The sequence below is a fragment of the Phocoena phocoena genome, chromosome 5 (genome assembly GCF_963924675.1).
Source record: "Phocoena phocoena chromosome 5, mPhoPho1.1, whole genome shotgun sequence".
Taxonomy (NCBI): Eukaryota; Metazoa; Chordata; class Mammalia; order Artiodactyla; family Phocoenidae; genus Phocoena; species Phocoena phocoena.
Genome location: NC_089223.1, coordinates 75337972 through 75444866, shown reverse-complemented (window position 1 = coordinate 75444866; position 106895 = coordinate 75337972). Strand labels below are relative to the sequence as shown.

General features: G+C 38.2%; 1 protein-coding gene across 1 annotated transcript; it reads left to right on the top strand.

The window, feature by feature from the left end:
• The first annotated feature begins 21290 nt into the window (after positions 1-21290).
• On the top strand, positions 21291-104984 carry WDR19 (WD repeat domain 19). Its single transcript, XM_065877156.1, has 37 exons — positions 21291-21361; positions 23707-23798; positions 24085-24150; positions 27295-27420; positions 31705-31820; positions 35493-35608; positions 39033-39113; positions 40295-40407; positions 40689-40862; positions 45553-45623; positions 46084-46256; positions 46340-46454; positions 47320-47426; positions 48572-48694; positions 58260-58409; positions 62425-62572; positions 62702-62906; positions 65705-65864; positions 66252-66362; positions 69952-70061; positions 72957-73014; positions 74963-75103; positions 75184-75266; positions 75800-75883; positions 77108-77254; positions 77586-77710; positions 79997-80109; positions 81646-81714; positions 85869-85946; positions 88062-88158; positions 88806-88930; positions 91597-91678; positions 93461-93611; positions 95242-95365; positions 96109-96185; positions 96508-96632; positions 104670-104984. The coding sequence occupies exons 1-36, from the start codon at positions 21356-21358 to the stop codon at positions 96617-96619; spliced, it is 4029 nt and encodes a 1342-aa protein (XP_065733228.1). The 5' UTR covers positions 21291-21355; the 3' UTR covers positions 96620-96632; positions 104670-104984.
• The last annotated feature ends 1911 nt before the right edge of the window (positions 104985-106895 follow it).

Sequence of the window (106895 nt, the reverse complement as noted above, 5' to 3'; positions counted from 1 at the left end):
CTCCTGACACAACCCAGTGTTAACTGGGAATTTCATTTCTTTTAATAATCAAGCACATTTTGCTCATATCATCCACATTTCTTTTCTTACAGTGCAAATACCCCAGGTAAAACTTCTAATGTTTTGCTATGTAACTTTATCATACATGAATTATGGTAATTTTTATTCATTTGTTTACTTAACTACAACCACTGTCTTAATGATATTACTGAAGACTATGCATTTAGCTGTTTTCAGAAATAGCTGCATTATATATGTTTCGCTTGTGGATCTATTTCTAAAATCGGCTTAGTCCAATGAATAAATAAAAATATTAAAGAGTTAGAACAACAAAGACCAAATAAAAACTTGATATGACCTTTGGGATCTATTTAAATGTTCATTCCATCTAGATTCACCAAAAACTCCATGTTATTGATATTCTTAAATTAGAATTGAAACATGGTGTTTTGCATTAAATTTAAGATATGCAAATTTTGTGGAGAAAATAAATGTTATATACCCTCTAATGTTCTTTCACCTAATTAGCATTTAATCGTGTGAATTTGCTTTCTTTTATATCGCTAAAAATGTTTTGATTTTGTCTTTTTATATTGACAGAACTGTTTGGATATTCTTATGTTCTCAGATCTCTATTTGCCTCCCCTGCCTTGTTTGCTGTCTTTTGCCAGAGTTAGTTAATCCTTTGTGCTTCTTTGTAATCAAACAGTTTGGGGGGAAGGGGCTTATTCAATGTTTGAAAAATAAGTTTAAAGTGTTTATTACCCAAAGTTTTGTACATTTGTAAACTTTTAATTACACATGTGAATGTTAATATTCTCAGTGAATTATTTATTGTTTGCAAAAATGCACTGGGCAGTAACATTTTATGATAAATCCTTTAAGGTATAAGTCTTTAACTTATATCTTAATATAAAATGAGTATAAACTAAATTCCCACCTTTTAAAAGTCCATATTGTGGTTAATGTGTTTTTACATTTTATATCAGGGTAGGCTTTATTTTAGTTGCTTCCTTTAAAAATTAAAAGAAACTTTTTTTTAGCTGATTTTGAATGCTTGTGAAATGTTTCTACACAGGAAACAAAGAAATTTAGTACGTCTATGCACAAAACAAATTCCATGGGCATTTTACTGGTGTGGCCACTAAGAAAATAGCAGTGACAGTGACAAATACATTAATATTTCATATATTCATTATAGTATGGATATGAGTTCAGTTACTTTCCTGACAAGGAGGGATCAGTGGTAGAGTATATTTATGTATTTAGGGTAAGGGAGAGAAGAAGAGGAAAAGCTATAAGAAACAAAGCAAAAATTTCAAAAGCAGAAATGTGTCAGTACATCATCCCTTCTTGTGGAGGCTTAGACCTGTGATTTGGAAGGAAAGTACTTACACTTGTGATCATTCCTCATCTCCACTCATCATCCACTCTCTTGTTCCCTGTGCCCGCAATGGAGTCAGACTCGCCTTAAAGTAAAGGAACTGATTCTTTTCTCTGAGGATCTTCCTTTCCTTTATGGGATTCATAGAACAGTCCCTTTGATTTTTTATCCCACTGAAGGGGCCTCTCTAATGCAGTTTTGTCATCAGCAGGCTCTGCTCTTCTGGGTACTAGTGAAGAAAACTATTTCTTTTCTAGTGACAGAGCATTCACCAAAGCACTCATTCTTCTCCTAGTCTGGGATCTTATAAATCTAGAGGAAAATATGGCCCTTCCTTGTGTGCATCATCTAACATTGCTGTCTTGACTTTTACTGTTAGCTTCTGCACTGAGATGTCTAGCTGCTCTTAATTTTAACCCCAATTAATGACCACCTTATGAAAAGTAATAATATTTCTTATAATTATTGAATGTTTATTATGAACTAGGAACCAAGTTTTTGCATGTATTAATGCACTTAATCTTCACAGCAACCTTATGAGGTATGTTCTGTTATTATTCTCCTTTTTACAGATGAGGAACCCGGGTCAGGAAGAGTTTAACCCCAAGATTCTATATAGCAAATAAGTGGCAGAGCAGGGATTCAAACACAGGCAGAGGCTCAGGAGTCCATTCTGTCATCACTCCTGTTTCTAGGTAGAAAAAGAAGTTTCCTTTTATGTGAGAAATCATTTACTTTAACAAAAAGAAATGTGAAGAAGGCTTATGCTTTTTAGAAGTGAAATTTATCAGTCACACTCTTATCAGAAAATTTTTGTTTCTTACTATTGGGGAAATTTTGTTTAATTCTCTTATGGAATTTTATATACATTTTGCTTTAGAAGACTAAATGCAAGAAAACATACATTTCAGGTTTTATAAATATTAGATAAATTGCATAGTATTTTGGATGGCTGAACCATAAACAAATTTATTCATCAAAAATAAGCTTTATTGCCGACAAAATAGATAACCTAGATGAAATGGACAAATTTCTAGGAACACACAAATCACCAAAACTGACTCAAGAAGAAGTAAAAAGTCTAAACACATCTATAACAAAGAGATTGAATCAAAAACCCCTCAACAAAGAAAGTACAGAACCAGAATTTAGTATAAATCGCTGGTGAAGTCTACCAAACATTAAAAGAAGAATTAACACGAATTCTTCTTAAACTCTTACAAAAAAAATAGATAAGGAGTTAACACTTCCTAATTCCTTCTATAAGACCAGCATTACCTTGATACCTAAGCCAGACAAAGACAGATTATATACCATGACAAACTAAGATTTATTGCAAGAATATGGGGATGATTCAACATATAAAAGTCAGTCAATGCAGTATACCACATGATAGAATGCAGAGAACTCAGAAGAAACTAGAACAGTGATATGAAAATAAAGCTCTTTGTTATTAAAAAAAAAAGAATGAAGGGAACATAAACATTATCATCTCAATTGATAAGAAAAAGCATTTGACAAAAATCAGTACCCTTTCATGGCACTCAGCAAGCTAGGAAGAGAATGGAATTTCCTCAACCTGTTAAAAGGCATTCACGAAAAACCCACAGCTAACAGCATACTAAATGGTGAAAGATTGAAAGGTTTCCCTCTAAGATCAGGAAAATGTTCACTCCCACCACTGATAGTCAACATTGTACCAGAAGTTCTAACCAGAGCAATTAGGCAAGAAAATAAATAAAAGGAATCGCAATTAGAAAGGAAAAAGTAAGACTCTCCATTTGCAGCTGACATGATCCTATGTATTAAAAATCCTAAAGAATACACACACAAACTATTAGAGCTAATAAACAAATTCACTAATGTTGCAGGATACAAGATCAACACACAATTGTTAGTTGATTCCTATACACAGGCCCCCCCCAAAAAAAGCTAAGATGGAAATTAAACTATTCCATTTATAATACTTGAAAATAAATCTAACCAAGGAGGTACAAGGCCTATACACTGAAAACTACTAAACATTGCTGAAAGAAATTAAATAAGACCTAAGTAAATGGAAGACATCTCATGTTCATGGTTTGGAAGACTTAAGATGGCAATACTCCACAAATTATAGATTCAATGTAATCTCTGTCAAAAGCCCAATGACCTTTTTTTGCAGAAATAGAAAAGCTGATCCTAAAATTTGCGTAAAATTGCAAAGGACCCAAAAGAGCCAAAACAATCTTGAAAAAGAACAAAGTTGAAGGACTCACATTTCCTTATTTCAAAATTTATTGCAAAGCTACAGTAATCAAAACAATGTGGTACTGGTGTAGGGATAAACATATAGACCAAAAGCATAAAATAGAAAGTCCAGAAATAAACTGTGGTCAACATATTATGGTCAATTGATTTTCAACAAGGGTGCCAAGGCCATTCAATGGAGAAAATAGTCTCTTCAGGGATATTCATGTTCAAAAGAATGAATTTGGTCCTTACTTTACAACATATATAAATATTAAAGACCTAAATATAAGAGCTAAAACCATAAAACTCTGAGAAGAAAACAGGCATAAATCCTCATGACCTTTGATTTGGCAATGATTTCTTAAATATGACATCAAAAGCACAAGCAACAAAAGAAAAAATAGATAAATTGGACTTCATCAAAATTAAAAGCCTCTGTATCAAAGGATACTGTCAAAGTGAAAAAACAACCCACACAATGGGAGAAAATATTTGCAAATCATATATCTGATAAAAGTCTAGTATCCAGAATATATAAGGAACTCCTACACTCAACAAAAAGACAAACAATCTAATTTTAAAATGGGCAAATGACTTGAATAGACATTTCTCCAATGAAGATATATACAAATGGCCATCAAGCACATGAATAGATTCTCAACATCATTAGTTATTAGAGAAATGCAAATCCAAACAACAATAAGATACCACTTCACATGCACTAGGATGACTATAATTTTAAAAACAGAAAATAAGTGTTGGAGAGGATGTGGAGAAATTGCATAGCAAAGAAAATGGTAAACCAAGGTGGAGCTTCCAACATCAAGAAAGTGATTGAAAGAAGATGAAATACTGAGGAATGAGGCCTTGGACTCAGTATGTCAGGTCTCCCCACTGAGTCTCTGGGCCTAAAGACAAGCAGAGCCTCTCTTAGGTGTTGAAGCATTTAAATGAAATTGGGCTAAAAGCTCATGTTTTATTAAATTGCCTCAGACTTGGTCATTTGTTTACCGAAATATAGGGAGGTTGAGTCAACTTGATTACGTGGCAGATACTGTGTGCTGAGTACATCATGTATATGTTCATACATTTAATCTTTACAATAGCCCTATGAAGTAGATATGATTATTCCCACTTAATGATGTAGAAACTAACAGAGCCAAATTTAAAAACCAACCAGATGTGTATGACCTTAGAGCCTTTAACAAAGATCTATGCAAGATTGCCACATGAAGGTGAGTTCTGGTTGTCCTGATTACATAGGATGATGATACCTATTTGATGCCAAGGTTAGATATTGTGATAGTGTCCTCATCACATCTGTGCTACATTTTAAGCTTTTAAGGAGTAGAAACAGGCTGGGTAGTTCTGCCTATTATGTGCATGAGTGCATACACACACACACACACACACACACACACACACACACGCACATGCAGAAACTGATCCTTACTAAGTACCTTTCTGTGGTGAGAGGACAAAAGCAGGGCATTTTAGTAAGGATGGCATATTTAATGTCCTGGGTACAGAGAAGAATTGGTGCTGTCAATAGAGTGAAGAGCAGGGATGCTGAGTAGAGCAGTGATGAGTGGAAATGAGAAGATGAGCCATTAGTAGAAAGTCATGAATCCATTATTAGAAGCTTAGTATAATTTAATAGAGACAAATGCTTAAAAATTCTAAGGATATGAGGAAGATGATTCTGTAGTTATGATGTATTAGCCAGGGACCAATCAGGAGACAGAAACCACACAATAATTTGAACAGGGGAGGTTTGATATAAAGAATTAAATGCTATAATAGAGGACTGAACTCACAAAGGATTGGCTGGTTATTAAGATTTGGAATTTGATTCTGCCCTATTTGCAAGCTAGTAAATTATCCTGTTACTGTTTCATGGATGCTGGCGGAAGACACAAAACTCCTGGATCAGAGAAAAAGGACTTTATTACTCAAGGCGTAGAAAGCAGTATGACTGTCATCTTTGGGTTAATTCCCCTTGCCTCCCAAGTCCCACATGAGCAACGTGGAAGATCCCAGGTAGGAAATTCCCTGACTTGGGGAATCCACTGCTTTTGGAGTAAATGGTAGGCAACGCTGAATTTAAACTATGTCTCAAATTTTAAAATTAATGTGTAGCATCTAATATTCCTTCCATGATCTGATTCCCTTGTCCAGCCCCAATTAAACTTCAGATTCAGAAGTTCAACAGAGACATGGAGGTACATCTCATGTTCTACCTAAACGTCAATTGAGAAAGCGATAAAGGATGTTCTTTTCCTTTTCTGCATGAACTAACAATAACAACAAAATCTGTTGTGGCCATCTTAGACTGTGTCATACCAGCCTATGGACCCTTCCTTGGAGAAATGAAAAAGAAAAGAAAATGAGTGACTAAATAATAGAAGAAAAAAGAAAGAACATGGCAATGGGGAAAAAATGGTTTACAGGGGATATTATGAAGTTGAACAGAGAAGGGGGAAATAAAGAATAGGGAAGGGGGAAATAAAGAATAAGGAACAAACTGTCAAGATTTACAAGGCTTTTGAAAGTAAAAACAACAGCCCTTGAAAAATGTATACTGTTTACCAGTAATTTCAACCTAAAGTACAATCTGATTTTGTTGCCAAGCCAATTTAAAAGTAGGTAAGAGAATCAGAATGACTGACTGTAAAATTAATCTAATTCAGATAAAAACATACTAGGGACTTCCTTTGTGGTCCAGTGGTTAAGAAGCCACCTTCCAATGCAGGGGACATGGGTTCAATCCCTGGTCAGGGGAACTAAGATCCCACATGCCTCGGGGCAACTAAGAGAGCCCGTGCGCTGCAACAAAGACCCAGCTCAGCCAAAATAAATAATTTTTTTTTAATTAGAAAAAAAAATAAATAATTTAAATTTCATTAAAAAAAAGCATTTTCCTATCCTAGTAATGTGATCTAAAGCCATTAGGTGGAATATGACAAGGATGGCACCTGCAGTGGTGTTGAGGGACATCATGGTAGCCCCATGTGGGGTATTGGAGTCCAAGTGGGGTGAAGAGGGCATCTTACAGAGGAGAGGGATGGCCTGGGTTAGGGTGTCAGACCCCAAGCAAGGTAAGGAGGGTAACCACACAGGGGGCAGCCTGGCATTAGAAAGTCAGAGCCTGAGCAGTGAGGAAGGTGTGTGTGGGGAGGATGACACATAACGAAAGTCTGGAAAGAGGACTTAGAGCCCAGCAGGGAGGCATGGGCATCTGGGCAGAGAGGGAATGGGGGCAGGGATTAGAGAGTGTTTGCATACAAGGGTGTGATGTTGTGATTTATAATAAGAAATGTGTATCACTATTTGTCTTCCAGTTTCTGGCAGCCTCCTAAAACCCTTGGAATTTCCTGAGCTGAGGGCGATCAAGGTGTCTTGTGTGTGTTAATGAGGTAACTTTCCGAAAGCACCTAAGGATGGAGGTCTGTTGCCAGGAGAACCAACTTAGTGATTAGAGGGTTGGAATTTTCAGTCCCACCTCCTTTACCCCAGGGGAGGGGAGAGAGGCTAGAAGTTTAATTAATCACCAATGGCCAGTGATTTAACCAATCGTGCTTTGTAATGAAACCTCCATAAAAACCCAAAAGGATGGAGAACTTCTGGGTTGGTGAACACGTGGAGATTTGAGGAATGGAATGCTCAGCAAGAACTGGAAGCTCTGAACCCTTTCTCCATACCTTGCCCTATGCACCTCTTCCACCTGGCTGTTGCTGCGTTATATCCTTTTATAAACTGGTAAATAAAATGTTCCTGTGAGCAGCTCTAGCAAATGGATGGAACCTAAGGAGGAGGTTGTTGAAACCTCCAATCTATAGCTGTTTGGTCTGAATCACAGGTGACGCCTGGGCTTGAGATTGGTGTTAGGAGTGTGAGGGTGGGTGAGTAGGGGGTAACAGTCTAAGGACTGAGCCCTTAACCTGTAGGATCTGCCGGGATATTTCCAGGTAGTGTCAGAGTTGAGTTGAATTGCAAGACACCCAGCTGATATCAGAGAATTGCTTGGTGGTGTGGAAAAACCCTGCAGACATTGGAATTGGTCCCAGAACTATTAAAGGGGATTAATCAAATTAGTGATTACATTAAGGATAATGAAAGACCAGATTCTCACTGTTGGAGAAGAGAGTTATGAATACAGAAAAGGGAAAAAAAACTAGAATGAACACTGTAGTGTTGAATTGGAATTGGGCACATTAGTGTGAACTCAGTTTTCAAGATAGATTTAGATAGATAGATAGATAATAAATAGATAAATAGATATATTCCCTAGCTCAGTCCACAGAGAGTCTGGGAATAACAGTGATCACATCTTGTGCCCAGATCTTGACTTCTAAACATCACTTTCTACCAAAAGGAATGACGGATCCTTGGGCAAATGGCTGGTTCCAGAGTTGAGGCAGAGAAAATACATGGTGAACCTGGAACATCTTATTGTGCCAGTAAACAAGGCTGTGCTCAAAGAATGTTGGGGACATAGCAAAAGTACACAGAAGTCAGCTTTGAGGGGCTTCCACTGGCCAAAATGGAGCCAATTTAAGCGTAAAAATAAATGAGAATAATGAATTATATCCCTTTGAATAACCCAGGAATCCATACAGGTATAAATAAACACACAAACTGAAAGTTTGATGAGGAACAAGATATTTACATGGTTCTAAGATATCTTCCCCCCAAAATATTCATTTATTACAAAGGGCAAAGGATAACTTTACAGGTAAGAAGCCTGGCAGATACCACTTTAATCAAGTGATCAAACTGAAAATCATCAGTAATGGGACAAATCAAAATCTTATGCCACATGATAGAATGGGATGAGAAGAACACAGCATTACTTCTGTGATACTCCTGCCGAAAATGCATAACATGAATCTAATCATGAGAAAATATCAGACGAAGTAAAATTGAGGGTCATTCTACAAAACAACTAGGCTGGAATTTTCAAACATGTTGAGGCATGAAAGTTAAGATTGAGTAGCTATACCAGATTGAAGACTAAAGAAAAATGACAATTAAATGAAATGCATGATCCTGGATTGAATTCTTTCACTGTAAGCAACATTATAGAGGCAACTATCAAAAGTTGAATGGTTCTGTGAATTAGATGATAGTAATGTATCAATGTTAACTTCTTGATTTTTATGGTTGTATCGTGGTTTTGTAGATAACTGTCTTTGTAGGAAATACAATGTATTCTGGGGTGATGGGCCATCATGCTGGCAACCTACTCTCAAACAATTCGGGGCAGGAGTCGGGGCAGGGGGGCGTTACTTTTCTGTAACTCTGATTGTTTCAAAATTTGGGAAAGTGGTTTTTAAAAAGTAGGCCCATTTTAGGCTTAACACATGTTCACTGTGTTCTAGGCCTCTTCCGTCCAGTTTTCCACAAAGCATATTTCTTGCCTTCCTCAGATGTATAGGAAACATTAGTGGAGTTGAAAATCATCTACAAGTAGTTGATTATTGAAAACTGCACATCTGATCTCAGATTTGCCAATGATAGCTTCTCCGCATATAACTCCATCAATATGAGATCGATTTTATGAAAATGATCCATATTGCAAATGAAGCAGACAAAATTCAGTTTTCCATTTCTTCCTTCCTAGAAATTCTTAGAAGCAAATTGATACCCTTCCCTATGGAAGAGATTAGATAAAGTGAGTGAAGGCATGGAAAAAAATGCTGAAACCTTTGAAATCAGTAGCATATATTTTACACATTAACTAGGAAGATGAAAAGGTGTTTTATATTCAGGGATAGCCTTAGGGTTTGAAAGACCAGAGTGTAACCAGAGTGTTTTAGGGCCTTAGCTCTGTGTTATATTAGTGGTCCTCCTATAGATAGAAGTATCAGCTAGAAGAAATCTAAGGGCAGGTCTCGGGTCCCTGACCACTTCTGCCCTGTAAGTCTGATCCTGTGTGTTTATCATAGAATGTTGCAGTGTAACAGTTACATTACTTATCCATTATTTTCACTCTTTCAGAATAGTAACTTTTCACTCTCAAATAGTAACTTTTCCCTTGGTTCCAAATATATCCCATCCGCTTGGCATTTTTAAATACCATAGGATATCTTTTTCTTTTTTTTTAAGAAAAAGTCACATTTCTGGTGTGTTTTCAAGGAAAATCTTGAAGTCTGCAGCTACTTAAGACAATATTCACATTTCTCAACCCTACTACTCTGATTTTTCCTATTCTTTTTATTTTCCTTAATTTCTTTCCTTCCTTTTGGCATGCTTCTCCTCTGCCCTTTTAGAGAAAGCGTTATTTTCAATCATTTACCCTTGGAGGACAGGTCCATCCAGAAGTTTTTATATCACTAACACTAAGGGACTTCCCTGGTGGTGCAGTGGTTAAGAATCCACCTGCCAATGCAGGGGACACGGGTTCCATCCCTGGTCCAGGAGGATCCCACATGCCACGGAGCAGCTAAGCCCGTGTGCCACAACTACTAAGCCTGTGCTCTACAGCCTGTGAGCCACAACTACTGAGCCCATGCACCTAGAGCCCGTGCTCCATAACAAGAGAAGCCACCGCAGTGAGAAGCCCATGCACCGCAACAAAGAGTAGCCCCCGCTCTCCACAATGGAGAAAGCCTGCGTGCAGCAACAAAGACCCAATGCAGCCAAAAAATAAATAAATAAAAATTTTAAAAAATAAAGACATAATATTTTTTTTAAATCACTAATAATTGAGACAAGGGATACCCTTTGGTCACTGCATGCTCCTCACTGAGGACCTAAACACCCAGTTTAAAAAAAAATTCAAATCCCCAGATACAGTATATTCTTAGGTATATTCAGAATATAGGTAAGTGAGAGCTTCTACTTAAGGCTCTTTATGAAACAAACAAAAAGCCTGGATCGTGTGATTAGGTAGATTCAATAGTTGTTTTATGACAAGGTTTAATCTGATTTTCAGAAAAGCTAGTTTTGTTTATCAAGAAAATCACATTAAATGTAAAGATTCAATGTTTGTGCATAGGCTTTTTTTTTAATTAAGTCAAAATTCATGTAACATAATATCCATTTTAAAGTGGACAATTCAGTAGTATTTAGTATATTCATATTGTTGTGTAACCACCACCTCTATCTAGTTCCAAAACATTTTCATAAGCCCAAAAGAAAACCCTGTAGCCACTAAGAAGTAACCTCCCATCCCTCCTTTCCCCAGCTCCTGGCAACCACCAATCTGCATCCCATCTCTATGGATTTACCTCTTCTGGGTATTTCATGTAGAATAATACAATATGTGACTTTATGTCAGGCTTCTTTCACTTAGCATATTTTCAAGATTACTCCATTTTGTAGCATGAAATGTAGCAACACTTCATTCCTTTTTATTTTGGAACAATGTTCCATTGTATGTGTATACCAAAATTTGGTTATCCTTTCATGGACATTTGGGTTGCTTCTACCTTTTCACTAATGTGAATAGTGCTGCTATGAACATATGTGTACAAGTATTTGTTTGAATCCCTGTGTTTAATTCTTTGGGGTATATACCTAGGAGTGGGATTGCTGATTCATATAAGTAATTCTATGTTTAACTTTTTAAGGAACCATCAAACTGGTTTCCAGAGCAACTGAGCCATTTTACATTAGTGAGCATAGGCTTTTACCAGAATTAGCTCTCCACTTTCAGAAACAAAACAGGCGTTCCATCTGCTGTTTTACATTTGGCATACTCTAGAATAAACGAATGGTTCTCACCTCTGTACACCATAGAATTAGAGAGAGACAGAGACAGAGACAGAGCAGAAAAGAAATAAAAGATAGGCTTCATCTCTAGAAATTCTGTTTCAATAAATCTGGGTTGAGCCTGAGCCACCCCAAGTGACCCCCAAGTCATTCTAATGGCAGTCAGGATTAAGAACTACAATATGAACTCCGGGGAGTAATGCAAAACATTTCCCCTAGAGAATAGGAATCATTAAATTGTCATGGACCCAGAACTAATTTTTTGTTTTGGTTTGGTTTGGTGTTTTTTTTTTTTTATAGCTCTGCATTGGAGTATAATTGCTTCACAATACTGGTTTAGTTTCTGTTGCACAACAAAGTGAATCAGCCATATGCTTACACATCCCCATATCCCCTCTCTCTGAGCCTCCCTTCCATCCTCCCTATCCCACCCCTCTAGGTCATCGCAAAGCATTGAGCCGATCTCCCTGTGCTATGCTGCTGCTTCCCGCAAGCAAACGATTTTACATTCTGTAGTGTATGATGTAGTGTTGATGCTACTCTCACTTCGCCCCAGCTTCGCCCCCCTACCCCATGTCCTCAAGTCCATTTTCTATGTCTACCTCTTTAATCCTGCCCTGCAACTAGGTTCATCAGTACCATTTTTTTTTAGATTCCACATATATGCATTAGCATACAGTATTTGTCTTTCTCTTTCTGACTTACTTCACTCTGTATGACAGACTCTAGGTCCACCCACCTCACTACAAATAACTCAATTTTGTTTCTTTTTTTAAAAATATCTTTATTGGAGTATAATTGCTTTACAATGGTGTGTTAGTTTCTGCTTTATAACAAAGTGAATCAGTTATACATATACATATGTTCCCTTATCTCTTCCCTCTTGCGTCTCCCTCCCACCCTCCCTATCCCACCCCTCTACGAGGTCACAAAGCACCGAGCTGATCTCCCTGTGCTATGCGGCTGCTTCTCACTATCTATCTATTTTACGTTTGGTAGTGTATATATGTCCATGCCACTCTCTCACTTTGTCACAGCTTACCCTTCCCCCTCCCCATATCCTCAAGTCCTTTCTCTAGTAGGTCTGTGTCTTTATTCCTGTCTTACCCCTAGGTTCTTCATGACATTTTTTTTTCTTAAATTCCATATATATATATGTGTTAGCATACGGTATTTGTCTTTCTCTTTCTGACTTACTTCACTCTGTATGACAGACTCTAGGTCTATCCACCTCATTACAAATAGCTCAATTTCGTTTCTTTTTATGGCTGAGTAATATTCCATTGTATAAATGTGCCACACCTTCTTTATCCATTCATCTGTCGATGGACATTTAGGTTGGTTCCATATCCTGGCTATTGTAAATAGTGCTGCAATGAACATTGTGGTACATGTCTCTTTTTGAATTATGGTTTTCTCAGGGTATATGCCCAGTAGTAGGATAGCCAGGTCATATGGTAGTTCTATTTTTAGTTTTTTCAGGAACCTCCATACTGTTTTCCATAGTGGTTGTATCAATTTACATTCCCACCAACAGTGCAGGAGGGGAATTCCCTTTGCACCACACTCTTTACAGCATTTATTGTTTCTAGATTTTTTGATAATGTCCATTCTGACCAGCATGAGGTGATAACTCATTGTAGTTTTGATTTGCATTTCTCTAATAATTAGTGATGTTGAGCATCTTTTCATATGCCTCTTGGCCATCTGTATGTCTTCCTTGGTGAAATGTCTATTTGGGTCTTCTGCCCATTTTTTAACTGGATTGTTTGTTTTTTTGATATTGAGCTCCATGAGCTGTATGTATATTTTGGAGATTAATCCTTTGTCTATTGTTTAATTTGCAAATATTTTCTCCCATTCTGAGGGTTGTTTTTTTTGACTTGTTTATGGTTTCCTTTGCTGTGCAAAAGCTTTTAAGTTTAATGAAGTCCCATTTGTTTATTTTTGTTTTTATTTCTGTTACTCTAGGAGGTGGGTCATAAAAGATCTTGCTGTGGTTTATGTCAAAGAGTGTTTTTCCTATGTTTTCCTCCAAGAGTTTTATAGTGTCTGATCTTACCTTTAAGTCTTTAATCCATTTGGAGTTTATTTTTTGTGTATGGGGTTAGGTAGTGTTCTAATTTCATTCTTTTACTTGTATCTGTCCAGTTTTCCCAGCACCACTTATTGAAGAGGCTGCCTTTTCTCCATTGTATGTTCTTGCCTCCTTTGTCATAAATTAGGTGCCCATATGTGCATGGGTTTATCTCTGGGCATTCTATCCTGTACCATTGATCTATATTTCTGTTTTTGTGCCAGTATTATACTGTCTTGATTACTGTAGCTTTGTGGGATAGTTTGAAGTCAGGGAGCCTGATTCATCCAATTCTGTTTTTCTTTCTCAAGGTTGCTTTGGTTATTCGGGGTCTTTTGTGTTTCCATGTGAATTGTAAAATTTTTTGTTCTAATTCTGTGAAGAATGCCATTGGTAGTTTGATAGGGATTGCACTGAATCTGTAGATTGCTTTGGGTAGTATAGTCATTTTCACAATATTGATTCCTCCAATCCAATAACATGGTATATTTCTCCATCTGTGTCATCTTTGATTTCATTCATCAGTGTTTTATAGTTTTCTGAGTACAAGTCTTTCGCCTCCTTAGGCAGGTTTATTCCTAGGTATTTTATTCTTTTTGTTGCAATGGTAAATGGGAGTATTTCCTTAATTTCTCTTTCTGTTTTTCATTGTTGGTGTATAGGAATGCCAGAGATTTCTGTGCGTTAATTTTGTATCCTGCAACCTTACCAAATTCACTGGTTAGTTCTAGTAGTTTTCTGGTGGCATCTTTAGGATTTTCTATTTATACTATCATGTCATTGGCAAACAGTGACAGTTTTACTTCTTCTTGTCCAATTTGTATTCCTTCTATTTCTTTTTCTTCTTTGATTGCCATGACTAGGACTTCCAAAACTATGTTGAATAAGAGTGGTGAGAGTGGACATCCTTGTCTTGTTCCTGAGCTTAGTGGAAATGCTTTCAGTTTTTCACCATTGAGTATGATGCTTGCTGTGGGTTTGTCATATATGGCCTTTATTATGTTGAGGTAGTTTCCCTCTATGCCCATTTTTTGGAGAGTTTTTATCATAAATGGGTGTTGAATTTTGTCAAAAGCTTTTTCTGCATCTATTGAGATGATCATATGGTTTTTATTCCTTAATTTGTTAATGTGGTGTATCACATTGATTGATTTGCGTATATTGAAGAATCCTTGCATCCCTGGGATAAATCCCACTTGATCATAGTGTATGATCCTTTTAATGTGCTGTTGGATTCTGTTTGCTAGTATTTTGTTCAAGATTTTTGCATCTATGTTCATCAGTGATATTGGTCTATAATTTTCTTTTTTTTTGTGATATCTTTTTCTGGTTTTGGTATCAGGGTGATGGTGGCTTCATAGAATGAATTTGGGAGGGTTTCTCCCTCTGCAATTTTTTGGAAGAGTTCGAGAAGAATGGGTGTTAGCTATTCTCTAAATGTTTGATAGAATTCGCCTGTGAAGCCATCTGGTCCTGGACTCTTGTTTGTTGGAAGATTTTTAATTTCAATTTCATTATTTGTGATAGGTCTGTTTATATTTTCCTGTTTATATTTTTTTGATGCTCTGTCCATTGGTGAAAGTGGGGTGTTAAAGTCCCCTACTATTATTGTGTTACTGTCGATTTCCCCTTTCATTGTTGTTAGCATTTGCCTTATGTATTGAGGTGCTCTTATGTTGGGTGCATAATTATTTACAATTGTCATATCTTCTTCTTGGGTCCTTTGATCATTATGTAGTGTCCCTCCTTATCTCTTATAACAGTCTTTATTTTAAAATTATTTTATCTGATATGAGTATTGCTACTCCAGCTTTCTTTTGATTTCCATTTGCATGGAATATATTTTTCCATCCCTTCACTTTCAGTCTGTATGTGTCCCTAGGTCTGAAGTGGGTCTCTTGTAGACAGCATATATATGGGTCTTGTTTTTGTATCCATTCAGCCAGTCTGTGTCTTTTGGTTGGGGCATTTAATCCATTTACATTCAAGGTTATTATCGATATGTATGTTCCTATTATGATTTTCTTAATTGTTTTGGGTTTGTCTTTGTGGGTCTTCTCTTGTGTTTCCCACTTAGAGATGTTTCTTTAGCATTTGTTGTAAAGCTGGTTTGGTGGTGCTGAATTCTCTTAGCTCTAGCTTGTCTGAAAAGCTTTTGACTTCTCCATTGAATATGAATGAGATCCTTGCTGGGTAGAGTAATCTTGGTTGAAGGTTTTTCTCTTTCACCACTTTAAGTATAACCTGCCACTCCCTTCTGGCCTGCAGAGTTTCTGCTGAAAAATCAGCTGATAACCTTATGGGGATTCCTTTGTATGTTATATTTTGTTTTTCCCTTGCTGCTTTTAATATTTTTTCCTTGAATTTAATTTTTGTTAGCTTGATTAATATGTGTCTTGGTGTGTTTTTCCTAGGTTTTATCCTATATGGGACTCTCTGTGGTTCCTGGACTTGGGTGACTGTTTCCTTTCCCATGTTAGGGAAGTTTTCAACTATAATCTCTTCAAATATTTTCTCAGACCCTTTCTTTTTCTCTTCTGGGAACCCTATAATTTGAATGTTGGTGCATTTAGGGTTGTCCCAGAACTCTCTGAGATTGTCTTCAATTCTTTTCATTCTTTTTTCTTTATTCTGCTTCTCAGCAAATATTTCCACTATTTTGTCTTCCAGCTCACTTATTCATTCTTCTGCCTCAATTATTCTGTTATTGATTCCTTCTAGTGTATTTTTCATTTCAGTTATTATGTTATTCATCTCTGTTTGTTCTTTAGTTCTTCTAGATCTTTGTTAACATTTCTTATATTTTCTCAGTCCATACCTCCATTCTATTTCCGAGGTTCTGGATCATCTTTACTATCATACTCTGAATTCTTTTTCAGGTAGATTGCCTATTTCCTCTTCATTTATTTGGTCTTGTAGGTTTTTACCTTGCTCCTTCATCTGTGATGTATTTTTTTGCTGTCTCTCTTTTTTTTTTTTTTATGAGTGGGATTGTGTTCCTGTTTTACCGGTTGTTTGGCCTGAGGCTTCCAACACTGGAGTTTATAGTCTATTGGGTAGAGCCGGGTCTTGGTACTGAGATCAGGACCTCTGTGAGACCTCATTCTGATGAATATGCCCTGGGGTCTGAGGTTCTCTGTTAGTCCAGTGGTTCGGACTTGGAGCTCCCACTGCAGGAGCTTTGGCCCAACCCCAGGCTCGTGAACCAAGATCCTGCAAGCTGCCTGGGGTGGCAAAAAAAAAAAAAAAAGAACAATAACAAAGTAAAAAATAAAATTACACTAGGAAACTAACAGATATGTTAGGAAGAATATAAAGATTAAAATAGAGATGAATCAGCAACCAGAAGGTACATGAGTACCACAATAGTAAAAAAGAGGAGGAGGGAAAAGAAAAAAAAAGGGAGGGGGGAAGACCTTGGCTGTGGAGGGTGGGTCCTAAGCAAGGGTGAGTTTTGGGTGGAGGGCAGGGCCAATGCTTAGGACCCACAGGGCTGGAAAAGGCCCTGGGGGATGCGGGGGGTGGGGCTTAGGCTCAAGGAACAGAAGGGGCCCAGGTGTGCCCTTCCCCTGGTCTCAGAGGGCAGGGGACCTCACCTGGGAGCCCAGCAGGCTTCCCAGGCCGAGTGGACAAGGCCAGCGCCCTCTGCTCCTCCCACTCCTCCTGGAGGGCTCCTCCCACCTGCCTCTCCTCATCTTCCCAGCCTCCCTCCTGTTGCCCCCAGGACCCACACAGCCTGTATGGGACTTTGGAGGGGGCAGTACTGGCTTGGTAGCTCAGCAGGCTCCTGGCCTGGTGGGCCAGGCGATCACCCTCTATTCCTCTCCCCCTCTTCCCGGAGAGTCCCTCCCACCTGCCTCTCCTGATCTCCCGGGTCTCGGGGGCACCTATCCCCCCTGGGCTCCACTTCTCCTACCCCCTTAGTCTCCCTACATCACACTGGTTCACTTTGGGGTTCCTCCCATCTCCATGGGCAGCAGAGTCCCCCACCAGTGGCCGGCAGGTGCCCTAGTTGTGGGGAGATGCTAACTCCGTGTCCACCTACACAGCCATCTTGACTCCGCCTCCCAGAACTAATTTTAGTTTCTTAATTTCCTTGGCTATTTGATTCATAGCCATGTATCTGCATCTAGAATCATGCTTGGCACAGAACTAGACAAAAATAATTGGCTTAATTTTGAATATTCAATTATATATATTTTTTTTAATAAATAAATTTATTTATTTATTATTTATTTATTTATTTTTGGCTGCTGTTGGGTCTTTGTTGCTGTGCACGGATTTTCTGTAGTTGCAGCAAGCAGGAGCTACTCTGTTGTGGTGTGTGGGCTTCTCATTGCAGTGGCTTCTCTTGTTGCAGAGCACAGGCTCTAGGCATGTGAGCTTCAGTACTTGTGGCTCACAGGCTCCAGAGCGCAGGCTCAGTAGTTGTGGCGATGGGCTTTGTTGCTCTGTGGCATGTGGGACCTTCCTGCACCAGGGCTCAAACCCGTGTCCCCTGCATTGGCAGGTGGATTCTTAACGACTGTGCCACCAGGGAAGCCCCAGATATTATTTTTGAAAACACTATCTTTCTCTAGTTATTGTTAGGCTTATTAGACTTCCTTTCTATATAATTTTTGTTTAATTAATTAATTTATTTATTTTTGGCTGTGTTGGGTCTTCGTTTCTGTGCGAGGGCTTTCTCTAGTCGCGGCGAGCAGGGGACACTCTTCATCGTGGTGCATGGGCCTCTCACTGTCGCGGCCTCTCTTTTTGCGGAGCACAAGCTCCAGATGCGCAGGCTCAGTAGTTGTGGCTCACGGGCCTAGTTGCTCCACGGCATGTGGGATCTTCCCAGACCAGGGCTCGTACCCATGTCCCCTGCATTGGCAGGCAGATTCTCAACCACTGTGCCACCAGGGAAGCCCACTATATAATATTGGTAGGAAATTATTTCCTCAAATGGCTATCATTTTAAAGTTTGGAAGTGTAAATGATAAATGGAGGCAAATTATAAGATGATCAAACAATATTGGCATTTTCCTGGAAGTGTAGTATGCAATAAAAACTTTCTGAATTTATATCTATTTATCTTTAAAATCTGAATTCCACCTAAATGTCCTAGTTTCTTTATCTGTACTTAGTGTTAAATGTCATTATTTTCCATCCCCAATCCCATGCTATCCCTCTTTCTCTTCACCTTAGAAGCTCTCCTCTTTCTCTCTTTGGAAAAACGTTTTGCTGATATTATAACAAGTTATGTTATTCATTTTTCTCAATATCCGTTTGAGAAGCTTCATACCATTTTTACCAGCTTTTATAGCAGATTCTGACAAATACTTTCTCATAATGCCATACTTTTCCAGATAAATTAGAGGTTTCTGGAGATTACTATAATAACATATTTATTTATGCTTAAATAAGGAATCAATTTTAAGTTGTATAGTTTATTTTAAAAAATAGCTCTGTGCACTCTAGAATTACCCCTTCCCATAGATTGTATAACAGATTGGCTAACTTTTCAGTGAATCTCTCCCAACAAATGGACACCAGATCCTTTCCCAGATGTACAGGTCTAATCATGTTCCTGGTTCTTAAATTTTAGAATGGGAAGCTGTATTTCTCTTCTTTCCCAAGTATTTTACATAAAATTTTGTATTCAGGTAAGGATACACATATTTCCAAGGTATACAAAAACTTCCAGAAGAATACCACAACTAAAAATATTTTTATCAATTTTCAAGTTCCATTATAGATAATAAAAGTGAAGCTTAGGGGGAGATCCCTGGCAGTCCAGTGGTTAGGACTTGGCACGTTCACTGCCATGACCCAGGTTCAATCCCTGGTTGGGGAACTAGGATTCTGCAAACCGAGGTGCAGCCAGAAAAAAAAGAAAGAAAGAAAGAAAAGTGAAGCTGATAATTATTGCTACAATGGCAATCATATTACAGTATATAAATGTGTCAAATTAACATGTTGTATACCTTAAATCTATACCACACTATATGTCAAATATATGTTTCAATTTTAAAAAAGTGAAGCTGAGAAAGTTAAGTATGTAATCTGTTACTAACTGGTTGTTACTGGGTTCAAATCAGTTTGTCTGCATCTTCCACCTTGTACCTCATTACCTCTAAGTATCCTTTCTCTTTTATCCACCTATTGAAATCCTGCCTATTCTGTCAGCCTAATGAGAGAAACAGAGTAATAAAAAACAAAAAACTAGGCATTAATTAGGATCCTTGTTTTATCTAAAATAATACCAAATGCTCCTTGCAGCTTAAAAATAATAAATTGAAAAGTGACTTTCAGAGGCATATACTTGGAAAAGATTTGTTGCTTTGTAAATTTAATCAACATAAAAGAATACAGACTGTTTTTAGTATAACACGTAGGACAAAAGAGTGGAGAGGCTTTAGGAAACAAATATGGAGAGAACAGTGGCCTCAAAGTGTAATCCACAGATGGGCATAATCAGCATCACCTGAGAATGTGTTAGAAATGTAAATTCTCCACATCAACCCCAGAAGGACTAAATCAGAGACTCCAGGTGGAACGAAGCAATCTGTGTTTCAGCAGGCCCTCTAGGTGAGTCTGACACCCACTAAACCTACCAGATACACAGTAAAGTTAGAGAACCAATTTTTCTAAATGATTCAGCCTCAGAAGCAGTGGAAGGAGTGGAAAAAGTTGATTTTCTTGGTATGGGGAAACTAAAAACTTTTATTAGGATTGTACGCTTTTCTATTGCTCAGTACTAAGCACCCTAATAAATGTGTTATATTATTTGACCTAAATAAATGTGTTAAATACACACATATATACCATAATTATAAATACATAGTAAAATTGGTATACATAGGCAAAAAATAGAGGGAAATATGCCCCCCCAAATTAATATGTTGATGTGGAATTTTTGTTTTCTTTCTTTTTAACTCATTCTCCCATATCAGGTAAACATAATACATAGAAATTTGTATGCTTTTCCCCTGTTAATTGGTCGTATGTCAGTTTAATTCTCAGGCCCTAAAGGTAAAAGTAAAATTTTGTCTCACATTCCCGAAATCTAAAAAAGTCCCATTCACTCTGTTTTAAATACTACAAGGACAATTTCTGAATTTCTACCTCTCTAACCTTTTTCTCCTTCACTCAGTCACCTATTAAAAACATCTCCCGGGGCTTCCCTGGTGGCGCAGTGGTTGAGAGTCCGCCTGCGGAAGCAGGGGACACAGGTTCGTGCCCCGGTCCGGGAAGATCCCACATGCCGCAGAGCGGCTGGGCCCGTGAGCCATGGCCGCTGAGCCTGCGCGTCCGGAGCCTGTGCTCCGCAACGGGAGAAGCCACAACAGTGAGAGGCCCGCGTACCGCAAAAAAAAAAAAAAAAATCTCTGTTTAAATGTGCAGGTCTTGCACCCAAATTTAAACATCTGAAGATACAAATATACCCCCAGCAGAAATCAGTCTTCAATTTTAACATCCTTTGAATAGCTTCAGAGTGATCTCTTTGCGTGGATTGCTTAAGAGTATTGCCCCATGAACCAGCTCCCCCCTCCTTTTAGACACACTCAGTTCCTTTCTTTTCTTGAAATTCTCAGCGCCCTCCTCTGGCAACTATTGACTTCTTAGCAGCCGGGGCCGAAATTTACGCAGGCGCTTTCCAACGTCTCATAGAGTCAGCCTCCCCTGGATCGCATCCAATCAGGGCCCAGCCAGAAAGCAAGGGCGCTGCAAACTCTCGCGAGGTTCAACTTCTCTGGACCTTGCTTCGTGGGCATCACGTGATTTCAGTCCACGCCTCCCGCTCTTCCTCGCGGAGATCGCCGCTAGGCACTGTCTTCAGCTGGCGCTCGCAGATTGGCCATTGCTCGCGCGGTCTCCTGGGAGACGGGAACGCGGTAGCCTTCTTGGAGGAGACTGCGTGCGCCTGCGCACTTGGTAGATCGCGCGGCTGCTCGAGCTTTGAGATGAAGGTAAATAACTTACGAACCCCGGGGGAGCGGGAAGAAGCCCGCCAAGAGTCGCTTTGAGGATAGGAGCTTGTGACCTCCTTTCGTCCTCCCGAGTGCGTGAGAAGTGGGGAAGGGAGCGGGGCGACCAGGGAGGGGGAGAGCAGGGGCGAAGTTGAAGGAACAAGGGAATAGGAAGGAAAATTGAAGAGGAGAAGGCGGGGAGGGAGGCCTCTCATTTCTGGGACCGCGGATGGGGTTGGTGCTTTGCGGGAAGAGGGAACCCCGCCACGGCTGGAAATGAGCAGACTGGATCTGAAGAGAACCCAAACTTCGCACGGTAGAAAGAACGAGTTGTGTGAAAGCGCTTGGAGGGTCGCGGTGAAGTTGACTCGTTTGGGTGTCAGGAGCTGCCTCATTTATTGCAGCTAAACACCTGGCAAGCCGCGCGACTGCTCAGCGCCTTAAAACGAGTGAAAAGCCTGCGAAAAAATAATCCCAAATTGTATTGCCTGTGACTGGTGCAATTTACAGATCACCTGGTGGCGATGTACATTATTCACGGGGAAGTCTGCACACGCAGGTCTCAAGCTCTAGAGCGTCATCCTCTGCAGGCACGGTTTCTAGGCTTGGGCTTCTCGTGAACCCCATTCCCGGGTCACTGGCTACAGATCATTCACCCTTCGCTTTACCGAGCAATATCCCCTTACACACACACACCCCGGCCCTGATCTGGCAAAGAAATGGAAAGCTTAATTTTTATAAGTTCTGGTGGCTATTAATGTGGAGATTGCAGTTGACAGACTGGTAATCTTAACTCATTTCTAAAGCTCTTCACAATTTATGAAGTACCAGAAGTAAGGAGATATTATTATTCCTGGTTTACAGTTGAGAATTCTGTGTTTGAGGCAATTTAATCGACCTGCTTTAAGCCCTACAGCTAATAAATAAAAAGCCAAATATAAACGTTGGTATTCTGGTTGTGAAGCTAGCACCTTTTCTGGTCCATTGTATGTGTATGGAGTGTCTGTAAACCTCCTTTGAAGAAAAATATAAGATCACAGCCAGGGGAGGTCTACCATGAAGCTGGTAAAATTCAAGTTTAGGGACCCCTCACTTGCGTGCAGGGGTTCCAGGGCAATGTGGTCATAAAATTGCAAAAGTAAGATGCTTTTATACTCTTTTTTTCTTTAAGGGTGTCTTCATGCTCCACAAAACTTGGATGCACCTGTGATTTTAGCGCATCTGTTTTCAGTACAGGTGGATTTAATCTTTAACGTAGTAAATGCCTATGATTGGTGTTCAATTTTGACCATTTGAAGAGTTTTGTGTTGCTATTCAGACTGTCAAGCCACCTGCAGTAGTCTCTAAACTTCACACGCCTAGATATAGGCATCATTGTTTAACCTGTAATTTAACCTAATGTTAAAATCTACATTTATTCATCCCAAACTCTTAAGTTCCTAGATGTTCTAGATCAGCACTGTTTTGATATAAATATAATGTGAGCCAATGTAATTTAACAATCTTAGTAGCCAAATTAAAATGTTTTTAAAGAAACAGGTAAGATTACTTTTCATAATATATTTTATTCTACCCAATATATCCAAAATATTATCATTTCAACATGTAATCAGTATGAAAATTATCAGTGAAGATAGTTTGCATTCTCTCCTTTATAGTCTTTGAAACCCCATGTGTAGTTTATATTTACAGCACATCTAAATTTGGACTGCCCACATTTCAAGTCCTCAATAAAATTCCAAGTCCACATGTGGTTTATGGCTTCCATACTGGATACACAGTTCTTTATTGTCTAAGTGAAAAGAATGATTTTTCAGTTGAAAAAGTGTCCACCCAATAGCCAAATTAAACACTTAATGATAAAGTAAATGTAACTGATGGGGAAAGGAAAATAATAATTTTGAAGAACGTATAGACATTTTGTATTTCTATCAGAGTTAATATTTTTAATAGCAATTTTGTTAAATTTAATCTCCCCAAATCTATGCTATTAATAATTAGCTAAGTTCAAGTTTAAATTATTTAAATTTTTAATAGCTATAAAACACTAAAGCCATACATTTTTATAAAATTAATATTTGAAAACATTCAAAAGCAAAAACGTTTTATAGTAAATGCTCCCATATATATTGAGGTCCATACTTTACCGATCAGATTGTGATTATTTGGTTGGTGGGTTGATTGGTCATTTTGTTTGTTACATTGTTGACTTCTTTTGGGTAAGCTCTAGCATAAGCCTTCACCATCCTGAATCCTACTGTTTTCATTATCATGTTTTGACATCTTTTCTGACCAACGCTTAATTGTATGTTTTGAAAATATAGAAATTGTATTGTGTTTTTTAGCGTGTTTTCTCACTGCTAGAAAAGGCTTGGCTTGGCACACCAATAAAGTTTACCTGGCAGAAAACATCAGGAAACTACCTTGCAGTAACAGGGTAAGAAATCAGTGAATGTTGGTAAATCATCCTGACTCCAAATGGTTGTATGCCCACCTAACTACACTATCTGTTCAGTAGAAATTCTTGGGTGATGACTGAATGGTGGGAAAAGTAATATATTTCCATTAACATCACAATTCATAGAACCTTTTCCCTGGTAATAACTTTTTACATATAAATTATGAAACTATCGTGAGAAAATAAAATCAGTTGGGTGTATAAAAAACTCTTTAGAGAAATAAGAAACACTTAAATCATATCTTTGTGTTCTGATTGCTTTTAGAGCTGATCATATTGTGAAAATCTTTGATCGCCATGGTCAAAAAAGAAGTGAAATCAACTTATCTGGGTAAGTACAGTGGTAGATCAAAAACTTTTTCAAGCTTTGTGGCCTAAAAAATAAAAAAACACTGTCTTAAAACTATAATCAAATAGAATTTTATAACATATCTAACCTGTATCTCCTCTTTTGCCTTCTCCATTTGCAAAGAGATTTGGTTTTTTATACCATAAACAGTTAATGAAATATGTATATGTATAGCATATGAATTAGAATTTAACATTTATAAACACTCATACATTCACAGATAAGCTGTAAGACAGAATTATAAATGAGTCCATGTGAAATAATTCTTATTTAATTATAAACAAGCTTTAGTGTGTTTATATGCAGATAAGATAAGCCCATATGGCTGTAGTATTTCCTCTCTAATAGTTACTTTCTGCATACTTCTTAAAGGACAAAGGCCTTATTTTATCTATTTTAAGGAAGTCATTCTAGATTACAGTAAGCGTAACATAAGCATTTTTAATGATTCAGTTTTATCATTTCCTGTAGTAGTTATTTTACTGATAATCTTAGTGGTTATTATGATGTGTAGAGTCCCTCACCTGAATGGTCTTATGCTGCCAGCCTTTTTAAATTCACATCTGCTTTCTGTAGCTTATCGCCACCATCTTTGCAAATCAGGTTGCTTTACTTCTCTCCCATCCACCTAATGCCACCATTTTAGCATTTCCCATTGCTCTCTTTTTTTTATTATTATTAATTTTTATTGGAGTATAGTTGCTTTACAATGTTGTGTTAGCTTCTGCTGTACAGCAAAGTGAATCAGCTATACGTATACTTATAGCCCCTCTTTTTTGGATTTCCTTCCCATTTAGGTCACCACAGAGCACTGAGTAGAGTTCCCTGTACTATACAGTAGGGTCTCATTAGTTATCTATTTTATACATAGTAGTGTATATATGTCAATACCAACCTCCCAATTCATCCCACCCCTGCAGCCCTTGGTATCCATATGTTTGTTTTCTACGTCTTGTGTTTCTATTTCTGCTTTGCAAATAAATTCATCTGTATCATTTTTCTAGATTCCACATATAAGCGATATTAAATGATATTTGTTTTTCTCTGACTTACTCTATATGACAGTCTTTAGGTCCACCCACTTCTCTTCAAATGGCACAATTTCATTCCTTTTTATAGCTGAGTAATATTCCATTGTATATATGTACCACATCTTTATCCATTCCTCTGTTGATGGACATTTAGGTGCTTCCATGTCCTGGCTATTGTAACTAGTGCTGCAGTGAACATTGGGGTGCATGTATCTTTTGAATTATGGTTTTCTCCTGATATATGCCCAGGAGTGGGATTGCTGGGTCATATGGTAGTTTTATTTTTAGTTTTTTAGGGAACCTCCATACTGTTCTCCATAGTGACTGTATCAGTTTACATTTCCACCAACAGTGTAGGAGGGTTCCCTTTTCTCCACACCCTCTCCAGCATTTGTTGTTTTTAGATTTTCTGATGATGCCCATTCTGACCGGTGTGAGGTGATACCTCATTGTAGTTTTGATTTGCATTTCTCTAACAATTAGTGATGTTGAGCGTCTTTTCATGTGTTTGTTGGCCATCTGTATCCCACTGCTCTCTTAATTGTTGCTTCTGGTTTCTCTATTCTAGGAAACAGAGGGTAAGCTAGTTATAATTATGTCTAAAATAAAGTAAGAAGGCACTTAGTAAAAGAACTTCTTTGAGTAAATTGTATGAGCTTTATTGCATAATCTCTGTGACATCTATTTTGGTTACACAATGGCCTTATTTTTTTACTTATGAATTCTTTTTTGTTGTTGTTGTCGCTTTTGCGGTACGCAGACCTCTCACTGTTGTGGCCTCTCCCGTTGCGGAGCACAGGCTCCAGACGCACAGGCTCAGAAGCCATGGCTCACGGGCCCAATCACTCTTCCCGGACTGGGGCACAAACCCGTGTCCCCTGCATCGGCAGGCGGACTCTCAACCATTTGCCACCAGGGAAGCCCAGTTATGAATTCTTTTGCTGTATTCATCATAGTTGAATTAGACTGACAAAAGATCTCCACATAAATAAAATGCCATTATATATTGTCTTCAATTGGCAGATGATTTTATCAACAATTTGAAAGCCTCCCTCTTCCACACTCTCAAAATCCTGAAAATATTATAGAAAATTGAGGTCCCAAAACATATTTTATTTAATTATTTTTAACTTTTTAAATTTTTGGCCACACACTGTGGCATGTGGGATCTTAGTTCCCTGACCAGGGATCGAACCCATGCCCCCTACATTGGGAGCATGGAGTCTTAACCACTGGGCCGCCAAGGAAGTCCCCCAAAACATATTTTAACAGTTCGAAGAATAAAATAACTTACGTAATGCCCAGCTGTCTTAAATGTAAAGCTGAGTATGGCTTAGCCAATACCCAAGAACAGAGGGTCATCAAATGAAATATAGCGTCAGAGAAGGAATGAAAGGTTAATCTTCAAGGAAGTTCTTAAATTATAATAGACATTTGGAGTAATTTTAAACAGTAAGAAACATGTTAAATAGAGCATTTCCTATTTATAACAATTTTGTTATCTTAATTGAATCACTCTTATTCTATTAAGATATGAAATAAAAATAAACTTTCTTACTATTTCAGAATTCAAGTCTTTCTTGTTGTTTGCAGTCCTACGTCTACCCAGCCTTGATCTGTTCAATACTCAGTTTGTCTAGATATAACATCATTTCTTATCAGTACCTACTTTTTCCCTCTGTAAATCTGAAATAACCTTTTGAAAGTTGATCATACAAATTTCCTCTTGATTCCAGGTGTGATTCCTTTCCAGAGGTGCTTGATGAGTTTGTTTTACCAAAGGGCCAGGCTCTTTATAGGTGTTGAGAAAATCTGCTAACTTATTAGGTATAATTATATTTAATATAGTATATGAAAATGATATTTAAAATAGAATTTAAAATGTTTCTATTCCCTCAACAACGACATAATTGGTGTTAGTTTTATCCAGGCACTGAATGGTGAGTTATATTTCTCACTTTAGAAAGTTTATGACATATTCAAAAATAGATTGAATGGTCTTGTTATAGACAAAAATCACAAATAGTTGAGTGTTTAAATTTCTTTCCCTACTTAAAAAAAATGCATAGTGATGTTTTGCTCTCTTTTTAAAAAGTAACTGTGTTGCTATGGATTGGGATAAGGATGGAGATATCCTAGCAGTGATTGCTGAGAAATCCAGTTGCATTTATCTGTGGGATGCCAACACAAACAAAACCAGCCAGTTAGACAGTGGCATGAGGTAAGGATAATTTTTTTTATATTTTAAATCTTCACTTAGAAATATCATTATTTGCAGATTTGATGCTACAAATACTACTTTCATTGTAAAGATGCATTGATGAGTTATTTTCTTATAAAGGAAAAAGTTCATTTCTTTTTTAATTGTTATATATAATCCTATTAATTTTGTTCAGTTAATTAGAATAAAGTTGTTATGATTATAAAATATGACTTCTTAAAAAGTTGCTTTCAATGGAACAGACTAAAATGTCCAAAGAAGAGAGAAAACGTATATGGGAAAATCTGGAGATGGGATTGGCTGCATGCATGGCTGGATCTAGGGGTTCTAATGATGCAGTCAAGACTGTCTCCATCTCTCGGCTCTTTCTTTCTTTGTATTGACTTCTTCTAAGTCAGACTCTCTCTCTTTTTTAAATTTTATTGAAGTGTAGTTGATTTATAATGTGTTAATTTCTGTTGTACAGCAAACTGATTAAGTTAAACATACATATATTCTTCATATTCTTTTCCATTATGGTTTATCACAAGATATTGAATACAGTTCCCTGTGCTATACAATAGGACCTTGTTGTTTATCCATCCTATATATGTAAGTCAGACTCTTGATGGCTACTGGCAGGTATCAGCTTATACCATTCTTCACAGCAAGTTATGCCACAGGAAAGAGCATGCCCCTATCACATTACTAGTGTCCACTCATTTCTTCAGAAGGTCTCTGAATAGGGGTAGGCAGGGAATAGGCCATGGGGTTGATAATCCTACCCAGTGAAGAGTGGAGTGAGGGTGGGGAAGTTCACAAGTGGGAAAAATCCTGAGCAGACAGAATAAATTGCAGGTCTGTGCTAAAATGGAAACCATTTTGCCATACGGAAAAGAAAAACCTATTGGTATTTACAACTAAAACTGCAATTTTGACCTTGGACAAGTTGCTTAACCTGTCTTTAATCCTCAATTTCTTCATATATGTAAAGAGTGTATAGTAATAATAATCTGCTTCATGGCATCATGTGGCCTGCGGGTGGGCAGGAAGAGATCACACACATACCATAAGGTTAGACTATACTTTTCCAGCTTACTTGCCAAGGAATAACAGAGCAGGACCAAACATCACCTTAGCGCAGGTTCTCTTGACCCTCCAAAGTGAGGCACGAGACATGCATCCACAGGCAATAGTGTCTGACCAACATCAGGTCTTGCTAGGTCTGAGAACCTTCATTTCTTGCTCTGTCCTTTAACACTTCAGTACATCACTTTTCAGAAGGATTTTACACACCCTGTGTGCTTCCATTCAAGAGGATGTTTATAAACATCAAGTACTGCTTCTTGAACCAAATTGAGCATCAGTGAGGCCACATCCTGACCCAGAGAAAAAGGCATAATTAATCCCAGGTGTTTCGAATTGGCAGCTCTGCCTCCCACTATCTTCCCCCACTTCCATTTTCTCACATCATCTCGGGATTGTTGTGATAGTTAATTGTATGCAGTAGCCAGGCACCAAAATAAGAACTGAGGAAACAGTAGATGTTATTGTAATTATCAATAAGGTAAAATTAAGGGTGTTTTACTGTTGCTATTAATATTTAATGTCTAAAGGCCTTTGGCTATAGAAAGGTATACCTACTACTATTTGTTTTTTTGTTAATGATCAATCTAATACATCATGATAGTTAAAAATTTTGAACATCAAGTTTGCAAAATTTTCTTAAATATTTTGCAAACTTAAGTTTCCTTTAAACAATTAAAATTTCATTTACAAATTTAATCTGATTAGATTCTTCTGCGCACTTCAAACAAATAATTCACAAAGCATCAAATATAATTATTACAAAACTTGCTGCAATGCCACTTAACTATCTTAAATTATTAGGTTAGCACAATGGGTTGAATTTATTTCATCATTTTTACTAAATGTATTTTTTATACCTTTTTAAGATTATAGTGGTACTTACCCTGATCCTACCTAGGCCGACAGCAGTAATCATTTAGTTTTTTACCTGGGATACAGCAGTCTTTTCAGAGAAACTCTGAATACATCTGGTTCATCAACCAATTGATTCTTGGTTGGATCATGGGACATGGTTGCTTTTCCCAAGGCCATTCACACCTGAGTACTAGTCACCCTACTCAGCTTCTTTTCTAATTGACCTTCAACTGTCATATCAGCCTGGATTTTACAAACCTTTGCCTTTCACATAGGTTGCCTTTTTTTGTAGCCAGGTGCATTTTCCTAAAATAATATATTCATTACATTTTTCTTGGCCAGAAATATGTGTCATTATTATATGTTGGCCTCATCGGTTAGCATAATTGGAAACATGTATGCCTTGGGATCTTACTGTACTTTGTAGGACCTTCTAGACATCTTATCTCCTAAGAGAGGAAAGATAAAAGCCCATTCAGTTAACTCTTCTTTTGATGACATTTGATTACTTGATCTTCTTGTAATACACTATTTAACCCTCTTTCTAGTTGGTGGTTCTGTGACTGTTAGTACTGATCAACTATTGACTGGACTAATATTGTTACTACTCTTACTATATGTGACCACAGTTGCTAATCAGACCTTGTTCTTGTCATATAGTTCTTCTTTTCTCTGGTACTATTTAGCTCACTCCAATTTTTTAAATTCATGTTTTCTGAGCAGCAGACTCCAAAATGGGATTAAGTGTGTAAGGTGTTTATCACAGGAAATATCTGTGAGGGAACAGAGAGGGAGAAGAAGTTAGAAGAGCCATCAGACCCTTGTAAAGGAGAGAGGGAAGAAAGAAAGAGGGGGGGTAGAAACATCTGGGACCGCAGCACAGTTCTAAAAAGTTCAGCTAGGCCCAGTCTGAGCCAAGGTTACCATCAAAGGAGTCCTGTGCCTCCCAGGAATGGGCCTCAGCAGGACCCCTGCCATGCGCAATCATTGTCTGGGAGCAGCCCATGGGAAGGTGTGGTCCCAGCACGTTGAGGTGATGGATTCCAATGCCTAGCAGCTGGGCGCCTTGGTCGGTTATACTTTCTATAGTTGGAGATCTGAGAGGCATATTCTCAGGGCTGCTGTACCTACTTAAACTGAGAGACAAATGCATATTTATCTTTTATAAAGTATGTACTTAATATCTTTTATAAAATATACTGTATACTTAATATATTCAATAATTGTAAATATATACTCAATGGAAGAAAGCTAGCAGCCCAGTATATTAATACTTCTTGTTAAAATTAATTTTTAGCTAAACATTTTATTACATTCACTTATTACAACTAACTTTTCCTATGCTTTAAGTGAATTTTTGTCTTCCAAGTATCATTACGTTTTATGGCCTTTCACAAGCTCAGCTTGTTTTGATTAAATATGTAATTTTTAATGCTCAAATTCGTCTAATTTAGCCAGAGCAGTCCCCTTTAAGCTGACTCTTTTGTCCTTTTATTACTGCCCTCAACATTCTTGAGAGCTGTGTTGCTTTCTGAAAACAGTAGCTTGATCTATCAGTGACTGTCAAAGTTTAGCTGCATCAGAATCACCTGGAGAGCTTATGAGAACACAGACAGCTGCGCACCACCCCCAGTTTCTCATGCAGTAGGACAGGGGTGGGATCTGGGAACTAGCATTTCTGAAGTTCCCAGGTGATGATGCTAGTCCTGGGATTGTATTTTCATAACCACTTTTCTAGATCCATTGTGATTTCTTTCCTCAATATATAAATGAGCTACTCTCCAAGGAGTCTTGATTCCCTTTAGTAGAGGATTGTATAAGAGTTCAACCTATGGATCCTAGAATGCACAGTAAGAACTGTTGGTAGGCAAACGTGCCTTCTACCTCCTTCTGAGCTACTCTTAGCGGAGCTGGAAAATGTATGTCCTTTTTCATGAATCATGAATTCCCAATGATTTTTCCAATTTAGTATATCGTATAGTTGGACCCTACTTTTTTTTAAAGCATAAGATGTTATCATCCATGAAGATTTTTACCACAATTAGAGTTACAACTATCATTAGTAGACAAATTAATAAGTATCTCATCATGAGTCATCTGATGAAATTTGAGATTCCATCATGACTGAATTGAAGCCTATATTCATCATACATTTGTATTTTAAGTCTCACTCACCTAAGATCATTTTATAGTGTCTCAGAATGTCTTTAGCACTTCTTCGTAGTCCTAAAGCATTAAGTTGTAATTTTGTACTTCAGCTTCTACGTAGATGTTAAAACTATTCATGAAGTACTTTTTAAAAGGACTACTTAGGGGGTTATAATTGTGAATTGTTTAGTAATTTGTATCTTAATGTTACAGGGATCAATTGTCTTTCCTTCTTTGGTCAAAATTTGGAAGTTTCCTGGCTGTTGGAACTGTTAAAGGAAATTTGCTCATTTATAATCGTCAGACATCTCGAAAGATTCCTGTCCTTGGTAGGTTGTAGCTGGAAACACTGCTAAATATTTGAGATGCTTTACATAAATGGAAATTTTACCACCTCAGATTTCCCTAATATTGCAAGAGAAATTTTGTAGTTTAAAATGAAGACTTCCCTGGTCAAGCCATACATCTATCTAAACTAGAAGATCCATCTTCACTACCTACTAAGAATTTCCCAGGCTATGTAACAGGTTGCCCTAGGGTGAGCCTGTGCCTTTGGACACCAGTACATTAATAGCATGGCTTCTATCTGTCCCTTTCTCACCCAGATTGTGCCTCTGGCATGGAATAGCTCAGATGCATATCAACACATTAGTAGACGGGCTAAAACATTTGGTGGCTTCTTGGACAGAGTATATCCAGACTCCTAATTCTGACCCCTCACTCTCTCCAAACACCAATTTAATCTAGGAGTTGACTTCGAGTTATATTTCCCTCAGGGTATATGACTGGACGATATGCGTGTTTAATCCTTTGACCTTCTTGGTTCAGTCTCTGATTCCCCCAGCCTCTGGTCACCTAGCATCTGCCCTGGGACTCCCTAGGAGGAAACAGTATGGATTCTTTTCAGTTATTGTAACATCATGCTGGTGAATGGTGAAACAGTGGGCTTAATTACATACAGGTGGCCAGTATAACTTACCACTAATGAAAGAATCAGATCCTGGAGATAATAGTGCCCACAGAATACTTGAGAAAGTGCCTTTCAATTAAGGACATTTGTTCATTTCAAATTATTTTCACATATATGTATATCTTTCATAGGAATATTTTTAGTGCTCTAGCTAAACAGTTATGTCATTGATTCATCTGAAAAATTAAACTAAAAACTTTTGAGTTACAAAACTCTGCTTTCACCATATAAATTAATTTGTTTGACTTAAATAGGCATTTTCTATATCCCACTTCATTTACAGGTATATTCTACCAGTTAACTTATAAGCCCTAGAAATTTTGACACTTGAAGTATAAGAAAATTATTTGTCAAAGCATGATTATTTTGTGTCAGTAACTGTCATATATACATGATTTTGTGTGATCTTTGTATTTAATGTGAATATTGATTCTAATCTCAGCTAATTTAATTCACTGTGTAAAATGGAAAAGATTCAGGCTAATTATATATTTTAGGTCCTTTAGCTGCGTCTTTCAGAGTTAGTTGTGATTTGTGGCTCTGCTTTTTTTCCTTTGAAATAATTTACTTTCCTAAAACCAAGGCATTTCACTTCCAATAGCAGCTGCACGAATGCATGGTTTTTACAGTAGCTAATGTCTGTTACCTTGTTTCATCATGCTCTGATTTATTTCCTTGAACTAGACTAGATATAGGCAGTTCTCACTTTGCATGCTTCTAACATGCATGAATTTCAGTGTTCACAGTGTACCTAATATTGCCAGTCTCCCAGTAACATGATTTACATTTCAGTGGCCATAGTATGGTAGCTGTAAGTTAATACTAATTAAATGAGTCAATACGTGTAAAGTGCCCAGAACAATGTTAAGTAAGCACACAAAACATGTTAACTGTTATCAGTGAGGTTAAGGTTAACCTGAATTCTGAGCACTAGAAGAAAAGGAGAGATTTTCTTCTCCCTTTCTTGAGTATAGAAAGAAGTTTGTCTTTGGCATCTTTCCACCTCTCCTTATGTACTCCTTTTTACCCATTACTTCCAACACTCAGTTCCAGTGTACCACTTAAGCCACTTAATCTGTGATCAGCAAAATCTCCTATATCCCAGTCTCTTCTCTGAATGTTCCCTTCACTTTTGTGCTCTGGTCTTCTGATTTGAAATACTACCTCTATAGTCCCATATTTATCTCTTCCAAACTCTAGACTCATACATCCAGCTGCTTACTCAACATCTCCAATGAGATTTCTAGTAAACACTTCAAATTTAATACCACCAAAACCAATAGTTTTCCCTCTCATTGATGGCATTTCATCCTTTTAGATATTTAAGCCTAACCTTACCATCATCCTTGACCCTTATCTTTCTCCTACGTTCCATACCTAATTTGCCAGAAAATCTAGTAGGATCTATCTCCAGATATCTCCAGAATCAAGACTGTTCTCATCACCTCTACTGCTGCCACCATGGTGTGAGGCTCAGACATCTTTGACCTGAATTTCTGGAATATCTTAACTGGTCTCCCTGCTTCAGATCTTGCCCTGCTATAGAATATCCTCAGCCCAGAGGCCACAGTGAGCCTTCTGCTCGGAACTCTCCAGTGGCTCTCCATGTCACCCAGGGTCGAAGTCCTCACTATGGCCAGCCAAGCCCTCTGTGACCTGGCCCTTGGCGACTCTCTGACTTCATCTCTTACCCATCTTCGGGACTTCACAGCTATACTCTCCTCCTACCTGAGCCTCTAACACACACTGGCACACACTCTGGCCTCAGGGTCTACTCACTTAACAACTATTTATTTAGAGCCTGCCTTCTGCATACATACTGTATTAAGTTCTGTATGGGGTACATGAATAAAATAAACATGATCTCTGTCTCAATAACAGCTAAAATAGCTAACATTTATATGGCATTTCCTATATGCCTGGCACTCTTCTAAGTGCTTTAACTCGTTTGATCCTCAACCCCTATGAAAGAGCTCCTACTATTATCCCCAATTTTTGGATGATGTGACTAAGGAATAGAAAGGTTAAGTCACTTACCCATGGTTTTGCAGTAAGTGGTGGAGCCACATACTGAAAATAGGCAGTTTGCCTCCAGAATCTGTATACTTAATTAACCTTGGGGCTCTTGAGTATTTATCTATCCCAGGACCTTCAACAAATGCCCTCGGTGTAAAGCATGCAATTTCCACTCCAAAATGTGGTTTTTGCACTGTCTAGATTGCTCAATAAAAAAACGTCCTGATACTTACTGGCTATCTAATATCCCTCACTAGCTAAATGAGTCAATTCTTTTTTTTTTTTTCTTTTTTTTTTGCGGTACGCGGGCCTCTCACTGTTGTGGCCTCTCCCGTTGCAGAGCACAGGCTCTGGACGCGCAGGCTCAGCGGCCATGGCTCACGGGCCCAGCCGCTCTGCGACATGTGGGATCTTCCCGGACCGGGGCACGAACCCGTGTCCCCTGCATCGGCAGGCGGACTCTCAACCACTGCGCCACGAGGGATGCCCTAAATGAGTCAATTCTTAACACAAGTCTCACTAAGGTGCATTCATATTTGTACCTCAGTGTTATCATGAATCCTTGTATGTCCTTTAGTTATATATGAATAGTCAAAACTGTGATGTTGAATCTGCTTATGCCAAGGGTCTCCCAAACTGTGAAGCTGAATATAGTAGAGATAGCTTCAGTGCTTTGAGATTTAAGCACATTTTGTGCTAAGACATTAATGTGATAGGTTTGGTTATATGGTAAACAAACAAACTTGTCAAGGGGTAGAATGTCTTTTTATGTTAGGACCTATGCTCATATGCACATAAAAAGTTGGAAAACATGATTGCCCTCATATGCCTTTATCTTGATTTACAACTTGGTAATAAACTGTTTTAAATAAGGTTGCTTAGACACTAACTGCTTTGATGAGATTTTAAATTTCTTGTCTGTTTAATTTCCATAGTATATTACCTAAACTTTCAGATTAACATCACGGATATCTAACATTTTTTTGAGAAATCAATATGTACATCTCTTTTTCAGGAAAGCATACTAAGAGAATCACATGTGGATGTTGGAATGCAGAAAACATGCTTGCTTTAGGTGGTGAAGATAAAATGATTACAGTTAGTAATCAGGAAGGTGACACGATAAGACAGGTAATACAGTAACATCTCTTTGGTCTGCTATATTCAAATTTCTTCCAAAACAAAGTTTGTCTGTCAAACAGATCTATAAAATTTAAAAATCTCTATGTGAGATACGTATACAATAACTTCACATTCTAAACATCACATTTTTAAAAATGTATTAGGACATTTTTCTTTAATATGAATACTTTATCCAAATATCCTCCTTTGTACGTTTCCCATCGGCTAGTATTAGCATGGATTATCGGCTCTGTGGTTGTAGTCAAACAGTATATTTATGAAATAACTCTTATTTTATATATGTATATTTACGGCATGAATGTTAACAACTGGACTCAGAGTTAGGTAATGTAATCAACTGCCTGATTCTAAAGCCCACTCCTTTAGCTGATATGTTAAATTGCTTCCAAACTAATTCTAATTAAATTTAATTTTAGGATTAGAGTTTCCTGATGTTCAAATTTCCCAAGATTGATTAGATCTTCAGAGGCTCCTCTCAAGGGAATTTGTATTACCCATAGCTATAGAAGCTCACCAGTGGCAAAATTTCACTTTGGATGACTTGGCTTATGATTTATTACTTCTAGAGCAATATTGACATTCTTTGAATACCTGCTAGTTACATGGCACTGTGCTATGTACTATAGAAGAAATATGAAATATGACTACAGAAGAAATAAGAAATATGGCCCTATATTAACTATCTATTGCTGCATAATAAATTACTCCCAAAACTTAGCAGTTTAAAACAACAAACATTGCTTTGCAGTTTTTGTGGATGAGGAATCCAGGTGCAGCTAAGCTGGGTGCTTCTGCCTCAGGGTCTCTCATGAGGCTGTAATCATTTTATCAGTCTGAACTGCAGTCTTATCTGTAGGCTTGACTGGGGACCACAACAGAGCAGCTGGCAAGAGAGTGAGAATAGTCATTCAAGACTTAAGCTGCAATCGTTAATAAATAACCTGATCTGAAAATTATTTTTGCTGTATTCTGTTCTCTAGAGGTGAGTCACTAGGCCCAGCCTACACTGAGGGGCCGGGATGGGGATTACACAAAGGCATGAACACCAGGAGGTGAGGATTGTTCCAGACCATCTTAGAGGCTGCCCACCATAGGCCCCCTACTCTCAAGAAGAGAAAACTAATCATGATAAAACTTATATCATCTTATATGATTATCAAATTGTGTGATATAGCTTACAAGTCCTATAACATTTGTGAGATAGAGGAGATAAATGAAAGTTGGATTGTGAATCTGTAAGAGAAAAGATGATCTAAATCAGTCAGGGTATAGGCTAAACTATTGTAACAACAAGACCCAAAATTACAAGGACTCTAAGAATATGGTAGTTTGGGTGGTTTTTCCTCTTTTTTTTCTCATAAAACAGAGAGGGGTAAGCATGTCATCTATGTATCTCTGCTTCTCAAGGTTATATAAATTCCCCTTTCCTTCCTTCCCCTCCCTTCCTTCCATCTTATCGTTCTGCCTTTTTCTAGGGTGTTTTGCCCTCATGTACATGGTTAAAGCAAGCATACCAGCACCTCATTTCAGCCCCAGGCAAGGAAAAAAGAGAAGTGGAGTGCAAGAAATTTGTGAACAACCTAATCTGGAAGATGCAATCATAATTTCCATTCATATCATATGACCAGAACCTAGTTATATGGTCACACCTTGCTGCTGCCAGGGAAGCTGCAAATTTAGTCTGCCTAGGTGATCATGTGCTCTGCTAAAACTTGTTTTAATGGGTATTGTAAGACATTTAGCAGTTGCTGTCATTCACTCCAAGCAGAACAGAACAAAGATAAGAGGAAAAACTTATTACAGCTTGTTCATGGCTTATTCCAGACTGGACTGACTGAAAATTTGGACTTTGATTGAGAATTTATAGAAGATAAGTCTAAGAAGAAAGTTGGTTCTTGTATCTGGAAAGCTTTGAAAGTGAGATAGAAGTAACTCAATCATGTTGAGCAGACCATAGCATGATTACAGTGGTTCTTAAGGAAGGTTAAGTTTCTAGAAACCTTGTAATTTTGATCCATCTATATTGGGGTCCTTTAGAATTAGAATGCTACAGGTCCCCCCTCTTGTATCCATATCACACATCATCAGTAGATATTGGCATTTTTTTTCTTCACTGAATCAAGACCTTAGAATACTTTTCCACACATAACATCCAAGGAAGCCACTACCACTGAGCTATTATAAACATACAAGACAACTATTTCCCACTTTTAATCCCCAAGAAGTATGCTTCCAGAATTTGGCATACTACTTAAGTTATGATGCAGTAAACAAAACATACGTTATAAGTATTGTTTTGTCTGGTATTTTCTCTGCATTGCTTTGACTTGGCTATTCTGCAGAGCACTCCATTGTAACTTGTGTGGATTTATCTTTATTTATCCTGCTGAGGACTTGTCTTGCTTCCTGAATCTGAAGATTGCTGTCTTTCATTAATCCTGGAAAGTTCTTAGTCATTATCTCTTTGAAATTCACCTCTCACCCTTTCTATTTTGTCTTTCCAGAGTAACTGTTAGACATATGTTGGATCTTCTTATATCTCTTGATCTCTCTTTCATAGTTTCTTTTTGTCACTCTTTGCAATCTTCAGGATAATTTCCTCAAATCAGTTAACTTATTCTTTCTTCAAATTTATCTAATCTCTGTCCATCCCATTGAGTCTTTATTTTAATGGCTCTACTTTTTATTTGTAGAAAGTACTTTGTATTTCTTTTTAAAATCTGCCTGGACTTTTAAAGAAAGTGTTGTCTTTTCTTATATTTATGAGTCCTTTTATGTTTTTAGCCATTTTAAATGTATTTATGATCTCTTTCTGATAATTCTGTTCTTTTTAGATCTGGTGACTCTTCCTCTTGATCCATTGTTTGTTTCTGAGTTTTCTCATTTTGAATTGTGAGCTCATCTCCAGCAGGGCTTGACTGTGGAAGTTTTTTGCAGCCTTTGAAGAGGCTTTAGATTTGTTTTGGCCAAACACTGCAGGGAGTTTCTAGACCACTCAAAGTATAACTTTGGACCTTAGACCACAATGAGCATAGGAGGGAAAGTCTTTGATTTTAAAAGAATTTTTTCTGACCCAAAGCCCAGCTTGAGCCAAATGGGCTTCCTTATCGTCTCCCTTTACCAGCTGCTGCTCTGGATATCTGCAGCATCAGTTTCTGCACACACTTTGGTTTTCAATTTGATCTTTGCTTATGGTCCCTGGAAATCTCCTAACCTTCTTTCAAGCTTATCTTAGCCATTTAATAAGATACGTGTTCAGTTTCATCCAGAATTTCTAGAAGTTTGTAGCAGTAGGATTTTCAGGTTGTTAGTCCAAACCTGTAACAGAAATGAAAGCAAGCTACCTGTTTTAGTAATAGAATGAATTTGAGTTTGGGGTTTATTCATAGTGAAAGTATTTTCACCCTTGCAGACACCAGTGAGATCAGAGCCTGGCAACATGCAGTTTTCCATGATGAAGACTGATGACCGAACCTCCACTGCTGAAAGCACGGTAAGAGTTCTAAATCAAATCCAGGCCTAAATTACTTTGGTAATTTTTTAGGATATTCTGTCTCCTTTTCTAGCATGGTTCAGAATCTATAGTGATAAATAAATTATAGTCTTTCACTTATTAAACCAATGCAGGCCCCAGTTTCTCAGGCCTAAGTGTTTTTTCTGCTGCCACCTAATATCACAGCAAGTGAGGACAGTTTCCTGTTACACTTGCTGCTCTTCTTATTCTTATGGTAGCAAAAACAGTGGGGGCACCTTGAAAAGCAAGAGTATTGATTTCTCTATCTTTTTTTAAATTTTCACTCTATCAGATGTGGGGACCAGAGCTCTGGAAATTATATAGTTTTATTTTTTTAATACCTTAGATTGTTTTCCCTACCACATTTTAACATTCTGAAATCCAGATGATTTTCGCAATCAACAAGAATATGTTTAATGAAGTAATGTTCCTTTATTTCTCAAAAAGCTATTATTAAAATAATAATAACTCCTAACTGGTAGCGTCTTAGAATCAAGGAAATATATCAAAGTGTTTCTCTTTACATATATATATATATATATATATCCATTACCCTTAATGAGTCCAAATAAGTCATGCACTCTTTTCTCTCCCCAACACAGTTAGACCCTCAACTGAGAATTATAGTTAAGTACCAACTTGTAACAGCGGGATAGTAGTCTAGCCACACTGACCAGTGCCCTGCTGGTGATGGGAAGAGTGATGATATAAAAAGCAGAGCTAGATTATCCACACAGGTGTGGACCTGTAATCCCAGATAGCCCAAAATCAAAATCAGACGGCCTTAGGATAGAAGACTCTCTATACTCTGGATATGAATTCAGTTTCAATGGAACTATGTCAGACCTACCTTCCTGTACTGCACAGGACTCATATTAGAGGTACAGAGAATTGTAAAAGGTTATTCCATCGAGCTATTTTAGTGTACTTCCAAGGGTGTATTGCGTATATGTGAAGCCAAGGATCCTTTCCAGACTGTATATTAGTAAAATGTTACAAATGTTTTGAGTTAGTCACATTGTTACCTTACTAATTATAACATTTAACACGCTAAATTTGGCTCATTGTCTTTCTAAATTAGGTTTATGCTCTTTGGATTTGCTTATTAGTCTTTTCATGAAGTGCTAATTCATTTCATAATCTCTTTTCTTTTCTGGCAGATAAGTGTAGTGGTTGGCAAGAAAACTTTGTTTCTTTTTAACCTGAATGAACCAGATAGCCCAATTGATCTGGAGTTTCAGCAGCGCTATGGCAACATTGTCTGCTATAGTTGGTATGTACAAAAGCTCATTACAGAAGGATACCCCCGTGTTTTCCCTTACTAATTATAATATATTTAATTTTTGTCTGTAGCATTTTCACTTCTCTATGTAACATTTTCTGGATTATAGTCTATGATTTATTATGTGGAACTACCTAGCATATTATCTGACAAATAGGCCCTTGATAAATTATATTCTCTAATTCCTTAGTTTTAAGGTATTTGCTTATTTACTGTATTGCAAATGATAGTTAATCTTCCTTTTTACTATATTATTGCCTTCGTTGATATAGGTATGGCGATGGCTACATCTTGATTGGTTTTTCACGTGGAATTTTTGTGGTCATTTCCACTCATATTCGAGAGATCGGTCAAGAGATATTTCAGGCTCGTGACCATAAAGACAGTCTAACCAGTATTGCAGTATCACAGACCCTTAACAAAGCTGCTACATGTGGTGATAACTGGTAAGTTATATTCACATATTCCCAGTAAAGCTTATATAAGGAATATTCAAGAGATTCAACAAGACATTGTTAACTAATGTGAATCTATCAACCATAGTTGCACTGTTAAAATATGTTTGCAATTGAAAATTCCTAACATGCCTTTACCTCTGCCTTTAACACTCGGGGTAATACCTAAAATACTAAATGCATACTAAATACAAAACCTAAAATGGAGTATGCTTAAAAATCAATCTTAAAAATAGGCACTTCTGGGTAACATGGAGTAAGCACACTCCACCCTGTCACTCTCACTGAATACAGCCATAAAACCTGAACAGAATCCATGGAACAGCTATTTAAGGACTCTGAAAAGTAAATAGTAGCAGGCAGATTGGAGAAGAAGGCCGGCGTTTGAAGTATCACTGAGCCAGCGGTGAGTCTCCCATTTGTTTTCTGGTCTCTCACAGCCAGGACTCGAGGCAGCCTGAAACCTGGACCCTGGATGTAAGCACTGGGCAGAGAGAGAGAACTCTGAGAGAAGCCCTTTAGTTCTGGCTCAAGTTGCAGGAAAGAGAACTCCTAACACTCAGAGAAAGTTGGGGAAACCCCCAATTTTCTTTTTTTTTTCTTTGTTCTCTCATGCCCCAGCCACCAAGCAGTCTCACCATGGCAGTGACAGCAAGGACCCACAGGCACCTAAAACTCTGATGGAGGGTAACCTTCCTCTCCTATTGGAGGAGCTGTGGTCCCTTGTTATTTATTTTTCTCTCTGTCCTCTCACTGCTTGGCTGCAGGCACAGTTGTAGGAGGTACAAGGCAGAGCAGAGCAACTAGAGCCCCAGTTTTCCTGCTGGAAGACCAAAAAGGGGAGCCCCAGGGAACCAGAATATACCAGGGACGTCCTGGAGAAGGAGAAACTCTGGAAAGCAACCCTGTAAAGATATTTATGAACTCCCAGGTTCATCCCTGAGCTGTGTGTGTGTATCACATCCTAAACACATGCCAAAGACTTTGAGAACTGAAATAAGGGATAGATCATAGCCCATGTCCTATACTGGCCAAAGAGTAGGGCATACAGGGACATATCCGAGTACCACTGCAAAGGCTTTGGAAGTGGAACTGACATTGAAATCATAACCCACAGAAGGCTGGTTAAAATGTGTGGCCTGACCCACTGGGCTGATTGCCTGCTTAAAAAAAAGAAAAAAACAATTAACCTTCTCTGTGGGATTTAAACAAGACAGAGTCCATAACATAATATTCAAAATGTCCAGAATATAACCCCAAATTACTTGAAGAATCAGGAAAATTTCAACTCACTTGAGAAATGGCAATCAAAAGACATCAATGCCAAGGTGATGCACTTAGCAGCTATTATAAAAATGCTCCAAGAAGTAAGGGCTAGCATTCTCAAAACACATGGGAACAGTCTCAGAAAAGAAATAGAGCCTATAAAGAAGAATCAAGTGGAAATTCTAGGACTGAAAAAATAATATTAATGCAGTGTATGTAATACCAGAATGGAAATCACAGAGTAAAAGAGTTGGTGAAGTTGAAGGTAGAGCAATAGAAATATCCATTCAGACCCAGAGGAAAAAAAGATTGGAAAAGAGAAAAAAATGAGCAGAGCCTCAGGGACCTGTGAAACTACCAAAAGTCTAACACTTATGTCTTAAGAATCTCAGAAATAATGGCCGGAAACTCTCACATTTGGCAAAAGACATAAACCTATATATTATATAAGCTCAGCAAACCCCAAAAGGGTAAATCCAAAGAAATCTAGGCCCAGACACATCATAATCAAACTGCTAAAAGCTAAAGGCAAAGAAAAGATTTTGAAAGCAGCCAGAGAACATTTTGAACGACAGTAGATTTCTCACCGTAAACCATAGAGGCCAGAGGGAAACTCACAGCATTCTTAAAGTGCTGAAAGAAAAGAATTGTTAACCAAACCTCTCTCTATATCCAGTAAAAATATCCATCAGTAATGAAGGTGAAATAAAAACATCCTCAGATGAAGGAGAATGAAGAGAATTTACTGCCAGTGGACCTCCTCTAAAAGAATTGCTGAAGGAAGTTCTTCAGATAGAAGAAAACAGATGACAGAAGGAAATTTGGAACATCAAGAATAAAAGAAAAGCAACAGTAATGGTAAATAGCTGGGTAGGTCTCCAGGCAGTGGAGACTGTTGGTCACAAGGACTATTGGTGAAGTCGCATAAGGAACTTATATTTGCTTGTGACTGTGGGCTGCTATGTAGGGCATGCATGTTCAGGAAGGACTAGTGTTAGTTTAAGGTCCCTGCAAGGCACTTGGCCAAAGTAGATGCCAAGGCAGCTACATCATGGTGTAGCTTAGCTAAACTCTCAACAGACTTGGACCATGTTGTAAACCAACCAGACCTAGCAGACATCTACAGAACACTCCACCCAACAACAACAGAATACACATTTTTTCCAAGCACCCATGGAACATTCACCAAGGTAGACCATATCCTGGACCATGAAATAAACCTCAGCAAATTGAAATTGAAATTATACAAAATGTGTTCTCTAACCATCATGTAATCATGCTTGAAATCAGTAGCAGAAAGACAACAAGAAATTCTCTAAACACTTGGAAAGTAGACAACCTACTTCCAAATAACTCTTGGGTCAAAGAGTAAATCTCAAAGCAAATTTAAAAATACATAGAACTTAGTGAAAATGGAAATGCAACATATCAAAATATATGAGAGTCAGCTAAAGCATTTCTGAGAAGAAAATTTATAAATTCATACACAGGAAAGAAAAGATTTCAAATCAATTAGCTAAGTTCCTACCTCAAGAAACTAGAAAAAGAAGAGCAAAATAGGCCCAGAGCAGAAGGAAGAAAGTAATAAAGAACAGAAATTGAAAATTAAAAAGTAGGAAAAAAATTAATTAAAAAGCTGGAATTTTTGAAAAAAATTGATAAATCTCTAGCAAGGATAACAAAAATAGAAGACACAAATCACCAATATCAGGAGTGAAATAGAGGTATCACTACAGACCTGAAAACCATTAAAAGGAGAAAGGAATACTACAAACACCTTTATACTCAGAAATTTGACAACTTAGAAGACAGGGAACACAACCCAATCAAAAAATGGGCGGAAGATCTAAATAAACATTTCTCTAAAGAAGACATACAGATGGCCAAAAAGCACATGAAAAGATGCTCAACATCCTTAATTATTAGAGAAATGCAAATCAAAACTATAATGGGGTATCACCTCATACCAGTCAGAATGGCCATCATCAAAAAAATCTACAAGCAATAAATGTTGGAGAGGGTGTGGAGAAAAGGGAACCCTCCTACACTGTTGGTCAAAAAGATACGAGCACCCCAATGTTCACTGCAGCATTATTTACAGTGGCCAAGACATGGAAGCAACCTAAATGTCCATCGACAGAGGAGTGGATAAAGAAGATGTGGTACATATATACAATAGAATATTACTCAGCCATAAAAAAGAACAAAATAATGCCATTTGCAGCAATATGGATGGACCTAGAGATTGTCATATTGAGTGAATAAGTCAGAGAAAGATAAATATCATATGATATCGCTTATATGTGGAAACTAAAAAAATGGTACAAATAAACTTATTTACAAAACAAATAGTCACAAATGTAGGAAAAAACCTATGGTTACCAGGGGGGAAGGGAGGGAAGGGATAAATTGGGAGACTGGGATTGACAAATACATACTACTATATATAAAATAGATAACTAATAAGAACCTACTGTATAGCACAGGAAACTCGACTCAATATTCTGTAATGACCTATATGGGAAAAGAACCTAAAAAAGAGTGGATATATGTACACACACACAGCGTACAAGTAAGACCAGGGACATCTGAATAAGATTCATGGATTTTATCAATGTCAACATCCTGATTATGATATCATACTATAGTTTTTCAAGGTGTTACCATTGGGGAAAAAGGTAAAAGTTACACAGAATCTCTCTGTTACTTCTTACAACCACATGTGGACCTATAATTGTATCAAAATTAAAAGTTTAATTAAATGAAAACATTTAATGTTTTAAATGAAAGGAAAAATATATAAGTGGGAAACAGTGGGAGGGAGGAAGGAAGGAGAGGGGAAGGGAGACAGGAAGAAAGAAATGTTGCAACCGTTAGGTCCCGACATCCTGCTACACAGCTTTCATTCACATTAGCCTACTTACTCTTCCCAATAACCCCATGAAGTAACATTATGCCTGCATTTTTCAGAGCTTTCCACCTAGGCCTTGTGATTCCAAATTGAATGCTCTTTCTATTATACGTCACTTCTTTTTGTAGGAAAGAACTCTTGGGGCAGGCGGGGTGGGGTGGGGGGAGGACACATTGCAAAGAGAAACCTGTTTCAGCTTGCAGTAATCAATACTGCTCAGGGGAATGTTTTCCTACTCAAACTTTTCTTCAGGATAACTTAAACCTCCTTGTTCCTGAAGCTGTAGATTAGAGAACTAAGGCACAACCCTACCCCACAACTCAACAAACAAACAAAAATTTAAGGGATAAAATATAATTAAATATAGAAAATTTAATATTTTCTTACCTTAACCCAGTGGATCCTCCTTTTTTTGAAGAACACAGACCTGTTCCATAGCTTATAATTGTGAAGAAAAACAATTTAACTTAGTGGTCATATTTAAAGGCCATTTTTTTTTTTCAGCATTAAAATCCATGACTTGGCAGAATTAAAAGACATGTATGCTATAATCAACCTGGATGATGAAAATAAAGGTACTGATTTTTCTGTAGCAGAATGACATTTTATCATTTCAATTACAGAGAGTAATGTGTCACTGTATGGTTTGTGTTAATTATAGGAGGAATAAAATTAACACCTTTTACTAGAGTTCCCTAAGATAGCCTCCTTATTTCAGTAATTATGTTGAGTCATACTCCTTGACTAGAAGCATATAAGTCCACTTTGATTCAAAGATGTCTAGTGCATTTTATCCCAAATCCAGTTGCAAAAACTAAATTCTTACATACCTTCCCTTTGAGCCAGTGTTGAATGAATCAGGGCTCATGTCCATAAGCCAATCCATGATGAATGTCCTAGTCTAAATAAAGACTAAACTATTTTTAAAATTTGAAGATTTTTATGCTTCTGGCAGCTTAAGTGAGGAGAGTTGCTTGTTTGCCTGCAACAGTATCTCTGTTTTTGAATAATCCTTTATTATGTCCATTATTTCAGGGTTGGGCACCTTGTCCTGGACAGATGATGGTCAGTTGCTGGCACTGTCTACCCAGAGGGGATCGCTCCATGTTTTCCTGACCAAGCTCCCTGTCCTCGGGGATGCCTGCAGCACCAGGATTGCATATCTCACCTCCCTCCTTGAAGTCACCATAGCCAACCCTGTTGAAGGAGTATGAAAATGCTGTTACTTTTATTTATTAATAAAATCAAAACAGTTTCAGCGGTTAACTACTGTTATTTTTCTCTATTATAGGAGCTACCAGTCACAGTTTCTGTGGATGTGGAACCCAACTTTGTAGCAGTAGGGCTTTATCATCTGGCTGTGGGAATGAATAATCGAGCTTGGTTTTATGTCCTTGGAGAGAACGGCAAGTCTAAATCCAGTTGTTTTCTTATCCAGCATATAATTTGTTTTTATTTGGGAAGCACTGATAGTTTCTTTTAAGACCAAGTCTTTCACTCTTTTTCTTCAGACATCCCTTTCTTAGCTTAAATGGTTTTGCAAATCTTCTAAAAAATTTGCATAATATTTGGAAAGGTTTTATTCTTTACCTTTGTTGTGAAGACACCATGGTATAGCAGGGCAGAGTGTGATCTTTAGAATTGGGCCCTGGGTTCAAATTCCCTCTGCCCCTTTTAGCTGGGTGCCTGTAGACAAATTCTTTACCCCTCTGAGCCTTGGTTTACTTATCTGGAAAATGAGGGTTCTTCTACTTATGAGGAAAATTAAATGAAATAAAATGTGTGATCTGCTTTTGCACATGGTCTTTCTTAGGCACTTCTTGGTCTGGTGGGTACTTAGTAAATGTTGATTCCCTCTCCCGCTTTATTCTTTGAAAAATGACCATTAGCATCTGAAGGGAGCCTTGCTTTTTCTTCCCCTCCTTCCTCCTCTCCACCCCTTTCCCCACTGGAGGTCAGATATCCCTCAGGAACAGAGCCAACCTGAGAATTATCCTTAGATGTTCTATTAAGCTTATTGTCACTAAGGTTTAATTTTTGGTTGTTTTGCATGTGATTTTATTTTACATTACTTTGTTTCATGTGAACCACTATGAAATTCCTGACGGCAAATTTATATGGCAACTAAGATTTTCTTTAGAATGGCTAAAATAAAAATTTTAGGTTCGGAATATTCTTGCAAAGGCACACGTTTAAAACTTATTTGCAAATCATTAATTAGATCATTTTATTTATATTTTAATGTGTTTGGTTTTGTTTTAATTGCTGCAGCTGTTAAAAAATTGAAAGATGTGGAATATCTGGGGACAGTAGCCAGCGTTTGCCTTCATTCTGACTATGCAGCTGCACTTTTTGAAGGCAAAGTCCAGTTACATTTGGTAAGTATAATTTTGATGTCCTGAGGCCTGCTCAGGTAAGTGATGAACAGCCTAATGTTTTATTATCAAGAACTTTGGTCAAGAAGCGACCATATGCTTTGTGACTGCCTAGAGGGGTGGGATAGGGAGGATTGGAGGGAGCACAAGAGGGAGGGGATATGGGGATAAATGTATATGTGCAGCTGATTCACTTTGTTATACAGCAGAAACTAACACACCATTGTAAAGCAGTGATACTCCAATAAAGATGTTAAAAAAAACAAAAAACAGCATTAGGGTAAAAACTAGGAAATCTGAATAATGTATGGAGTTATGTTGTAAATGATGTATCGATATTCGTTATTATTTGTAATAAACGTACCATACTCATGTAACGTATCAATGATAGGGGAAACCAGGTGTGGGGTATATGAGAACTCTACTATCTTCACACCTTTTCTGAAAATCTAAAAGCATTCTAAAATAAAGATTTATTTTTAAAAAATTAAAAAAAAAAGAAGCAACCATATGACAGACTAGCTAGAAAGCCAGATATGGATAAAGGATTAACAGAACTCCTTACCCTTCTGCACGAGCTGTTCAGTTGACTCCCAAGCTCTGTTCCCATGAAACCTGACAGAGTTCCAGCTGTGCTACTCACAACATTGCTTATGGTAAAAATGACTGTGTAGACTGCATCTAGGAGGAACTATAAGTAAATTGTAAAAACTGATGGGAATGCCATACGTCTGGCTTCCTGGAATGCACTGACCCATGTATTTGGGCATGTCACTTGTGGGGATCTTGAAACTGTGCCTGTTGAGTTGCTCAAGAGATATTGGCCCCTGAAATATGGGACTTCTCAACCAGGGCATCTCCCACATCTGTTTCTTGGCTCTTTGCTTCTGGGAAGCCAAAGATACTAGCTACTAGACAATTGCAGAGCCTGCTGCGGAGACTATTCCCATTAAAAGGGTTGTTTAATGCGTCCTGCTGGCAAGCTGGGTTCCTTCCTGATATCTTTTTGAGTAAACTGGTCTGTGATAGTTTGGTGAGTCTGAATGTTTAGCTGATCTTAAGAAAAAGACTCTCCCCTACCCCTTAGATGTTGCAAACCAGGTTTATTCAGATAAGTCTATGATCCACTATTATTCTTTATGTTTTAGATAGAAAGTGAAATGTTGGATACTCAAGAAGAACGTGAGACTCGACTTTTCCCAGCAGTGGATGATAAGTGCCGTATTTTATGTCATGCCTTAACTGGTGATTTCCTCATCTATGGCACAGATGTACGTATTGTCTTCCTTAATATAGGACATGGGGGAATTTCTCATTTTTACCTTGTAATTTGTTTATTATATATGTGTTTATATACATCTATTATATAGATATCTTATGTGCAATTACAAACATTATATACTTACGTAGAGCACATAGGTGGTGTGATTTGCCAGTGTCAAGTGCTTTTGTAACTATAAGCAATTTTGATGGCACAACGGCTTTGGAGTCTGGACAATCTGGGCTCAGATACTAGCTCTCTTACTTGCTACTTCCTGCTTGACACCTCCCAGCCTCATTTTCCTTATCTAGATGCTTTAAGGATTTAATTTGATGACAAATGTAAAACACGTCATTCAACTTTAGCTCTCCAGTGCCTACATTTAGTGGGCATTTAATTAAAATTAATTGAATATTGAGAATCCCACTTCAATTTTTTGTCTTTTGAACCACCAATACCCTGTACTGCTAAATATTACATTAGCCACATATACATAAAACATAGTTTAGTAGTAGCATCTTATATTAGTAAAAAGTTTTCAGAGTTTTTCAAAGCATATCATACCTCTTACCTTGCTTAGCCTCTAGAAGAATTCAGTAAAGTTGGTCTAAAAAAAAAAAAGCATTGTTTTCCACATTAGAAAACAATTATTCACTGTTTCAAAGGTTCCATTTTCTCATACTGTTTTATAAACCGAGCATATTTTAAAACATGCTTATTGCCAGAAGAGAGACTTTTTAAATTTAAGTTTGACCTAAAATAATGAGTCTTTGAGCTATATACACAAGTAGGGTAGGTTTCATGTATCAGGTAAAGTGGTAAATAAGTAGTAAATATAGTCATAAATATATAAGCAGAAAAGTTTTAGAGATAAGGATACTGAAGATTGAGAAGTTAGTAAGTTTGTAGTAGAGGTGGACTTAACAAGCAAGATTTTCTGATGGAAAATCTACTCTTCCCACTGTGCCACACAGCATTGTGAAGTAAGAACTCAAAGTGTAGTAATCTGCCAATAAGGTAGCATTTATCTCTATCTCAGTTTCTTTTTTTTATTGAGGTATAATTGACATATAACATTCTATTAGTTTCAGGTGTGCAGCATAATGATTCAGTCTTTGTACATATTGCAAAATGGTAACCCTCTACTTACCATCCATCACCACACACAGTTACAAACTCTTTTTTTCCTATAAAATATCTCATTCTTGAGTGATTCTGAAAATATCAGGGTTTTTTAGCAGCTTTATTGAAGTATAATTGTTATACAATAAACCACACTATTGAAAGTCTATAATTTGATAAGTTTTGACATATGTATATCCTGTGAAAACACCATCAACTTAATCAAAATAGTGAACATATTCATCACCCCCAAAAGTTTTCTAATGACACTTTATGATTCCGTCTTCCCATCCCTCCCCACTCAGTGCTTTCTGTCACTATAAATGAGTTTGTCTTTTCTAGAGTTGTATATAAATGGAATCATAGTAGGCACTCCTTTTGTCTGGCTCAGTATAGTTATTTTGAGATTCATCCATGTTGGTGTGTGTGTCAATAGTTCATTCCTTTTTCTTGCTGGGTAGTATTCCACAGTATGCATATATCATAATTTGCTTATCCATGAACCTATGGATGGACATGGGTGTTACTTCCAGTTTGGAATATTTACAAATAAAGCTGCTATAAACAAATTTGTGTTCAAGTCTTTGTAAAGACATATACTTTCTTTTCTCTTGGATAAATGCCTAGAAGTAGAATGATATGTCATATAGCAAGTGTATGTTTAACCTTTTAAGAAACTGACACTCTTTTCTAAATTAATTGGTTGTACCAGTTTACATTCCCATCAACAGTGTATGAGTGCTCCAATTCCTCTACATCCTCACTAACACTTGATATGATCGGTCTTTTACATTTTAGCCACTCTAGTAAGTGTGTAGCGATACCTCATTATGATTTTAATTTGCATTTCATTACCGGACTAATGATGTAGAACATCTTTTCCTATGCTTATTTGCTAGCTGTGTATCTTTGGTGAAGTGTCCAAGTTTTTTGACCATTTCTTTTTTTTTTTTAATTTATTTATTTATTTTTGGCTGCATTGGGTCTTTGTTGCTGTGCGTGGGCTTTCTCTAGTTGCAGCGAGCAGGGGCTACTCTTCGTTGTGGTGCATGGGCTTCTCATTGCAGAGCACAGGCTCTAGGCACGCAGGCTTCAGTAGTTGTTGCACATGGGCTCAGTAGTTGTGGTTTGCGGTCTCTAGAGCACAGGCTCAGTAGTTGTGGCACACGGGCTTAGTTGCTCCGTGGCATGTGGGATCTTCTCAGACCAGGGCTTGAACCTGTGTGCCCTGCATTGGCAGGCGAATTCTTAACCACTGCGCCACCAGGGAAGCCCTTGACCATTTCTTAATTGGATTGTTTGTTTTCTTATTGAGCTTTGACGGTTCTTCACACATTTTGGATTCAAGTCCTTTATCAGATATGTGCTTCGCAAGTATTTTCCACCCAGTGTGTGAGTTGTCTTTTCAGTCTCTTAACAGTGTCTTTCAAAGAGGAGAATTTAAAAAATTTTGACCAGGTCCAGTTTATCAATTAATTTTTTTATAGGTTGTGCTTTGGGTGTCATATCGAAGAAATTTTTGCCTAACCCAAGGTCACAAAGTTTTTCTCTTATGTTTTCTTCTAGAAGCTTTCAACTTTTATGTTTTACATTGAGGTCTGTGATCCATTTTGAGTTAAATTTTGTTTATGCTGTGAGATATGGATCAAAGTATTGTGGGCTTTTTCATATAGCTATTCGGTTGTTCCAGCAACATTTGTTGAAAACACTATTATTCTGTTGAGTCGATTTTGTACTTTTGTCAAAAATCAATTGTCCATAAATGCACAGATCTTTTTCTGGACTCTCTGTTCATTCTCTTGATCTGTTTATCTGTCTTTACATCAGTATCACCATGTTTTTGATTGCTGTAGCTTTATAATAAGTCTTGAAATCAGGTAGCGTTAGCCCTCTAACTTTTGTGTTTCCCTTTCAAAGTTGTTTTGGCTATTCTCAGTTTTTTGTATTCCCAGTTAAATTTTACAATAAGTTTGTCCAGTTTTACAAAAAACCTGCTGGGATTTTTATTGGGATCATTGTTGAACTTACAGATCAACTGCCATCATAACAATATTGAGTCTTCCCACCAAGGAACAAGATATATATCTTCATTTATTTAGATTTTCTTTAATTTCTCTTAGCAATGTTTTGGAGTTTTCTGTGTACAGGTCTTTCACATCTTGTTTCAGATTTATACCTAAGTATTTCGTATTTTGGGTACTCCTATACATGGTATTGCCTTTTTATTTCGATTTCTGATTATTCATTTCTAGCATATAGACATGCAACTGACTTTTGTATATTCATCTTGTATCCTGAAACCTAGCTAAACTCACTAGTTCTAGTAGCGTTTTTTTGGGTAGATTCCATTGGATTTTCTATATAGATGATCATGTCATCTGCTAATAAAGATAGTTTTACTTCTTCCTTTTCAGTCTGCCTTCTATTCCAATATATTGTTGGATAGAAGCAATGAGAGTGGATGTCTTTGTCTTGTTCTTGACCATTAAGTATGATGTTAGCTGTAGGTCTTTTACAGATTCCTGTTATCAAGTTGAAGAAGTTTTCTTCTATTTCTAGTTTACTAAGAATTTCTGTGGATGTTGGATTTTATCAAATGCTTTTTCTCCATCTATCGAAATGATCACATGGGTTTTCTTTTTTAGTTTGTTTATAATTTGTGGATTATATTAATTAATTTTCTAGTGTTAAGCCAACCCAGCATTCCTGGGATAACCCCCGCTTGATCATGATGTATTCTTCTTTTTATACATTGTTGAATTCATTTACTAAAGTTTTATTTCAGATCTTTATATCTACGTACATGAGGGACATTGGTCTGCTGTTTTCTTTTCCTATGATGCCTTTGTCTGATTTTAGTATCAGGGTAATGATCATAGAATGAGTTAGTCATCTTCAATTTTCTGGAAGGGTTGATTAGAATTAGTGTTTTGTTTTGTTTTTTGTTTGTTTTTTGCTTAAATGTTTGAAAGAATGTGCCAGTGAAGCCTACTGGGTGATCAAGCAATTCCTAGCAGCAGTTGAGTAGTACCTGCTAGGTTGGCTTGCTGCACTTCCATAGATTCAGCTGGTAAGGAGGAAGCAGTCCCAAATAGATGTATACAGCAAAGGCAAGATCATGTTATTAGAGCTCCCCACATCCTTAGTGCCACAGGATAATACCAAACCGAAGGGGTCAGATGCTCTTCTATGTAATCTGTGGTGGAGGACTCAACTCTGCTACAACTAAGCAGTTTATACTCTGCAGCTATACACTAAGGAAGATGAATTGGACCATCCAAGATGAATTGGACATCATTGGAACCAGGGAAGCAGCTGAGAAATTCCTCATGGAAGTCTCCCACAAGACAGAGAGGTGGATGAGAAATGACTCAGTGACAGATTTTCACAAGAATGCCCATCTCACCATGTTCCTTGTAAGATAACAGAGGGTTCTGCCAAGACATGGGTCAGACTACAGTTGAACCTTGACTCTGTGGCATTGCAAAGTAGCCAGGTGCCATGGTGGAGCTGTTTTCCTACGAAGCCTTCTAGGCCTGGAGTTTTTTTATGGGAAGGTTTTAAACTATAAATTTAATTCCTATAATCAATATCAGAATATTTGGGTTATCTGTTTTTTCCATGAGTGAGCTTTGGTAGTTTGTGTTTTACAAGGAATTTGTCCATTTATCTAAATTATCAAATGTATAGGCATAAAATTATTCATAATATTCCTTATTATCCTTTTAAATATTTGTAGAATCTGTAGTAATATCACCTGTTTCTTTCCTGATTTGGGTAATTTGTGTCATTTTTCCTGATTGGTGTGCCTGGAGGTTTATCAGTTTTGTTTTATCAATCTTTTAGGAGAATACAACTGTTTTGTTTCATTGATTTTTCTCTGTTGTTTTCTGTTTTCTGTTTCATTGATTTCTGCTCTGATCTTTATTTCCTTTCTCCTGCTTATTTTGGCTTTAATTTGTTCTTTTTCTAGTTTCTTAAGATGGAAGCTGAGTTCATTGAGTTGAGACAATTCTTTTCTAATATACTCCCTTAGTGCTAGACATTTTCCCCTAAGTACTATCTTAGCAACATCCCGCAAATTCTGATATGTTGTGTTTTATTTTTATTCAGTTCAAAATGTTTTACAATTTCTCTTTTAATTTCTTCTCTGATTCATGGGTTATTTAGAAGTCTGGTGTTTATTTTTCTAACAATTGAGATTTTACAGAGATCTTTCTGTTATTGATTTCTGATTTAGTTCTGTTATGGTCAGTGAACATACTTTGTATGACTTGAATCCTTTTAAATTTGTGGGACTTAATTTATGGTACAGAGTGTGATCTATCTTGGTAAATGTTCTTGTGTATTTGGAAAGGATATGCTGTTCTAGAATGTCAGATCAAGGTGGTTGATGATGTTCAAGACTTCTGCAACTTTATATGTACTTGTTCTGTCAGTTATTGAGAAAATGGTATTGAAAACTCAGATTACAATTGTGGATTTGTCTATTTCTCTTTGCAGTTCTGTCAATTTTTTTTAATTTATGTGTATTGAAGCTCTGTTATTAGGTACATAACCATTTAGGATGGTTATGTTCTCTTCATAAATTAGCCCCTTTATCATTTTGAAATGACCCTTTTTATCCCTGGCAATAGTCTTTGCTCTGGAATTGATTTTGCCTGATATTAATATAGCCATTCTAATTTTTTAGAATGTTACCCTGGTATATATTTTTCCATTCTTTTATTTTTAACCATTTGTGTCTTTATATGTAAAATATTTTTCTTGTAGGCACCATATTAATTCTCACAATTTGACAAACTCTGCCTTTTAATTACAGTGTTTATTTTTTTATTTTAAATTAATTTATTTATTTTTGGTTGTGTTGGGTCTTCGTTGCTGCACGCAGGCTTGCTCTAGCTGTGGCGAGTGGGGGGCTATTCTTCGTTGCAGTGTGCAGGCTCCTCATTGTAGTGGCTTCTCTTTTTGCAGAACATGGGCTCTATGCGTGCAGGCTTCAGTATTTGTTGCACATGGGCTCAGTAGTTGTGCCTCGCGGGCCCTAGAACTCAGGCTCAGTAGTTGTGGCACACGGGCTTAGTTGCACCACGGCATGTGGGATCTTCCTGGACCAGGGCTTGAACCCATGTCCCCTGCATTGGCAGGTGGATCCTTAACCACTGCGCCACCAGGGAAGTCCAACTATGTTGTTTAGACTTTTGAATTTAATGAGATTATCTCTGTGTTTAGGTTCGATCTACCATCTTGCTATTTGTTTTCTATTTGTCCCATCTCTTCTTTGTTGCCTTTTTCCTCTTCTTTTGCCTTCTTTTGGATTGTGTATTTTTTACTATTCAATTTTATCTCATTCATTGACCTTATTAGCTACAACTCTTATTTTAGTGGTTGTTTTAGGTTTTGTAGTATACATCCTTAATTTATCACAGGCTACCTTCAAGTGACATTATACCTCGTAAGGTATAGAGAATAGTATAAGTTCATTTATTAGAATAGTATGTGTCCCCTCCTACCTCTGCTGTTGCTGTCATACATTTTACTTTTGCAGGTGTCATAAACCCCATAATACACTGATATTAGTTTTGTTTAAACAATCAATTAAGAGATTTACATAATTAAAAATATCTTATATATTTCTCCATATAGTTACCATTTTTGGTGCCCTTCATTCTATTATGTGGATCCATAGTTCCAGCTGGTATCATTTTCCTTCCACTAAAGGACTTCCTTTATCACTGTTTGTAGTGCTGGTCTGCTGGTGATGAATTCTTTTGCTTTCGTGTCTGAAAACATCTTTATTTCACCTGCATTTTTGAAAAATATTTTTGCTAGATATAGAATTGTAGGTTGACAGTTTTTTCTTTCAGTACTTTAAAGATGTTGCTCCTCTGTCTTCTGGCCTGCATTATTTCTAATGAGAAATTGGTCATCTTTATCTTTGTTCCTCTGTGTGTAAGCTGTCTTTTTCCTCTGGCTTCTTTTAATACTTTATCACTGGTTTTGAGCAAGTTGATTGTGATCTGTCTTGATGTAAGTTTCTTCATATTTCTTGTGCTTGAGGTTGTTGAATCCAAGGGTTTATAGTTTTAATAAAATTTGGAATATTTTCAACCATTATTTCTTCAAATATTTTTTTCTCCCTCTGTTTGCATTCCAATTTCAGAAACTCCAATTATACATATATTAAACCACTTTAAATTATCCCACAGTTGATGCTCTTTAAATTTTTTTATTCTTTTTTTCTCAGTTTCATTTTGGATAATTTCTACTGCTGTATTTCAAGGTCACTAGCCTTTTTTTCTGTCATGTTTAATCTGCCAGTAGTTTCATCCATCGTATTTTTCATTTCAGACATGGTAGCTCACCTGCAGAAGATATATTAGAGTCTGTTTTTGTATCTTCCATGTCTCTGGTTACCTTTTTAAACATATGCCATGCAGTGATATTAACTGTTGTAGTTACATTGTCTGCTAATTCTAATATCCGGGTCAGTTTTGATTGATCAGTTATTCTCCTTAATATGGGTTATGTTTTCCTACTTCTTTGCACTCATGGTACTTTTACCTTTTGGGGTGCTGGATGTTTTTGTATTCCTAAAAATACTCTTCAGCTCTGTTCTGGGATGCAGTTAATTTGCTTGGAAACAGTTTGACCCTTTTGAGTCTGATTTTGTGATTTGTTAGGTAGATGTGAAACACTGCTTAGTCTACAGCTGATTACTTCCCACTTTTGAGGCGAGATCTTCCTGAATACTCTACCCAATATCCCATGAATTATGTTTTCCAATCTGGCTATTGGGAACATGTGTGAGTGCCAGTCACTGTTCATGCTCATCCTTTTGGATGGTTCTTTTTCCTGGCTTCAGCAGTTTTCTCATATTTATGCAGTGATTAGTTCTCTGCTGAAGACTCAAGGTAGACCCTCTGAAGATCTCCAAGGTTCTCTCTCAGTGCAGCTTTCTCCTCTCTGGTACTATACCCTACAAAGTCTAGCCGCCTCCTTCCCTGCCCCCACTGGACTCTCAGCTCTATCTCCTCACCTCAGGGAATCGTGCTCCACCTGCATTTTCCCTCCCTTTGCCGTGGCTTGAAAACTCTCTCAAGGCGAAAGCTGGAGCATTCACAGGACTTACCTTGTTTGTTTCCCATCTCTCAGAGATCGTTGTCCTTTGTTGCCTTATTCCAATATCTTAAAAACTGTTTTTTCATGCATTTTGTCTGTTATTTTTGGTCATTTTGGGTGGGAAAGTTAAATCATGTTTGTTATTCCATCTTGGCCTGAATAGAAATCTAAGATATTATCATGTGTTTTTATTTCAATTAAACTTTTTATTTTGAGATCATCATAGAGTCACATGAAGTTGTAAGAAACAATACAGAGAGATCCTAATAAACCCTTTTCCTAGTTTCCCCCAATGGTAATATTACATTGCATATCACAACCAGGGTATTGACATTAATAGTCAAGATACAGAACAATTCTGTCACTACAAGGATCCTTCATGTTGCTGTTTTATCTCCACATCCCCTTTCCTTCTGCCCCCACCTCATCCTTAATCCCTGGTAACAAGTAATCTGGCTTTTCTGGTGTATTCCAATGATCTATGTGTCTATCCCTCCACCAATACTACAGAATCTTGATGGCTGTAGCTATAAAAAAAAGTCTTGAAATTTAATAGACTAATTTTCCCACTATATTTTTTCAAAACTGTTTTAGCTATTGTAGTTCCTTTGCCGGTCCATATAAATTTTAGAATAATCTTGTCTGTGTCTACAAAAAAATCTTGTTGAGATTTTTGTTGGAATTATATTAAACTTGTATATAAGTTCAGGAGAAGTAACATGTTTACTATGACACCAATCCATGAATACAGTACACCTCTCCATTTATTCAGATGTTCTTTAATTCTTTCATTAGTGTTTTTTAGTTTTCAGCGCACAAATCCTATGCATGCTTTGTTGAATTTACACCTAAGTATTTAATTTTTTTGAGTGATTGTAAATGATATATTTTTAAATTTTGATGTCTGCATGTTCTTTGCTAACATATAGAACTACAATTGATTGTATCTGGTGGGTTTTGGTTTATTTTTTATTTTAAACTTAATTTTCTAATTTATCTATTAATTAACAGCAAAAATACTTAAAGTAACATGACTTGAAAGTCACTCTTAAACAATAAGGGTATTTCTTGCAAGTGAAAAATCTGAAAAATCAATTAAGCTTTAATATCACTAAGAATGTTAGAATTAATAGACTGTTTAATCACATGTGCATTTTCATTCTATTTTCTTGGGTCTGTACTTTGCTCATATAGTAAATATTATTCTTAGATTCTTCCTTGATCAAAAATACGACATTTTTTTTCTTTAAGTTAGGAAATATGTTTAACATAAATGCTGAAAGTCTGTATCTTCTTGACAACCTTTTATTTCTATGACTGTATCTTTTTAGACTGGTGTCATTCAGTATTTCTACATTGAAGATTGGCAATTTGTTAATGATTATCGACATCCTGTTAGTGTGAAAAAGATTTTTCCTGACCCCAATGGGACCAGATTAGTTTTCATTGATGAAAAAAGTGATGGATATGTCTACTGTCCAGTAAGTCAAGAAAAGTTTTCAAATGCTTGTCTTTAAAAAATGCAACATATGAAGAAAAAAGTGTTTTTAAGATATATTCCATATATAAGATCATTTTCTCTTAAACCTTGCCAAGGATTATAGTACTTTGTTATCATGTTTGTGATACCATGTTTGTGATCCGTTTTCATGACTATTTACATCAAGAAAAGTTTTTCCATTATTTTGCCATTTTTCAGTGTTAAAAATCTTCAGAGAGATATTTTAGTGGAAAGAATAGTTGTTACATTCTGCACCATTTTTAACCTTATTTACTGCACAGTATTCCAGTGTATCTTCAGGTATATGAGTTTTCTCTCTAGAAATGCAATAGCTTCAGAGGGCAGGGACTGTTCTCTGTCCTTTTTGCCCACCTCAGTTGATTTCCCTCTTCCCTTAAAGATCCTGAACATAAAGGAAAGGTATTTTTGCATTAGTGATTGAAAACAGATGAACCCATCTTTAGACTTAGTTACTCTTATTTTTAAACATCCTTAACTTTTTTGAGAATAGATTTAGATAAAGGAGATGTTGTATTTTTACATCATCTACTATACTTGAATTTTTCATTTATTTTTGATATCCAGTTAATGATTTGTATGTTGTTGGTCACAGTTCACACAGCCTACAGCTGCTCTTGGACCCACCCTTAATAACTCTTCCCTAGGCGTCTGTGCTTCACCACAGTGAAGACATGATTCAATGAAGACAGCTCTCCCCTCAACAATACACTCTCCTAGATACAAAGACTTTCTTCCTTCCATTTCTCTCTCTTCCTCTCCTCCCTTCCTTTCTTTATCTTCCCTTCATTTTTTTTCTTTTTCTTTTCTTTCTTTGACAAATGTAACAGGTTTCCATGGGTATCTGAATTATTTATGCCAAATTCCTAATATTCTAGTTCTTATTGAACCATTTCTCGATCACAAAACAAATGAGGAAAAATGACCTAAATAAAAAGATGACCTTGCGTTCCCTCTACTTAATAAGGAAATTCAATCTGTAGAGATTTCCTTTCTGGAACAGGGTATAAGGAGTTAAGCTGCCTTGCTTCCAATGTGGGTTCACCCCAGGTGGAGTCTGCTGTTTAGACAGGGTGCACAAGAGGGTAGCAGGGTGCAGCGGGCATCGGACAGGACTGAGAGTGAGAAGTGGGGTCTGACGGCTCGGAGAAGGGCCAGGGGTAAGACCTGTCACGAACAAGTTGATGCTTTTTTCTTTCTCCTTTTACAGTTCTCCTTTCCTTGATAATTTCTGTCAAAGAGGCTAGTGTGACCTCCTTCCTAGGGTTGGGATGAGGTTTCAGTGAGCTGATTTTTCCAAACATATTATCAGGCATAGGGTAGCTATTTAGCAGGGGTTAGTTAAAGCTCTGCCCTCTTTACCTCTTTTTTCACAACTTAAAACCCTCACATTCCAGAATTTTGTCACCTGTTGCTGCTCATCCCCAATCCCTTTTCCAAGTCTAACCTGAAACTCAGTTAAGTTAAAAATAAAAACCCTGGTGAAACAAATCGCACAAAAGAATGACTCCACGAGGGCATAGCCCCTCCCTAGCCCAACATGGGGTGGCTTGGGTGTGAACTTCTTTCCAAGTTAGGGTCTCATTGGTAGGTTAGAGTTTTAGGTTGTTGGATAAGATATCCGAGGGGCATGTGGTACCCACAGGAGCAGTCCCTCTTTTAAATAATACCCAGTCTTGCCTAGGAGTAAGGCCAGCCTGGCAGGGAAGGGAAAGGAGAGCTTGTGGTGCAGAGCCTCCCCACACCTCAGACACAAGAGGAAGCTGTGCTAAGGCCCTTGGACTCTTGACCAGAGTGCTGTGCTTTTTTTTTTTTTAAACACTCACTCTGTCATAGTGTGCTACTATTGCAGCTTACTTTTTCATCTAACTTCAAAGTGAGAAAAACATTCCTTCTGTGATGTACATATATGAAAATATATAATAATTCAAACCACAACTATTCCTCTTTAACATTCCCATGTATACTCGCAATTTCTCTTCATGTGTACATTTATTCAACCTCTTTTCCCTCACTGTGTGGATGGCAAGGAAGTGACTCCTGTCATACATTAGAATTGGGAGAGATGGCTTTTTTCTTACACGTGCCCTAATGAAAACCTTGCACCCCATCACTCTCTATATACCCATAAAGGATGACTTGTGATATACTGTAGGAAGTTCATAAACAGAGGCAGTAGAGTATAGTAGTTTAGTGCATGGGCAGACAGACCAACCTGGATTTGAGATTAGTAATAATGACAACTAATATTTCCATGCTGAGTATGCTGTACATATATCAGGGATTTCTTTTAATCCTTAAAGCAGCCCCAGAGATAAATACTCCTATCTTACCATTTTACAGGTGGAGAAATTAAGGCATAGAAAAGGTAAGTCACTTGTCCAAGGTCACACGGTCAGCACATGGTATCAGTGGTGTGAGACTAGACCAGCTTCCTCCAGGGCTCTCACTTTGATTGGATTCCCAGTTTCCCCATCTATAAAATGAAAATGGTTCCAGTACCTACTTTGTAGATTGTATAAAAATTAAATGGGATAATGCACATAAAGCTTTCAGTACAGCATCTGCCACATAGTAACAAATGGTTACCCCCTTTAAAACATTTCTACCATCTAGCACTGGTGTGCTCATCCTTACAAACTGAGAGTCAGTATGACATAGTGGCTAGAAGCATGGACTGGAGCCAGACTGCCTGGTTCAAATCCTGACTCTTCAGCATATTAGCTGTGTGACTTTGGGCAGATTTCTGTGTGCCTGTTTCTTCATCTGCAAAATGGGCATAATAGAATCTGTCTTATAGAGTAAGAGATTCGAATTCAATATATTAAATTATAATCTATTAAATTATATATATACTTACATATCTTAAAGTAATTCTATATATTAAATTCAGTAAGTATAATTTACAAAAAGTAATTTATAAGGTAAATTAAGTAAATATAAGTACAATAAGTATAATTAAATATAAGTACACTTCTTGGTAAGCAACACTATCCAATAGAAATGTAATTTGAACTACATACATAATTTAAAATTTTCTACCAGTCACATTTTTTAAAACAGGTAAAAAGAAACAGGTGAAATTAATTTTAATAATATTTTTAATTTAACCCAATATTATCATTTCAGTATGTAATCAACATAAAAATTATTAATGAGATGTTTTATACTCTTTCATACTAACTCCTTGAGATCTGGTGGGTAGTTTACACTTACCCACATCTCAATTTGGACTAGACACATTTCAGTGCTTAAGAGCCACATGTGGATATTAAATAGTGGCCGTACTGTATTGTATGGCTGTATAATATTAGTTATTATTATCTATAGGAATTTTATATTTCTTATTTTGAGAGGAAGATAGAGAGGAGGCAGGTGTTTCTTAGCTTCACATTGAGGATATATATAAGCCTATCTGCCTGAGGAATATGTGGAATTGGAATATGGGGACTGATTTTTTTTTAATACCTTATATTACTGTAACTACAGTTTATGTTTGTTGGAATTGCGCTGTAGAGAAGTTTTTGAAATAAAACATACCGAGTGTAATTTATTTAAATCTCAAATCATATACAAATTAATTTGTTTTTTCTCTAGTTGGAGCATTTCTGTACCCAGTACTATTGAAAATTTTCTAAGCACAAGTGTGTTCATAGTTTAAATTTCCATCATCTTGAGCAACTTCAACTTTTTTTTCTTAACCTGAAGTTTTGTGTCCAGACTTGTAGTTTTTCCTGCAAATTCACCAAATTTTAGGTGAAATCCTTGATTTTCCATATAACTACAGGTTTTTTTCAAGCCAGACCTCTAGGAATGGGAAAAGAAACTTTTCTTCCTTTATCTTGGGATGTTGCTGAGTTGAATGTGGGTTGGTAAGCTTTGCCAGCTAAGGCTGTAGACGGGCTCCTTCCTACCAAGGCAAATGATAATGGTTTAAGTACAGACCTGGGGCAAATCTGTAAATCCTTATTTTGTAGGTTAATGATGCTACCTATGAGATTCCAGATTTTTCACCAACCATTAAAGGTGTTCTTTGGGAAAACTGGCCAATGGATAAAGGTGTGTTTATTGCCTACGATGACGATAAGGTGTACACTTATGTCTTTCACAAGGACACTATACAAGGTACTTAATCACTTTTTTTGTACATTTACTGAGAAATACATTTCCATTGCAGTGAAATTAAAACATTCCTTTCTGATGTGTGTGCTGAGTATTAACTTTCAGCATTAAGATGTCTGTTTTATAATATAGGATCCAAGGTCATTTTGGCTGGTGGCACCAAAGTTCCCTTCTGTCATAAACCTTTGCTGTTATATAACGGAGAGTTGACCTGCCAGACACAGAGTGGAAAAATAAACAACATCTACCTTAGCACCCACAGCTTCCTCCACAGTTTAAAAGATGTGGGGCTTAATGATCTGAGGCAGATGCTGACGCAGACTTTAATGCTAAAGAGGTATGGTTTTAAACACTTCTCGTGGGGCCTCTCATTTGCTTTTGTGATTTGAAAGGTCAACTTCTATTAAAATAGTTAGAGGGAATAGTATTTACCTCGTTCACTTCACAGGATTATTGTGAGGCTCAGATAAGATGATGGATATGAGAATGTATATAAATTCTAAGGGAAGTACTTTTGTACAATACTATCGGTGCTTTATTCCAAGAAAAGCCCTTCAGAACAAAAAGGTTTCCTATCACCCAAATAGCACAGTTATTGTGAAATTCTAATAAACGTAATTATTTCAACACTCTTAATTTCATCCTAACAAAGTTTGATTTTACCTTACTTAAGATTTCCTTTTCCTGCTTTTTCCTCTCACCTCTTAGGGCCACTGTGAATTTCTTTGTGGTTCTGATTCTTCTCACCATCTCTTAAATGTTGCTCTTCCTCAGGGTCCCTTGAGCTCATTTCTTCTCTTCTCACTCTAATTATTCTTCCAGAGTGAATCTCCTCAAAGATGGTTTCAGTACCATCTATACGAGGCTGACTTCAAAATGTGCGTCCTTGACTTAAACCTCTGTTTACCACTGCCTCCCAGTCATAGGTAGTTGGGACTCCATGCGTTCCTCAAACTTGCCTCATCATCTTCCCCAGCCTCCCCCGCTGCCCTAATCACATTGGACACATGCCCTACCACCCAACCCACACCCACACACGCACACACACACACCCTCACACACACACCCTCCCTCTCACACACAAACACCCTCACACACACATCCTCACACCCACTCACACACACCCTCTCACACAGACACACACACCTCTCACACACACACACCCTCACACACACACAGACACCCCACACACACCCCTACATGCACCCCCTTACACACACCCTCACACACACACACCCTCTCAGACATACACAGACACCCTCACTCACATCCTCACACACACACACCCCTCACACAGACACACCCCCACACGCACACTCTCACACACACATGCTCACACCCTCACAGCTCACACACCCACACACACACACACCCCTCACACACCCTCACACAGACACCCACACACACCCTACACGTACCCCATCACACACACACACACAACCCTCACTGTACACCCTCACACACACACCCTCACACACACCCTCACACACCGACACACCCCTCACATACACACACACACAGTCAACACACACACCACACACACACACACATACCCTCACACACACACACACACACACACCCCACACACATACACCAGGTCCTTTTGTCCTCTGCTATTCCCCCACCTTAACTCAGGCCCTCACGTGGAGTAATGTGTAGCGGAACCACTTCCTGACTACTCTCTCTTATGGTAGCCTCATGACAATCTAACCTATTCTGTACACACTTTGGAAAATGTGAATCTGATCCTGTCGTTTCCCTGGTGAAGATCTTCCAGTGACTTCCTGTTGCCTTTAGGAAGAAGCCCCTGCTTCTCAGGGACCTCAGCATGACGTGCTAGGCTCGTGATGATTTAATACTAGCCTCGTCCGTCCCCAGTCCTCCACTCCTCTCCGTGCACTGACTGCTTGGATTCAGTATTTTTCATGATTTCTTGCCTTGGCACGAGCTGCTTTCTCATCCTGGGCTGCCCCTCCCTGTCTCTGTAGATAGTAACTCTTCATTCTTCACCATACAGTGGAGCGCTCTCCTCCTCCAGGAAGCCTTCCCAGAAGCCCCGACCACAGGCAGTCTAGGTCAGGGCCTTTCCGATGTGTTGCCTCAGAACCAGGATCCAGTGTGCAGAGTGGTTTAGCACATGTTATCTCTTACCACTGTGTGACCTGGGCTGGATTTTTAAGGCCTCTAAACCTCACTTTCCTCAGCTCTAAAGGAGAAATAATAATAATACATAGTGGATAGGGTCGTTAGGGTGATCCAGCGAGAGAATTTCTACAAAGCACTTAGCACAAAGGTTCACATATTGTAGGCACTCCGGTACCTTTGTCATACCGTGTCATAGTCATCTGTTTTCTTACCTGGCTCTTCCACCTTCCCCAAGTATGACTGCCTACAGGACAGTGATCTGCATTTGAGCCTTACGTCTTGGTTCCTGGCACATAACGGTGCTCAGTGAATGTGTGTTGGATGGAAAAATGCATCAGTGAACAGAGGGGGAGGCGTAACATATTCATTAATGTAGGGGTTCCACAAAAAATCTCACTGGTATTTATGGTTAAGTTTTATACCAGAGGTCAGCAGGCTTTTTCTGCTTTCCAGATGGTAAGTATTTCAGGCGTTAAGGGCCATAGGGTCTGTCACATCTACTTAGGTCAGCTGTTGCAGTGCAAGCGCAGCCAAGATAGTCCGTAAAGAGCGGGCGGGTGAGTGTCTGTGTTCCACTCACACTTTATTCTCCAAGACAGGCAGCTGTGGGCCATAGTTTGCTGACCTCTGTTTTAAAGTTCCCAGTTTATAGGGCTAGAGTACTAATTTTATTAGAATTATGTGAGAACAAAAATAATTTTCATCTGTGTGTGAAGTAAACCAAAAATAAATAAACAGAATTAGTTGTTGATGAGGGAAGGTGGTTATACAGAATAGATTCAGATTAATTCAAGAAATTCAAGAAAAAACATCTGCATAAAACTGGAAGAAAAGTTTATATAGCTCTTCATAACTTGAAAATGACTAAAGATTAAGAAATGTTCCTGCAAAATTTATCTAGGGCATAACATTAAATTATATGCAATCTGAAAATTGCCTAATAAGGGGCAAATAGAGCTCCGTGATTAAGCTTATGTACTCAACTGCTAGGTTTTCTGATGCTTGGGAAATGTGCAAGATTCTGAATGGTCATGCTGCCTGGAATGAGTTGGCCAGAGCTTGTCTACACCACATGGAAGTGGAGTTTGCAATCCGTGTTTATCGAACAATTGGAAACGTTGGCATGGTGATGTCCTTGGAACAAATAAAGGTAAACAGCATCTTATGGGTATTATCAGATTAGCATTTAAATGGTGTTTAGTCAAACATTTAAAATTTCTGCAGTTAATCTTACCTAACTCATAAACAAATTAACTGATAGACCACTACCTCTTCCTCCTAAGTACAGTCCTTAAATAAAAAACCCTCGTATTGGGCTTCCCTGGTGGCGCAGTGGTTGAGAGTCTGCCTGCCGATGCAGGGGACAAGGGTTTGTGCCCTGGTCCGGGAAGATCCCACATGCCGTGGAGCGGCTGGACCCGTGAGCCCCCCTCTCCGCAACAGGAGAGGCCACAGCAGTGAGAGGCCCATATACCGCAAAAAAAAAAAAAAAAAAGAACCTTGTATTTCTTCTCATTAAAACTGCTTTTATTTGTAGGGAATAGAGGACTACAGTCTTTTGGCAGGACATCTTGCCATGTTTACTAATGATTTCAACCTGGCTCAGGACCTGTACCTGGCATCCAGCTGTCCCATTGCTGCCCTGGAGGTATGGCAGCAAATGAGGGGAAAAACATGCAAAGAGGCTCTCACCTTTTGTAGAGTTAAAAGTCTCTCAGCAACAGATACCACATGCCTTCCCCCTCCTAGAATTCAGACTTCAGCTTTAAGAATTCCTGAGTATTCTTTAACTTTAGAAATATTTTCATTCTGCATTCTGTGGAGCCATAAAAGGCATGGTATTGTAACATTACCAAATAATTTAAAGTCAGACTGTGTCCAGAGAGGACAGATTCCGTAACTTACAAAAACGCACACAAATAAAAACAGCCACCATTTCTTTCTTTCTTTCTTCTTTATTTTATAGACAAAGATGTTTATGTTAAGAGTATTTTTTTTTGTTTCTTTTAACATCTTTATTGCAGTATAATTGCTTTACAATGGTGTGCTAGTTTCTGCTTTATAACAAAGTAAATCAGCTATACGTATACATATATCCCCATATCTCCTCCCTCTTGCGTCTCCCTCCCACCCTCCCTATCCCACCCCTCTAAGTGGTCACAAAGCACGGAGCTGATCTCCCTGTGCTATACGGCTGCTTCCCACTAGCTATATATTTTACATTTGGTAGTGTATATATGTCCATTACACTCTCTCACTTCATGCCAGCTTACCTTTCCCTCTCCCCGTGTCCTCAAATCTATTCTCTAGTCTGCATCTTTATTCCTGTCCTGCCCCTAGGTTCTTCAGAACCTTTTTTTTTTTTTTTTTTAGATTTCATATATATGTGTTAGCATACAGTATTCGTTTTTCTCTTTCTGACTTACTTCACTCTGTATGACAGACTCTAGGTCCATCCACCTCACTACAAATAACTCAATTTCGTTTCTTTTTACAGCTGAGTAATATTCCATTGTATATATGTGCCGCATCTTCTTTATCCATTCATCTGTCGGTGGACACTTAGGTTGCTTCCATGTCCTGGCTATTGTAAATAGAGCTGCAATGAACATTGTGGTGCATGACTCTTTTTGAATTATGGTTTTCTCAGGGTATATGCCCCGTAGTGAGATTGCTGGGTCATATGGTAGTTCTATTTTAAGTCTTTTAAGGAACCTCCATAGTGGCTGTATCAATTTACATTCCCACCAACGGTGCAAGCGGGTTCCCTTTTCTCCACACCCTCTCCAGCATTTATTGTTTGTAGATTTTTTGATGATGGCCATTCTGACTGGTGTGAGGTGATACCTCATTGTGGTTTTGATTTGCATTTCTCTAATGATTAGTGATGTTGAGCATCCTTTCATGTGTTTGTTGGCAATCTCTATATCTTCTTTGGAGAAATGTCAGTTTAGGTCTTCTGCCCATTTTTGGATTGGGTTGTTTCTGTTTTTGATATTGAGCTGCTTGTAAATTTTGGAAATTAATCCTTTGTCAGTTGCTTCATTTGCAAATATTTTCTCCCATTCTGAGGGTTGTCTTTTCGTCTTGTTTATGTTTTCCTTTGCTGTGCAAAAGCTTTTAAGTTTCATTAGGCCCCATTTGTTTATTTTTGTTTTTACTTCCATTTCTCTAGGAGGTGGGTCAAAAAGGATCTTGCTGTGATTTATGTCAGAGTGTTCTGCCTATGTTTTCCTCTAAGAGTTTTATAGTGTCTGGCCTTACATTTAGGTCTTTAACCCATTTTGAGTTTATTTTTGTGTATGGTGTTATGGAGTGTTCTAATTTCATTCTTTTACATGTACCTGTCCAGTTTTCCCAGCACCACTTATTGAAGAGGCGGTCTTTTCTCCATTGTATATGCTTGCCTCCTTTATGAAAGATAAGGTGACCATAGGTGCGTGAGTTTATCTCTGAACAGCCACCATGTATTATTGAGTGCTCACATGTGCCAGGCACTTTTTTAAGCATTGACATATTTTAATTCATTTAACCTTCACAACAGTCCTGTGAGATAATACTGTTATTTTCTCTATTTTCCAAATGGGAAAATTGAGGCGCATTTGTCTTTTATTTATTATGTGAAATTCTCTTGTGTATGAAGAGGGGGTTAAGGCTTGTGTATCATCACCAGTTTCCCAGAGGTGAGTGTTGCAGGGGAAGGATCAGAAAGGAGTGAAGGACCTAGTTCAACGCAAGGAAATAGAGAGCTGTGGCTGTGTAGAGTAGTGGTTAAGAACGTGGACTTTAGAGTCGGACGTGGCTGGGTTCAGATCCCAGCTCTGTGTAACCTTGAACAAGTTATTTCATCTCTCTGTGCCCTAGATCCCATTTAAAGGAGGGATAACAATATCTAGCCCACAGGGTGTTGTAAAGATTTAATAATGAGATTAGATCTTTTGGAACAGTGCCTGAAGGGCTGTAAAGACAGAGATGGTGGCTGCTGACACTCACATTATTTCACCCCAGCCAGCATTTCTACAACCACATAGAGGGAAGCATATTTGCTGTTGATTTCAGAACTTCCCTTTTCAAATTGTTCTATAGCAAATTTTCATTTTTAAATTTTAAGTGAACTAAATTACTTTTGTTTTAAGAAAAAAATAGATAATTTTACAACATTATTTGAGCTCATTGGGGACACCCTGGGAAATTTTCAGAACTTGGATTGGTAAGCACTGAAGTAGGAACATGGCTACACTGAGTGAGGGCAACGATGTCATCCCAGCTCTTCTGCATTAGCTGTGGACACTTGTGTGCTGCTGGATTTGTAAAGGATTTAAGGTGATGGCTTCACAGTGGAAAGAGGTGATTGCACCCTGTTGTTCCTTTAACCTCACTTTGAAGACTGATAGGTTAGCTAAGTAAAGAGGTTGGAAACAAAGCCCTACTGCCCAGCCCTGCCACACACTAACAATGAGACTTTGTGTGCAAAACTAGCCTCTTGCCTCAGTTTCTGGATCCCTAGAATGGGCACAAAAGCAGCTCATTAAAAAAAGCCTAGTTGTGAAAAGTAAATAGGCTAATGTCCTAAAACAGTACCTGGCAGAAAATAGCACTTACAAAATGTTAGCCATTATTAATTCTTTACAAAGAGTGAATAAAGTGAGGAATGAACTCTAAAAAATTAATGGTTTAATCTTTAATGGTTAGTTTATATGTGGAGTTGTGTACCAGACACAGCTAAAAGACCTTGGGAGCCAGAGAGAAAGACACGTTCACATTTTATTTACGTTTGCTATACTATTCATCTCATGATATAGGTTCAGATTTTCTCAGAAAATAACATCAGTTCCTATAGTAAAGTATTTCTCAACTTTTTCTTTATTATCTCCCCTCTAAGAAGAAATATTAATTTTAATTTAGCTGATTGAATTAATTTTAATTCAATTTAATTTTTTCCTATGGAGAAAAATTAAATACTAAAGAGAATAAGATTTTGTTTAGGATTGAGTTTTGGAGAGCCACAAGCCATTGTAATAGCCAAGATGTTTTTGGTCTCCAAGAACCAATTTTCACCCTTTTGGAGGCTCTGTCACCTGCATTGAGAATGTATGCTATAGTAATTTATTGTCTTTGGAAAGACCAAGTTTCATTTTTTAAACAAAAAGTATCTGTAATAACTTTTATTAAAAACTATATGGTGACTGTGCAGAATAATTTGCTATTTGAAATTAATATCTCTCTCTTCCTAATAGATGAGAAGGGATTTACAGCACTGGGACAGTGCTCTACAACTGGCAAAGCGTTTAGCCCCAGACCAAATACCGTTTATATCAAAAGAATATGCTATTCAGCTTGAATTCACGTAAGTACTTGTTTTTATATGTTTCAGTCAGTATCTAATTATTGAATATCTTCAATTCTAAACTGCTGTTCATTATAAGGCCATTGATTTAATAATTAAATCCATTGATTTAATAATTGCTTCTTAGGTGGAAAAAGCCATATTAATTATATATCCAAAAAGTGTTTTATTCTAACTGATGTCTTATCCATGATGTCTTATCCATGATGTCTTATCCATGTATTTATCCACTTGCATTTTCAGCATCAAAGTCTAAGTTCGGGTCTAAGCCTTTTCTATATTTAGAGTCTAAATATTATTTTGAATCGCATTCAGCCAACAACAGTTACACATAAACATTGGGGGTGACTCTGCTTTTCTTAACCTAAGTGCATGACCTTGACCTCTTTGAATACTTTGAGGATTTGCAGTGTGATTTCAAGGCACAGTGAAAAATACCAGGCTTTGTTCTACAACTTCTATTTGCTTAACTGTGTACTTTTTCTTTTGTAACTTGAATTGCACATAGATAAAAATTCAACAGTTAATGTTGAAAATCAAGCCAGAAACTTTTCACAGGTGGATATATAGTGCTAGAATAATAATCCTTCATGATGCATGATGAATAGGCTTCACAGATCTTTCCTACCTTTGAAAATGCCATAATCCATTCTGAGAGATTTAGAATTTTCTAGTGCTGTTAATTGCTAGATGGTCTTAACTGTCAGTAGTCTTAATTGACAGACTGTACATTTCAATGCTGCATAAAAGTGTAAGTTTAGAGGCATTCAAGATCCAATTGTAAACTCACCTTCAGCCATGGTTAATGCCACTAATGCAGATACCTGCAGAGACAAAAAATGAATAATTCATTTGCAAATATAAGTTCACAGGTATATGTGCAATGGCAGTTACATCACAACTGGACAATTTCTTTTGACATTTATTATAGGATACATTCCAATTTCAAAAACTATAAAATGGGAAAAATACTGTTTTTTGAACAAAGAAAATATGGTTCTAGCATTTAAAACAACATTTTTATATAGTTCCACTTTGTTTTCTATAGACTTTAGATTCATTGAGAATCTTGACAGATAATAGTTGTAGAAATTATTCCATCAAAAGTATTCTTTCATTTCTAACCAAGATACCTTATTTAAAATTTTCCATTTTGCAAATAAAAACTTTTGGAGATTTTATTTCTTCCTAGTCAACCTTGATCTAAATTTGGCACATTTCTGCCTCTTATACAATTAATCTATACGTTGAAAAGGTCAAATAGGAATCTTAGTACATAACACAATGGACAAGGCCCTCCGTGTCTGTCCTGAGAGTGACTGGGTCTTAGAGTAAAGAGAAAAGGGTCAGTACATTGAGAGATGACCCACCATCTCCTGTCAGAGCACAAACACCAAAGTAAGCCCTGGAACCATCCAGAAAACTTCCATTGTCTCTTCTTTCAGGAGAATCAAAGTTTTTGTAGCAGACCCTCAAAAACTGTCTCGTTATAGTCAGATGAGCTGAGCCAGTTGAAAGCCTGTGATGTTATTGATATTTTTTAACCCTTTCTGCTCAACACTTCACCGTGAAGCCACCAATTCCCAAAACTTTCACTGCTGTTTCTGTGCTGACCCCTGGACCCTGATCTGGATACACACCCCAGCCCCCAAAATCAGGAGACTTTCCCTTGTGATAATAGTAATGAACTAAGTATATCTCATCATCATCCGATATCCTAGTAGCCACCAGCTGCTGATTTTGATGCTAAGGCCCTAGGCCTGTGCTCCGTTCCATCAGTCTGTTTTATTCTGCATCCATTGATTAGATCAAAGCAGGACCAGTCTGCCACCTGTGGGAGGGATTTAGCTCTCCAGTCTGGCACTAGAATAATGAGCTAGATCCACATGAGAGTTCCAAAATAAAATAATAATAAAGTGAGTGAACTAAAATACCATAAAAATAAAGTGAGAGTTCCAAAGTCACAATTTAGCATCTCCTAACTGGGTTTGCCCAAGGAAAACCTCAGGCTCCTGAAGGAGGAACTATCAGGAGACATCTCTAGCTGTGTTGATGTAATTTGGTCCAAGTATTAGAAATTCGCACTTAGGAACACTGCTGACCATGAAGCCCTGGGCTGTCCAAAACAAAGTTCTCAATCGGCTTCTCTTCCAGAAAATTCCTTGTAACCAACAGATGAGGAAACTGAGTGAGGATGAGAGAGGTTGAATAACTGGTCTAAGCTGATAAGGTAGAGCTCAAATAATGCCATTTTCAGAGCTGATTAATTTATTATGGAGGAGATGATTTCTCAGAGGACAATGGATCTCCAAATTGATCTTAAGTAAATCACTGGTCCATTCTGTTCCAAGCAATAAAAATGAATTGAGGTAATAAATATGACTTCTAGATATGCAGATCCATGTTAGCATTGGTCATGGGAATAGGGAGTGGCATTATTTATTTCATGTACAATACTTCTAATCAGAATAAGAACCAGGGCCCTTAATACTGTCATCCCCAGTGCTTTCCTTCATTTCTACCCAGATTCTCTTAATACATATTGTACTTATAAATATTGGGTGTTTGGAAAAAACATTCTTTTCTATGGTCACATGATTGTCTTTAGTGCCCTAAAGGAGATAATTAAGCAAAAGTGACCCATAAAATTTAATGTACTTCCCCAAAATGCCTAGCATACTGCCAAGTTAGTACCTTACAGTCTTAGCAAAATCTAGCTTAATAATTATTTTTAAAGTAGCAAAATAATGGACTGCACTTGAAAGAATGCATGTATAAATGTTGTATATCACACCTTTTATGTGCTTAAGCAGTTCAGTGACAGATGATCTTTTAAATCTTGTATATGTAAATAAGATACTTAAATGTGTATTAAAATTCACATTTTTTTTTCAGGGGTGATTATGTAAATGCTTTGGCTCATTATGAGAAAGGAATAACAGGTGATAATAAGGTAAAACCTTGAATAAAGATAAGATATGCATAATTATCTTTGGGTTTGTTGTTAGTTTCCTTTAAAAAATAATCTTATTTGCATTGTATTTATTCCCTGTATAGCAGGTGAGCCTTTTTTCAGTTTATTAACAGCTTTGCAAGGATATGGTTAAATCATTTTAAAACACTGAACTCTTAAAAACTGAAGTTGACAATATTTTTTTCAGTCTGAAAAAGCTATGTTTTCCATACACCCTAATTATTAGCTTCATATTAAGGTTGGGAGTATGATTTTTCTCTCTTCCCAGTTACAGGCTAGCTATTGATTTTCATAAAGCTGTTCCTTTTACTCTTAAAAAGTTTCAGTAACCACTTTGAAAGTGAATTCCCAGTCCATAAAAGTTTGTTCTGCCATTTCATTCCTTATGCTGTATCTTTTGTGATGAACCTGGTAAGCATGTACTTTACCCCCACCATTCCAGTCCATTCTCCCATCCCAGATGATCCCAGAATTTTAGCTCCAGAAGCTAAATTTTGTGATAAAAATGGATGTTTTTAAGTTAGGTGATGTCAAGATTGAAAATCTTTTTCTTTTCTATATTATATCTAGCATTTTATTACAAAAGTAATACAATTTCAGTATAGTCAATTTGAAAAATCACCAAAGTACGTTAACCTGCCAAGTGAGAGTCCAACGTTCTCTCCTCCATCCACACTCCTTAATGGTAACCACTGTTCATGATTTTATGTTTCCATCCAGAATCTCTGCTAAGCATACAGATATGTATCTAATAGGGATTTTTACTAAAAATGAAATCATTCACTTCCATTCATTCAGCAAAGATCAACTGAGAATCCATTCTGTGAAAAGCAGCATTTTGCTTTATGGTCTTTCCAAATGAATACATTGTGAATGTTTTAATTTTGTAAGAGCTTCTAAAATTTCGTTGTTTGGATGTACCATGTTTTTTTCATCCACTCCCTTACTGATTATATTGTAGTTGTTTGGGGTTTTGTTTCTATCAAAAACACCACAGTGAATATTCTACCTAGTATATATATCTTTAGCTACTTAAAATGGTATTTCTGCAGGATATATTCTTACAGGTGGGATTCTAGGTCATAAAATGTGTGCTTTTAATTTTTTGTACTGCTAGATTGCTCTCCAAAAGAACTTGTAGTAATTCATCCAGCTGTTAGTTGTGTAGGAAAGTGTCTGTTTCCCTCACATTCTCAACATTACCAATCTCTACCAATTTGATCAGCCAAAAAAAAGAAGGTATTTCATTTTACTTTGTGTGTGTTTGATTATTAGTGAAGTCAAGCATGTTTTATTTATTTATTGGCCAATTGTATGTTTTTTTATGAATTGCCTGATTATATCCTTTGTTCATTTATCTCTTGGGGTTTTGACATTTTCTTTATTTGGCTGCATCTATTTAAGTTCGTCCTTAATTGTGTTATTAAAGACAGTCACCACTAGTCACATGTGGCCATTTAAGTTATTTAAAATTAAATAAAATATAAAATTCAGTTCCTCTGTCACAAAATAAATAAATAAAGGTTTTATGTTTCATCAGGCCTAGTAGAGAAATTTTCAGTTTGATAAATATTTTCTCTCTTAATGTTATTCATGCATAGCATTTATGTGCCCAGTATATTTCCTCTCACGTAAAATTTTATACCAAGAAGACATACAAAGAAATGCAAGGTATTACGACAGAGGGGCAGTAAAAATTCGGTCTTGAGCACAAAAGATCTAGACTTCTAAAGAAAAAAATATAACTTTACAACAGATAATTTTTAAAAAAAGACTCAATGTTATTTCAAAATCTTGAGATTTGCCAGAAAAAATTAATGAAAGTAAACCATAACCTTTGGGCTCATTTTAGATTTAAATTGTTTGGCTAGAATACATCATTTTAAGTTAGGGTCTGATTCATTAGTTATTTGCCTTCTAATTTCAGGAACATGATGAGGTATGTCTGGCTGGCGTGGCCCAGATGTCCATAAGAATGGGGGACATCCGCCGAGGGGTTAGCCTAGCCCTCAAGCACCCCAGCAGGGTCCTTAAAAGAGACTGTGGAGCCATATTGGAGAATATGAAGGTAGACTTTTCTGTGGATAAATATTCATGTGGTCTCATACATAATAAATTTAGTATTTTGATAATCTCATATTATTTTAGCAATTTTCAGAAGCAGCTCAACTCTATGAAAAAGGTCTCTACTATGACAAAGCAGCATCTGTTTACATCCGCTGTAAGAACTGGTAAGAATTTGCTAAAATTTGTTCTGAGCAGGTGTGGAGATGAATGTGTGTTGACGATCTCCCCACTGGTTTTCTTGCTGCTCCTCCCAGCTGTACAACTGTTGCCTCTATCTGGGCCTTCCTTCCATCTCCTCTTTTTCTTTTTAGATGAGTTTACATTAATAGTAATAGCCTTCCTTCCATCTCCTCTTTTTCTTTTTAGATGAGTTTACATTAATAGTTCCTTTTTCAAAGAACAGCACATTTTCTTGGTTTAATATGGGGAAATACCTGATAGACAAATTGCTAGAATAAAAAAGCCCTGTTGTCCCCAAAGAGTTAATGAACTAACCTTCATTTTTCCCACAGAGGGTGGGCTAGTGGGGTTGAGGGCCGGAAAAAGAGCAATTAAATCTTTTACCTGTAGGAGGCCAAGATTTTTTAAAGATCATGATAACTGTTTTTTGAATCCTAAAAATGAATATCTGATTGTAGGAAGCTACTTTTAGAGCAAATGTAGTGCTGATATTATTCTCCTAAACCTACCTTTCTAGGGCAAAAGTTGGTGAACTTCTGCCTCATGTTTCTTCTCCAAAGATTCACTTGCAGTATGCCAAAGCTAAAGAAGCAGATGGAAGGTTTGTACAATTTCTCAATTTTATACAAATTTAAAAGAATGTTTTATAAATTAACTATTGATATTTGCAACCCTCTAAGAAAGGCAGAGCACAGAAAGACAGAAAATATCTTTACCCCTCACCTGGCTTGAAGTGCCAGACTATTAAATTTTTCCCACACTTTTATATACCTCAGTCAGTCCTTTATGTATTCATATATGGACTAAAATCTCATTTTTACTTGAGGGTTAAATATTAGAAGTTGAAATTTTGATATAATATGGCATGAAAATGAAGTTAGGCAATAGTCATTTTATTAAGGACGATAACATACAGATGCAGAGGAAAAGAAAAGGGAAGAAACATGAAGTTCATACCTATGGCTGCACTGTTTAAGCCACAAAACAGTATTAAAATATAGCAATGGATAGTTGGTATCCTAAATATACAAATATTTCCTGGAACTTTAATACAAGAAACTCAAAGGCACTAGGAGGAAATGGGCTAAAGACAAGGAAGAAATACAGTTATGAAATTATATTTTATGCAAACGTGAAAAAGTTCTATCTCACTAACAGTAATTAAATTAAAGCAAACAGTATATCATTTTAACTTACTGGGAAAAGATTTATTTTAAACTAATAACCATATTGTCAAAAAGCACTTGTTTTATATGACTGATGAGACTAAATTTCTAAAGTCTTTAGAAAGTTATTTAGCAATATGTATTAAGAGATTTTGAAAGGTTACTTCCTTCTACTTTTAGAAAAGTAACCTTAAGAAAGAGATAGTGTCTTGTTAAAATGGAAAGAGCTAGAGAGCTCATGGGGACTGAACAGAAGTCTTGAGCTCTGTCTAGAGGTCAACACACAATGATTTTATATATCACTGTTAAGCTATGTCTCTAATTGTGAAAAATTCCTTATTTTCTGTTTTCTAAAATAAGCCTATATTACTATTATAATCTTTCCACTCTAACAAAAACAATAAAATGTAAAAATTGTATATATATGGTTCAGATGAGAAAACAGTAAAATTGGTATTTTACTGTTAGTTTATCAAACCTCTGAAAAGAACATATTTTAGTGAAATGGTTCCTGGTATTCTTTATGATAAAAAATGAAGAAGTTCAAGAAAAATAAGCAACCACTATCAATAAAAAAGTGTCCCAAACATTCACTGACATTTTTTTCCCCAAATGTGACAGTGTTAAGAAAGTTTGTCTGAAATAAGTATCTCTTATAGATACAAAGAAGCTGTTGTGGCTTATGAGAACGCAAAACAGTGGAACAGCGTGATCCGCATCTACCTGGACCACCTCAACAATCCAGAAAAGGCTGTCAGTATTGTCAGAGAAACCCAGTCCCTGGATGGAGCCAAGATGGTAGCCCGGTAACATAACGCATTAATATTTTTGGACTTCCAAAAACGAACCTTAAAAGAGAGCCCCCGCTTCCTCTTATCAAAAAATCGATTCAAATGGAATACTTATTCTGTTTTGGGGGGGGTTTAAAAATTATATCTAAGTGTTTAAATTCAAAGGCTGTTTGTTGTGGTCAACGTATGAGAGTATGTTTTCCAAATATAAACATATGGTATAGAACTGCAGTTTACCGAATACATTTTTACTTTTAAATGGTTTCTCCAGGTTGAAAAAGATCTTATTTTGTAAATGACAAACTTCTTTTAAATGAGTCAAGTTCATTAAAGTACTTTGTTTCAGGTTTTTTCTACAGCTAGGTGACTACGGGTCTGCCATCCAGTTTCTTGTTATGTCCAAATGTAATAATGAAGCTTTCACACTGGCTCAGCAGCACAACAAAATGGAAATCTATGCGGACATTATCGGTAAATACCGTTTTTTCCCCTAATTTCTCTTAAAGACTTTATCAAAGGAACACTTTGACTCTTATGGTCTAATGATCAGATTTGTATATCCACAAGGACATGCACACACACCATTTATACACAGACACACACACCAGCTATATGTAACTTGTTAGATTTCAAGATCCCTACTATACCTTAAAGATGAGACGGAATTATAAGACCATTTTCAAAAATTAAGGTGTTTTGGGTGACTTCTGCGAGAGGCCAGATTTCCCAAATCCTGCTACTGCTCAAGGAACCTGGTAAAGCAAGGTTCCAAGATGAAGGTAATAGGAAATGAAGAACGATTTTTGAAAAAGTAAATGTTTTCATAAATTTTTTAAATTGAGTTATAAATTAAGAATATATGGGGGCTTCCCTGGTGGCGCAGTGGTTGAGAGTCCGCCTGCCGATGCAGGGGACACGGGTTTGTGCCCCGGTCCGGGAGGATCCCACATGCCGCGGAGCAGCTAGGCCTGTGAGCCACGGCCACTGAGCCTGCGTGTCCGGAGCCTGTGCTCCGCAACGGGAGAGGCCACAACAGTGAGAGGCCTGCGTACCGCAAAAAAAAGAGAATATATGATGTGGTTTTTAAAGATTTTGAAAGTACAAAAGAAAATTTTATATTCTAAGAATACTGGCTTATACGTTTTCTTCCCACACTTGTAATTATTCTTAGAAATTACTGAAACAATTTTCAGATTTTTCACTTCATGGGCCATGTATATATAACATTATTTGTGGTGTGATTTTTCTTTTTTTCCTTTTTTATTGTAAAATATACATAATGTAAATTTACCATTTTAACCATTTTTAAGTGAACAGTTTGGTTGCATTAAGTACATTCGCATTGTTGTGCAACTATCACCACATCCATCTCCAAAACTTTGTCATCATCCTAAACTAAGACTATATACCCATTAAACAAGAGCTCCCATTCCCCTCACCTCCCAGCCTCATAACCACTGTTCTACTTTCTGTCGCTATGATTTTGACTACTCGTGGTACCTTTTATAAGTGGAATTATAATATTTGTGCTGTTATTTCGTTTTTTTACAATTCACAAAATGACTGTAAGAATTGTTGGTGGGATTCATGAGAAAATTTTTGTTTCAGTCTTCAAGGGAAGTAATAGGTAAAAGCATCTTCTGATATCTTAGGAAGTCATTCAGGTAATTGGAGAAAATAAAGAGCTAAAGAAAAAAAGGAAATACAGATAAAAGCAACATTACCAATATTAATGTTTAACATGACAGATGACATTTCTGTCCTAACAATTGCAAATCATCATTGCACTAAAGCATTTACGTTTTTCTAATTTCAGAAGGATGTGGCTTATCCTAAATCATGCACACACACATATACACACATATGCCCTCCCACTCCCAAAACATAACACACTTTTCTTCACCTTTCTTTACTCCCTTCTTTTATAAACTCCATATCTGCCTTGGTCTGGAGACACAGACCTGTTCTTATACTTCGGTGCCCTACTGGGCCTCCAACTCTCATGGGTAAACATAAACAATGAATTGGAATTCCAGCAGCTTTGGGGTCTTCTGTGCTTAATATGTTTAAGCCTGTAAAAGAAAAACAGAAAAGGGACTTCCCTGGTGGTTAAGACCCCACGCACGCAATGCAGGGGGCCTGGGTTTGATCTCTGGTCAAGGCGCTAGAGCCCGCATCCCACAACTAAGATCCAGTGCAGCCAAATAAAAATTAATTAATTAAATAAATATTTTTTTTAAAAAAGGAAAAACAGTAATTATCTTTAAATAGCATCTGTTGTCCATTTGAGTATCATCTCCCTTGTCTGACAAATATATACAGACTGTTGTTTAAACTGGGCACTGGAGAAAGGAGATGGATTACATTTGCATTATGGTTAACTTTGCTCCTGATTGTTCTGAAACCCTAGGGAAATCCTGGATTGTTCCTTGTTTTAGGAAATAAGATTGAGACTCTTAAAGAAAGATGAAAGTCACTAAGGGTAATGTCAAACCGTAACCCAGCTTCTCACAAAGCGTCATAACTTCCTCTCCTGATTGTTATTTAGAGCGAAAAGAAGATGGAACATAGTTGATATGTGGGGTTATTATGGTGAATGTGTTTTGTGATGAAAAAGACACTGATAATAATATTTGCTGTTAAAAGATTTTCATCACCTCTTTTTAGATCACCTCTTTTTAGATCCTATTTTTAGATTAGCAATAAGAGGTAAACAAGTTTTGCTCAGATATTTTACTCAATGAATTTCTGTTGTAGGTTCTGAAGACACTACTAATGAGGACTATCAAAGCATTGCCTTATATTTCGAAGGAGAAAAAAGACATTTTCAGGCTGGAAAATTCTTCTTGCTGTGTGGCCAGTATTCACGAGTGAGTATTTGCCAAGAAAACATACTTTGGACTCGCAGGAATGATCAGATAAAATAAATAATGGTATTAAAATAATGATAATCATTAAAATAACGATATTATTTTAAGTAATATCTTAAAATATATTACGCTCCCAGACACCCAGATTTGAAATCTCAGAGTCAGCCTTAAACTCTTCCCCTCTCTCCCACATCCAGTCACATTCTGCCTTCGTAACCTCTCTCACAGCTCTCTCTTTTTCGTTCTAACTACCATCCATATAATCCAAACCTGGGTCACCTCACTTTAGATTATGGCAATGGTTTCCTATTTTCCTCGTTTTTAGCTTCTCTGTCTATAACTCATCCTTCATTTTGTTCCCCAAATGGTACTAACTTCGACTGACAAAGAGCCCCTAAAGCAGGGGTTACGGTGTTCAAGCAAGGGACGTAAACAAGTGAAGCTGCAGGGTCAGACTGTGCGTTCACTGAGTGACCGGGTAGGGACTGCTGGATGGGACGCGTTTTGTCTGAAGGGAACAGCTGTTTCTCACCTCCAGAAAAGTGTTGCCATTCAGGAGTTTGGGCCTACTAGCTCAGATCATAGGATTTTTTCACAAGAAACACAAGTCTGGGTCAGTATTAAAATATAGACCCAGATATTTGTAACATCTCACTGGCCAAAGAAACATGTCTGTGTATGAATTCAGGCCATCAGTTTGCTGTTCTGGCCTCTTAGTTACTGAGTCTAAACTCCTTAGCTGGCACTCAAGAGAATTTCCACAATTGACCAACCAGCCTGAACTTCCCAATCTGGCATCTAGCTTTTTCCATTGAAGAATCCTATGCTTCCGCTAGCCTTCTCCCGTCCCTGTTCTCCACCTGGGTTCCTCTTTGCCCTCTTCCCCACCTTCCACAGACCTGTTCATCTTCAAGTCCTTTTCCTCTGTGTTATCTTCAAGATCATCCTCATGTCTAATCATCTTTTCTTCTTCAGACCACCTATAAAGTGAACTGGCAATACTGCCCATTTGTCTCTGAAACTTTTATAACTTTAAACGTCTTCATAGGTGTGGTGGTGTGGCGTTCAGGAGTGAGACAACTATGGCTTAAAATATTTGATTATAATAATTATATTTTCATCACATCACATAGATCTCTCCAATTAGATTGTACATGATACAAAGAGACGGCCTGGTATTTTCCATAGCATCTAGCACAGTCTCATATACAGAGCAGCAAGTTGTCAGTAAATATTTGTTGAGTGAATAAATGAATGAAAATAATTAACTCTTCCTACCTAAAGAGGGCACATTTTTCATTCTGATTTCATTTGAAATCAGAATTAGATTCTTCAAAGGGTCAACTGGATCCTTCCCCTTTTTAAACTACACTCAGCCTTTTAAGTATATATTTTAAGACTCAGCACTGTGCAAGCTCCTGGTTAAGATGAAGATACCTTCACAAACTGTGATTACTTTGTTTGTGTGAAAACTTTGTTCTTCCCAATGTGAAAGCAGTCTGAAAATTTTTAATTTCTATTCAATTCTCATTTCAGGCACTTAAACACTTGCTGAAATGTCCAAGCTCAGAAGACAATGCAGCAATAGAAATGGCAATTGAAACTGTAAGTTAACTCTGGAATGAAACTTTCATGAATGCTAATTATTTTTTTAACTTTTTGAGGAAATTTCCAAACATTTACAAAAGTAGACCAAACAGCGTAACAACCCCCCAGATACCCATCATCTGATTTCAACAGCTGTCCGCACATGGCCAGTCGTATTTTATTCATACCTCCACCCTCTTTCCCTATATTATTTTAAAGCAAATCACAGACATCATATCATTTCGTTTGTGGATACAAAATCTATCTCTAAAAGATAAGAACCTTTGCATTTTCTTTTAGGTGTAACTTGCATACAGTAAAATGCACGAATCTTAAATATGCAACTCAATTAGTTTTTTCAAATAAAATCTGTGTACACCTGTGTAACCCCCATCCAGATCAAGCTGGGCCCAGAAGGCCCACTGCTGCCTCCCAATCAGTGTTCCCCACCAGGGGTAACCACAATTCTGACTTCTATTCTTAAAGATTTTACATGTTTATGGATTTCATGTAAATGAAATCATACACATGTTCTCTTTTGTGTCCAATTTCTTTCAGTCAGCATTAAGTAAGCGAAAGCATCTGTGTTATCATGTGTAGCAATCGTTCATCCTTATTCATTGCTGTGTAGTATTCCACCATATGACTGTCACAATTTCTTTACCCATTATTCTGTTAATGGACATTTAGGTTGTCTCAGTTTGGGCATATTATGAATAAAGTTGCCATAATGCTGTTCATGTCTTTTTGTGTACATAAATAAGCCCTCAGTTTTATTGGGTATATATCCATGAATAGAATTATTAGGTCACAGAGCATATATATCTTCAGCAATAGTAGGTACTGCCAAACATTTTTTCAAAGTAGTTGTACCAGTTTCACTCTACCAACAATGTAAAAGAATGTAGTTGCCTCCCATCTTCACCAGCACTTAGTCTATTTCATTGTAACTATTCTGATAGATGTGCAGTGGTATCTCGTATGGTTTTAGTTCATTTTTCAAAAGAATAATGAAAGTGAGCATTTTTTCATGTGTTTATTAGCCATTCAAATATCCTCTTTTATAAGTTCTGTTCAAATCTTTTTTCTAATTTTTAATTGTATCATCTCATTCTTACTGATTTGTAGGACTGTATTATATATTCTGGATACAAGTCGTTTCATCAGATAGATGCATTGTTGTAACATGTATCAGTACTTTATTCCTCTTAAAGCCTAATAATATTTAATTGCATGTGTACACGCTGCATTTATCCATTCATCAGTTGATACACATTTGGGTTGTTTCCACTTTGGGGCTATTATGAATAATGCTGCTGTGAACATTTGTGTACAAGTTTTTGTGTGGACATGTGTTTTCATTTCTCTTGGGTATATAACTAGGAGCAGAACTGCTAGGCCACATGTTAAGTCTATGTTTAACATTTTGAGTAACTGCCAAACTGTTTCCCAAAGCAGCTACACCACTTTAAATTCCCAGCAACAATGTATTGGGATTCCAGTTTCTCCAACAATAATTTCTTCTTCTTTTTTTGCCGTACGCGGGTCTCTCACTTTTGTGGCCTCTCCCGTTGCGGAGCACAGGCTCCGGACGCGCAGGCCCAGCGGCCACAGCCCACAGGCCCAGCCGCTCCACGGCACGCGGGATCCTCCCGGACCGGGGCACGAACCCGTGTCCCCTGCATCGGCAGGCAGACTCTCAACCACTGCGCCACCAGGGAAGCCCCCCAACAATAATTTCTTGATATTGCTCCTTCGCTCTTGCTGTCACCCACACCTAGGACGCCCTCCCTCCTGCACCCCTGCCTCCTACCCAACATGCAGGACCCACTTCACACGCCACTCCCTGTAAAGTTTTCCTGAACTGTCCTCTGGATGAAATTTCACCCTCCTTGGAATCCTGTAAGTACTCTGAACCTTACTTACTGCTAAAGTTAACCCCCTTCAGATTAGTAGTTCCTCAAGGTCAAAGGCCCATCTCTTTATAGAGTGTTTAGCACATTGTGGACACTCAATATTTATTGAAACTACTGTGCAGGGGATATTAGTTTCCTTCCCATTCCTTTATCCCTTTATCTTCTTTCCACCTTGAGACACCTCCCCTGAAAAAAATAAATCACCTTTACTTGTAACATGCATTTTCTCACAGCCTGTGCACTGGTACCTGCTGATTCTCAACCAGAAGGCATAGCCCTTAATCATTTGAGAACATCTTTAAAATGTTCATGTTTCACTCACCCCACCCCCATCCTCTACACCTCAGAGTTCTGAAATACCTTCTTGGTGTGTGTGTTGGAGAAGGGGGGCAGTAATAGACCCCTAGTTGGGAATCATCACCTGAGAGAACCCACGATAGGGATGGGAAAGATGGGTCTGTACAGCATCCGACGGTTAGCTTTGTGGGGGGCCTGCTCACCTTGCAGTCAGCTTCTGCCTTCAACCCCTCTGTAAACCTTCTCTAAAAGGTCCCCACTGATCTCATCCTTGCTAAATATGGACGTCCCTTCTCAGCCTGCACCCTACCCCATGTTATGGCAGCATTTTACGCTATTACAGCGCATCTTTCTCGAACTTCTTACTCCCTTAGAACACTGCTTCTCTGCTCTCCAGGTACTCCTCAGATGGTCCCTTCTCAGCCTCCTTCTCTGGCTCCTCTCCCCATCAGTGGAAGTGTCCTCAGCATTCTGTCTCCACCCTTCTTTTTACTTTAATTCTGAGTGGCCACATCTGTTCCCTGCTGGCTCCCCTTTCCATCTATCCTAATGTCTTGGGTGTGCTCAAGTCCCTGAAATTCAAACTTAACTGGGCATCTTATATTTTTTGTTTGCTTTAGCTGGCAACACTGCCTGTTTGGCACCAGTCCAAGCTCTTTATGTGTATTAACTTATTTAACGCTTACAACAATTCTGTGAGTTAGGTATTGTTTTTATCCTCTTTGAGGTCCCAAGAGTGACCTGCTCTGGATCACACAGGTTATCTTTTGACCTCAGGCAGGCTGACCCCAAAGCCCTTGCTTTAACCATTTCTCCGTACGGGCTTCTTCACCCAAAGCCACGCACAAAAGCCATCGAGGTGATGAGCTCTACCTTCTCTTCCTTCCTTAGAGCAGTGGCGAGAGCAGAGGCAACAGATTGGTCAAAGCTTAGCTTTCCTACACCGGTGACAACCACGGTCAGTGGAGCGTGCAGAAATTCTGCAGCCTGAGAGCCTCTGTCCCCCACAGGTTCACGGCGACCTCTTCTGTGCTCAAGTCAGCTGATCTCATCCTTCCTCTCCTGCACAATGAAATTCCGAACCTTTCCTTACACTTTCCCGGAGGGGTGGCAAGCTAGGCCAACATGTTGCTCTGTCCCTAATGAGTTTCCTTTCTTTTCTGGTAGCTTTTCTCACTGTATCGCTAATGTGACTGCACTGTTCAGTGTTCCTTCTCCTTGGCTGAGCTCCAGCTGGGTTCTTGGCTCACCTCTTTTTTATAGACACAAGACTCTTAAGCCTCCTAATCTTGTCAGTAACTATTCCTACTATCTAAATCTAATACATTTCCGTCCTCCAATTTGATAAATAATTTTCCTGATCAACACGGCAGTGATTTAAGTCTGAGCTTTATGGAGATGACTCTCAAATCCAGATTTCCAGGCCAAAGTCCTCTCCAGAACTCCACCCCACATTTCCAGCTGCCTGCCCTCTTCTGGGACCCTCTGGCCATACTTTTATTTCTACTTTAAATTACATGTAGCCATATGCAGGTGCCTTTTCTCAGGGAGCTGCTGGAGATGAGGCACTTGGAGGTATATTGTATAAGGCCCAGTTCCTGTGCTCAAGATGGCATTCTCTCCATGTCACAGTCACTTAAGAAAGTTTTTATTGAAACATCCAAGAAGTACATTCTCTCTGTGTGTAAAAAAAATACCACAGTATTTTGATACGGCAACTTAGAAAAGCTATAGCTTGTAAGGATGGTTTTTATTAATGGAGACTCTACAAATGAATGAAGACATACCCTGAGCTTACATCATGTTTCAGGCACTTGATTATAGGTATTTTTACACAATTTTTAAATTTCATCTCCTCAGTAGATTATTTGTCCTCCCCCCGCCACCCCGCCGACCATGACCACCCCTTCCTAAGTTTAAGATGCTGGACTTATATTGTTTCTTTCTCTTCCTAAACAGGTTGGTCAGGCCAAAGATGAACTGCTGACCAGTCAACTGATAGACCACCTTATGGGGGAGAGTGATGGCATGCCTAAGGTACTAAAAGTGTTTTCGCCACTGAGATTCTCAAGTATCTTAGTTATGGTTTTACTTTATTCTGCCCTATTTTTATCTATTATGGCTTTTGCATCATAGATGTAAAAAATTTTCTTTCTGGGTGCAGCTTTAGGTCATCTAGACAGACCCTGCATTTTAGATATTGTGTACATTCACTCTTTGGAATTGGCATTGCCCCCTGTGAAATAGCCACGCCCTTCTGGGTAAGAATCCTCACCACCCACAATTTTTCTCAAATGTTATAGAGTTTTATTCTAGGAACTATAAAAATGATTACTAAAACCATGAGTTAGCACTAATCCCTAAAAATCAGTGTACTTTGTTCATATTTCAGAAATTTGGGGACTTAATAAAAATCCTATTTGCCGTAAAAATAACTCACTGAAAATATAAAATAGAAATAAATCATTAAGAACACGTTTTCGAAATAGGTGACTCTTGGATTTTGTGCAGAAGTTGGTCTTCTCTCAGTCCTAAGGAGGACAGACTCCTTTCAGAATGCCCCAGAGCCTTTTTCTTCACTTTTGCTTTGGTGTTTTAAGGGGATCTGCTTGTGAAGGAAACTCGCGTACAGTTGGCCCTTGAACGACACGGGTGTGAACTGCACAGGTCCGCTTACACGCAGATGTTTTTCAATAGTAAATGCTATAGTACTACCCAATCTCAGGTTGATTGAATCCGAGGATACAGAGGAACTGCAGATACAGAAGGGTGACTATAAATTAAACACTGATTTTCAACTGCGTGGAGGTCGGCGTCCCCTAACCCCAGCATTGTTCAAGGGTCAGTTGTAAGTGATTTGGATACAAGGTGCTGGAATGTCATAGCTGGAGAGGACTGTAGCCATCCTGATCCCTGAGTCCGTTTTCTGTATTTCACAGATAAAGACACTGAGACCCAGGGAGGCTAAGTTAATCTGCCAAAGGGCACAGGCCCTTAAACTGTGCCGAATCACCTCACCTTATGTCCACTTATTCTAATAATCAGCACACCAGCATCAAGTATGTGAAATTGTTTAGAGTTAACACAGAAATGGAAAATGGGCCAAAGAAAATTTTATAGGCCAGAGAAATTCATAGAGGTGTAAAAAGTTTTGAAATTCTGCGAAGTTGCTACATTGTGTAAGAGCACCTTTCCGTTTGAAGCACATGAGAGAGAACTCTATGGACTAGGGTTAGCACGCAGACTCTGAAGCCAGACCACTGTGCTTCAGATCCTGGCTCTGGAGAGGTGCTGTTGTGTTTCAGTTTCTCTTCAGTGAAATTAGTACAAAATCGCACCTTCCTCCCAGGGAGGCTATGAGGATTTAACCGAGTTATTACTTCTAAGGATACTTCGAATACTTACCTGGCACATATTAAACCCTGAATAAATACTTGATAAATAATTCTTTTTTTGTTTGTTTTCTTGCGGTACGCGGGCCTCCCACCACTGCGGCCTCTCCCATTGCGGAGCACAGGCTCCGGACGGACGCGCAGGCTCAGCGGCCATGGCCAACAGGCCCAGCCAATCCGCAGCATGTGGGATCCTCCTGGACCGGGGCATGAACCTGCGCCCCCCGCATCGGGAGGCGGACCCCCAACCACTGTGCCACCAGGGAAGCCCAATAAATAATTCTTTATTTGTTGGCTTTAAAAAAAAAAAAAAAATTGGGGGCTTCCCTGGTGGCACAGTGGTTGAGAATCTGCCTGCTAATGCAGGGGACACGGGTTCGAGCCCTGGTCTGGGAGGATCCCACATGCCGCGGAGCAATTAGGCCTGTGAGCCACAACTACTGAGCCTGCGCGTCTGGAGCCTGTGCTCCACAACAAGAGAGGCCGCCATAGTGAGAGGCCTGCGCACCGCGATGAAGAGTGGCCCCCGCTTGCCACAACTAGAGAAAGCCCTCGCACAGAAACGAAGACGCAACACAGCAAAAATAAATAAATTAATTAATAAACTCCTACCCCCAACATCTTCTTTAAAAAAAAAAAAAAAATTTCAACCCTCAGTTACTGGAAAGTGAACGTGATTCTAACAGAAATGCAAAATTTTAGATATTTCTCCCTTTAGCAAATGCAGAAAGTGATGTTTCTCTAACGGCTTGTATGTCAGGATGCCAAGTACCTGTTCCGCTTGTACATGGCCCTGAAGCAGTACCGAGAAGCCGCCCGGACTGCCATCATCATTGCCAGGGAAGAGCAGTCTGCAGGTAGGTCCCCAGTAGGCATGCTTTTCTCCCCAAACAAGTAGTAGAAGCCAGCTCCAGTCCCTTCTCTGTCCATTTCCAATCTAGGATTGCTTTGAGCCCAGAAGGCTAGGCGGGTGACCATTTCTGGGAAGTAAAATCATTCACCAGCACAGAACAGCCCCACTGAAGCCTTCCCACGTTCGGTGCTAGTTCCTCTCCTCCTCACAGTTCTGTCTCCTGGACGACGGCTTCTCTGACCTCTCCAGCCCACAGACCCCCCTGCACTTTCACTACCCTTTCTTTCCATCCCAGGTGTTTGGCCTTAACAATATAAAACATATTACAAGGTGGAAGACGATGTGGTATTCTTATTGACCTAGTTCTTTATAACACACAGGGACTGTTTATAGAATCTCTAGAATGGGTCTGTTCATGTCTATGCTCTGTACATACTCATTGAACAAGTCAGAATTAGTCTGACAAGCTGATTCTTTTAGTTGTTCATAAATATGGAATACAATTTTGGAAAATATGGAATTAAATGTCATTCTTTATTACTTAGTAACTTAATAAGATGATTAACAAAATCCACCTGTAAAATGGTGGCCCATAGAAAGTCCTCAGATTTCATCCTTTGCAGTAATGTCATCTTACCACCTCTTTTCAAGGAAACTATCGGAATGCACATGACGTTCTCTTCAGCATGTATGCAGAACTTAAATCTCAGAAGATCAAAATTCCCTCTGAAATGGCCACCAACCTCATGATTCTGCACAGTTACATACTAGTGAAGGTGAGGCCCTTTGAGTGACTGGGGACACAGTCTGCCAGGTGCGCTAATCACCTGAAGGGCTTTTGTTCTGGGCACCTCTCCATTGGACTAGAGCCATTTCCTAGATCTCTGTAGCATTAACCGAAAAAGCAAGATACAGAATAATTATACAATATGCTGCTTTTTGTGTACCCAAAGGCAGAAATATATATCTATGTTTTCATAGCAAATAAGATTAGAAATATACTTTTAAAAAAAGTCTAGGAAACATAGTTTCCTAAAGGGATCAAGGCGTGGGGCAGAGGAGGCGTGGCACCAAACCCAGTCGGGAGAAGAGGGAGAACAGGTTTCTCCATATAGTATATCTTTTTATACTGTTTTGATTTTGAAGCATATAAATGTATTACTTGGTCAAAAAAAGATTTACGGAAAACATTTTTGTTTAACCAGAGCTTCCTGAGTTTATTTATTCTAGGATGGTGGGTTTTATATAATTCCACTGTGTTTTAATACTATTTAATTTTCATCTGAATATAAAATAGATATTCAATGAGAAAATTTAAAGAATATAGAAAAGTATAATGAAAAAATAACTTGCCCCCTTTAAATCCATCACCAGATATAACAATTGTTAACACTGTGTTGTATATATCCTCCATATTTCTAAAATACATGTGTGCACCCTTTTTTCTTACATTAGGAATATATTTATGTCCATAAAAATCACTGGTATTTTTTAATCAGTGATTTTCAATAAAAACAAAATAGAACATGCAAAGCTAAAATACTTCTATTTATAATTTACATAAATGTTATATGTGTGTGTGTATATATATGTATATACACACACACATAGTTATATACAGACACATATCTTTGTAAAAATACAGGTAGATGCCAACTTACTTTTCCAAATTTTCATTTATGTCAAAGTACATCTTTCCATATTAATGCTAAGTCGGTTTTCAGGCCAGACCACAAGAGCTTATGCAATCTTGAAGCTTTCTAGGTTACAGCAATCATGTTATGAATGGCTTAGATCCTTATTATGGTCCATAACAGCACCGCCCAATAGAACTTTCTGCAGTGCTAGAAGTGTTCTGTATCCACTAGCCTGGCTGTGGAGCACTTGAAATACAGATAGTGCAACTGATCAACTGAACTTTAAATTTTATATAATCTTAATTTTTATTTAACTAGCCACATGTGACTAGTGGCTACCATTTTAGGCCCCATAGGTCTATAGTCCTGATTGTAAGAGAAAACTTAGAATTCCAGCTTGCACCACCAGGAGTACATTTCCCTTCGGAGCCGCATGGGGTCCCTTCTCTCGTACAGAAAGGAATAGAAAGGGGGAGGGAGGACTTTCTCAGCTTCATACATCAGTGCTGGTGCCAATGTGCTGGGGCACAGAATCCAGCCTTTAGGGGTGGAGGGGAGGATAGAAACAAGTTAGTGGAAGATGGAACAAAAATAAGGATTGCTGTAAGAAGCCCTCCAGGACCAGGGCTTTCTTCCACTAAAAGCCATAGGGATGGTTCTCGAGTCTTTTTCTTTTCCTCCGGCCCCAAGAGCTGGCCCATCACTTCCACTGGACCAGACATCCTCTTCCCCTTCCACCGAAGAGCACCCGTGTGACTTCCCCTCTGCTCTAGTCTCTTATTCAAGCACCAGATATTTTCAAGATTTTTAACTGCTTGTGGTATCAAAAGGGAAACTATTAGACCTTATCAAATAAGAATTGATGTAAAAATGTCACAGCCCTCTTTGACAACAAAGGACTGGAGAAAGTCAGCCACATTTCAGGGGAAATGGAGACTTGGCTTTGGTGGATGCTTCCTCCCCAGAGCTGAGACAGGGACTTTGGCTGAAGGACAGCCTGGGGCCTTTGCACATGGGTGGCTGAGCCGGGTAGTCTGAGACCCAGGGAGTCAGTGGAGGGTGACTTTAGATTCAGTTAATATTTATGAATTACATTGCAGTGCTCAGTAAATTATACCATCATCCACGTGCTTAGACCGGATGGATGTTATGCCTGGGAGTTATTCTGTACTCACCCTTCACCTTCTCACCAGATATCATCAGTTCTGACTCCTCGTCTGTCTACTTCTCTCCATTCCCACTGCCTGCCCTCTGGACCGCCTCCTCTCACTGGACGACAGCAGTGACATTGTGGTCTGGCCCTGCCGACTCCCCAGCCTCATGTCATCCTAAGTGGACCCCCTCCTTTCATCACAGATCCCACTCGTACTTACCTAAGCTCAGGCCCCTCCAACCATCGTTGCCCCTTCCCTTACACAGGCAGCGCCCTCCTCCTGTAACAACTCATCCTTTCTCCTGCCTAACTCATAACTCAGCTTTCAGGTCTCACAACAACTTGTTAGTCCCCCCATCATGGCCAGTAAGAGATGGACCAAGGATTTGAACTCATGTTGAGTGGTCTCAGGCAAAGTAAAAAGCTGAGTGTAGAGTAGGGGTGAGGCCAGTGAGGCCAGGGGGCCAGGTAGCAGCTGCTGGAAGGAGGATAAGTAAGAGAGAAACCCCAAGTGGCATTAAAGTAAGGCTGCAAGGAGCCCGTGACCACCCGTTCAGGGTCACAATCAAGGAGTTGTTTATTTGGGTGAATGAAACATGGATTAGGGTTAATCAAAGTCTCTAAGAAGAGTAAAATTTATCATTTATTTCAGATTCACGTTAAAAATGGAGATCATATGAAAGGGGCACGTATGCTTATCCGGGTGGCCAACAACATCAGCAAATTTCCGTCACGTGAGTACTGAGAGGAGCCTGTTGTCCCCATGTCTGCCCGACTGTAGCACGCCAAGATCATCCTCACGGACTCTGCCAGCCGCTCTTCTCTATACGTAGTATAACTCATTTAATCCTCACAGCAACCCCATGAAGTGGTGTAACCGGCGTCCGTCCCCAAGACCACCCCCAGGCGTGAAAATTCACGAGGGGGATTCACATAACTCAACATACAGTAGTGCTAAAGCTAAGATTTATTACAGGGAAAGGATACAAAGCAAAATCGGCAGAGGGGAAAGGTGCAGGGGGTGGGGGGCCGGAGGTCAGGGGCAAGCGTCCACAGCCCCCCTGCCACCACTCCCCCCTGCCCCAGTAAAGTCGCACTGGACACACTCAGCACCTCCAGGCAGCACGTGGAAGGTGGTGTCTACCAGGGTGCTTGTGAGAGACTTGGTACCCAGGGGTGGTCTTGGGGAGCTGGCCACGTCAGCACCCCGTGCTTAGCATGTACTAAATTTTCAGACTCCCAGAAAGCAGGTGTTCCGCATAAACCCTATTGTTTGTACAAAAAGGTCAGGCACAGGCAGCCACTCTTCCCAGTTCTGGAAATGGCAGGAACTCTCCCAAAATCCAAGTTCCCAGATACCAGTTTCAGGCAGATCCTTCTAAGGAATACAGTCTCAAGATTGCACACAAGTGGCCTATTGTTATTTTCCCTATTTTACAGATAAGCAAACTGGGGCAAAAGAAGTGAGGTAACACTTGCCCAAGACCATACTGTCAGCCAGCAAGTCTGACTCTGTGTTCTCAACCACTGTAGACCATTGCCTCTGAAAAAGGTCCCAGTATTCTAAAAGACTTGTCATTATAACATTTTTCAGTGATTAGATTTTGTCACATTCCATGACGGGGTCAACAAACGTTTGCTGTAAAGGGGCAGATGTCGAATGTTCGGGGCTTTTGTGGGCCACGTGGTCTCTGTTGCAACTATTCAACTCTGCCGTTTCGGCGTGACCCATACATAAATGGATGAGCGTGGCTGTGTTCCAACAGAACTTTATTCTTTTGGACACTAAAATTTGAACCTCATAAACCTTTCACATGTCGCAAAATATTCTTCTCCTTTTGATTTTTTTTCCAGTCGTTTAAAAATGTAAGTCTTTCTTAGCAAATGGGCCATACAGAAACAGAGGGCCAGATTTAGCTCACAGGTCATAATTCACCAACCCCTGTTCTCTAAATGTGTTCTTTTTTGTTACATAAAAAAGACTAAAATAATTGTACACCATGCTGGCAACGGGTGTGATAGGACAGGCATTCTCATGACTGCTGGCGGAATGGAATGGACATTGTTGTGGCCTTTCTAGAAAGCGGTTTGGCAATTTGTGCTAGGAGTATTTGTTCTTTAAAGTCACGTTCTTTGAGCCAGTGATTTGACTTTTAGGTATCTGTCCTGAAGAAACAGGTGCACGCAGAGAGGTTAGTGCATGAAATTGTTAATCTCCCCACCCATTCATCAGCAGTCCTGTCAAATGCAAAACTCTCTGAGAGGCGGGGAAGGACGCACGCAAAAGGTTTACCTCAAGGGAGTGTGGGTCCTGGTGTTACAGGCAAAACACAGTATAATCAGGGGAAAGACATTGTGGTGAGCAGTTACCTGACTCCACTGCCGTGCCCTTTCCACGTTAAACAGTCCACTTCTGGTTCTTTGTCAAAAAAAGCAAATTTAGAGAGGTGCAATCCTGGCATCACGCCAGTAGAGGCAACGTGCTCTTTCTTTCTGCTCCTCCGTTTGCATTGCAGACATCGTGCCGATCCTGACATCTACCGTGATCGAGTGTCACAGGGCCGGCCTGAAGAACTCTGCCTTCAGCTTTGCAGCCATGTTGATGAGGCCCGAGTACCGCAACAAGATAGATGTCAAATACAAAAAGAAGATCGAGGCAATGGTCAGGTAGGCGGCTGTTTCTACCATCTAATCGCATTTGACAAGCGTATCTTTCAGAACGCAGCTGCTATTATGTGGGCTCAACAAGAACACAGATTGGGGGTAGCAATTAGGATTGTACTCAGCTACCAGCACCTGGAAACCCAACGATGGCTTTATCTGATTTATGTGACTCACGCACAAGGCATCGTAGCCCAGGGCTGGTGGTGCCGTGTCCCGATGTCACCAAGGACCGATCCCTCTGCCTTTTGGCTTTACCATCCAGAGCACACAGGTTTCCCCCTCATGGCTGCACAGTGGTGGTTGTCATGGTGGGGTGACATCATGTACCCCATTCAACGCAGAAAGAAGGAGGGAAATTAAAAGATGAAAAGGTCTTTTGCCTTTTTAGTTAGGAAGGACACCACCCCCAGGACTTGCATTTACATCTCACTACTCAGCCGCGTGGATTCCTCTAGCTGAAAAGCATACTGCTGAGTGAAAACCACGTTCTCTTGGCAAGGAAGAAGGAAAAGATGGCTATTAGGGAGGCAGCGAACAGCGTGTCTGCCGCAAAGAGTGGGTATTTCTCAGTGTAAGAAACTTGGTAATGATACCGCCTATTGCCAAGAGACTTCATTTCAAAATCCTGTGTCGCTCCAAAGGCACATAAGGCATATCCTCACTTCAGAAAGCCTAGTTTTCAACAGGAAAACTAGGAGAAAGCAGCACTCATCTTTACAAAAGGAAAAATTACCTGCAATCCTGTAGTAGTTCTGTACTACCACTTGTTCATAGCGATGACATCTGGGGTACCTGTTAGTCCCATTTTGACCAGGGAACTCAGGTGTACCTGAATCTTGACCCAGAACTCTCTCATCTCAGCCAAGGGAGATGGCTGCACCAGTAACGGCAAAGGGAAGCAAATACTACTTATTGTTAGCTGGGCTCATGGCAGAGAACTCTAACCTGGATAGGGGCTACACGGAACACTCCCTTTTTTTTTTTCAAAGCTGATAAGCCTAAGTAGCTTCAGACCAAATCAGTCTGACCCAACACACCTGCCATCAGGAAGAGTGAGGTGGGGAGAAAAAGCTAGAGCACAATTATCCCCCAGTTTCGTGCCACACCAGTCTAGGTGCCAGCTTGAAGAGGCACTGGTTATTCTCTCCCCGCGCAAGAGTACTCTTAGCTATGAGGTCTAATACGGTATCTGCTGGCTGCATGTGGCTATTTAAATTTAAATTAATTAAAAGTGAATAAAATGTAAAACTTGGCTCCTCACACTGTCCAAGTGCTCTGAGCCCCACGTGGCTCACGGCCGCCGTACTGGAGAGCGCAGAATTAGAGCAGTGCCACTGCCGCAGAAGGTTGTGCCGTACAGCCCTGGACAGCCTTCACGACTTCAGTACACAAAGGGAAAGACAGAGGCAGCAAGCTCACTACTGCAGTGGCAAGGAAGACACGAGACAGCCAGACCCACCCGTGTCCTCTCCCACATAATGTGCTGTGAACTCGAGCTCCCAGAGGTGGCCGTGGAGTGCTAGCCTGGGCAGTCCTCATTCCTCTCCCTCCTCCGTGGGCTGGAGCGTGTATCTCTAGTCTCAGAGTCTGACTACGAAGAAGTAGGTGCATTTCATGTGATTCTTCCTCACAGGAGACCCGATACATCCGAGACAGAAGAGGCCACAACCCCATGTCCATTCTGCGAATTTCTTCTCTCAGAGTGTGAACTCCTCTGTCCTGGATGTAAAAATAACATCCCATATTGCATTGCAACAGTAAGTTTCTTTCTTTGCATATATATCTATAGCCCATTTGAATACTTGTTGTGTGTCAGTACTTTCATCACTTCTGAAATAATCTTATCCCTCAAATTTCCTGCAACATTTAGCACACAATTTCATGGTCAACAAAGTTGAAAGTTATATTCAAGGCACATAATAACCTAAGTGAGTATCAGGAAGGCACTGTGGGGCAGGAGAGCACACACTTGGGGATCAGATGGTCCTAGGCTTAGATCATCTTTCTGCCACTTACTGGTTGCATAACCTGGTGCGATTTGCTTTTACCTTGCTAGGTCCATCAGTTAACGGTACCTGCCTATTGAGGTAAACTGCAGGTTGACGAGAGGACATGTTTAAAGCCTTAGTACAATTCCCGGCATGCTGTAGCACTTAATAAGTGATGGCTTTTATTGTACACTTTAATATTAAGACCTATTATTAGAAAATTTTTAAATATCAGATTATTTGTTCATCACTAGGCTAACGTAAGCTTTAATTTAAAGGAAAATAAATCTAGGTAGTGTCACAATATTGACGATTATTCTCTTTATACGTGAAGCTGATAAATTTGACTTTAGTCCTGATGCCATTTCTAATTACCCACCAATGTGAAATATCAATAATTTCATAATTTAGAGGTCTGTCTGGCTTTTAACTGTAACCACGTATTATAATTGAATAACGGGGGGAGTTTTAAAAATAAAGATGAATTTTATTCTTCAACGTACTGTTTCCAGGGTCGACATATGTTAAAGGATGATTGGACGGTGTGTCCACATTGCGACTTCCCTGCACTGTTTTCAGAATTCAAGATGTAAGTGCACATCATTTCACTCAGCCATACAGATTTATCGAATAATAGGCCTTTTATTCAACCACTTTTATACTGAGGTCTCTTTATTTGTTCATGTTCTTAAAAATCTCTAAAGACTCAAATTGTCTTCTTGGAAGAACCTTCTGTGATCTTTGAGAACATTTTCCTTAAAGGGGATTTTGCATGAGACTGAATATTCCTAATTCTTAAGTCTCATGATGAACATGTACTAAGAAGTAGAAAGGAACAGTTGGTTTTCACATCACGATAACCCAAAAGTAAAGGAATATTTAATCTACTCTGTCTTTCCCTCTCCAAACAGCATGTTAAACACTGAAAGCACATGTCCTATGTGTTCAGAAAGATTAAACTTTGCTCAGCTGAAAAAAATCTCAGACTGTACCCAGTACCTGCGGACAGAAGTGGAACAGTGAGTGGCATGTGCAGGTAAGTCAGACCATCCACTTACCTTCCCAGGGCACGAGATCCACGGGGTGGACACAGCTTTACAGTGTGTTTTGCCATTGGCTTCTTTTTGTGTATCATGTAACTTGTCAGATTTGAACGAACAAAACTTGTCAGATTTGAAACAAACCTTTGATGTACTTTAAAAAAAAAGCTAAAACGCAGGTTGTACAGTCTCCATGGTGACAAAGGTTATTTGGCCAAGCAGCATCATGGATTCCAACCAAAACGTATAATATCAAATCACATGGGCTTCTTTTTAACCAGTCCACTAAAACTGTAGCTAGCTATTAACAGTGGGGTTTTTGAGTTCTATAATTCAGGAGAACATATTGTAAAAATTTTTGCTTCCAGAGGCTTGAAAAATCCCCATTTCTTTTTCTTTCCAAGTGTCATTTTTGTTGCATGGAAGCAGCACAATACCCCTTCCACTCTCACTCCATTGGCAACAGTTTACTCATAGGGCCACACATACTGCAAGGGGGGGCAGGAAAACGGAGTCTCCAGGTGGAAAGCCAAAAGCCCCTGCCAGAAACTCTTTAAGATTCTTTAATTAAAAGGAAAAAGTAAGATTAGTCCCTGACACAGCACTAAACATAGTTAAAACGGAACCCTAGGTTTTCACACGAAACCTGTTCTTGCAATCTTCACTCCATCAGTAAACAGCAGCTCCATCCTACCATCTGATCAGGATGGAAACGTGGACACCAACAATCCCCCAGTCCATGGGCAAGTCCTCTCAGTCCCCCTCCAGTGTATCTGGTTCCCTTCCTCAGGGGGACTTTTTATTGCACCTGCAAAAATAAAGAGCCTAAAAGACTCGACATGAACTGCCCCAGCCTCCTCCTCTGCTCCCTATGCTGCAGCCCCACTGGCCTCTTGGCTGTTCCTTGGACTCCAAACTGCTTTCTGTAGCACCTGCAGTCTCTCACATTCCTGCCAGCAGCACCCAAGGGTTCTAGTTTTCCCATATCCTCACCAACACTTGCTGTTGTCTGCATGCTTGATTATAACCATCCTAGTAGGTGTGAAGTAGTATCGCATTGTGGTTTTGATGTGCATTTCCCTAATGGTAACGATGTTGAGCATCTTTTCACGTGCTTGTCGGCCATTTGTATATCTTCTTTATAGAACTGTCTTCAAGTCCTTTACCCATTTTTTTCACTGGGTATTTTGTCTTTTTATCGAGTTGTAAGAATCCTTAATATATTCTAGGTACAAGTCCTCTATCAGATACATGACGTTCAAATATCCTATTCTGTGGAAGTATTTTTTTACTTTCTTCATAGCATCCTTTGATGTACAAAAGTTTTTATTATTTTGATGAAGTCCAATTTATTTTTTTTCCTTTGCCCGCTTGTGTTCTTGGTGTTCATGTCTAAGAAACCACTGCTTAACCCAGCGTCACAAAGATTGACACTTACGTTTCATTCTAAGAGTTCTATAGTTGCTGCTCTTATACTTAATGTCTTTGATCCATTTAATTTTTGTGTATGATGTGAGGTAGGGACCCAATTTCCTTTTGTGTGTGGATGACCAGGTGTCTCAGCACCATTGATTGAAAAGACTGTTCCTTTCCTATTATTACTGGGTATTGTCTTATTATTATTGTTATAAAGGCTATTTGTATATTCTAGATCTAAATCTTAGTCAGATTTATTTTGCCGATATTTTCTCCCACTCTGTGGCTTCCCACTTCTTTTTCTTAATGGTCTTTTTTTTTGGAATATAGTTGATTTATCAATACAATGTTGTGTTTGTTTCAGGTGTACAGCAAAGTGAATCAGTTATACATATGTCTTAATGGTCTTTTGATGAGCAGATTTTTATTCCGATGAATTATAATTTATCAGTGTTTCATTTTATTATTACTTTTATTACTTTCTGTGTCTAAGAAAATCTTTGCCTCCTCAAAAGTCAGGAGCATATTCACCTATGTTTTCTTCTAGAAGCTCTGGGTCTGTGATCCATCTTGAAGTTATTTTTGTTTACAGTATGAGGTGGGGATTGAGATTCTTTTCCCTCTCAAGTAGATATCCAGTCTTCCAACACCATTTGTTGAAAAGTCTTTGCTTTCCTCATTGAACTTGCTTTCATGCCTTTGTTGAAAATCAGCTGGGTTTTAAATATGGGTCTACTTCTGGACCCTCTCTTCTTTTCCATTGCTCTATTTGTCCCCTATTTTTATACTATACTGTCTTCATTACTGTGACGTTATAGTGTATCTTAAAGCCAGGTATTGTGGATCCTACAACTTTGTCATTTTTTTCCAAGACTTTTTTTTTTTTTTCCCCCCGGTACGCGGGCCTCTCACTGTTGTGGCCTCTCCCGTTGTGGAGCACAGGCTCCGGACGCGCAGGCCCAGTGGCCATGGCTCACGAGCCCAGCCGATCCGTGGCATGTGGGATCTTCCCGGACCGGGACACAAACCTGTGTCCCCTGCATCAGCAGGTGGACTCTCAACCACTGCGCCACCAGGGAAGCCCCCACCAAGGCTGTTTTGACTACTCTTACTTCTCTCCATTTCTCTCTAAAATTTTAGAATCAGCTTGTCAAATTCTGTTTTAAAATCTTACTCAAATTACTATTGGGATATGTTTATTTTTCTGTTGCCACATAATATCACATATTTAGCATCTTAAAACAATATACATTTAATATTTCACAACTTTTTTTGAGGTATAATTATCACCTTGTATTAGTTTTAGGTGTACAACATGATTTGATATATGTTTATACTGTGAAATGATTACCACAGTAATTTAGTTAACATCCATCACCACACAGTTACAATTTTTTTTTTAATTGAGAACTTTTAACACCTATTCTCTTAGCAACTTCCAAGTATACAGCGTTGTTAACTATGATCGCCATGCTGTATATTACATCCCCAGGACTTACTTGTAACTGGAATTTTATACCTATCAACCACCTTCATTCTGCCCACCCCCACCCTCTGGCAACCAACAAATTGTTCTGTATCTATGAGTTCAGTGGGGGTTTTTTAAAAATTAAACATGTGAGATCATACAGTATCTGTCTTTCTCTTATTTCATTTAGCAAAATGTCCTCAAGGTCCATCCATGTTGTTGCAAATGGCAGTATTTCCTTCTTCTTTATATGTATATACACATGTATACATATGTACCACATATTCTTTATCCAGTGCCATTTTCTTTATCCAGTATTAGTGGACACTTAGGTCATTTCCATGTCTTGGCTATTGTAAATAATGCTGTAATGAACACTGGGGTGCAGATACCTTTTCAAGATAGTGATTTTGTTTCCTTCAGCTAAATACACAGAAGTAGAATTGCTGGAACATATGGTAGTTCTATTTTTAACTTTTTGAGGAATCTCTGTAGTGTTTTCCATAATGGCTGCATCAATTTACATGCCCACCAACAGTGCACGATGGATACCTTTTCTCCATATCCTTGCCAAGACTTGTTATTTCTTGTCATTTTGACAGTTGCCACTCTAACAGGTGTGAGGTGATATCTCATCGTGGTTTTGATCTGCATTTCCCTGATATGTGATGCTGAGCACCTTTTCATTTACGTATTGACCATATGTATGTTTTCTTTGGAAAAATGTCTATTCAGAGCGTTTGCCCACTTTTTTGATTGGATTTTTTTTTCTATTGAGTTGTATGAGTTCTTTATATATTTTGTATATTAACCCAAATTATCAGATATATGATTTGCAAATATTTCTCCCATTCCATAGGTTGCCTTTTCATTTTGTTGATGGAAACTTTTTAGATCGATGTAGTCTTGTTTATATTTGCTTTGTTGCCTTTGCTTTTGGTGTCACATACAAAAATACATTGCCAAGACCAATGTCAAGGAGCTTACTCCCTATGGTTTTGTCTAAGAGTTTTATGTTGTCAGGCCTTATGTTCAAGACTTTAATCCATTTTGAGTTAATTTTTGTGTATGGTGTAAGATAGTGATCCAGTTTCATTCTTTTGCATGTGGCTGTCCAGTTTCCCCAATACCATTTATTTAAGAGACTGCCTTTCCCCGTTGTATATTCTTGGCTTCTTTGTCATAAATTGACCATATATGCACAGGTTTATTTCTGGGCTCTCTATTCTGTTCCATTAATCTGTGTGTTGGTTTTTATACCGATACCATACTGTTTTGATTACTATAGCTGCATAATATAGTTTGAAATCAGGAAGTGTGGTGCTTCCAGCTTTGTTCTTTCTCAACATTGCTTTTTGGCTGTCCAGTGTCTTTGTCATTCCATACAAACATGAGGATTGTTTGTTCTATTTCTGTGAAAAATGCCATTGGAAATTGATAGGAATTGCATTGAATCTGTAGATTGCTTTGGGTAGTGTGGACACTATAACAATATTAATTCTTCCAATTCATAAATATAGAAAATCTTTCCATTTATATTTTCAGTTTCTTTCATCAGTGTCTTATAATTTTTCAGTGCACAAGTCTTTCACCTCCTTGGTTAAATTCATTCCTAGGTATTGTATTCTTTTTGATGCAATTGTAAATAAGATCGTTTTCTTAATTTCTTTCTGATAGTTGATTATTAGATACAACAGATTTTTGTATATTGATTTTGTATCCTGCAATTTTGCTGAATTTATTATTCTAACAGCTTTTTTGGTGGTCTTCAGGGTTCCCTATATATAATATGTCATCTGCAAATAGTGACAGTTTAACTTATTCCTTTCCTATCTGAATGCCTTTTATTTCTTTTTCTTGCCTAAAGGCAAGAGTGACATCCTTGTCTTATTCCTGATCTTTGAGGAAAAGCTTTCAGCTTTTCACCATTGAGTGTGATAGCTGTGGGTCTGTCCTATATGGCCTTTATGATGTTGAGGTATGTACCCATTTTTGTGAAAGTTTTTATCATGAGCAGATGTTGAATTTTGTCAGATGCTTTTTCTGTATCAAGATGATCATATGATTTTTATCCTTCATTTTGTTAATGTGGTGTATCATCTTGATTTTCTGGATGTTGGACTATCCTTGCATTCCTCCAATAAATCCCACTTGATTGTGGTGTGTGATTCCTTTAATGTATTATTGAATTCAGTTTGCTAATATTTTGTTGAGGGTTTTTGCAACTATGTTCATCAGAGATATTGGCCTGTAATTTTCTTTCTTGTAGTTCCTTTGTCTGGTTTTGGTATCAGAGTAATGCTGGCCTCATGGAATGAGTTTGGAAGTGTTTCCTCTTCTATTTTTTGGAAAAGTTTGAGAATTGGTATTAACCAGTGAAGCCATCTGGTCCTGGATTTTTGTTTGTCAGGTTGTTTTTGATTACTGATTCAATCTCCTTGATAGTAATTGGTCTAATTTTCTATTTCTTCATGATTCAGTATTAGAAGGTTGTATGTTTCTAGCAATTTATCCATTTCTTCTAGATTGTCCATTTTGCTGGCATTATAGTATTTCATAGTAGTCTCTTTTGTATTTCTGTGGTATCGAATGTAGTATCTCCTCTTTCATTTCTGATTTTGAGTCCCCTATTTTTCTTGGTGATTCTAGCTAAAGGTTTGTCTGTTTATCTATCTTTTGGGCAAAAAAAAAAAAAAAATAGCTATTAGCTTCATTGAACTTTTCTATTGTCTTTTTAGTCTCCATTTCATTTATTTCTGCTCTTTGAGATTTCCTTCCTTCTACTAACTTTGGGCTTAGCTTGTTCTTTTTCTAGTTCCTTAAGGTGTGAAGTTAGGCTATTTGAGATCTTGCTTGTTTCTTAATGCAGGTGTTTATTGTTATGAGCTTCCTTCTTAGAAACTGTTTTTGTTGCATCCCATAAGATTTGGTATGCTGTATAGCTGTCCCTCAGTATTCGTGGGGGGTTGGTTCCAGGATCCCTAGTGGATACCAACATCCACGGATGCTCAAGTCCTTTATATATAATGGTGTAGTATTTGAATATAACCTATGCACATCTTCCCGTATACTTTAAATCATCTCTAGATTACTTATATTACTTAATGTAAATGCTATGTAAGTAGTTGCCAACATGTAGCAAATTCAAGTTTTACTTTTTGGAACTTTCTGGTACTTTTTTTTTTTCCTGAATCTTTTGACCCATGGTTGGTTGGATCTGTGGATATGGAACCCACAGATATGGAGGGCCAACTCTATTTCCATTTTCATGTCTCAGGTATTTTATTTCTCTTTTGATTTCTTCTTTGACCCAGCAGTTGTTGAGCAACATGTTTGAATGTCCATGTATTTGTGAATTTTCCAGTTTTCTTCTTGTAACTGATTTGTAGTTTCATACTTCTGTGGTCAGAAAACATGCTTGATATGATTTCAGTCTTCTCAATTTATTAGGACTTGTTTTGTGGCCTTACATATGATCTATCCTGGAGAAATGTTCCATGTGTGCTTGAGAAGAATGTGTATTCTGCTTTGGGATGGAATGTTCTGTAAATGCGTTAAGTCCATCTGGTCTAACATGTCATTTAAGACCAATGTTTCCTTATTGGTTTTCTGGCAAATGAGAATCTGTTCACTGATGAAAGTGGGGTAATGACGTCCCCTCCTATTATTGTATTGCTCTTTCTCCCTTTAGATATGTTAATATTTGCTTATATTTAGGTGCTGCTAATGTAAATAATAAATATCTACAAATGTTATATCCTCTTGTGGACTGATGCCTTTATCATTATATAATGGCTCTTTGTCCCTTCTTACAGTCTCTGTTTTAAAATCTATTTTGTCTAAGTATAGCTACTCCAGCTTTCTTTTGGTTTCCATTAGCATGGAATATCTTTTTCCATTCCTTCACTTTCGGTCTGTGTGTCCTTAAAGCTGAGTGAGTCTCTTGCAGGCAGCATATAGATGGGTCTTGGTTTTTATCCATTCTGTCTTTTGATCAGAGAATTTATAAATTATATTTAAAGTAGTTATTGATAGATAGATAGGGACTTGCTGCCATTTTGTTCATTGTTTTCTGGCTGTTTTGTAATTCCTTTGTTCCTTCTTTTCTTGATCCTTTTTCTCCTTTTGTGATCTGACAATTTTCTGTAGTCATATGCTTAGATTCCTTTTTGTCTACCATAGGTTTTGCTTTGTGGATACCATGAGACTTACATAAAATACAACAGTCTGTTTGAAGTTGATAACAACTTAAGTTCAAATGCATTTTTACTCTCACCATCCACATTGTTTGTGATGTCACAATTTATATATTTTTATCTTGTGTATCCATTAACAAATTATTATTTTTACTATTTTGTCTTTTAACTTTCACACTAGGTTTATAAGTACTTACCGTTACATTAGATTATTCTGAATTTATATATTTACCTTTGAGATTTATAATTTCATATATTTTCATATTATTAATGAGTGTCCTTGTGTTTCGGCTTAAAGAAGTCCCTTTAACATTTCTTGTAAGGCCCGTCTAGTGGTGATGAACCTCTTTAGCTTTTCCTTGCCTGGAAAACTTCCTCGCTCCTTCAGTTTTGAAGGATGGCTTTCCCAGGTAGAATATTCTCGGTTGGCAGTTTTATTCTTTCAGCACTTTGACTATATCAGGCCACTCTCTTCTAGCCTGCAAAGTTGCTGCCAAAAGAATCTGCTGACAGTCTTATTGGGGGGGGGCGGTTTCCCCTGTACATAAGTTGTTTTCTTTTGCTGCTTTGTAAATTGTCTTCTTGTCTTTAACTTCGGGAAGTTTAATTGTAACTTGTCTTGGTATGGGCCTCTTTGGGTTGAGTTGCTGAGCACTAACGAACTTTGCACCTTCTCCTTCTTCTCAGTAAGGTGGCTGTTGTCACCATCCTCACTTTATAACAGAGGTTCAGCAGCTCGCCCATGCAGTTCTAGTCAGTTGAAAAGCCAGGACTGACACTCGATTACAGACTGGGAATTTCTTACTTGAACGTACTGATCCTGCTCCACATTCCAGAAATGAGCAAAAAAATCTTCTTTATTATGCTTGGCTTTATTACTAAATGCTAGTAGTTACTTGAAACCCTTCTAAAAGCATATGGGGTTTTGTTTTTTATTTTTTTGTCCTTTCTAGGTATTATGGTCCTGAGAAGATACCATTTTTCCACAGGAGGCTGTGTTTCTACCCCTGGCAGATTTCAAGATGGTCCTTCCCGAATACAGAAAAAAAAAGGTCACCTCTCCAGGTCACCACTTTCAACTTCTGCAGAGTGGGAAACAGTGACATAGAACATGCTGTTCATACTTTGTATATTTCCTCTTCTGAGTCTTACATATTCTATGCTCTAGACTGTTAATAGTAACCTATGACATAACTGTAAATATTCAGCATTTTGATATCTTTTCTATTTTGAAATACCTCCTTTAAAATAAACTTATTGATTAGATATTTGTAATGTTTTCCCAGATTTAAAGACAGCAAAAGAAATAAAGGAAGGTAGCTTTAAACCATACTGTGAAGTTTGGGCAGCACAGATATTAACAGTGTTGGGAAGTTTGAAGTGAGAGGCTTACACAAACCAAGGCTATTTAGCAGAAAGAATCAGTCTGAGAATAAAAACGTCAAAAATCAGTAAAATCAGCATTTTTAAAGAATGAAACTATAAGCTCATGTTTCTTGAGTCATTATGCTACATAGTATGGAATTCCTGTCACAGAATTAAATCATTTGACTTCCCCTGAAGACGTACATTATTCAGAATCTTCCCCAAGGTGGGTGGAGGGTTCCTTTCCCATGTCACACACACCCAATACCATACATATCAGTATATGCTTCCTTGCTATCCAAAGCCAAAGTATCAAAGTCTGAGCAGCTGACAGAATCATGTAGCCTAACTCTGAATGTATCAGATGATATGATTTTACAGTACAGCCACCAGCATTCTGAGCATTACAGAGGTACCTACGAGCCTAGGGTAGAACCCAAAGTGCCAATAAAGTTTTACAGCATCCAGGTATCCATATGCATGCCTCCAGCTTTATGCTTTTCCTTCCCAAAGGCTGGCTAGAGGCTCTGGCCTTCCTAAGTGATACAAGTCATTATCATTAACCCCACCCGTGGTCCCTTTGTCTTGTGTTATCACTTGAGGGATGTTGTAAGGTTACAGGAATAATAAGAGCCATAGGCACTTGGGATCTGTAAGGGTAAGCACATTATATTTTGGGAGTTAGTTATGGGCCTCAGACATTCACTAATGAGCATAATTGTACCAGAACTTATTTAGGAAGATACTCCTCCTAGTACACATAACTATGTGCTCCTTATTAACAACTTCAAGAGGCCCAATAATGTTGCTGTGAATAATACACTGACAAAACTTAAAAAACGAAGGATGAAGTAGTATTAGTAATAAAGTAGTAGTTTGTTATAAACTACCAAATGGCCAAGACTCAATGGATCGCAAAGAAAGCAAGTATACAGTTTTATGCTGCAAGGATGATGTGTGGCATCCAGTGGCTCCAATAAGGATTTACTGGTTGCTCCAAATCATAATGAACAAGTAAAGGACACTATCTGTTGTTCTGGCTGCAAGGAGATAATAGTCCCTTTCCTGGAAAGCACAGAGCAAGTAGGCAGATATGACTTGCATATCAAAAAGCAATAGAAATGGAAAAATATGCATAAGAAATTTATGCTCACCCCGCTGGTGAGGTGAGGCAGTCGTCAATCAAGAAAATCTTCACTGGGCTTCCCTGGTGGCGCAGTGGTTGAGAATCTGCCTGCTAATGCAGAGGACACAGGTTCAAGCCCTGGTCTGCGAGGATCCCATATGCCGCGAAGCATCTGGGCCCGTGAGCCACAACTACTGAGCCTGTGCGTCTGGAACGTGTGCTCCGCAACAAGAAAGGCCGCGATCATGAGAGGCCTGCGCACTGCGATGAAGAGCGGCCGCCGCTTGCCATAACTAGAGAAAGCCCTCGCACAGAAACGAAGACCCAACACAGCAAAAATTGATTAATTAATTAAAAAGAAAATCTTCACTGAAGCAGAAGTTTCAAGCAGGGCTTTTAACAAAGAGAGGGACGTGGTTTAGTAGGCAAAGGCTTAAGGCAATATTTTATTCCCATAATGAACTTAATCTACATGAAAGACATTTTTCACACTGGTAAATACATTTTAAATGTCTCAAGAACTTCGTCTGGCCTCCCGAACAAGACTATCAGTTCCTTAAAGGCAGGGAACAGAATCCTGATTTTACATTCCTTTTAGCACATACCTTGCAGAAGTAGCACATACCCTTGAGCATTTACTAACAAGATTTTAAAAACTGCTAGGCACCCAAATTCCAGACTAGTTCCA

Bases quoted from the DNA above. Each gene is read 5' to 3' on its own strand.
- WDR19 (XM_065877156.1), top strand. The intron at 65,865-66,251 runs GTAAACAGCATC...TTTTATTTGTAG, and splicing joins TGTCCTTGGAACAAATAAAG to GGAATAGAGGACTACAGTCT. The intron at 88,931-91,596 runs GTGAGGCCCTTT...CATTTATTTCAG, and splicing joins ACAGTTACATACTAGTGAAG to ATTCACGTTAAAAATGGAGA.